Source organism: Chroicocephalus ridibundus, chromosome 1 (genome assembly GCF_963924245.1).
Source record: "Chroicocephalus ridibundus chromosome 1, bChrRid1.1, whole genome shotgun sequence".
In the NCBI taxonomy this organism is placed as follows: domain Eukaryota; kingdom Metazoa; phylum Chordata; class Aves; order Charadriiformes; family Laridae; genus Chroicocephalus; species Chroicocephalus ridibundus.
In genome coordinates, this window is record NC_086284.1 from 14,629,966 (window position 1) to 14,772,453 (window position 142,488).

Sequence of the window (142,488 nt, forward strand, 5' to 3'; positions counted from 1 at the left end):
ATGACTATTTCTGGTCAGTAGGAATTTTTCCTCTCTCTACCAAGCAGCGAGGTAGAGGAATTCAGGCTGATTTCTTCAGGTTTCCGTCTCAGATTCTCCAGAGTGCAATGAATATCATAATAATACAAAATTATTTTTCAGGTTCAACACCATTCCCAAATGATTTGCCTGTCTAACTCAGCACGCCGATCTCAGCTGCCCGCTTTGTTTTTATGAGTTCTGGGAAATCAAAACACAAACCAGTTTTGCTTTAGCAATTGTAACTTCCACCAGACAAGAAACAAAGCGCGTTTGAGTCCTCCTCCCTTCCCCATCAGCTTTAGAAGAAGCGTGACTGAAACTAATGGAGAAACGCCTGCGTTATAACAACCAGACTAAGCCATAAGAGAGGGAGACCCATGACATTTACTCTAAATTTTACAAGAGTGGTTTGGTTTTGACTCTGTTAAACCGAGTATGGACCCAGCTATGTCACGTCAAAGGTTCAGCACTAAACGGAAAGATTTATCTGCCTAAATGTGCGGTATTGCACTGGTTTAATTAAACTGGCACAATCCTGGGTGTGCATTGCTCTGACAAGAGCGGCTGTAATACAACTTGAGGGTCCGCACCAAGTTTTAGTTTATTCAGATTTAGATGGGTCAAAGAGTAGAACTTTGCCAATCATCTGACGTGGTTTGGTTCAAGCAGGCTGAGGACATCTGCACGCAGACCCCAGCCGGCAGATGCAGGAGGCTGTGCTCCTCAAAGCTCGCCCGCGCCGTCTCTCCAGAGGAGGCCATCTGCTTGTGGCCGAGCTACAAAGCTGCAGCTCCTGCCTTTGAAGCAGCCCTTCAGGAAGCTCCGAAGTAAAGTGGAAGGAAAAAAACGGTACCGTCCCTGCAGAGATGGAGCTGTAAAGAAAAAAAAAAATCAACTTCTCAGCTTCAGCTGAGAAACTGTAAAGTGTCTCTGAACTGAAACTTCCCCCTCTGCTCTGGCGAGACCCCACCTGGAGTACTGCGTCCAGCTCTGGAGCCCTCAGCACAAGAAGGACCTGTTGGAGTGGGTCCAGAGGAGGCCACAAAGGTGATTACAGGGCTGGAGCACCTCTCCTATGAAGACAGGCTGAGAGAGTTGGGGTTGTTCAGCCTGGAGAAGAGAAGGCTCTGGGGAGACCTTATAGCAGCCTTCCAGTACCTAAAGGGGGCCTACAGGAAGGATGGGGAGGGACTCTTTATCAGGGAGTGTAGCAATATGACGAGGGGCAATGGTTTTAAACTAGAGCAGGGTGGGTTTAGATTAGACATTAGGATGAAGTTCTTTACACTGAGGGTGGTGAGACACTGGAACAGGTTGCCCAGGGAGGTGGTGGAGGCCCCATCCCTGGAGACATTCAAGGCCAGGCTGGATGAGGCTCAGAGCAACCTGATCTAGTTGAAGATGTCCTTGCCCAGGGCAGGGGGGTTGGACTAGATGACCTTTAGAGGCCCTTCCAACCCAACACATTCTATGATTCTATGAAACTGAAATCACTGTCAAGTGATTTACATGATAATGCAAGGAAAGGAATTGGAGAATGGAGAAAGAGGGCAAAATGCATGTGTGTGTGTGTGTGTGTGTCTGTGTGTAAGTCAGAGACACAGCTATGCTACAGAAAGAAATACCATTTTCCACCCTATCTGTGAGCAAGAAATTGCTTCAGGTTTATTAAAACCGCCTTCTGCTAATTGCAGTCCAGAGAATAGCCACAGTCTTCTACTTGCTTCTTGAGAGGTTTGCGGATGACACAACCGAAATGTGATATTTTCGTTCAATGGCAGGCAAAGAAACATCATTTTTCTATCACACCAGTCAGTAGGGAAGCATTTCTCTCTGGAGCCGGCTGCTGCCTTGTACAGATGCAGCTACCGCATGGAGCATCCCTCTGCCACGCTGACAGACACATCCGCCTGCCTGAACACACCGGCAGTAAAAACAGACTGGGGAAATTCCCAAAGGGAAAACACAGAGCATCTAAAAAGCCAGGAGAACACAAAGTTTGCCAATCACCACCTTTTCCTGGGAAAACCCTCACCCCTCATCCGCTCGCTCCACCTTCCAGGCGTGGGAGGGGCACACACGTACCTAATTTAGCTTTGCAAATATGTTAGTGGGCACGGGATGGAAATCTACCTAAAGGTTAAGAAACTGAAAGAATATAGAAGATCCCGACTTTCAAACACAAGAAATACAAACCAAAACTGCCTGTGGGTGCCCCAGCTCCAGCCCCGTAACGCCTGGAGCACAGGGACTGCAGGGGTGGCCTCCTCCTACCAGCTATGGCTCATCTGAACTGGTCATCTGGTGATGGCGTTAGTGAAGGGAGAGAGAGAGAGAGAAAGCTTTTGAGGGTGAATCAGCCCATCCCAAGTCAGGAATTTGGTGTGATTCATCTCATCCTGAAAGCAGGCAGCTCCGTTCATGTGGGATGCATTTCAGGTCTTAAATCAGGTGAAGCTAATCCCATCCATGTATCCCTTCCAGATCAGAAAGCTTTGAAAATAGACTGCAGTTGTGGATTCATTTTGGTTGGGGATCAACTCCTCTCTTTAGGACATTCAGAAATCAAATATCCAAGTCTGAAATAGTTGCTTTAGGCTATTTTTGTCATCAGAATGGGCATCTCTGGAGGGAGATTCATCTGTTTTATGGGAGCTGGTAGGCTGGTTGGCTGGATCATCCTCTGCAAAGGCTCACTGCCTTCTGTTAAGGCAGGTCACTGTTAACAAAAACTGCTTAAAAATAAGAAAAAAGGCCTTTTGGGAATACAGAAAATATTTTATGAGCTAGAAATACAGGGGGTTGCTAGCAAGTGGGGAACCTGGGACTGATTCGGTAGCTGGGTAGTTGCAGATGCACCGCTGGAAGCCGTGGACAGAAGTGCAGGGGAGGTTAGCCCAAAGCTGACTTACACGTGCGCCAAACAAATAAAAACCCACAAGTTCTCTGATCTCAGACAAAATAAGGAGTGAGACTCCCAGAGTAGCCTCTGAGGATGGGACTTCAAATACTGTTTGATCCGGCTGTTTGCATAGTGTTGCATGCAGCTTCACAGGGCTGATACCTGAGCCAAAGTGTCTACCTTGTCTACCTGTCCTGTCCTGTGACGACAGGCTGAGAAAGTTGGGGTTGTTCAGCATGGGGAAGAGAAGGCTCCCGGGAGACCTTATAGCAGACTACCAGTACCTAAAGGGGCCTACAGGAGAGATGGGGAGGGACTCTTTATCAGGGAGTGGAGCGATAGGATGAGGTGTAACAGTTTTAAACTGAAAGAGGGGAGATTTAGATGAGATATCAGGAAGAAATTCTTTACTGTGAGGGTGGTGAGGCACTGGAACAGGTTGCCCAGGGGAGTTGTGGATGCCCCATCCCTGGAAGTGTTCAAGGCCAGGCTGGATGGGGCTTTGAGCAACCTGGTCTAGTGGGAGGTGTCCCTGCCCAGGGCAGGTGGTGAGACTGGATGGTCTTTAAGTTCCCTTCCAACCCAAACTATTTTATGATTCTATGATTCTATGATACCTGGGAGCCGCCTGTCCAGCCCTCCATATATATATCTGTATACCTATATATATATATCTACGTATCTGTATATATATACACAGAGAGAGAGAGAATTCAAATGGACTGACACGGGAGGAGCTGCTGAAGCTCGCTTTATGCTCCAGCATACAGGTTCAAAGAGCAAAGAGCTCAGGATGGTTGCACGAGACAGACCACTTTTCTCCACTGAAAGCGCTGGGTTGGTCGATGGGAGGAGAAGCCGCCGTGCTGCGCCACGTGTAATTCCCATTGCCAGTTACCACGGGCCCAGGCTGTGCTTGTGCACTCAGGAATTTATGTTGGTAAAAAAAGCGAAGCCGTTTTACCTGGAACAGGTATTTCTGTATCAGAAGTTAATTGGCGTGTGGCACAACCACTTAGTTTTGTGGCCAGGTCGTGTGTAGGTGAAGCTGGTGGGAGGTGTCGGTTGCCCTGTCACTCAATAAACGCCTTTTTGTTAGCTACACCCTAACCCGTGTGAAGGTTAAAGTGGCCCATGCTCTATTTTTATGGATGATGTGATGTTAACCTGGCCAAAGTTTTCCTAGCTTTTTATTATTGAATTACATGCAAAATGCATATTTAGCAACCAGAAATGAGAGAGCACTGCACACTGAGCAATAAGGAACTGTCATCGTTAAAGCCGCGTGTCCTTTTCCCTCTTCTACATCTTGCTGGATGAAGGGCTTTGGGTTCGCTTTTGTATAACTCTTAACACAAGGTTATCGAGACAACTCTAAACCTTTAGATATGCTTGTAACATCTTTTCAACTTAAGTAATTGTATTCATTTGTCATAAAGCTCCGTAATTTCATAATGAAAGAAGCCAAATTAAAGGATATTTGTTTCTAACAATAGAAAATACTTATAATCCTTTTGAAAAGCAGCGTAGACTTTCTAGATGCAGAATACATGTAGATGCAGTTAATTACACAGCCGATTTTCCTGCAAAGTTATGCTTAATTTCTTTCTGAGTAGTCCCTTTATTTTTAATAGGCCTATATGTTAGAATAAAATAAAGGAGATTAATGTTTGCATGTCACAGCCTTAGGGGGCCAGTATATACCAGCCAAAACGTATAATACAGCTCAGTGCTGTATGTACGGGTTATGACGGCTCTTTTGAAAATAGATTCCTGGGTTAGAAAAGGGGATGGGACTGAACTATTTAAATTAAAAGAGAAGATAGGCTTAAGAACATAAACTGGCCATGAATGTATTTAGATTGGAAATGAGAAGAATGTCTTTAGCCATCAGAAGGTGGGAACGTCCTAACAACAGGAAAAATGGCTATAGTGGATGAAACTGGCTGTGAGATATTCCTTGGTTGGTTTAGCACAATCTCATGATGTGACTCCTTGTGGCAGGCAGCAGTGGAGTATGATGACCCAGGAGCTCTGCTCCAGCCATCTTCTGGTTCTAGTATAATGTAATGAGTGCTTTCCATGTAAATAACCTCCACAGTTCTTCACAACAAGTGCTTGGATCCATGCTAATCACCATCAAGCTCATTATGTTCAAACACTTCAACATGAAAGCTGTTGAGGCAGAATCAGGTCCTCGTCTGCAGAGGTAATTGGTCCGGTGGAAAGGACTGAGGACCTCCAGTGACTGCAGCAGGAGGTGGGAAGATGAAGGTCCTTGAACTGTGTCCCTGAGCGTGAGTGGCATCAAAGAGAACGCATTAATCAAAGGAGGAGCAAAAGAGGGCAGAAGAGCGATCTGAGAACAACACCGTGTCTTGCTCGTTAGCTGGAGAGTCAAATTGCAGCAAACATCCTCAGTGGTCACGGACTGTGAAAACCTGGGAGATGATGCGCAGTGAAAGGTGGTTGTGAAATAGATAAATTAATGTCTAGATGCGCAAGTTCCAACGAAAATTAATGTGATGGTACCTGATCCTTGAAGACGTCAGCTATTTGTGCCCCAAGACTGGAACGTGGGCTTTTCTGTGTAAAGTATTTGAATTCTGCAACGAAAACTATTCCAGATTTTTGAGAAATACATCACGCCCCTGATGTAGTGAGCATATTATTCCCTTGTGCGGTGCTGATGAGGGCCCGTCTGATCTCGGCCGGCTGGGGAATACCCTGAACTTGAGCCTCCCACAACCTGTGGGCACGGAGGAGCTTCGCAGGCTGAATGGTAATGACTTTCCTTGAGACAGAGAAATTTGGAAATGCTGTCAGTGGCCCTTCCATGTACCAAATAAATTTGATTAATATCTGAAGAAAATTTCATTATACTAATAATAAGCTCTACAATTTGTTGGTCAGATTACATTAGAGTACTCTTAGGCATCGTTAATGTCAGAAACAAGAGGCTGGACTTGAGGGCCATCAGCCTGCTTGGCTCCAGTGCCTTTTGTTATTAGCATGGGCTAGGGACAAGTACTGAGGAAGCAATTAAGGGTTATCTTGTTTCTCACGGTCTGGCTTGGAATTAGTTGCTTCCCGTGGCTGCTGTTTCACCGGCTGTTTGGTGGCTGCAGAGCTACTCCTTCAGGAAAGCAAACAGATGGCTCTTTCCTTGCACCCGAAATGCTCCAGGCTCTATTATTCAGGTGTCACACGACCGCAGCAAAACAAGGCAGGCAGTCGCTGGTGCTAGATGGTATGCTCAGAAACAAGAGAGCTGCTGCTTCTGGTTGTGTGGAACATGGGTGTCCCAGTATCTCCATACTGAAGGATGTGAACATTCAAAGCTATTATTGCAATAGCTTTCTGGGATGTTCTTTACACAAAGATTAGAGGGGGCGAATCGACAAAGAATCTAGAGAAAAAAATAAAGTGTCCATGAAAGACACCATAAACGGTAGATGCCATCTTCTGTCAGTACTGAGGCTGCCAAAACCAACCTGAATTGCAATTGCACAGCTACAGCTGCCACCCACCTCTACAAACGGTAGACAGATTTGGTATTCAGAGACTCTTCTTGGATTTTAGAGTTTCCTCTTCATGTCTAGGGGGGAGCTGCCTCTTTTGTGACTGTTTCTTATTTCTTTTCTTTGGACGCATGCTCCTCTTGGGGCTGGGCTGGTGGATGGGAGCTGCAGCATGCCCTGAAGAGGCGACGTGGTGGCTGCAGGAGGCTCTTGGGGGAGTCTGTGGCTGGGAGCTGCTCAGAGTCACCTCTCCTCCCACGTCACTGCCGTGTGGGGGGGCATCTCCATCACCCTGCAACCTTCCACCCCGACCAGTGCAGCAAGACCATGGGTTCCATGGGGCCATGTGATTCCAGGAGGGGTCCCCACGGCCCCACCACAGGCAAGCCCAGGGAGATCCTTTACTTTTGCGCCGCAGTAGGGCACGGCCCACCTTGCTGGGGGGTTATTTCTGAAGGGGTGATGTGGTGTAGCAGTGGGACTGGTGCGGAAACTCCTGGCTCCATCCCCTGCCTTGTGCTTGGGATGGGAGGTGGTTGTAGGATGCTGCCTCTCTCCTGCCAGCCTGGCAGCAGCTTTCCTCCAAACCATTTTAGGACTGTGCTAATCCCCTAAATTTAACCAGTGATGTCAAAGGCTCATGTTAGCTCCCTGCGCCGAGTCCTGCGCCCACACACGCTGACGTGAGCCAGGAATAACTCCACCACCACGTAGACTTGAATTCCGTCCCAAGCAATGCCGCCCGATGCCCATTTTCATAACACAGACCCCTGAGCCATCGCTGGGCAGGGGGAGCAGCACCAGAGCTGGTGGGGAAGGAGACACTGGGGCTGGGCAAACACACGGCAGAAGAACTGGATACGGCCAACAGGGTAAGGAGAGACCTCTCAAGGTAAGCTGGAAATGGAGTGGTGCTATTTATTAATCCAGCAGTGCCCGGAGAGCAGGCGTGGGGACGGCTGTGTTTGGTTTGGCTGCTGAACTGATAAATTGGAGGAGGGAAGAAAACTACTCTGGTGTGGATTTAAATGGATGTTACTTTTTTTGTTGTTGTTGTTGTTTTTGTCATTAAAATTGTAAAAGAAAGAAGAGAAAGTTGTGTTCAAACCAAAATGTTGGATGGGGCTGGAGATGACTGTTTCTACTTTGGGTTCGGGTAAAGGAAAACAAGGGAAACAAAGGGCTCATTTCACAAAATTGCTGGGAGGGTGGCAGCCCCCCCAGCCAGGTTGCCATCCACCCCCTCCTTCCCTTCCCGCCTCCGAGATGCAGCAGTGCATCACACCACCCGTGTTCGGGACATGGACAAGCTCCCACCCAACCACATCCCTGAGCTGACCTGAGAGGTGCTGCCCAGAAAGGCTTTCCTAGGAAAAAGTGTCTGTTTTCAAACAGAATTGGCCAACCATGGTGGGATGGCCTTTCTCATCCTGTTGCCTGGTGTGACCCTCTCTCTCCATTCGCCCCACTCTTTTGGGGGAGCACAGTGCTTGCCGCTGGGCAGATGTTTAGCAGAAGACAGGCCGCGGTGTGAAGACCTTTCCCCCATCAGTTCAGAAGAATTGGTGAGCAGGATGGGCTGAAAGGAATGGGAGTTTTGTCATGAAGGTGTTTGGGTGGGGGGGCTGTTGTTTGTGAGGATGGACTCGTTTGGTGCTATTAGGGAAAAGCAGTGACAGCCGTGCGTGGTGTTTTGCTGCCTGGGCAGGATGTGGGTGGGCAGAAGGCTTGAGCTGAGTTAGCACAGGACAACCATCACCTCTGCATTTCTGTCTGGCCACAGGCTGTTAAAAACCCGCTGAAAACCTGTAGCCCTCCTTGTCTGCCAGAGCCAAGTGGCAGAGAGAAGCCAGAGCGTGGATGGTGCAATCTTGGCTCAGGACACGCAGACAGCATGGGAAACGTGTGGAGAACATTCCCTGGGAGTAAAACAGCCTGAGCTATGGCTGGGAAGAAATACTTTTCTAGCTTTATCCTTTTGCCCCAACTTCTGAGGAGGACCAAATCTCATCTTTATATTTTTTGATTTATTGATTTTGTTGGGAAAAGAGTTAGAGCCCGAGATCGTAAACAAGGTGTTAAGCGTGTGGGAAGCTCAGGTCTGAGCTCCACATTTGAAACAGGCCATCTGAGGTCGCGTCATCACCCTGCCCTCACCGCTAGCTGCTGGTGCCTCCCAGGTGGCTTTTCCACACGGGGGCTAAAAACTCCAGCCTGAGAAACCTTTCCTGGCAGAAGTTTTGTTAAAAATGGTACATTCCTGAAATGAGAGGGGAAAAAAGGATTAATTGATATTTTCCATGGAAATACCCATTTCCCTGGCAATTGGAAGGCAGTAGGGTGGGCGCAAGGTCTGTGGGAGCCACAACTGACTCCCTTGTGTGCAATGTTGGGTGGACGAGGCTCTTCCATGGGCAGGGAGCCGCCCTGGGGCCTCTGTGTGTCCTGGATGCTGCTGAAAGAAACGAAACCCCTTCAGAAATGCCTTTTCCCAGCCACTGTGGAGGCTCCAGTGCCTGGGAAAGAAACAGCGGTGGAAACCCCACCGGCACAGCCCAAGCTGCAAACAGCCAAGAATGAGCTGTTACAGCTTGCTCATGGGGGAAGAGAGGCAGATTTAGTCTCCTTCAGTTCCCATCCAGGGCACACATGCAATGTTTCATCCTTCATGAAGAAAAAAATCTTGGAGGAAAAGCTTAATTCTTGGCTTTTCAGATAACCCAAGCTGTACATCTGATGTGGTTCACTGTCCCCATAGGAGGGCAGAAGGTGGCTTTGCAGAGGACCCTGCCTGCTCGGTGGGGAGGGAAGGAACTGAGATATGGAGGGAACCAAGGAGCACCAGTGGGTTTTTTTGAGCTGTAGTGATGGTGAGCTTGGGGTAAGTGGTTACCGGAAGGAGCGAAAAGGGAAAGGGCAGCCTCTGTCACACCATCCTTTGAGGAAAAGCCGTGGGATTGCTCCATGCTATGGAAGAAGGTGCCTCCAATTTGCTCAGACCCACCGGGCACGCTTCCTGCGTGTGGCTTGTGGAAAGAACAGAAAAAGGCTTGAGAGCAGTTGTTTTCTTTGGGGGAGAGGGAGTCAGGCGAAATTTAATGTATTTAATAGAATTTCAAGCTTATCCTTCATTTATGAGTGGTAGGGAAAAAAAAAAAAACAAAACACAAAACTCTGAAAAGAGTTCACGTCCAAGTTGTCTCTGATTAGAGAATTGCAGTGACCCAAGCAGGTAGGACTGACGGTTGAGGTGAGCTGCCTGGCAAAGCCTAGTAAAGGAAAGTTGGTTTGTTGACAGCACCACAAAGTTGATGTTAAAGGAGGTGTCTTCTCAGCTGTTAAGAAGTGTAGGACAGTTATTGTGTATCATACAGTAAAAAGATAGAGCTATACCCATACACTTATTTTGTTGCAAGTCGGGGGTCTGGTCCATTATCTCTTGAAGCCAACATGGAGAACATTGCTGATCTGAGGAGGTCTCTCCCTGCACCACATTTGGAGCTGTTTCCATTTCAGAAGTGCCACCCACTGCTGTTGGATTACAAACCTTATGAAGAACGACTGAGGGAGCTGGGGTTGTTTAGCCTGGAGAAGAGGAGGCTGAGGGGAGACCTTGTCACCCTCTACAACTCCCTGAAAGGAGGTTGTAGAGAGATGGGGGCTGACCTCTTCTCCCTGGTGACAAGTGATAGGACGAGGGGAAACGGGTTCAAGTTACGTCAGGGGAGGTTTAGATTAGATATTAGGAGACATTTTTTCACTGAAAGGGTTATTAAACATTGGAATAGGCTGCCCAGGGAGGTGGTGGATTCACCATCCCTGGAGGTGTTTAAAAAAAGGGTAGATGGGGCACTTAGGGACATGGTTTAGAAGTGGCTTTTGTCAGGGTAGGTTAAAGGTTGGACTCGATGATCTTAAAGGTCCCTTTCAACCTCAGCAATTCTATGATTCTATGATTCTATGATTGCTGGTGAATTTTTCAGTAATGTGAATGAATTTTTTCCACGTGGAAGTAATAATTGGCTGTGTGTCACCTCAAGGGATGATTAAATCACCCAGTGTCTCAGTCTCCAGGATGCAGTTGGACACATCCTGTTAGATGCTGTTCCTCCGTAATTGACCTGAGCAGACTTTCTTTATGGTTGTTCCTCACCGATAGCTCACACCAGTGACACGGCAACAGTGTGTTCGTCAGAGTCTCCCGTGAATCACCAGACCGAGGGGTGGATAATTGTTACTTTGGTTCCTCGCTGAGAGTTTAAATAACATGCACAAATCAAAAGACCCTTATTGCTGCAAAACGCAAGTCGAGAGAATACTCAAGCAGTAATGTGAAAGGAGAAGAGGAGCTGGCGTGCTTCATGTTTCAGCTGGAACAAATGCCACTGCAATGCTGGTATTTTTATGGTGGAGAAAGTTTTGTTTTCTTAAGCGGCAAGTAGGCCTGTCAGGAAAATGGTATTTCTCTTTGGTGAGATATTTAGAAGTTTCAGCTTTTGGTTTTCTTCTGATGTGGAGTAAAACCAAGGTCTTCTCTAGTTTTTTACAAGAACTGAAGAGAGCGAGGCTGGGGCTTGGTGACAGGGATTCACCTCCCACCGTGCAACACCTGAGACAGGTGGCTAAGCCCTTGCTCAGTGTAATTAGTGGTGTGCGCTTATAATTGTGCCACCCTCGTGCGCAGTGAGCAGCCTCGGCTCCTCCCGCGCCAGCGGGCAGAGGGGACCCTGCATCAAGCGGGGCTGAGACCCGAATGTACCCGGGTCCTCCTGCGATTAGAGGAGGCACCTGCAGAGGATGCAGGGCAGGAGGTGACCGCAGCATCCCACTGCACAGTTCACAGGGAAGGGTGGGCAGCCAGGAGAAAATCAGGAGAAAGTAGCTGATGGATGCATTTCTTTCATCCCAGTGGCAAGACATTAGGTGTCTGTGCCTTGACTGACCCTGGGGGCAGAGATCACATCCTCATAAAGTGGCACCGGACTCCCAGAGGTACGGAGACCTATTTCTCTCGTAGAAAGTAGGAAGGAGATTTGTTTCTCTTCTCCCCACCACCACAGCAGGGCTTCCACTCTCCCTTTTATGCGGTAGGTACGAGCAAGCTTGTGGCTTACTGTTGTCTCGAGGTCTCGCTTGGTTTGCTTTATAAATATCCCAGCCTACCCAAGCGAGACTTGAGTCCTCCCTCTTCCACCCATGTGAAACCGTTGATGAGCATCCATCCGCCTGTGCGTCTGTCCAACATGCATGCCACAAAGCTACCTAAGTGCTCTTAGGGACACGGGGGCCCCGGACCAGCACCTCCCGAGCGCTGGTGTCTTTCCCTGGCGGAGCTGGGGCTGGGACACCCAGCAGCCCCATTCCTGCACCCTGGCACGCTGGCTTGCCCTTGGATGGTGACATATGGGACTGGGGGGGGTCAGAGCCATGCATGGGTGAGCCACAGGGAGAAAAGGTGCTGGGTTAACCCTGAAGGAGGATGGATTAGAAGCCAGACCAGGTGTGGGATGCCATATCCTGTATATGCAGCCAAATAGGGAAGGACATAGAGGGGAGCCAAGTAGGGAAGGACAAGGCATCCTTTACATGGACCACTGAGGTCTGGTTTTGCCATGTAACTCCTCCCATAGTCACCAACGCCACCACCGCCTTACCAACCCCTTTTGTGAGCTTGTCTGATCCTGGGGAAGGCATTTGATGAGAGACTTGATGGATTCCCTCTTTATTTTTCCCTGCAGAGGTCTGACTTTGTTTAGCACAGGATGACATCCCCAAAAGCAGCTTCCTCTGAAGAGAGAGCTGTAAATATTTTATGTCTAACGCATTCCTCTGAAAAATACTGCAGCTTAAACATAAAGATAAAGTGTTTTTCATCTGCCAGCAGAGATCCTGCCTGAGCCTCAACTGCATTGAATGGTGCACTTGGGCTTCTGAGTAAAGAAGCTTCCTCAGCCTGCTCTTGTCCTTCACCAGGGAGAAAATTATGATGATTATGGCTGTGGTGTCCATCAGGGTCTCGGTGAGACAGAGCTCTGCTCTGACTCTCACAATGCCGAGTTACCTGAGACTCCCTGCTGCCTGTCGCTGGCCTGGGACTTACCTCCTTCCTCCCACCAGCCACCCATCCCTCCTCTCCCTCGCTCGGTGGAGGTAACCCAGCAGCGTTATTGAATGGGAGAGTGTGATGTGCACAGGGCAGTGCCCAGGGCATGGGAACGGGGGACAAACCAGCTCTCAGCCACGAGGCTCCGCTGCTGCTCGAGATGCAGCAGTACAGCACCCCACCGGTGTTTGTGTTTGAAAGGCTTTCCTAGGAAAAAGTGTCTGTTTTCAAACAGAATTGGCCAACCATGGTGGGATGGCCTTTCTCCTCCCGTCGCCTGGTGTGACCCTCTCTCTCTATTCGCCCCACTCTTTTGGGGGAGCACAGTGCTTGCCGCTGGGCAGATGTTTAGCAGAAGACAGGCTGCGGTGTGAAGACCTTTCCCTCACTAGTTCAGAAGAACTGGTGAGCAGGATGGGCTGGGAGGGGTGGGAATTTTCACACGGGCACCCAGGGGCAAGGCTCAGGTGATGTAGATGGAGAAGGGACAGGAGGCTGGTGACACCCAGCACCACCCCGTGTCCCCAGCACAGGTTGGGAAGAGAGGAGAGACACCCCCTTTGTGGGTAAACGCTTCTGCAGAGGATGCAACGCTGTGCAGTGACTGCTCGTGGCCGCCTCGCCCTGTCTCACCCGGGAGCTTGGCTTGGGCTGCAACCGTCCTCTCCATTTGGCTGCGAGGCGGATGGGCGCCGCCGGCTGTAAATCTGCCGGGGAGCTCATGACTCACAGTGTAAGAGCCGTGGAGCGCCGTGGATTACGCGGCGCCGGCTGCTCACCTTTCTGAAGGCGGTTTTGGCTCCCCTGGATGTTTGTGCAGGAGAGAACGAGCCTGTGCCCTGGTGGGGCGACCACAGCCCCGCACAGACACGCCGGGAGGAGGGTAAGAGCGTGCCCCATGTCATCAGGCTTGGAAAAGCCATCAACACTCAGTGTTGCTGTCATTACAAGCCTGCTATGTAGGATTTTTTTTAAAAAAACAAACTTAATCCAAACCCTCCATTACACATACGTCCATTGGTTGACTTCTAAATGGAGTGGTTTCTCCAAGTGCATCCCACTACAGAGTCAAAGCCTTGGGACATCCCCATCCTCAGGATGCATCCTGGGGCACTAGCATCCCGGAGGCTTGGTGGCAGAGCTTTGATGCTGCCAGAGCTGATCCTGCTGCTTTCTAGTGGTGGTGGGTGAGCCTGGATGTGAGGATGGCCTTGGGACACCCCAGCAGAGCCAGGGATCCTCTTGCTCCTCACCTGCGCACAGGCGGTGGCACAGCCTGAATTTTTCACCACCCCACACACTGTCTGCCGCTGCAGCTGGCACTAGTTGGCACCTCGCTGGTAGTCCCCAAAACACCTCTTGGTAAGAGCTCAGATGCTTTTTCCTTTGTGGTCAGAGCTCACATGTGCCCCTGGAGTGGAAATGCAGGGTCTTTGAGGGTCTTTCCTCCCCGATTGATGTCTGCTGCTTCTGGACCTGCTGGCTTCCTAAATGCACAGGTAGCCTGTGACCCATCTCACGCCTGGCAGTGTCCCAACCTGCTCACGCCACACGAAGGTGCCAAGCACAGCCAGATCCTGTCAGAGGCATTAGGAAATGCTGGCTAATGCTGGGATGGGGTGATAAAACAGAGCTCCAGCTGGAAAGAGCAAAGGCCACCAATCAGAGACGGCTTAGAGGCTGCAGAGCACATTTCATCATTCAGTGCACACGGGTGCTTGAAGCCCTCCTGGTCCCAGGAATGGAAACTGTTTGCCTCTTAGGCATGAGGGTTTCTGTCTAATCTAGTGTCTGAGAGTCCTTCACCGCTGAGCTCATAATTTTGAAATCACCTCCTGAGTACCGTAAGCTGTCAAGAGAGATGATGGATGGAGCTGGCCTTTTGAGAGACAAGATCCATCCACATCTGCCTCAGGTGCGTGGACCATGTGTGCTCAAGTGAGCTCGCTGCCGTCATGCACGAACTGGAGCTTCATTTCTGACATGTCCTTGTCATAAAACATCTGGGCAAACTGGCAGCTCTGACAAAACATTGCAGAGCGTGAACATCTGCTGGAGCCATTCACTCCATGGTAAGCCCATATTCTTCCATGCAAGAAGATGGTGTAATCAAGGCCCCCTTCACTGTTTGCTCTCCATTCTCAACTTTTTCTCCTCCTCTACGCTTGGCACAAGGGACTTTTCTGGAAAGCTCACCGCCGCGGTATCCCATTCTCTCGTGGTGTCTGTTCTTCTTCTGAGACTGCCTGAGGTGGCATTTGATCATGGCAGAAATCCCCTTCCCGGTGTCACCTTTCCCCAGGTGCTTCTGATTCAACGGAAAACCCAGGAAGACACCGCCATCCTTATCAAGATGTAACTAGCCCAGACACCGCCGCATCACATCATTTTTTCAGTCCATATCACCGATGACTCAGCCTCCATTAACAGCAGTCATCAGGGACTATTTCACCCTACCTTTCCTCCTGGCCAGAGGCCAGCCCATAACCTGTGCAACCCTCCCAGCTTCAGATCAGCTCTTCCAGCACTGGGGATGCTTTCGAGACCGCGTCGCTCCTTCTCCACAGCACTCCCCGCACATGCTGCTGCAGACTGCCGAGGGCGGCAGGGACAAACGCGGACAGCCCAGCATCTCCACTAGCTCTGACATTTGGGATACATGAATTAGCAAGCCCTCTGTTCAAGGTCATCTCCTTGCAGGGCTACTGCCGACTGTCAAGGGATTTACACGGCCAGTTGGGTTGTTTTTTTCCCTCTGCTGTGCTTCCGCGGGTTACTTTCCCAAAGATAATTATATGACTCAGGAAGACAACCGCATACCTCGCATACTTGTGGGAACCATAATGCCGATAGGTGGTGTAGAGCATTTTGAAGCTCTTTGAACACACAAGAGCAGCTGAATTCCCGTGACTTACCTACCCAAACCAAAGCAAGTCCAGGCAATGGCTGCATAGTTTTCGTGGAGCCCTTACCCAACAGAGGACAAACGTCTTCCAGAGAAAGCTTTGGTGTTGCAGCAGCGAGGCACGGAGGCTTTTTGTCGCCAGAAAATTCACAGGTGTTTTGTCAGGTAAGATTTACCATTGCTATTTTACTGGTTTTTGGAAGACCTCATCCAAACTGAGGCTGGAGCGGGAAGGTTTTCTACTATGAATGCAAAAGAAAAAAAGAAAAGAGGCAGTCATCTGCTTTCTGAGAGGTCATGGGAATGGCACAGAGAAATTATCATCTCTTAAATAGATAAGTGATTATTATGGGTAAAATAACCTGGCAGCTAATTGCCTGTGAAGATAACTGGCAAAAATGAGGTGCGGCGGTGTCTGGTATCGCTGGTTTAGCACAGATTGCTCTGCAAAAGACACAGAGAGAGACACAGCCTTTGCTTCAAGTGCTTTAACGTTTGAATCGTCGAGTTACTGTTCAATATGCTGATTTTGGAAGAAAACCAGAGAAGTAAGAAAGAGAAATTTTATTCCATGGGGTACCTTGGAGGACCCTATGGATCTTAAAACCACCCCAAATCAGGGTCGACCCGCGCACCCAGCGTCTCCTGTACCTTGCCATCAGCGCGGTGGACAGTGGCAGCAGCACTGCGAGGTGACTCCTGGTTTCCTGCTGTGCCTGCGGGATGGCTGCTCCTCCGGGACCTTTTCGGGGGACGCTTTTGCTCAGGCGTGAGTCAGAACTTGGCTGCAATTAAAGCTTTATTGCATTTACAGTATTTTTAAAGCTTTTCAAGTTTTTGTTCTGGCTCCTGGCTATCTGCATCGATGTGTGTCCCTAGAGAGAGATGAGCTATTGAAATGAAATCATGACATGTAAGCAGGGATGTATTTATTGATTTGCCTTCTACCTTTAGATATAAAGGGATACAGAGGATATAGAGGAGCTTCTAGCTCCTGTCCCCATCAGTGCAGATGACTTGAAACTACTCACCTGCCAATAGGTCCTCTGAGACCAGATTGGGACAGGTCCTCCAAAAGGGCTTCAAAATACAAAGGGCTTATCAGAAATGCCTTGGGGTCCCCCAGCGATGCCGGGAGCCTGCCCCCAAGCCCCTTCCCTCTCCGGCCATCCTCATAGCCCTGAATGGAGGCAGGGGGAGGGATGGTGGCTGCTCTTTGAGGAAGGCTCCCGTCGGAGGGGATCGCATGCTTCCTGGCTCCTGAATATTTTTGTTCGCTGGGGCGAGGGGAGCAATACGACTTGCAGCTTGTCCTGACATGTGTCTGCTGTGTGTAAACCTGCAGCTTTTATAAAAAGAGCTCCTGTCCTGGGGACTGTGGAGCCTTCAAGTGCTTCTTGGCTCTGGGCTTCTCCTTTACATGTCGTAAGATCAGATTAATGATGTATTAGTTCGAGATAACTGCCATGAGATCATGTAATTAACTTGTGATCGCGCTCTGTGCCAGTTGGCTGAAACTCACCGCTTTTAAAAAAACCTCTTTCAGACCAGCTACAAACAGAGCTTTTTGAATGATGGCATTAACAAATAGCTCATTAGTCACCTTTTGGGCTAATTAAAGGAGAGCACATCCAAGGCAGTAAAGAACAGCAGTGGGTGATTAAATGCCGCCGTCAGGCTGAGCTCTGAGGAACGGGGGAGGCCCGTTGTGCCCTTCACTGTGGCCATCGCGCTCCCATTCACATGGGTTTGTGATGTCCCCCTCCGAGGCCTGATCCTGACCTGCTCAGCTCCGTAAGGCTCGGTCAGACCTTCTCATTCCCGCTCCCGTTCCCCTTGGGTAGATGAATCGCTGCAGAGAGGCGGCTGCAGAAAGGCGACACCTTCGCAGGGCAGCGATACCTGCCCAAGGGCAGCTGCTCCTTGCCCAAGCGATGTGACTTCACCTCGGCACTGCTCCCGGATTTTGCATCCGTGGCCTTTTTGACACACAAAAGTTTTGCTCTGAGGGTTAGGCGATGCTTTAACTTCTCTGGACTCACTGGGAGTGGGAAGAATCTGGGTTACCGTGGAGGCACCGTAAGGATGTGTATAACCTTTTGGTGAGCACTGGGCTGGAACAGGCACCATAAAGATGTATCTACCATTTTGGTGAGCACTGGGATGGACATTTCCATCCCCTGCCTGGTGAGAGGAAAGCTGTATCACTGTCCCGGTGTTTTTACAGGGTGATGGGAAACATCTCAGGGAAAGGGATCTGTCTTGTAGCATTTAATCCCATGCATGGCTGCTGCAAGACTGCTGCCCAAGACCTTCTCCCACAGTCTTCCCGAGCTTTCTCCCTCTCCTCCAGCTGGACCGAGCTCCCTTCTTCAGTCCCTGCTTCTTCCCTCAGCCTCAGTCCTGCCTTGGCTGTCCACCTCACCCTTTTGGCACAGCAAATGGCCATCCCAAACCCTACAAATTGCTCGGAGACACACGTTAGGGTCAGTGCCCTCTCTTGCTGGGCCAGCCCCCAGTGTAGGGTTTGCAACATGAGCAGAAACAGAGATTTCTCTCCCTGCCCCACCTTCCCTCGCCAAACTGATACCCAACCCCACTCTCCTCAGTGTCCTCCCTGCTGCTCCATCTACCAGACTTACTGTAGCTGGTGGCCACCTCAGCTGTTGGGAACCCCTGTCTCTTGTCCCAGTCCCTGCTGGTGCTCACCCTCCCTTTAGACCAGGCTGAGACGTGCTGGTGGTGGCTCTACAGTCACCCACGCTGGTCTGGTCACCAAGTCCTGTGATGGCATGACTTGGGGCTGCTCTGGTACTCAGGAACCAACCGTGTGCACCCCACACCGCCCAACTCCCCCGCGCCAGATCCTGCTCAGAAGGGTTCACACGTGAGCTCTTCTTAGGTGCTACAAGGGGTTGAAAACACTCTTTATCTAAGCAAACAAATCATTAAGAGCAAAGTGCTCCTGTGTGCTGCTTTGGGGACTCAGACCAGCAAGGTGGTGTGTGGATATCACCAGCCCTAAGTGCTCACCAGCCCTAGGTGCTCACCAGCCCTAGCAATCCCCGGCTCAAACTGGACTGAGCATCTCACCAAACTGTGCCCTCCTTCACTCCTTGTGGAGGACAGAAGAGGTAGCCAAGTCTGCATGTTCTGGAAGAGGCCACTGATTTTTATCCCAGTCATGTAGGTGGGTGCAGCTAGAGCTCTGGAGTTGAACTGGATGCAAGGAGATGTGATTAGCTCGGAGAAATGGGAGGTCCTTCGTACAGCATCTGCACCTCCGCTCAGGAGTGCCTGGTTTTGGTGAGCCATGTGGATGGAGCCAATTTTGAGGGCAGTGCTTGAGCAAATGCTGCCAGCTTCTTCTTGTCCTCCAGATCAAGCCCCTGCGTGCTGGAGTGCTTAGGGTTTGACGCTTTAATCTCTTGTCTGTCTGGGTTAGTCTCAGGTCATTAACTTTTATTTTCCTGCTGTTCTGGCTGTGTGAATTCTGCAGTTTATGGTACTAAAAAAAAAAAATCCCTGTGCAGCTGCTGAGTGCCCAGAGAGGCTGTGTGGCAGATTGTCTTAAACTGGAAATGTTACAGAAGAGGAGCTTAATGGGGGCTTGTCCTCTGACAGCCACTTCTTACAGATTAGAGGGGCTGTAAAATATGGCTGAAATGGTCATTCCAATGTTACGCTGTGTTACCCTGCAGTTTGGAAGAGATTTGCAGGGTAGGATGAAAATGGACAGTGGTTTGTGATCCATGTGGGTGCTGCTGAGGTATAACCAAAGCTGTGAAGTGAAAGGGGTCTTAACTCACGCTCCACTTCCATTATTTTTTATATTGTATCAGTACATGACATATAGCAGGAATGCCAAGTCTTTTCTCATCTTGTTTTTCTCAGAGGACTGGTGGAAGCCGTAGGTGTGTAAAAGGAGCTCCCCCTGCCCTAAGTGAGGACTGAATACAGGGTCTGAGTGCAGGCACTTTGGAAAATCAGACATTTGATTTGTCTTTTTCTTAAAAGATGGAGGTAACAGGCATTGGCTATTGACTGCAAGAAGGCTGAGCACTTCGAGCAGCTAGAGCCTAAATCCCAGCTCTCACAAGGCACCAGGCCGAGTCGCAATGCACCTTTCTCCAGCCTTGCCTTGTAGCGAGAAGTTTATTGCATGAGCATTAATGCAGCTAGTGCGCCCTGATCCGTGTTCGTACCCATCCCTTTCCCTCCCATCCCAGCCTCCTCAGCAGCCACGGAGGAGGGTGGACACGGCGGGTGCTCTGCAGTGAGACAGGGACCACAAACCCATCCCTGATCCTGTGATGCTGGCCACGAGGACGGTAGGACCTCCGCTGGCAGCAAGGTCTGCTGTGCTGTCACAAGAAGGGATGGATGCATCAAAGCTACAGCAACGACTGAGGTTTACGATCTTTTAGGTGTTTCGCATTGCTGGTATTATTGTCCATAATAAATTGTGGCTTTTGATTTTTCTGACACTGGTTAGAGCTTATGGACTGGTAAAGTCAGAAGTTTTACGTTTGCAATTAAATTTCTGTGATGGGAGCCCAGGGCCTGTGTCTGTATGTTCTCATGTATATGGTTCTGAACAGAGGGGGACAGTGGGCAAAGAGCTGAGGTCCGGAGGTTTGCTTTTTCCGTCTTTCAGAGAAACGCGTGAATATGGAAAAAAACATTTTATCTTCTACGCTGCGCTGATAAATTGCCCTTTCGTTCTTTTTCTCTTATGCTTTTTATCGAACTCGCAGACAAACCTCTCCCTTGGCAGGTGGAAAGAATAAATTGCCATCAGTACACATTGGCGAGATGCCTTTCAGCAGTGGAGCTGTACAAATAATAGGTTTTTCATTTCTGTGGCTGAACAGAAAAATTGAAAATAGTTTTTGTTTTGGGTCACCCCCTAAAGGAGAACGTTTCTTTTCTTTGATTCCTTTTTGTAAGCATCGCACGAGACATTCTGGTTTGAGATTATTTAGTGCTTTTCATAACTTAAAAGAAAACAAGAAAAAAGAAAAGAAAAAGCGAACTAGGTCACTTTCAAACCAAAAACGTCATTTGAAAGAACAACAAAAAAGTTTCATTTTTCAAATGTGAAAATGGAGCCTTGCAGCTTTCCTCAGAACTTTTTTCCTTCACTTTCAGCTAAACTTAATTACGTATTCAACTCAAATCCACCCAGAGTCTCGGTACCTCTTAATTGCACTTTGGGTGAATTTGCTACATCAAAAAAACCCAGTGGAGCTCCACCTGCACGCAGCTGTGACCTGTCCTGTTTGCTACTCAGCAAACGCATATGCACAAGTATTTAATTCTACTTAATGAAGGTGTTGAGCAAGAGACCATGTGAAATGACCTCTCGCAGGTCTGGCTGGCCAGGGAAGCATCGGCACAGCCATGATTCACCCTGGTGAGATCCGGCAGCGTGCCGGGACAGGGACTCGGGCTGTGCCATGTTGGGAGCCACTGGGGTGGCACACCGATGTGGGACTGTTGCCTCTTCCCGCAGCCCCCCCGGCTCCTGGCATCTCCCCTCCATGGGATGGTGGCTGGGAGGTACCAGTGCTTGGGAAATGCAATGGTGTGTGGCTCAGCCATGCTTCGCTTCCCTGTGGGTACAGGGCTCATCCGTCTCTTTCTTTGCCTGGTTTCCTAAGGAAACGGTGCCGGTGTCATGGTGTCCCTCCATCACTACCTGCCCATCCCTCCCAGGAGCGCCCTAAATTCAGGGTCCTGTTGGCATTAAATTACAACAAATTCCTACAAATGGTGCTGATGAAAATCAGGGGCTGAGTGGAGATGCACAGCTGCCGGTGTGGTGTGTCTCAGGGGACTCACCTCTCCATGAAAACAGCTCCATTCTTGCTATCTGGGGTCCGTGTTTGCCTCAGACAGCCTTAGGGAAAGTCCCTGTTGTCACCTCCTCTTCAGCATCTTCCCACAGAGGCAAAAAAGCTCTGCAGTAACTTTTCGTTGCATCCCAAGACTGTTATGTGCTTCCTTGACAAATTAGAGGTTGTTGACACTGGAAGGACTCTACTCCTTCCCATATCCACATAATCCTGAAAATTTAGGGGTGGATGAAAAGCCCCTGTGTGCCTACTGCAGGTCAGGGAGGGAAAATACCTCCACGTATCTCCATGGACTCCCAGCTGCAGCAAACCTATAGGTAGCACCGAATGGCCAATAATCAGGAAAATAACTCGGTGTCTACACCAGAAAGGGACATTTTGGGTTTAGGAACTCTAGCTTTAACTGCTCAACAATCTCCATCCTTGCCTGGTGGCTCACAGCCATCGGTCCAGAGCCAGGGCAGTTGCGAGAGCCAAGTGGCCAGTGATAGCATCGGCTTGTAACGTGTAACTGATAACTCCCAGCCTGTAACTCCTGTCCATGGAGGGCTGGGACACAGGAGCAAGGGCCAGAACTCCTGCCCACTCTTCTCACCAGACGGGACCCCATAGCGGTCGGGCTGGGCGCGTAGAGCTGAGACACACATCCCTGACGGACGCCCTCGTGGCACATCACCCTGCTCAGAAATAAAACCCCATCCCTGCAAATATTGTGAGGGATTAGGAGTTTCTCAGCATTAGTCAGACTGACAACAGAAAATGGAAGAGGTCCCAAACATCGGTGGCCTTTTGACACATCCGGGAGACTTGTCGATGTTATAAGTCAAGGCTTGGCAGAGTCAGCTGCTCCTTGGCCCAATAGGCCCCTGTGAGCCATGCGATTTTTTTCTTTTCCTTTTTTTCTGGAAATATTGAAAAGACATTTTCCTTTGCTGAGGGAAGCTTCTCAGCAACTGGCCATGGTGCGGACCACGACAACCACTCAGAGTATCTTCTGGTTATTCCCCAGAGAGAGCGGCAGGAGACATTGCAAACAGATCTTTGATGCTGCAGATCAGAGATGGACCCTGGTGAAAACTGGAAGCTGGATGAAACCAACTGGTTGTCTCATGGTGGGATCCATCCCTTTGCCAGTGTGAAAGGAGGTAGGACATGATTGCTGGTTTTGAATATGCCCAGGGAACACGCTGGGAGTCTTCCCGATGTGCTGCTGCCCTTCGCTGTGCTTGCAGCGGTCCCAGGGGTTTTGCTGGGCTATGTCCAGAGCAAGGCAGTGCTCAGTATGAAGGTGGGAAAGGTCTGATCCAGGAGCTGGCAGACTGACACAGGCACTCGATCTGTGGTTTGTCTTCTTTCTCCGGAGTGGCCTTTTGCCAAAAAACCACACCTTTTGGCAAGTTAATGTGCCACTTGTGCTAGATGCGATCACTCTCATTCTCCAGAAGCAGGAATCTGCAGATGCCAGTGGTTGAGGAGGAGCAAGGAGGAAAGCTGGTAAAATACCCCCTCCTCTCTTCAATCATACTGGGGCCTACGGGAAGGGTGGGGAGGGACTCTATCAGGGGCTGTAGCGATAGGACGAGAGGTAATAGTTTTAAAGTGAAAGAGGGGAGATTTAGATGAGATATTAGGAAGAAATTCTTCACTTGTGAGGGTGGTGAGGCACTGGAACAGGTTGCCCAGAGAAGCTGTGGATGCCCCATCCTTGGAAGTATTCGAGGCCAGGCTGGATGGGGCTTTGAGCAGCCTGGTCTGGTGGGAGGTGTCTTTAAGGTCCCTTCCCAGACAAACCACTGTATGATTCTATGACTCTATATTTGCATGGGACAATTCAGGGTGACTCCTGGGAGACACTGTGCCAGCAGTGACAGGAGAGCCAAGAGCTGGGGCTCTCCGTGCCCCAGGACTATTCAAGGTTTCAGCCCCCCTTGGCATGAGAGAAGACCTCCAAGCCCAAGGCTGGGGTCCATTGCTCTCCAGAAATGGTCAGTCTCAGGAAAGCACTCAGGACAAATGCAATGGGAAATAGCCAGCAGAGCTATTTCTTGTATCGATTCATCTCTACCTAATTTCCAGCTAGCTGCTGTAATTTGCTTTATAATCCCCATTCGAACGTTTGGCAGAAGCAGCTACATGTGCTCCCTGCTCTCCCCCAACTCACCCTTGTCACCAGAGGTCCCCATCCCCAGGGCCAGCACAAGCTGTCCCTCCTTGGGCAAAGCTCCTTCTTCGGCTGGAACATGCCGTGCACCAGACTAAAACCAAAATAAACCCACAGCCTTCCAGATGACGGCACCTTGGGAGCGGAAACATTTTGCTGTGGTAAAATGCTCCGCTTATCTCCATCTGTTTCCCTCGGCTTCCCGCTGATAGCCCAGATGCCTGGGGAAGGGGACAGTCGGAGATGTGGCATCGCCCCCTTTTCCGTGAGAGCTGAATGAGATAAGGAGGTTTATGCTTTTGAACCCAGCAGCCCTGGGTTCCATCGCCCCAGCCAAGCACCACTGGGTGGCATCCTTATGACAGCACATCTGCTGCTTCTGCAGGTGCCCAGCCCAGGGTGGCTCCAGGGGACGGCACAGGGATGCGTGCTGCAGTCCAGCCTTTTGCCCATTAGGACAATCTCTGCTTCTGTTGTGTGGGGTTTTTTTCCCTAAAATCTTTGCCGTGCGCGTGGTCCCTGTTACTGTTTATAGGCTGGGTTATACTGTATAGGCTGGGTTTGGGATCCCACTGTGCTTGGGTCTATAAAACAGAGGAGGGCAGAGTCGCTGCCGCCAGGAGCTTATAAAAATCCGAAACAGTGAAATGTGGATATACATTGGCCTCTGGTTTTGTACGCAGCCCGTTGCTATCCTAAATTAGCGGCTCGCAGCCTTTTCTAGCTGAGGGGCCTAACAGCATTTTATAATGAGGGGGGCGAGTTCTCTTAGAAATGTCCCAGATACGGATTACTACATGGTGTCATGCACCTGCCCTTCTTAAACACCCTCCTCGAACCCCCTAGGAACAGTCCACAGTTTTTTTTAAGTCTAGCCCATGCATCGAACAAGCGCCATGAACGTGAAAGGAAAAAAAGCAACACTCAAAACCAACAGGGGAAAACCCACTCTCTGCAAAATTTATTTATTTATTTATTTATTAAAATGCATTGAGTTTCTGCAACTTAGCAGCATTTTGACATTGAAAGAAATGTTTGAAAATAAAGAAATCCCCACCAACTCCAAGGCACAAATGGCATTTAACGCTGGGCCACGTGCTCCCATGCGGCCGCGGGTCCTTCAGGCAGCGAGGGACCGCTGTGCGCTCTGCCGGGAGCGGGCAAGGAGGGGTGGGCTTCTGGGGGGGTTGGGTTTGGGATCCAAAATAGGCTCCCACGAGCTTTTGATGAGAGATGCCACCAGCTGAGGGGTTTCCGGAGCCTGTGATCTAACCTGCCACAGGCGCTGAGTTACAGCAATATTATTATCAGATGACTCAAGGGTTTGCTCAGCCTCTGAAAAATCCTGGCCAGAACATTTTCCTGCTCCCGCTGGTTAAAACTATCCCAGTTGCCTTTGTTGGAGAAGACTGTAGTTCTCAGGAAAGTTTTGCTGTGGGCAGGACACTCCTGACTGTGCCCCGAGCACTGAGGAAAGGGGTCGAAGAGCCACGGCGCAGCCGAAAAGGGGAGCACGGCCCCGCATCCCAGCGCGGGCAGAGACGGGGCAGCAGAGCTCTTGCTCTTCAGCAATGCTGGGAGGGGGATAAGGGTTCATCCCGCCAAGTCTCTGTCTTGAGCTGACTCCGAGGTTTTTCAGTAAGAGCCGGATTAAAAAAAACAACCCACAACACACATATGAAAGCTGTCGGGGGTGAAGCGGAAGCAGGGTCTTATCTGCAGTGTGATTAAAACAGCGTTGTCACCCCAGGTCTCCACACCTCCCTCTCCAGCTGACCTTTCCGAGCATTTGTTCTTCTTCCCCCAGACAATGAGCTCTCCGAAGGTGCCCCAGCCCTCTTTGCTCTGGATCAGCTGGGTAAGTCCATCCATGATACATTTTCCTCTTCCTTTTTTTCCTATGTAGAGTAATTAGGAGATGACTTAAGACACAGGGCAGCCGCCGAATGCTTTCCACTGCATAAATTCATCATCACCGGAGCCTCCTTTCTATGTTGCTTTTGAATGCCATCCATCAGAGGGCTGGGACAGCTTGGCGTTAGATGTGTTTCGTACCTTTCTGTATTAAATTGATGCGGATTTTTTTCCCCTGGGAGAGAAGCTGTCTCTTTTCTGGTGCAGAGCACTCCCAGATGCTGCTGCTTCTCAGCTGGGGGTTTGAGGTTTAGCCCACGGCTGGCACTGGAGCTCCTGTGACTTTCTGGTACCTTGCAACATGATGAGGGCTTTTTTCCCCCCGGGAGGCAGAAGTAGAGGTGTGTAAAGTGAGAGTGAAGAGTAAGACGCCCAGGGAGAAAACGACCTCAAATGGGTATGGGAAGCTGAAGGCTTCAGAGGCTGAATCCGTGGGGGAGCCCCATCTGGCAGTGATCTCCCCTCAATCCCAGCACCAAGGTCAAAAAAGATGTGTTGCTCAGGAGGAGTTAGAGGCGCTCAGGGTAAGGTGGGGGTGAGGACCTGACCTGCACGCTGAGAAGGTTCTGCAGGAGGTCGGATGTGCAGGGAAGGGGGAAATCAGGTCCCTGGCCCCTTCTGAGAAAATAGCGGAAGGCTGGAGATGGAGCATGGGGAAAGTGTGAATTACATGTGTTGGGAGAGGTGTCGGGCTCAGGTCTGTGCCTTTCTCTTCAGCAGCATGGTGGGACGACCCCACACACTGCAATGCCCATCACCTTACATGACCAAGCACCAGCCTTTCCTCTCAAGGAAAGGCACCTTCCTCTTCACTTTCAGGGCAAAGAATTCTCCATCCTTAGAGATATTCAAAAGCTGCCTGAATATGGTTCTCAGTGACCAGCTCTAGGTGGCCCTGCTTGAGCAGAGGGGTTGGACCAGATGACCTCCAGATGTCCCTGTCAACCTCCACCAGTCTGTGATTCTGCGGCTTCCCCACCACTCTGGAAACCCACCTTGTCCCCAGTAGAGGTGCTCTGTGCGCACACACCGGGCTGCTCACCACATCGGTGGAAACTTGGGATAGGAGGGTAAAAACTGCAGGAGCCCAGAATGGTGATTTTTATCACCATCATTGACAGAGAGGAACTCTTTATCAGGGTTTGTAGCTATAGAACGAGGGGTAAAGTTTTAAACTGAAAGAGGGGAGATTTAGATGAGATATTAGGAAGAAATTCTTTACTGTGAGGGTGGTGGTGGTGAGACACTGGCACAAGGTGCCCAGAGAAGCTGTGGATAGCCCATCCCTGGAAGTGTTCAAGGCCAGGCTGGATGGGGCTTTGAGCAGCCTGGTCTGGTGGGAGGTGTCCCTGCCCATGGCAGGGGGTTGGAACTAGATGGTCTTTAAGGTGCCTCCCAACTCTAACCATTCCATGACTCTACGACTCTACGATTCTCTGCTGTAAACCTCTGCTGCTAGGGGCCAGGATCTTGAAAAAATTCCTATAAATACAAAAATGCCTGTAAACTGTGTGATGCCGGGGTGGCGCTAGAAGGGTGGCTGGGCCAGCCGCTGTCCTCACTGGCAGTCCCCTACCCTGGGTCGTATTTTAAAGGAGTACTTGTGAGCTCTCTCCACTTGGTGTCAGGATAGAGACTGCTTTGACATGTGTTCGCCCGGAGGAGTGTCTAACAGGGAACGGGACTAAAGCCAAGACTCTTCCCTTGGCTGCCTCATTCATTACCCGATTGCTGTTAAAACAAGTCAAGTAATTTTAAAATGCGTTTTCTGGGACACAGCTTCCACCAGCTCCTTTTCTTCTTGATCTTCCTCATCTTATCCCTTGACCGGTGCCTTCCCTCGGTGACACATGCCCATTTCTCCTAAATTGGGCAAACCCTCCAAGTCTTGGCAAACTTCTTCAGTGACAAAGAACACTCTCCCTCTCCCAGATAACAAGATTTGGCTGGTTTTAGTTGAGTAGCAAAGAAATGCATTAGACAGATGTTTTGGATGTGCAAAATGAGGCTTGTGGTGACCTCAAGTCAAGGGGCAGGACCTTGGAAGGGCAGGGATTAGAGCTGTAACATGGGACAATCGGCTTCCTGGCACCCTCGTTATGTTATTGGGGAAAGAGTCTGTGCCACACAGTGTGATCCAGTGCCTCCTGAGGTTGTGGCTGGCATCTCCCAGGGCTTCTGCACCGCCCCGCTCCCAGCCGAGAGGCAGCAGGAGCTGCTCGGACACTGCTTTCCTCTGCACAACAATATTAGACATCCCTCAGCCTGGAAACGATTATTCAAACCAGTGCTTGTATCACCTTACATTTCCACTCTGCCTTCCAAACACAGCACAAGACGTGATTGCTCCATCCAAGGTAGACAAGACAGACAAAGGATGTGAGATAGCAGAACAAGTAACGGAAAACTGATCTCTCCTCCTGCTTCCCTCCTGGCTGGTGGGTTTTTGGCTGGGTCAGTGTCCTGACCTGAGTCATGCACAGCTGTGTGGTCCGCGGTGCCAGGCAAGCGAGGGGGTAAGAGCAAGCACGTATTGGAAGGGGACAGGATGAGACCATCCCAGTAGCAGCTCAGATTTATCCTGTGTTGAAGGGATCATGTAACCAGGGCCTGAGAACATGTGGTCAAAGATACTCAGGCCTGGTCAAACCAGCTACCTGAACAGCAGGAGTTATTAGAAGAGGAGCAGAGAATAAAGCAGCATTATAATAGCAACAAAACGTCAATATCATAACAAAGCATCATCACCATAAAAATCACAGAAAGGCAGGTCTGAGCAGGACTTCAAGAGGTCATCTACACCTCCGTCCTGCCTGAAGGCAGGGCTAGGGCCTCCTGCTCACCCACCACCCCACATGGAGGACCAACCTGTCCTAGCAGCTTTCCCAGCAGTCCAACCCAGTGCTTCACTGCACTGGAAAGGTTTTCTCGGTGTCTAATTAAATTTCTGCAATTTAAGCCAATTATGCATTGAGCTGCCAAAGGCAGGCATAAGCAGGGAAAAGGCCCTCCACGGGTCAGACGGAGAGTTTCTTGTCCTCTCTTCTGGGGCTGGAGGAGGATCCCAATGGAGGATCACTGGATTGCATCCTTTTTTTCCTGCTCATCAAGTCTGCCTTGACCTCTTGTCCTGCATCCAGCTTTCTGGCAGCTTGTCCCAGCCTGCTGTCAATGGCAAACATAAAAAACTGTGCTTGGATTTTGGGTCATTCATGGAAATGCTGATCAGCACCAGATTTACAAGAGGGTTTTTTTGTGTCGCCTCATGCCATGAGTAACTAGCCTCCAAGAAAGGTTTTGACCAGTCTTGCATCCATGTTTTCTTATTTTCTTCTAGTCCAGGTGCCTCTCTCTTGCTTATAGCGATACCATATAACACAGTATCACAAGCCTTACTTATACGCCAACATATACGGCACCTGCACCTCCCCCCTCATCTGCGAATCTGGAAGGTATATTACCTCATCGCAGAAGATTAGATGAGTCTGACGAGCTCTGTTCTTGCTGAATCTGGGCTGGCTATTACTCATATCCTCCTTTTCTACATGTTTGCAAAGCCTTTGGTCATTCCAGTGCTTCCAAGGATGGAATTACCAATGAAATCACTCCCTAACTCTTCTTTCTCTCCCCCTCTTAAAGATTGGTGCTCTGCTCGCCATGCCCAACCTTTGGAAACCTCCCTGTGGTCTGCTGCTGTGTAAGTCGGTGCATGGCTCACCTGTACCTTGAGCAGTGAGCACATTTCTGAGGTTCCCTGGAGAAGTACTAGGCAAAGGGAGGTAAAGGTGATCCAGGGACAGACCAGCTTCTATGGAAGCAGACAGCGAGTAAACTACAACTCGATGATGTGGAAGAGATGCTTGAAGGCAGATATGGTAGAAATACAAGAATTATGAATGGCATAGAAGTAAATAAGTGCAAGAGAGACATGGACATACTGCAGATAGTCCAGTGAAGGGCCACAAGGATGATGAGGGGACTGGAGCATCTCTCCTGTGAGGAAAGGCTGAGAGAGCTGGGTCCCATCAGCCTGGAGAAGAGAAGACTTGGGGATCTCAACAATGTCTATAAATAAATGTAGGGAGGTTGTAAAGAACTCGGAATCAGGCTCTTTCCAGTGGTGCCCAGTGCCAGGACCAGAGGTGACAGGCACAAACTGAAACACAGGAGGTTCCCTCTGAACATCGGGAAACACTTTTTTACTGTGAGGGTCACTGAGCACTGGCACAGGTTCCCCAGGGAGGTTGTGGATTCTTCTTCCTTGGATATATTCAAAAGCCATCTCTAGGTGTCCCTGCTTGAGCAGGGATGTTGGACCAGATACCCTCCAGAGGCCCCTTCTGCCCTCGACCACTCTGAGGTTCTGTGAAACAAGGAAAGGACTAAAACATCCCAAAGGAAGAATGTCTTCACACAGCACACAATTCCATTGTGCAACTTGCTGCCACAAAATGTCCAGGGTGCCAAAAGTATGAATGGGCTCAAAAAGTGATGCTGATGATGCAGCCACAACCTCCGGCTCAGGAGGGGAAATGGGATCAAGTGCTAGAGGAAATGGCATTTGTATTTATACCGTTCCTCGTATTTTCTCTGCATTCATCTACCAGCAGCCACTTCAGAGAGAGAACAACAGGGGCTCTTGAACTTTGGTATAATCCAACGTGGTCCTTCTTGTCTTTCCTTAGGACCACAGTGACTAACCAGAAGAAAAAAAAAACAAACCAAACCCACACCTCCTCTTCCTTTCTTTTCTTCATCTGTCTCTCCTCTCCCACAGCTTTGGCTGCTGGATTTCAGCAGATATGAATCAGACGGTGACTGTTGTGTTCCTTTTGTTCTGTAAATTATTAAAACAGAACATTTCACACTTGCTTTGTGGCCCAGCAGAGGAATGCTGCATTGTCTCCTTGGCAAGTCCGGAGGTGGAATTTCTGGCCGTGGAGAAAGTGATGTCAGGGAGAGAGAAAATCTCCAAAGAGGGAACATGTGCAGACTGCTTCGCTGTCTCTCTCCTGTGCTTGCATGTCTTCTCCCTGTCTTCCATGCCCTCATCCCTCCCCTCTTTTCCACCTCCTCTCCGCCGCACTGGCAGTTTTTCCGCTTGCTGCTTTAAGATGATTTAGCTGAATATCAGAAAAAAAGAAAGAAGACGGATTGAAAAATGCAAGGTGAAAGCCCCCATCCTGGGAAGCCTTGGGTAGACTGATGGGAATGGGATGAAATGGAAAAAGAAAGTGGGAGTGTGGGGGGGTACGAGCCCCCACCCTGCCAAAACCAAGATGAAAATTCTTGTGTGGGAGGTGCAGTATCTCAGTGGAAACCCTCAGGACCCGTGCCTCACATTTCCCGACAGCTGAGCAGAGGAGGGATTAGCTGGCTGTGCTATTTATACCTGCGCCCTGGGTCCCGTCGGTCTCCTGGAGGAGGCTCCCCACAACGGCAGCTTGCAGGAAACACTGCTTTTGTGATACCGTCTGCCGGGGGGAATAAATACGCCCAGGAATGAAATCCCATTGGACAAATAAAAAGGGAAGGAAAGAAAAAGCCCTGGTCCCTGCCCTGTTTGTTCCCACTGCTCTGTAGCCATCCAGCTGTTTCTTTTTCTTTGTTGTCCTGACCTCATCTCGTACTGGAGCGAATCCAGAGAGTGAGTGCTCTGCTCAGCCGTCTTCTGCCAGAAACCAAACAGGTCAAGTTATTAGAGAAAAATGAAAGCTCTTTGGCAGAACTGGAAAAACAGATGTGCAGAGATAATTCTGCTGCCTCCAAATACGCTGTTGCCTGTTAAGTGCATATCAGAGGGGAACTGATAAATATGCACAGTTGTCACTGTGAAAATCTCAACAGTGGCGGTTAATTTATCAGGGTAGGTTTCTTCAGGGCTCCCTGAACTGCTGAGCTCACTGGCTGCCTGGTAGCAAGATTGCTTAAAAACCTTCCGCAGATGTGGGTTTGAAAGTGCTGCTCCAGCGCTGCAAGAGGATTCGCCTCTGCTCGGTAGTTAGAGATGCTGCGGGGATGCTGAGGATGGGTGGAAGGGTCTCTGAGGGGCAGCTGAAGCCTGTGGCTGTCAAGAAGAGGTAGGATTACCTCCACCTGAGATAACGGTAAGGGCATCTTTGATGTCAAAGGCAATGTGGCTTTTATTTACTAAACTTACCCGTCTGAAGCTTTCTACACACTGTATTCTGATTTCTTGACTCAGCTCTTGCTGTGGTCCCAACACCACACGGCAGTTATTCGTGCTGTCCCCAGCGGTGGCATTAACGGGGCTGTAACTCTCCGGCTGCCCATCGGCCGTCGTTAAAAGCAGCAGCGACAGCAAGAAGTGAAACTGTGTGCAGGCATTTGAGGTTGCCGCGGTGTCAGGCGGAGCGGGACAATTATTTGTTTGCTTGCAGCATTCGGAATCTGTGGGATTACACGCATGGGTGGGTGCAAATGTAACGAGCGCCAATACCCGGGTGCGCTTGCGGGTTGGGATGGCCGTGTCCGGTCCGCAGGGCCTCGGTGGTCCAGCCCCGGGTCTGGCGGTAGCAACTGCTCAAAGCTCCCCAGCCATGGGGGATTCGGGATGGCACAGGGATGCTGAGTGATCCAAGGAGCTGCTAATGGCTGAGCAAGGAAGGCACCTGGAAAAGCCTCTCCTTTCCCACACAGCTCACCGCAATGCATGGGGAATCCATGAGGGGTGTTTATTTTCCATGGCAGGGTATAACAGACATGTGCTTCCAGCCCGTGGATCGTGTGTGTCTCCTGGATCCATAGTTACCAGGTAGAAGCCGAAGGGAGATAGTGAAGCGAGATGGCACCGTCAGCTCCGCTCGGCTGACCTGACAACTGGAGCTGCGGTGGCACTTGGCTCCAGCTGAGCAGGTTAGGACCAAAAGGGTTGGAAGGATGAACTTCTTTCCTTCTCCAAATTCAGTGGGGGAATAACATTAAAGAAAACAATGTATAAAAACATATATATTAAATATATATATATACACACAAATAGTGGAGCTACTCCAAAATTCATTGGGGGAACAACATATTTAATATTTTATTATATATATATATATGTTAAATACCTGTACATATGTAATTACCGGCGCTGCAATGTGGAGAAGCTGGAGCGGTGGTTGCCTTGCCCTCCTGGGCAGACACGGCTCCCCAGCGGTTATCAGGTATATCAAACCACAGAGGGATTAGAGAAGTCCCTCTCCAATCTGCCAGCCTTAGTTCATCAAATCAAAATAGAGTTAAACAGAAAAAAGACTTTGAAAATGACTTGGAAACGTGCACCAGAAAATGAATGATGTGGGGGAAAAGTGAAATGACGCTTTTATGCAGGCAGAAAAAAAGGCTGTTTTCCTTGGAAGCGTAACAGCATGGTTCATGAAGTCCTTGCGATGCTACTGAAAGACAAGACAGCAGATAATCCTTTTTCTTGATATATTTTTTCTTCTAGTACCGAAATCATCACATATCATCAGGCAGCAGTAGGTAAAAGGGAAGCATAGACTGCGGGGCCAGAATGAGCCCTCGGACAGGCTGGATCTGCTTGGCTGTGGGTAGAAGAGCCAGATTGCACTGGAATCACCCTGTCCCCATGACACAGACTGTGACGCAGAATAACCAACATAATAACCTGTTCCATTTTGCCCAACCAAATGATGAAGTTGAAGCATGACAGTAACGAGCTCTTGAATTGCCATTTTGAACTGGGCTCGGGGAGCAGTGTCCTCAACCAACTTCATCCACCGCTGTGAACAGGCACCTGAGAAGCCGAGGGCAAAATTTCACCTTCATTTACAGCTGAGCAGGTCCATGGTTTGCCTGTGTCTATGAGCAAAGCCAACATTTATCTCCAGGGGAGGTAGCAGAGGGCAGATACACAATCTGAAAAACCAAAAGCCAGTTCCTCCAGGAGACTGAGGTATCTAACTCTACCTGCCGTCACGGTTCCCCATGATTTTGCAAAGGATTTAGGCATTTGAAAACCTGAATTTGGGCGTAACTTGCTCCAAGATACTCAGGGCACCTGCAGGAGACAAGGGAAATGAACATCCCTCTCTTGTCCAAGTTTGGCACCCTAAGCCTCTGGTTTTTCCCCTGAGGAGGCCAAGGATGCGATGGTTCCCTGGAACAGCAGCGTATTTGCAATTCTCTGCTTTCTCACCTGAGAGCAACCTCAGGCTGTGTTAGGTGACCTCAGGGAGACAGCTAATAGATGCCTCAGGTTCAGAGCTTCAGAGAGACACCCACAGGGACAGCACCCGACTGTCACCTCGCCTTGCACGCCGACACGGAGGGAAGGGCACCTCTGAGGATGCTCAGCTCACACGGGAAATGCAGTTCTGCAACTGCTGCCATTGGAGACACGCAGATGTGGGAACCAAGGAACTCGATTTCACCATTAATATTTTTTCCTCCTTTTCCTCTTTCCCATACACTATTCTTTCCCTTTGTCTTGCCTACACCTAAGCAACATTGAGCAAAGATGGGGTTTGCGATTTGAAATAGCAATGCCTCAGACTGCTGTGATTCACAGCATGGTTCCAGCACCTGGAGCTGCCGGGAGTCCCCGCTGCATCCATCCAGCCCTGTGGCGATGGCACCAGGCCAGCTCCCATCTTGCCGTGCCCCTTTACAGGGCTGCGGTGGCACCGGGCGCATTCCTCTTCAGCCTGTTGCTGCATTTCCACCTGCTTTTACCCCTTTGGAGCAGTATTTCAGGAGGCAGACGCACCTTTGGGGCCTGAAAATCTTGTCTGTGTGTTAAGAGCCAGGGGAAATGAGTGGAGAGGATAATCCTGGCATCACCAGGCAGCCTGCTGGACAATGAGATGGGGAAACCCAAGCAGCGTGCCGGCAGCGCCAGAAAAGAGGTCTGCCCTGTGAGGCAGTGCTGGGAAGAGGATCGCAGAGGGAGTCCTGAACCCAGTTTCTGCCCAAATGACCCCAAGGAGGGGAAGAAAGCATGGTGCAAACACCCAAGGAGGTCTCCTATGCTGTCTGTCCCCTGTGTCAGGCAGGGGTGGGGAGGGGAGGTGAAGCAGTGGCTCCAGCCCTGATGAGAACACATTCCATGGAGCTGGTGTGCTGAACTGCAAAGAAACCCCAAGCCGACAAATGTCCTGTGTTCCTGTTACTGCGGCACTCATGTCCAGCATTGGCCATAAGTCTCTTTACATCAAGGGATATGTGCATCCACTGCTCACGTGAACATGCGCAAGGAATCCCAGAATCATAGAATGGTTTGGGTTGGAAGGGAACTTAAAGATCATCTAGTTCCAAGCCCCCTGCCACGGGCAGGGACACCTCCCACTAGACCAGGTTGCCCAAAGCCCCATCCAGCCTGGCCTTGAACACTTCCAGGGATGGGGCAGGCGTGGGCAGCAGGAGAGAAGGGCTGCATTTGAGAATGGAGGGCTGCATTTAAGACCGGGGGGCTGCCCCAGCTCTGCACCGGCTAGCTACAGCCCAGTCGCTCCCCAGATAGCCACCCGCTCCTCCGGGCGCAGGGAAAGCGGCCGGAACCCCGGGAGATGGGGGGGTTAACGCACGGGCTTGGATTCGGGGTAACTCCTGTCAACTGCGCGCCGCCTGCGAGGCGCGGCGTGGGATTTGGGGAGCCTGTGTTGGCGTCCAGAGTGGGATTTATGTCCCAAGCATCCCTAAGGTGGAGCTGGGGAGGCCGCGCTCCCCCCCGGGCGCATCCAGGCGTCTCGGGTGGTTCCGTTTGGGGCAGCAAAGCTCCGGCACAGCCCGGGGACGGTCGGTCTCCCCCTGCGGGCCCGCAGCCCTGCGCGGAGCTGGGGGCGGGCGAGTCACTTGCGGCCGTGACACCCCCTTCGGGAGGTGCCCGGCCCCGCCCCGCCCCGCCCCCGGCCACACCCCCGGCCACACCCTCTGCCCCGCCCATCGGTTCGCCCCGCCCCGCCCGGCGGAGCGCGCCCGGGGGCGGCGGGGAGCGGCGCGGATGGCCAAGGTGCTGCCGGGGGCGGCGGGGCGCGGAGCCGGAGGTAACGGCGGCAGATGGCGGGGGGCGGTGTGTCTGTGCACACACGGGGGTGCACACGCGTGTCTGCCTGTACCCGTGTGCGTGGGAGCGCGGGTGCCTTTGTCCACGTGTGTACCGGGGGGTGCGGTAGTGCCGGTGGAGGGGGGGGGGGCCGGCCTGGGCTGGGCTCGCTGCTCCCCGGGGACGTGCCCCGCCGCTCCTCCCGGAGCAGACCCGCTGCTCCCCGGGGGTGTTCCCCGCCGCTCCCCCGGGGCGTGCCGTGCCGTGCCGCGCCGGGGGGGAGCTGACCCGCTGCACCCCTGGGACCTGTCCCGCCGTTCCCTTGGGACTCGACCCGCCGCTTCCCGGGGACCTGCCCCACCGCTGCCCTGAGAGCCGACCCTCTGCTCCCCGGGGAGGATGCGGGGGGGGGGGCGGGCAGCCCCCCGCCAGCTCCCGGACCGCGCACACCCGGCTGCCCCCGGGCTGCGCGGAAACCCCAGGCGGGGGGTGGGAGCGGGGGCGAGTTCATCCTTCTCCCCCAACCCCCCCCCCCCCCCCCCCGCTTCGCTGCACCGTTAGGGCCGAGCAGCCCGGCCGCGGGATACTCCATGTTTCTCCACCCTGAACCCTCCTCCCCGAGCACTCCTGCGATTTTCTTTCCCCCCCTCCGGAAAGGCAAAACCCGCCGGGTGTGCTAGCCCGGGGCGGGCAGCGGAGCGGCCACCGGTGACAGCGGGCCGTTTGCGGTGCCTTTTGAGGGAGGAAGGCGGCGGGCGGTGAGGGGGGAGCCGCCGCCTCCGGCTTTTCCCGGGCCGGCAGCGCAGGGGCGATATTTCCCGATGGACCCGCTGGTGTTTCCGCAAGTGGCGATGGCAGCGTCCCCCCGCCGGTCCCGGCCCCGCCACCCGCTGGGGCGGGAGGGCTCGGGGGGGTGGGGGGGTGGTGGTGGTGGTGGGGGTTCCCCCCCCGCCCGGGGGTGTCGGCGGGTCCCAGGCCGGGGCGGGCGGCGGTGGCGGCGGGGTGACCCGCAGGAAGGGCCGCCCCCGCCGGGAGAGCGATTTCTCACGTTGTTGTTGTTGTTGTTGTTGTAGGGGGATGGTGAGAGGGAACTTTTATATTTAACCTTCCTACCCCTGCAGGGAGAACAAAGATAAACTCCTGCTTAAAGGGGAGAAAAAAAAAAAAAACAAAAAACAAAAAACCACAACCCATCATTGAAAGTGGAGGGAAAAAAAAAATCCAACCAATTTAAGTCGAATCCTCCTGCCAGGTTTTGTGATTCATAGTTTTAAAATACAGGAAGGTCGCTGCTTGGTCGTTTTCCTCTTTCGATGGAAAGAGGAGGTTTGTTTTTTTTTTTTTTTTTTCTCTTTCCTGGTGCTGTGTGAGCGTCCCGGGAGCGCTGAGCTGCCGCCCGCCCGCCAGAGACCGAGGTCTGTCTGCTGAGGCATCTGCAAGGCCCTTATCGGGCATCTGCTGAGCTGAGGGCTTGTCTTTTTTCCATAAAAATAAACCTAAAAAGCCTTCTGAGAGAGGGGCAGCCGTGAAGATGAGGAGTCCCCTGATTTTTCCTGTGCACAGCGAGCTGGCAGTGCCGTTGCGGCTCACAGGTGTGCATGAAGATATATATTTTCATATATATTTTTTTACATCTGTGTAGAGTTCTATATATAAATATATGTAGACATATGTTTTATATATATTTACATAAAGGTAGAGAGATATAAAAATATATGTAGCTATATATGACTACTCATATACTATAGCTATATGAATATGAAGTATACTACATATTTGTGTATTTTTATATGTGTGTGTATATATAATATATGTATTTAGTCATTGCTAGGGATGTAAAAAGCTCTTAAAAGGGTCCTATAAATACCTTATCAAGAAATGCCCGAGGGGTGCGGGCAGGGAATATGGGCTGGGTGATATTCCCATCATAAAGCCCTCTCTGGGGCTGCGCTGGGTGCGCGCCGTGGCCCCACATGGATGGGCCGCCTCCCGCCCCAGCCTTCCTCATCCCCAACCCTGACCGGAGCAGTGGGGTTGAGGGGATGAAGTTGGGGGGCTGGTTTTAAGTTGTTAAATAGGGCTGGTGGGGGCCCCCCCGTCACCTGCGTGTCCCTCCTCCTCTGTCCTGACGTCCCTCGCTCCCCTTTGCTCTCTGCCAGCGTTTGGCAGGGGGAGCTTTGCTTTCCCTGTTCTTTTGGAAAGCGCTGGGCTGCTGGAGGAGGGCAGCTTCCACCGACACAAGCATGTGCTGCCCCTCCGAAGCCCTGATTCCTGCAGGATCGGTGGGTGCTCTCACTTATTTTTCATTTCCATGCATCTGCGGCATCGTGGATGGGTGCGGGGGCAGTTCGCAGCATCCTGGCCCCCCACGGCGATCTGGACCAAACCCTCTGCACATCAGCATCCCGGATGGAGGGACTGATGCCTGGAGACGGCTCCCGCGCCCCTCGCAAGAGCTCCTCTGTGAGGAACCACCGGCACAGGGTTAAAGGCATTGCATTTCTCCAGCGCGGAGACAACGAAGGGGGTTCGTAGGCATCCCAGGAGCAGCCCCGGGCGGGATGTGTGTGGAGCTTCCCATGGGATCCGGCTCAGCCGGGCTCTGGGGATGCACGTGGAGGTTTCAGGATGACGTGGAGATGTTACTACTGACCATTGCAGCTTTTCTTCAGGAAATGGAAGCCTGATGGTCCTCAGTGCCATTTGTTTTGTAACACTGATAGGCATATAACTGGCTTTAAAGGCCAGATCTGGTATAAATGTTTTTCGGTGCTAAGGTGGGAGTACGTGCCTCATGCAGCCTCCTTGTCCTGGAAACTATTAGGCGGACGGCTGCATACTCGGGTTTTCACACAGAGACTATCTGCTAATGTAATAGTCCCAGTGGAAACTTTAGTGCTCGGGAATATTTTGCGGATTTGGGAAAAATCCCAGGAGGATTTTTGGTTTCGTACAGCAATTGCTTTTTGGCAGCTTTGGGATAGATGTAATCTGGTTCCCATTTGTGTGCTGAATTTTTAAATGGAACAGCCTGCCTTCAGCTCAGGGCAGGAGTAGAAAGAGATGGAAGTAAATAGAAAATAATAGTAATAACAAGAATAACAAGTAATAACAATATCACCTCTGTAAAAAATTGTTAGGGCAACTTTTCTAGTGAAATGATGCGTTTAGGAAGTGCATCTGTTCTTTTTTGGTCCTTTAAGTGACTTTTTCAGTAGGTGGGATGCTGCCGTGGCTGTAAATTTGGAGGAAATCTGTAGAAGCTGGTGAAATCACTCCGGATTTGGACCAGCGCGGGTGAGAGCAGAGCTTTGCCTTGCAGTAAATCTATCCTCGGTGCAGCAGCAGGTCCTGCGGCATTTGCTGGCGTGCCTGCTTGTCACCGCTTCTCGGTGGCCTTGCCGCAGCCTCGGCGTGTCCCACGGTGTGATGTGGTGCCGCACCTTTCCCCACGCACGTCTCTGCCACAGCTTGAAGTTGTGGCGGGTCCTTCTTGCCTGAGCCGGGCGACGGTGGCCGGCACGCGTCCAGGCAGCGCCTTTCGAGGAGCAGGGTGATCCTTAGGAGGATCCCACGTCTCGGGAAAACCTAGTGTGGGATTAAATCATTGAGCAATACTTGGGATTGTCTGCTCCGACCATATTGGTTAGCACGAATATGAATGTGCTTTAGACAACAGTAGCTCCAAAGGTCAAGGCTCAGGCTGGAAAATAATAATGTTATTTTATTAATTTAATTTAATGAATAATTTAATGAATAATGAATTAAAATGCTTTTAGTGAAAATTTGGTCTCCATTTAAGACCTAAACCAATTGAAGTCATTAAAAAACTGTTCTTCCTCTGCCCCGCTCCCCTCGATGTGGGCGTTGTGCGCAGATATTTCAGTGAAGTCGCTGCTGGGCTGAGGGACGGCGCGCGGCTCCCCTGAGGTGCCAGGAGGGCAGGAGGGACCCGGATCCCCACCCCAGGGACCTGGTCTGGGCTCCTCCGTCCCGCAGAGACGGGGAGGCACATCCCCCTGGGGTGGCTCCCTGGTGTGGGCAGGGGGTTCCTGCCGGTGACACGTCCCCCTGCCTGCGGTGTGCATCGTTTTGGGGCCGTTTTCGAGGCGATGGCTCCACACCGTCGGCCGTTACCGTGATTTTCCCTGTTCTAAATCTGAGCTCAGCCATCTGGGAGCAGGAACTAAAGGCAATTATCTTGTTAGCACTTCTGTGTGTAATACCGTTTATTAAATTTCTGCATTTAAAAAGTGGCTGAATATAAATTGTGGGTAATGATTTAATAATGGAAGGCTCATAATTTTAATATATATTCTGGTGGGAAGAAGGTTTAATTTCTTTTTCCTTTAGACATGACACTTAAGATAAAAATAATGCCAAAGCTCTGCTCAGTGTAGGGTTATCGCGAGCGGTTCTTCACATGGATCAAATGAATCCCTGTGGATCCTTTGCCTATGGTTTGTTGCCTGTATTTAAAAAAAAACGGAAAAGCTCTAGAAATCTGAAGATCCATACGATAGAATTCAATGCCTGCATTTTCAGTTACAGAGTACTGTACAGTCTTTGTACTATTTTTGTTCTGTCCTTATCCCAGGCTCCTTTGTATGCTGCAAGTTTGTGGGAATGACTCAGGGAGAAAGCTATTTAACCTAAAGGACACCACTGGCAAAAAAAATAGATGGATAAAGAGCAATGTCAGTGACTGCGAGCGGGAACCGAGAAGAATATTTGTGTGGATTGGGGGAAGAGGATCCTGAAACCTCCTCCAAATGGAGAAAAAAAAATCTTCGGATGCTGTTTATTCAGTTCAAGGAGGGAGTTTTATAATATGGTTGCTCGAAGTAATGAGGAACTAGACTGAATGATCCACCGTCCTAGGTCCTATTTCACTTCTGGTTAATTAATGGAAGGGCTTAAATATCCCAGTGACACAGATCATGCCAGTGCTTTTCTGTAACGTGATCGTTTTTAAAGGCTGTAAGTACAGCAAAGTTAATCATAGCTTAAAGTCCTGCTTTGTGAGTGTCTTGTCTATATGTTGTAGCTGGTTGATTTATGATTTTATTTTTTTCCCCCTCAGTGGAAAAAAAAATCCTTCCTTATGAATTTGCATGATGAATTTTTATCTTGGAGGTTTTTTTTTTTTATGGCTTGGAAATCAGAATTTATGGCGTAGTGAAAATGTCCGCAGACTCTTCGCTGTGCTGACAAGCGGCGCGGCTGTAGCAGAAGCGTTGTCTCACTCGCGAGCTCCATGTCAGCCTTTGTGTTTCACTCTTTTACCGAGAGTTTCTTCCCTTACTTTCAGCTCTGAATAATACTTACTCTTTTATCTCAGAGCAGCAACGCTGACGTGAGTCGTCATTGTGCCACTGGCACTTTGATCAAAGTAGACATTTCAATTATTGATTCAATTCTTTGAATAAATTTGGGCTGGCTGCATGATGTAGACTCAATGTTATAGCTGCAGCGGCAAATTCATAACTTATATAGGGGCCTTAAAAATGCACGTATTTGTGCAAAGCCTAACTCAGCCACCTAAGGAACGTGCGTCCCTTCCTCCGTCAGATTGATGCCCAGCTCGGCACCTGGAGCTGCGATGAAAATACTCTGCCTGCATCCTGCATCCTCTGGGGTGAGCCTGGGACGGGGGAAAAAACCAGCAAATTATTCTAACGTTATAAAACCTGTAACCATCCGAGATGAAAGAGCCGTGACGGGCACCGTTTGCCCCCACACGCCCGCGCACCTGATTTCCATCGGGAAGGCGCGGGCATCCGTGGGGGATCTCCCGGGCAGGCAGACTTGGCTCCGCTCTTTCCAGGATCCATCTGATCTCCTGCCAGGTTCGGGAGCCGCTTTCAAGGCGCCTTTGCCTTGCTTCACTTGTAGCTTTTTTGCTCGTCCGCTTTGTTTTTTGCTGAGAGGAAGCGTATATGAAAATAAGCGCGTGAGGCTGGAGTTCCACAGAAAGCGTTCATCCTTGTAGGCAGTTAAATTTGGATGCGTTAGCACGGCTCCTTGGGAGGAATGGGGCTTGGCTGTCTCCATCGCCTTTTCTCAGTAGTCTTGCTAGTGCTTTCTTGGACGAGGCACTTTTTTGGAGAGTGAAATGACAGTTACTCAGGATGGGAGACTCCAGGAGCTTTTCTTGAGTGAGGGAATGGCACAACGTGGATCCCAGAGCTAATGCTGGGCTGAGGATTTCTTTCCCCAGAGCAGGGAGCTCTGGAGAGGGAGCTTGGTCTGGTGAATCCTGCCAGGCGCAGGGGTGAGGCTTCTCCCGGCTCAGATGTGGTAGATTCCCAGCTTTCATGTGGGAAAGGAGAGGTGCTGCTCGCTCACATCTGGTGTGCGTTGCGTGGGTTGGATTTCTGTCCTGCAAGATGTTGCTCTGCACCCGTGAAAATAATACTAGTGATGCTTGTTCAGTCCTCGCAGGGCTCGCGAGCCCTGGCAGCAGATGTGAGCTTCCCAAGCAGAATTACGGGGTGCAGGAGTGAATCAGCCACCCCAGAAGTGACCTAAAAAACCTGCACATCGGCCAGGCAGCTGCTGATGGGAAACGATCACCAACGTGTGTCTGAGCCCCTGCTCTTTGTTGGAGCTGCGGCTGCAATAGAGTCCCAGAGCTGTCGGAGAAGAGCTGCTGGTGGTACCAAGAGCATCCTTTGCAACGCTGTTGGAAGTGGTTTCTCCTTTTTGTAGGTAAACCAAGAAACGGGACACGTGAGTTAATTTTTTCTGAGCTGAAGGAAACTCAAAATCTGCTTCCCAGCTTTGGGAGAGCAGTACAGCTGTGTGGCTGGGGTACGGCGATCCCCCCTCTCGAAACTAGTTTTAGAGAAACTAAAGTTCGCAGGTGAGGATACGCATGGAGGGGTGTCCAGCCTCGATGGAGGGTCCCTGTGACCCATTGGAGGGACTGATGGGTCCACCCTCGGCAATTCATGGGAACCTAGAGCGCTTTGAGCGTCCTTTCGTTATTTCCTTTAAATAATTGTTTTCCTTTCTTGTTGACATGAGATTTTTATGCAGCGACAGGGCAAAGAAAATATTTTAAATGTGGAATAAGGTATTTATACTCCTTTCTGGGTTGGCTGTGAGGCAGAAGGACAGACTGGGGCTTGGAAACTATGTCATTTTTGTTCTGTCTTTTTTGGACCTCCCTTACAAACCACGGCAGAGTTTATAGGAAAGTGTAAAGCCGCCTTACTTACTTTTTCATTTCAGATGATTGCTTTGGATGGTATTTGAAACGCCTTGGTCTCTTTTTGAATCGCTCGGTCAGTAGGGTACAAACTGGAGGAGGATTTTTTTGGAGGACAGCTCTGTGTTTTCTTTTGGCTGGGTGGCTTCTGGGTGGCGGAGGAGGAGCCGTACGTGCTGGCAGCACGGGCTGTGCCGCAGAGCGGTACCCGGGCAAGCGGCGGGGTGCGATGCAGAAACTCATCACCCAGGCATTGCCTCGAGGTGTTGCCTCTAAATAGCAGCAAACCGTCTTTGCATAACGGGCATTTTTTTGGTGTTTTACTGAAGGCGAGAGTAGTAGTGCAGCTCGGCTGTAAGAAAACCATCTTCTCCCAGTATTTTTTTTTTTTTTTTGAGGAGGAAATCTGCTTCTTGGGGATGCTGTTATTGCTCTGAAACTGTGGCTTTCCTGTAAAGTCACAGCAATGAGCTTCCTATGAGGTTTTGGTTTAGATCCTTTTCAAAACCAGACTGAAACCACATCAGAAACAGGAACTATTTAAGCGCTGCTCCTCTGTCTCTGGGTCCTTGCTGACTGTCTGGTGTTAATCTTTGCAAATGATTCATTGAAATAGTTGTGAATCTTCAAATGAACCGTACTGCTGTGTAGTAACCCTCCAGGATAATATGTCTGCTTCTGTACGGCGTAATGCATGTTTAGCTTAAAAAAATAAAATAAAAACAAAAAAGAAAAAGGAAAACAAATGAATTGGTGTCAGGCAGTCACTTAGATGTGGGAGAGCTGGTAGAGATGTAGAAATGAAGGCCTGGAGCAGCTGCTCAATTCAGCAAGGCCTGAACCAGGCCAGAAATGTGGTTGTGGGTTGTTTATAAGAGACCCCAAATATATGGCGATTGAAGAGGTGATGGCTATGGACTGAGCTGCTTTTGGGAGGGGGCACCTATGGAGGTGGTGGGGTCAGCTCTTCTTGGCAGCAGCAGTGACAAAACACGGGGCAGCAACCGTGGTTTGTGGCTCGGGAGGTTTGGGCTTGATGTGGGTAGAAAGCCCTTTCCTGAGGACACCTCCTTGGAGCAGTGATGGTCTCCATCCTAGGTTGCCCTCAATGAGCTGCTTACCCATGACCCTTGGGCACCGCTGCCCTGGCACCAGGATTCAATTATAGGGATGGAAATTGCCTTTTTGATGAACATCATAGAAGAACATGGAGGTCTGGGGAAGGAGCAGGTGCCTGAGCATTGGATGGGCACCTTGCACCCCTGCAGAGCTGGGTGTAGCAAAACCTTCCTGTCCAGAGAGGGAACATGGGATTTGGGAGACTCCAGTGACACCAAGGGTGTGAAACAGAAAAGGCTCGTGCCTTGCTCCAAGTGGCTCATGAGGCTTCACTAAGCTTTCAAGTGTTGTGTTATTGCCCATGATCTGGATTGTGGCCACGTGCCAAGAACTGATCTTTCATCAGCTGTTATCTGTTCTACACATAAACTGTCTTTCTGTGCTAGTTAGACATGACGTTTTATTAAAACCTACTGTGAATGAACATAAACCACCGTGACATCGTTTTTAACATCATACAACATCGTTACATCATTTTACGATGATAAAACATTAACATGGGTACAGCAAAGTGCAATGGTTTCTGTCTGGGTTGGAACTACTTGGATTTGACTCCGGTATAGCAGAGATCGGAAACTGAGCAGTTTGGCAGATGCCAGCATTTACTGGTCCTGATTTTAGTACAATATTGCTTTGCCGTGGCCACAGCCCCCAAAAAGTCAAGTGGATAGGTGAGAATTTCTGCCCTTGCTACAGAAAAAACAAGTCTTTATTCTCAGAAAATTTGAAACCATGACCCAAGGATGCCTACAGACTCAAAATGCAGAATGCAAGCGTACAATTTTAGTAACCGTTTATTTCTTTTAAATTCTGTTTGGTGAGTGGTGAGGCTGAGCTGGCAGTTGCTGGCTGTTCATGTTTCCTATAATGCTTGAAACCATCTTCCTTGGGTGTGCAGATTTTCTTTGTTTCACCCCAATCTACCTTTTATTCATAAAACAAGCCTGGTCTCCAGACTCCCCTGTTTCGCACAGGATTCCCAATTCCAAGGCAGGACCATGTGAAGGGTGTCTTTAATGCTGTTCTGTGCCAGAATAGGGTAATATGTTGAAAATTAGGGTTCTTGAGATTTTTCTTGGGTCTGTATCAGCATCGGCACAAATTCCAGACCAGTCTACCATGCTTGTTTTCACAAACATATCCTACTCAAGTGAGCAATCTTTCTCTCTTGCTCTCTAAATATAGAAAACTGCCATACACATTCATGCATAATATGAATGGTAAAGTGATGAATTCATTAACATTTTGCAGAAATGCCTATTTCCTCTCCTCTGGCCACAGAAGAAAATAGTATCTTCGTGGCTGTAGAGAAGATGGGCTGGATCCTGCTCCCTGCTGCCCCCCTGCTGCCCTGCTCCACGCAGGGACGTGGGGTCGGCGATGACCTGTATGTGAGGCAGAGAGAAAAGCAACCTCCCCATGTGATACATGCCAGTGAGCATGTAGTTAGCCGAGCACAAACCAAGCAGTCTGGATTAATAAGTCCAGGTCATCTGTGGCCAATGGTTTTTCCTGCAGAGCAGGGTGCTTGTGGTCCCTGTGCTCGTGGGCTTCCTGCCCCACTGGGATGGATGGATGCTCCGATGGGATGGATGGATGCCCCACTGGTGCCACTTTGAGCCCTTCACCTTCTGCTCGGGCAAGTCCCTCGGCAGTGTCCAGTGCTGGAGGTTAATGGCTATTCCCTTACTCTAAAATTCATGGCAGCCAGTGGTGTAAGTGGAGAGTGATTCTGCTGTGTCCCCACTCCACCAGGGTACTTGGGGCCAGGAGGTGCTCACCCGCAAGGTTTGGACTTCAAAGAGCCTTCTCTTTGCAGAAATGAGGTAGTGCTCAGAAAAATAAGTAGGAAGTGGGAAATCATAAAATCATAGAACAGCCGAGATTGGAAGGGACAAAGATCATCTGAAAAGATCATCTGGTCTAAGCTTTTGTGGGAAGGGGAGCCTAGATGAGATCATCTAGCACCTTGTCTAGTCATGTCTGGAAAAATCCCAGTGATGGGGACTCTACCATGTCACTGAGGAGGTTGTTCCGGTGAATGATTGTTCTCACTGTAAAAATTTTCTTACTTATGTTAAGATAAAACCTTAGTGCAACTTGTGCCCATTGCCCCTTGTCTTCTCCATGTAGCTACAGCCCTTTGATCATCTTTGTGGCCCTCATTGGACCCTCTCCAGGCTGTCTGTGTATTTCTCTAATTGTGGGGTCATGCCAATGTCACTCCTGTCTTGAATTGTGGGGTCAAGCCAATGTCGTTCCTGTCTTAACACTGCTGTGATGCATTTTGTATGAGCTTGTTAAAACAAGCACTGCTGGAGAAAGGCACCCTTGAGAGCAGATCTAGGACGAGCCTTGTTGCTTGCCAGGTGAGCTTGTTCCTGCTCACTGGTTGTGAAAGGGGCTGGGGGCCTCGTCCAGCCATCAATGTCTGTGGGATGCTGGAGTTCAGGCGTGCGGCTCCTGTGCAGTCAGTCTGCCAGACACATTCCCATGGCCTTCCAGCTACATCCTCTGCTTACCATATTAAGAACATCTGGACAAAGTGATTTATAAACTCCCTCCCTTGATAGCATTGGCTGTATTTTATGTCTCAGCAATTTTCTGTATTGCTGAACTATTATTCATGAGCGGATTTTGTGGCAAAGCCTTTCCCAGACTTTAGCCCTATTGAATGTGTGGCTGGATCCTCACCTATCCTTTCCTTCTTTTTACCCACTCCCTGTTTCAGTTTTACGCTGGCTCTGTTGGCTTCATGTCCCAGGGCTGTGCCTCGATTTGTGAGCTTGTCACTGTCAGCTCTTATAAGCTGAGCTGTGCCAGCCTTGAAGGCCAGGCTGGGTCAGTGCATGGAACATGACTCGATGGCTGCCTCTTCTTCCTCAGAGCTAATGTGTTATTTGGGTGTTGAAAAGAGGAGAGGTGATTTGCTCGGTGGCCTTGTCAGGTCTTCTCGGGCACCTAGCCACGCTTGAGAAAATTTTTTTGGACTTCTGTCATAAGTCATGGCTTCATATTTTGTCATTCAAGTGTTTTATTTACTGACATCCTGTTCTTCTTTCTCGCAGGCTCCACATCTGTTTGTTACAAGCCTACCAGCCCAGTCCAGGTACTGGAAGACACTGGATTTCTTTACCAGGATCACCAGTTGTTTGCTGGCAGGCATGAGGTTCCTCCGCTAACAGCTGAAGCGATCAGTGCCAAAGAAAAAGCTGGTAAGTGGGTGGCCACACTTCCATACGAACCCACCACATTTACTTCCAGGTTTTTTTCTGAAGCAAAAATGAGCAGTTTAGACCACTTACAAATAATATTTACAGAGTTGAAGGCCAGCTCCTCATCCTCCGTAGAGTCTAATGGGAGATGCCTTTGACTTGAGTCAATTATGTTTGTCATTTATTCTTGTGGAGGGTGCAACGTTTCTGCTTGGTTACTCTTCACGGCACAGCTGGACTGAGATCCATAGGTTTTAGCTGGTGGAGCAGGACTGCAGGTGCCGTGTGGAAGGTGCACTGTGGTCGGTCCTTTTGGACCTCAAAAATTGGCAACTAAAGTACATCTCCCAAATCCAAGGATGGTAACAGATGACTAGTGCAGGGGTGAAAATCCTTCTGGTGTATGATAAAGAGCTGCCTTGACCACGTGGAGTTGTCTTTTTCCACTTGCATCAGCCTTATCTCAGGTGTAGTCTAACAACCTGGGCTGTGAGCTTTCTGGTACGCTAGGGTGAGCTTTCTGGTATGTTAGAGAGATTTTTATTTCACATCTGCAAAAATGTCCGGTCTGATGAGGCTTCTGTGCACTGCAATAACATGAATAAAGCAGTAGGAGCTGCAGGGGCAGCGACAGGACGAGGGCAGTGGTTTTAAACTAGAGCAGGGTGGGTTTAGATTAGACATTAGGGAGAAGTTCTTTACAATGATGGTGGTGAGACACTGGAACAGGTTGCCCAGAGAGGTGGTAGATGCCCCATCCCTGGAGACATTCAAGGCCAGGCTGGATGAGCCTCGGAGCAACCTGATCTAGTTGAAAATGTCCTTGCCCATGGCAGGGGGGTTGGACTAGATGACCTTTAGAGGTCGCTTCCAACCCAACACATTCTATGATTCTATAAAGTTGACGGGCATGTGGCTGTTGTGCGGACAGGTAGATGGAGATGTGTGTGTCTGTGCATCTTGTTGGCTTAAACACTGGCCTGTGGAGCTGACAGACCACCTGAAGGCTGGTGGCCAGGCTGGAACACCAACAAGTCAGGCCGACAGGCAGGTAACGTCTCAGGGGAAGGAGGAGAAGTGTATTTTGTAGGGCAGGTGTGGAGTGAAACAGCCTGGGAAACGTCTCTCCCCCTCAAGCCCCACAATCATCTTAAGGCTTTGCCACAAAAATGTTAGTGGAAATGACCTATTTTCATAGTCGAGAGGCAAAGGCTTTTTTTCCTCTGGGTTGTATGTAACTTATCCCACAGCATGTGCAGTAACTGATGAAACCTCAGGGAAATACCAGACCTCAAGAGAAAGTTTGCTTTTTAACTACTTTCAAATGCCAAAAAACAAATGTAAGTACTTCTGATGAACTCCTCTGAGAATTGGAAACAGCGGGAGAGAGAAAGAAAGTTGCCAAGAATGACCTCAAAAAACTGAGCTGAAAACAGCACCTCTGTCTTTTCTGGGGACATGGGAGGACTCTGTCCAGAGCTGCAGGCTTATTCTCGTTTTTATCCGCACGGGGGTCTTTCAGGAGCGCCGCTCCGGGCTCAGGCACTGTTCAGGCAGATGTACACCACTTTTGGGATGGGTACGGGAGGACGGCTCCAGGAGGGAGGGATCCCAGCCTCCCAGCTGTGGTTATAGGCCATTAGATGCTTAGCACCGGGCAAGCTCCGCGGCGCGTATGGTACAAAAATGGTACCATTGCCTCTGAATGACTTCGATATTCTGTGTTAGGGTTGTGTAGCTGATCCGTCTGTGCTCTTTTTAAAATGCTGGCATTACATCTGTGGCTGTAATGCCTTCCTTGTACTCACCCAGAAAAACTACAACGGTTAGTATTGCCTCTCTTAGAAATAGCATTATTGGTCAGAAGGGAAATTGCAGTTTTACGGGAAGATGCCAGAGCACAGACTATTCTTTAATTACACTTTTAGGACACTTCTATTTTCACTGTCATTTCACAGGTTTTCTGTGACACATTCTGCATTTTATTTTGTCGTGGCAGGCAGTACACTTAGGAGGGGATTTGACTCATCTGACTTTGGCCATCAAAAACGCAGCATATCATTTAGCATTGCCGCGCAGGCTGCCTCTGTAAGCCATGCAAGGCATCTCCAGGAGGGAGGTCAAACACTGGAACAGGCGTCCTAGAGGGGTGGTCGATGCCCCAAGCCTGTCAGTGTTTAGGAGGCATTTGGCCAATGCCCTTAATAACGTGCTTTAACTTTTGGTCAGCCCTGAAGAGGTCAGGCGGTTGGACTAGATGATTGTTTTAGGTCCCTTCCAACTGAAATATTCTATTCTATTCTATTCTATTCTATTCTATTCTATTCTATTCTATTCTATTCTATTCTATTCTATTCTATTCTATTCTATTCTATTCTATTCTATTCTATTCTATATGCTATGCTATCCCATCCCATCCCATCCCATCCCATCCTATCGTATCCTAATTTTAGAAAAGACCAGATTTCCCTTTGACGTTGCCTGTCCCTCCATTGACTTGGGAGGGGGTTCAGAGCTGTGAGTATGGCGTGCATGGAGTATTATGGAGGAGAGGGCCAGTGAGGGGACAGGATTATGTTGTTAGTGGTCACTACAAACAGAATTAGGGATGATCTGGGGTGGGGGGACGAGCAGTGAGCAGTGCCCTGCCTGCTTTGCCTGCTCCCAGGGGGACCCTGCCAGTGCACTGCCCCACGGTCACAGCCACGGGGTGGAGGAGGGGGAAAAATGGGGAGAGGATTAGACCTCCCGGGCAGCAGAGCTAACGGCCACCTCTCTCTCTCCCTGCCCAGCTGAGGAGGCCCTCTGCACCCTGCGCCCACCCAGCTTCCGCCGGGTGCCAGAGGCGGAGATGCGAGGGGCGGAGGAGGTGGCAGCCGGCACCGTCCTGCAGCGCCTGATCCAGGAGCGGCTGAGGTATGGCAACCCCAGCGAGAACATGAACCTGCTGGCCATACAGCACCAGGCGACGGGCAGCGCCGGCCCCTCCAACAGCACTGCCAGCACTCTCTCTTCCGCAGAAAACCTCGCGCCCGAAGAGCCGCCAATGGTCCAGCCGTCGGGGCGGCAGGAACCGCAGGGGCAGGAGCACCAGGGGGACGGTGCTGCCATGGAGAAGCAGCCCCGCGCCCCGCAGCCCCCGCACGGCACCGAGGAGCTCCCCACCTACGAGGAGGCCAAGGCCCAGTCGCAGTTTTTCCGAGGCCAGCCGCCGCCGCCGGCCACCGCCGCTGCCGCCGCGCCGGGATTTTATGGCGGGTCCGGCCCGAAGTCCAGGACGGAGGGGAGGCCGACAGTGAACCGGGCCAACAGCGGGCAGGCGCATAAGGACGAGGCGCTGAAGGAGCTGAAGCAGGGCCACGTCCGCTCGCTGAGCGAGAGGATCATGCAGCTCTCCCTGGAGAGGAACGGGGCCAAGCAGCACCCCCCGGCCCCGGCGGGCGGGAAGGGCTTCAAGGCGGCCCCACCGCCCGGCAAGGCCACGGACCCGCGGGGCCCGCCGCCGGAGTACCCCTACAAAGGCAAGGCGGTGGCGCCCGGCAGCAAGGCGCAGGAGCACGGGCTCTTCTACGGTGAGCAGCCGGCGCAAGATGTCCTCAAGGCCTCCTACGCCACCGGCCCCCAGCCCGCCCGGGCCGAGGTGGCCCTCGTCCGCTACCAGCCACCCCCGGAGTACGGGGTCAGCAGGTAATGGCCGTCAAGGCTGGGGGTGGGTCTGCTGGAGGGGCCTGATTCTGCCCTCGATGGGGGAACCATCTGTGAGGCTGGGGCCTCAGGTAGACATGGCCCCTGCGAGTTTCAGCCGCAGGCAGGCGGTGGGGACATCACACCCCGCACAGCGTGGCACCCCCGTCTCCGAGAGGGCTATATAAAGCATATATGCCGCTTACGCCCTACTTAAATCTTCCCAACAGAGCTCATGTGGGGCTTTCTCGGTGCTAGGCCCCTCGTGCCAGGCCTCCCCACGAGCACGGGTTTATTCCAAGCACATTAAAAATAATCCCGAGCATTTACACTCTGCGAGCTGATCCCTGCGAGCGGCGCGGGTCCCGACCAGCGCCCAGGCAGGATGGCTGCCTTGCGTCGAGGGCTTCCCTTTTCTTACTGTAGCTAAAAACAAGTGTTTCCCTGTCTCAGCCCTGTCTTTTTGACCACCCAGACAGTATTTTGCTGGGTTTGGAAGGCTGGAGTTGTGTGGTGTGAGTGGCTTTCATGTTGCAAGCTGCCTCATTAGGTCTTTTCAGACCCCAAGATGCCCAAAGGTTTTGTCAGCGTCGACTTAAGTTGCGCGCGTTTATTTTGGCACAGCACAGGCATGGAGAAAAGGTGGCACAGCTGACCCATCTCTTTCTTTCTGAAATTTGTAAGGCGTGAAATGAGTGAGTAAACGCTCTGCCTTTCAGTGTTTGCAAAAGTGACGAGTTTCGTGTCGAGACGGGGAGAAACTCGGAGCGTCGCTTTGGTGCATGTTGCAAAGCGGTTGGGACAAGTGGAGGGCCCGCGCTGAGCTCCCCTGGCCTTCCTCCAGCTACACGTGTGTTTTGATTACCTGCCTACCACTGTGCAGAGTTCGTGCAATTTTTCTCAGAGCAAGATGATATTTTTAAGAGCTCAGCGAAAAATCTCTGTTTGTGCTATGAAACAGCTATACGAACTCGAGGGCAACGGGGTCGAGCTGGGGCCGTGCTCTCCCGCAGCCATTTGCGGGGCTAAGAGACATCTCTGGAAACAAGCAGATTTGTCTCTGCAGAAAAGGAGCTGGTTTGGGGTTTTTTATCACTCTTGGAAAATGCTGATTCAATACCCACAGAATCTATTTTGCTGAGTCCGTGTAAACGAGCAGACCCGGTTGCTGCATGCACGGCCGCAGCTAACTGGGAATGGCACTGGTGTTGAGTGGGAAACCCTTTGGGGCCACTTCCAAAACCATTCCTGGGTGCCTTATCAGCAAGGTGGGCTGGTCCCCAGCCTTACCCCAAGGCGCTGCTGGATCACCCCAGCAGAAACCCCTGGCTCGTGATGGTGCTTACTGCTCATTCCCGGTAAGGCAGCACAGTTTAACCCCCAGATCACACTGCAGAGGGGATGCCTGCTACCCCTGCTTGCCATTTTCTTTACATGATGGTGGAGAAATGGCAGGTGCAGGGGCACAGGGGGGATGTGTTGTGCAGCAGAGAACTGGCAGCGCGGCAGAGCCGAGCCGCTGTGGTTTGCAGACTGAGCAAAAAATCTCGTGTGGTGTCTTTCTTGCAGCTCAGCAAGGGCCTGAATACCTCTCGCTCTGCATATATCCCTGCTGGCTACTCCAGCATGCATTTCCAGAGGTAGGTTAGGAGGCTGGCGTAGCCGGCGGGTGTTTCACCAAAGCTAGGTTTGGTCTAAGGCGTATGGTCTCTCTTGTGCTTTCTATAAGGCAGCTCTAGGTCCTAGTGCACAGATGGGGATTTTCAGGTCCCTTTTAGGTCCTTTCACATGGTACCTGGATTTTGGGGGATGTTTCCTACCTGTGTTCCTGCTGGCTACATGTGAGGCTGTAATTAGCACTCGCAGGACAGTTGCTCGCTTGCAGACTATTTTGTGCCATTGCTTTGCACAGTGCTAGCGGCCAGGGGGATGTTTGGCTGCACAGGAGATGTCAGACAGTGAGACTCTTTGTCTCGGTGAAACAGTGGTCTTCATCCTCATCTCGGGCTTTTATCTATGGTATTTTTTGATACAGGGATGTTGATTTTTCATTTTGCTTGGAAGCTCTGAAATACTGCTGGCATTACCTGGACTTGTTCTTAGTTGGTGAGAACTGGTTTGTTTTCTTCTCCTGTGCTGTGTGCCAGTTTATAACTGGCCTCACAGACTGCAGGATCCCCTTACGGCCCTGTTACCTGGGAAGATTTGGGTGACAAAAGCTTTTGGGAAGCGGCAGTAATCCCAGTGTGCTCATCACTTGCCATTGCTCCATCTGTGTGAGGGCAAGTTCAGCAGCAGCAGCCGCGCTCTGGCGCGTTCCTGTGTGCATCTCGGACTGCGTCACGGTGTGGGCTTGCCCAAGTCCGGAATGAGCATGGCAAAAAAGTAATTTCACAAAATTGCCTCTACCCCAAATATTCCTCTCTATGGAGTGGGTTAGGGCAGGTTACCTGTCCGGGGACATCACCCCATCTCTGCTAGAGGACTCAGCTGGGAGGCAGCCCCTGAGCACCTCTGGAGGAGAGCCGGGGGCTGTGTTATGCTGCCGGGCTGCTCCCAAGCACAAACCTTCCCGTGCCTCTGCTATCGCTCACCGCTTTCCCCACCACCTGGGCGCTGGGGAGGCTCACAGCTGGATGTCTGGCTGGGACAGAGGGCCTCCCTAAGAGAGGTCAGGGTGGGGGACTACCTGGTTTCATAAGGTTGGTGGGAGAGTGGAGTTTGGAGAGGCTGTTTTTTCTGTTAGAGGAGCAAGCAAGGTGAGAAATTCCAGCTTTCATCTCATTGGGAGGGCCTGGGAAAGAAGCTAATGGAAACAGAGCTTTGCCTGTGGTCAGATGGGAATCTCATATACCCTGGCATCTCCTTTTTCCTGGCCAGTATCTGTTCCCCAGCACATCCATCCTGGTATCCTCCAGACAGGGAGTGTGCAAAAGGCTTCTACCTTCCAGAAAAGAGAGAAGTGTAGAGCTGCATTGGTCTGGAAGAAGCACCCGCAGATACCAGGGGTAGAAAAGACCTGTAGGGTCACCAATCCTCCCCTCCCCCCCAGTCCATGTGTGGTGATGGAAATGTGGCTGGAAAGCCACAAATGCTGGCAGGGAGCTGTTGAAGGAGATGGGATAACTGCAGCTGCTGCTTAACTTGCTTTTTTGGTTTGGCTTTTTTTTTGCATGTGTCTGGTTTTAAAGGGAACGTCGCCTTTATAATCACCATGGTGAAATCTCACAACTTTACTGTAAATCTCAAGATATTTGGTATTATCCTAAAGACTGCCTAGGGTCATATGATGCGGTAATCTCAGCATTTATAAATAATAATTATAACTATAAATTAGACTTAGTGGCCTCTGCTTTATGAGCATCATGATTGCGGAACAGAGCTTGAACTCCGAAGCTTAAAAGGCAAAAAAATCAGAAGGCAAATAAAAAGGAACCGATATTTTTTCCTGTTTTAAAATATCAGTATTTTTAATCCAGATACATGATGCTTGGGGCCCTGACTCACAACTTCTGAATGCTTTAAGTTGGCCAAGTATAATAATCTTTAGAAAACCTTTCCTTTCCTAGATGTGCAGCTATTCCTGAATGGTGTCTTTGCTAACTTTCCTTAGGTGCATGTTGAGAGAATCGCAGTTTGTCAAGTAAAAGGGCTTTGAAATAATAAAATTTGGTCTTTTGCACTATGCTGTGAATTAATTCCAGTTTGTGAAACGTTCAGTCCTGGTGATTATAACACTCTCCGTCTGGAGAATCCATCACGGCCTTTACAGACTTGTTCCACTAGCTAATTGCCATCTCTGGCACAGATCTGCATCTTAGTTTTAGCCTGTATTTTCTAGTTACCAGTTGGGATTTTGCAATATCTTTATCAGATACAGTGAGGAGCCCTGTGCTATCGGTTCTTTAATGCTTTAAACAGATGGAACCTGGAGCCCTTTAATTATTTCAGTGTTGTCAAAAACTCTTTTTCACTGTGGAAAGCCAACCTGGACACCGTTGCAATACCAGCTCAACCAGAGGCTAATCAGATATAATAATATCACCTTCGCAATGCGACTCAATGTTCCTCGTTTACGTAGCTCATTAACACTTGCCGTTTCAGACGTTGGCACTCCGGGACCCCCCCCATCCAGCTTGTTATGCAGTCAGGCATGTGAAGGGTAGTCACAGCCCAGGATAGGATTTCCCACCCTTTCACTGTAGCTTGCAGTTATTTATTCCTGGGGGAAAGAACTTGGACTTGCTCAAGTCCGTATTGTTTCTCCGTGCCCTGCTTAAGCAGTGATCCAGATCACTCAGTGCAATGAATCCTCTTCATTGCTCCCAGTGGCCCTTGTCAGATCCTGGTGTCTTTTATCCAGAATGATTTCTTTCTCCGCACTGTTAATAAAAAGTGTGTATAATGCAAATGAAGCCTTGAACTGGAAACACTGCTGCCTGGTGAGGGGACTTCAGTCGTGGATATGTGCAGAAGTCAGTCGTGCAGCCACCTTTTAATTCTGATTTACTCCATGCATTTTAAAAGGTGGCATGCAACTGAAGAATAAATCTGGGCTGTTTTTAAAGGTATCCCTTTTTTTTTTATGTGCTTTATAAAATTCCACCCTGCCTGGATGTAAAAGCCTATATTTAACTGCTGGAATAGTCTGTGGCTTCTCTGGTTATTTGTGTATTAACCCCCCCCATACACATTACTGCTGTTTTCAGACAACCTGTTGATATTTACTCATTCAACCACATGTCTGTGGCTGCTGTGGGGACTACAAGGAGCTCGTTTTCCTCCCTGAGACACTCCAGGAAGGCAGGCGTGCTGGCAGTGTGGCCAAGCCGAGGGATGTCACACCCAAGCCGACTTCTGCTGATGTTTCTGTGCAAGGATAGCCCAAGCGTGAGTGTGGGTCGAAGGCTGCGCTTCCAGCTGACATGGATGCTGGCAGCCCTGCAGAAGAGCTTTGTATCCTCTCCTGGTCTAATCTGCCTGTCATTAAAAGAAATGAGAGAGAAATGAAGCCATTCCCATGGCTTGGGTGATGCCCATGTCGTTTCTCTTTACCGTCTGTATAATTGTCCAGGTTGGCTCCTCTAGGAGCGCAGAGGTTGAGGAAGGCACCTTTTCCTTTGCTGAAAATCAACTGGGCTTTAGAAAGAGTATCTATTCTGAGTGTGGATCCCTGTGAAGAAATACAATATCCTGTCCCTCTCTTAACTACAGAGGGTACGTTTAATATGACGTGTGTCTTTTCAGATGATAATTTTGCCCTGCAAATCTTGGTGTAATCATTCCCTGAAGAAACAAGGCCAGGTCTTACAAACATCCCCAATAAAACAGCGATTTCAGGAGATGTGAGTACAAGTCTCCAAAATGGTTTTTAAATAAACCTTTGTGTTTACAAGGTGCTGCAGCTGTTGCTGATTTTGTAAGCTAGCAGATATCACAAGGGCTATGTCTTGGCTATGGAAAGTCTTCTCCCATTTCTAGCTTTATCAGTATTTAATAATGGGTATATAACTGTGTCTCATTACACCATGTCCATCAGACTGGGCTTACTGACTTCTCTGGGATCCTGTCTTTTTCCCACACAGTGGCAACACTGGTGTTATCCACAGCTGCATAGAACAGCATTTGAAATCTGCTTCATGACTGCAGAAATCATAGTTGAAGTCTGGTAGACACCTGGGTCTGAGGTTAGTATCCAGACTCAAGGCTCCCAGTCAATGGGCAGAAATAAGCACGTTTCATGAACTTTTTACTCTCATTTTAAGTTAAAAGCCTAAGGCAGCTTCAAAGATACGCACCCCAGAAACACCTCTTTCTCTTCCCTGACTCAGCTGGAGTATCCACAGTAGATGTGTGAAGTTGTGAGATGAAGTCCCTTGGGAGAGTCTTCGAGAGATGAAGTAGACCAGTCTGTCCTAGAGGCAAAGAAAGGCGAAGCATTCAGAGAAAGATGAGCTAGATAGATTAGAGGAAGGCATTTTAATTATGAATGTAAATGCCATAGCATGTTAGAAATGAAGTCCTTCTGCCACTGGCCATTCTTCATCCTTACGTAGAGGAGAGCTGCGTTGTACCTGTAGCAGGGCAGTGGTGAACTTTCCAGAACATTCACAGGCATTTTCATGTCAGTACTTCCTAATACTGCCTCGCTTTATTGAGCAATAGCTCCTCTGTATTTACCATTTCCTGGTGGTCAACAGCAACTGGAATTTATCATTAAGTGTCCTCTCAGGGCTTCTTATTCCTACATACAAATTCCGCCCCCCCCGAATTCCTCTGCTCTCCTTACAGTATAAGAGGTGGATTAAGACCATGCCTGAATCTGGGGGCTTGGGTGGCCTTGATGCATTCTGAAAGTTAAGCCCACGGTCAAGTATTTTGCCGAAGACACTGTACTGCAAGCTATGTATAGCAAGCTATTATATATATCGCAAGTTATACATCACTTAAAAGAGAGAGTGCAGTCTGGTGACGCAAGCATGGTAGCCCTTGAAAGGCTCGCTGTCTGCGTGGCTCCTGCTGTTCTAAAAGTTGGTTTCCTTAGTTTTTTTCTTTTTTTCCTTCTTTGCATTGCCTTGCAGAAGTATATAGGAGCCCTTCTACAATAACGTCAACCAAAAAATATGTTTTCAATAGAAATGTAGCCGAAGTGTTGCAGAGATAACCAAAACTCATAATGTTCCACAGTTTCATGCTTTTAAGAAGGACAATTTTTGATGAAAAGGTGTTTGGCTGGAAGATTTTAACCTACTTTAATGCGGAGTAAGATCAAAATTTAAAATACAGTAGAAGCATTTTGAGAATGTCATTCTTTACTAAGTCTGAAGGAGCTCAGGATAATCCTGATTGCTTTGTTTCTTTGGAGCTTTAGGTGAGAGGTTGGATATGAACTAAGCTGATGTTATAATTCTCCTGTTTCTACAAATGTTGATTTGTTAGTATGAATCGCTCTGTTGATTTTACTGCATATACACTTAGAGATTTTGCAGTAGGCTTAGTCAGAATTACGTTGGGACAGATTAAGCAAGTAAAAGGAAAGTCAGAAACACACTCGTTATGTTGAACAGACACACTTCAAGAGATGTAATGTCAATTTTGCCGGTTTAGTTTCCAAGCTAGAAAAAACTTTGGAGAATATCTCCTGCGGCCCTGGCTATTAAGACTCTGATGCCTGGCAGCTGCTACAGGGTGTAAATCTTTAGTAGCTCAACAAGTGGGTTGCAAGTCAAGAAAATGGAGATCCCGGGGATCCCTTCTCCCTCTGTAGTGTAAAGCTAGATAGACCAAAGTGCATGGGAAAAGGTTAAATCGATGGGAGGTTGAGATTTCCCAGAAGTACAGCGTCAAGAGTTCCTCCAAGTGTTTAAAAGGTGTATCTATGACCAAAGATTGTACTGCTTCGTTATGAGAAAGAAAAACTGCTATATCTCCACTGATTTAGATTCAATTTAAATATATTGCTCTAAGCTATTCCCATAAAGAAGTGAGAAGATCTGTAGCTGTAGCAAATTGGTGTCTTTGTAGTGGTATAACTGGGCTTTTACTTTCTGGGTATAGCTGGGGTTTTTCTTGCGTAAAATCAGCTGTGACCTTTTTTTTTGGTAAAGACTAACAAACTCACACTTGGTTGAATTAATTGCAAGTGCAACAATTAATGTCAGCAGTGCTAAGGAAGTGCTGCATGCTTGGCTGTGTTTGCACACACTTGGGGAGCATCTTCTGCATCACGAGTGACACCCCTCGCTCATGATGTTCTTTATTGTTCAGATTTTTGAGCAAAAAAATATTCCAGTCCTGTGATGGGTGTGTGGTCCCTTGCTGCGTTTTACATGCGGGGGCACCAGAAGGAAGGGGGAACCGTGGGGATGGTGTGAGAACTGTGCCCATGGCGAGCTGTCCTTGTGATTTACTTTACTTGCAAGAGACTTAGCAGCTTGGCACAGGGCTTGCTGGGCTTACGGCTCGCGTGGCCTTGGATTGCCGGGCACTGCTAGATGTGGTTTTGGTCTCAGGAAGGTAAAACACGCCCCCCAGGTCGGTGTGACCCCTCACCCAGGGCATCCTGCTGTGAGGTCCCAGCAGCAGCCAGAAGTGATGAGGCTGGAGAGGCACTAAATGCCAAAGGCAGGTGAACAGGGAGCAGCATCTTAACCCAGCGCCAGTGTCTGGGAGCTCTGGGGCCACCTTGGCCCTACCGCTTTGAGGGGATTTCAGGGGAAGTCATGATGTGCTTCCTTTTGCATCCCCAGCGTTTGCTGACCACCATCCAAAGGTCATGCAGATACACCAGCCATGTCAGTTTAGGGGTGGGGATGCATGCTGCTCTCCTTTCTGGCCACACAGCTGATGAGAGATGCAAGAGAGCAAGGCAGCCTAACACCCCAAATTAAAATGATACACCCCCAGCTGCGATGTCCCTCCTTCCTACGAAAGCAATGTCGAGCACCGCTGCAAATCACTGCAGTCAGTCCAGGAGAAAGAGCTGTGGTAGCATCCTCTCCTCTGGTTAGGTGGGATGGTTTTCAGCTCCAGTTAGCATGGCGTTTGATGAAGGGTGTTTTTGCGTAGCAAAACTGCTGCAGTTTCCTTTCTCTGGCTTCTCTGTGCGGTTGCAATGCCTCTGTGGTGTGTGCTGCAACATGAGATGAGTGAGCAGGGCCAGCACAGACAGAGCTCTCACCAGCAATGGCAGATAAAACTTTGCAATATTTCTTAAGAAACAGTAAGATCGTGGAACAGATCCTCCTGGAAGATATGTCAAAACATAGGGAAGACAGGGAGTTGACTAGAAACAGCCAACATGGCTTCAACAAGGGCAAATCATGCCTGTCTAATCTAGTGGCCTTCTACAATGGAGTGACTGCATCACTGGGCAAGGGAAGAGCTACTGATGTCATCTACCTAGATATCTGTAAGGCCTTTGATGTGGTCCCCCACAACATTCTTACCTCTACATTGGAGAGATACGGTTTGATGGATAGACTGTTAGATGGATAAGGAACTGGTGGGATGGCTGCATCCAAAGAGTTAGTGTCAATGGCTCAATGTCTATGTGGAAACCAGTGACGAGTGGTATCCCTCAAGGGTCTGTACTGGGACCAATACTGTTTAATATCTCCATCAATTACATAGGCTGTGGGACTGAGTGCACCCTCAGCAAGTTTGCAGATCGCACCAAGCTGAGTGGTGCAGATGATTTGCTAGAGGGAAAGGATGCCGTCCAGCGGGACCGTGACATGTTGAGAGAGGCAGGCCTGTGCGAACCTCATGAAGTTCAAAAAGGCCAAGTGCAAAGTCACAGAATCACAGAATCTTCATGGTTGGAAAGGACCCTTAAGATCAAGTCCAACCAAACAACCTACAATCTCTGCCACTAGAGCATGCCCTGAAGCGCCACATCTAGATGTTTCTTAAATACCTTAGGGATGGTGACTCAGCCACCTCCCTGGGCAGGCTGTTCCAGTGCCTGACCACTCTTTCAGTAAAGTAATTCTTCCTAATATCTAATCTAAACCTCCCCTGCCACAGCTTCAGACCATTTCCTCTAGTCCTGTCATTATTCACCTGGGAGAAGAGGCCAACACCCACCTCTCTCCAACCTCCTTTCAGGGAGTTGTAGAGGGCAATGAGGTCTCCCCTCAGCCTCCTCTTCTCCAAGCTAAACATGCCCAGCTCCCTCAGCCTCTCCTCATATGACTTGGTCTCCAGACCCCTCACCAGCCTGGTAGCTCTCCTCTGGACACGCTCCAGCACTTCCATGTCCCTCTTGTACAGAGGGGCCCAGAACTGAACACAGTACTCGAGGTGAGGTCTCATCAGTGCCGAGTACAGAAGCACGGTCACTTCCCTGCTCCTGCTGGCCACGCTATTCCTCATACAAGCCAAAATGCTGTTGGCCCTCTTGGCCACCTGGGCACACTGCTGGCCGTCCACCAGCACCCCCAGGTCCTTTTCTGCCAGGCAGCTTTCCAACCACTCTTCCCCAAGCCTGTAGCGTTGCTTGGGGTTGTTGTGACCGAAATGCAGGACCCGGCCCTTGGCCTTATTAAACCTCATACAGTTGGCCTTGGCCCATCGATCCAGCCTGTCCAGGTCCCTCTGTAGAGCCTTCCTACCCTCAAGCAGATCAACACTCCCACCTAGTTTGGTGTCGTCTGCGAACTTACTGAGGGTGCACTCAATCCCCTCATCCAGATCATTGATAAAGATATTAAACAAAACTGGCCCCAAAACTGAGCCCTGAGGGACGCCACTGGTGACCGTCCGCCAAGAGGATTTCACCCCATTCATCACAACTCTCTGGTCATGGCCATCCAGCCGTTTTTTAACCCAGCCAAGAGTACACTTGTCTATGCCATGATTCGCCAGCTTCTCCAGGAGAATGCTGTGGGGGACGGTGTCAAAGGCCTTACCAAAGTCCAGATAGACAACGTCCACAGCCTTCCCCACATCCAGAAGGCAAGTCCTGCATCTGCGTCAGGGCAGTCCCCAGTACACACAGGGGGATGAACTGGTTGAGAGCAGCTCTGCCAAGAAGGACTTGGGGATGCTGATGGACAAAAAATTGGACATGAGCCATCAATGTGTGCTGCAGCCCAGAAAGCCAAGCATATCTGTGCTGCATCAAAAGAAGCGTGGCTAACAGATCAAGGGAGGGGATTCTGCCCCTCTACTCCACTTTCGTGAGGCCCACACCTGGAGTACTGCTTCCACCTGCTAGAGCAGGTCCAGAGGAGGGCCACAAAAATTATCAGAGGGCTGGAGCACCTCTCCTCTGAGGACAGGCTGAGAGAGTTGGGGTTGAGAGTGGTGAAATGCTGGAACAGGTTGCCCAGGTTGTGGATTCCCCATCATGGGAAGCGTTCAAAGTCAGGCTGGGTGGAGCTTTGAGCAACCTGATCTAGTGAAAGATGTCCCTGCCCAGGGCAGGGGGGTTGGACTAGATGATCTTTAAAGATCCCTTCCAACCAAACCAGTCTATGATTCTGTGAATTACCGTATGTTTTGTTGGCCATACGTAATGTGTCATACAGCGCTTCCCTACCTTACGGTCCTTTGGAAAGTTTTATCCACTTTCAGTAGAAGTTTAGCTCCTAAGTCATTAGGCTGCTCCTCTGCCAGAGAAGTAACATGCCTGGGGTTGAGAGACCCTTCTGGCCCTCCTTGGAGCTGGCCATGCGGAAAGCCCCGTTCCTGCGCTCCTGAGCTTCCTCCATAGATGTTTAACTTACCAGGGGATACGCAGCCTATGCTGTGCAGGTAAAAGCCGTCTCGAGACCAGGGTGAGCTCAGCACTGGTTTTCCCAATGCTGCCTGCACAAAGCTTGGCTGGGATCTTCCTCCTGAAGATGTTGACCCTGGACCAGGGTCTGTGCTGTCAGGCAGGTGAGCAGTGTGCTTGCATTTGGGAACGGGCTCATCGCTGGTCTTCTCTCTGTTTCAACACCTTTCTGTGCCACGGTGGATGCATCAGGCAAAACGCAAGAGCCGGGATGGGAGCGTGGGGCTGTGTGCGCACTGCGTCTGGAGGACTGCAGAGCCCCGTTTGCTTTCCCCTAGTTTGGACAGAAGATACGAGTGAACTGCTGGCTCTCCTCACTGTTGTGTGGCCTGGTGGGGACACGCTTGTTAGAGCAGCGCTGTTTGCTTTTAGGGCAGGGCTTTAAAATTGCCTTCACTTTTCATCTTATTCTGCTGCAATTGAAGGCAGTGGCAGGTTATTATCGGTAGAATTAGGCCAATGCTGATAGCTTTTGAAAACCCCGCTTTGAGAAAACATGTAGGTACTGAAGGCAATGGTAATCATATTTATTATGTATTTATATAACACAAAATCGTCTGTCTAAAAAATAGCATTCATGAATCTTTGAGGCCAAATGGTGTGAATACATCTGTTTGTTAGGTCTCCTGCCTCATGCAGGGTACAGAAATAAAGGCAATGATAGCTACAGCAAGCATAGTAGCTTGTGCTTAGGCTAAAATACAACTTTCAGAAGGCACTTGATTGCAGACTTCAGGTGGGGTCCAGCAGCCAGCTTATTTTCCAGCCAAACTGGGCTCTGACATAGATGTCCCACGTGGTCTGGGTTGAGTCTCTCAGACAAGTGCGGGGTAGAAGTTTCACAAGTTTGGCATCTGGGCTGAGGAGTGGTTCAGCCTGTGCACAGCAATGCTCTGCGTGGGGCTGCTCACCCTGGCTGAGGCCCTGAGCCTGCCAGTGCGGTAGGTGGAGGGATGGAGATGGATGTGGTGCACACAAGCTTTGAGCTGCTCCCTGCCTGAATTTCCCCCTTTCCTCCCTTCTCAAGCTCACAGGACTGCAACGCAGAGTAGAAGTGAGGGACTCTGGTCCTGCCTGGCCACCAGCCACGGGGATGCCCTCACTGCTAAGACATCCTCCTGGGTTATCCTCCAGCCATTGCAAATTGTGGCTCGGGTGGATTAAAGAGCCGCCCTCTGTCAGAAAGCCTAGCCCACAGGCAGGTCCACCGCCAGCTCGCTTCCTATCCTTCCCCAATATGAGCCTGGTGGGTGATGGATGCTGTTAGTCGGGGGGTGACACAATGAGGTCTCGCGCTGGAAGATGGCTTTCGTGGCTTGCCGTGATTGACTGGGGCTGTGCCTCCAGCAGCTCCGCAGCAGCCCTTCCCTTTGCCGCTTGCTAAAGCTGCTCGGGAACGCTGCTTCATTCACATCACTTCCTTTCGCCTCCCAATTCGGCTGATCAGCCAGTCTCGCTCCAGGCAGGGAGCGGTGTCCGAAGGGTGAGTAATGCATCCCTTGTGTTTCCTTCAAGCCCGCTGGCTCGTGCTTCTCAGCGGTGGGGTTTGTGGCAAGGGGGGGCAGGGAGAGGCTGGCTGGCTGCTGAAATATTAGCTGCGCACCTAGGCAAAAATGCCGTTTTCGAGTCAATGCTTCCTTTATCCGTTCATGCCAGATGTATACATCACTGTCAGGAGCAGGCGAGGAGACAATTTACCCGGTCCCTGCTGTGATTGTTGGTATTTAGAGTGATGAAGGACTGGAATCATGACCGTACAGTTGTAACCCTATTAATAAATCGTGCAGTCATTAGACGAAAGCTCCTGCACGCATTTCGAGGGCGCGCGGCTCTAACACCTCCTCCCCTGTGCTTCCCTGCAGCCGACAATGCCAGCCGCCCTTCCCACCGCCGCCGGCCCAGCAGCACAGCCCCATGTCCTCGCAGGCCACTGCCGCCACCGGCCCTCTGCTCCCAGGCGCCTTGCCACCGCTGCCAGCCCCTGCTGCTGCCCAGCCGCCGATGCCATTGGGCCAGCAGCTGACACCCGATGCCTTCGCCATCGTGGAGAGGGCACAGCAGATGGTGGAGATGCTATCCGAGGAGAACCACGTGCTGCGTCAGGAGCTGGAGGGGTACTACGAGAAGGCGGACAAGCTGCAGAAGGTAAGTGGAAGGGTGGATGGGGCCTGGGCAGGGCAACCTTCTTGATGCTTCTGCATTTGAGTCCTCCAAGCTGTTCTTCGTAGTCATGTCACTGCAGTGGGGATGCACCAGTGGCCATCTCTAACCATTGCCTCTCCATGGTGGTCTGAAAGAAGTGTAATCTTGTGCTCCAAGGCCCATGGGCTCCCTGTCCTCTAGGGCGAAATAGGGCAGCTCATTACATGTTCCTCAGTTGTGGATTTGCCCCTTCCATCCCTCCATGCCGGCCTCACTGGAGCTTTCCCTGGAAGTCTCCTATGGGCAGAGTCTGCTTCTGGTGCAGCTGGGTCCTGCACCATCTGCATGGGCAGTAGAGATACGGGTGAGAAGCATTTGAAGAGCATGGCCACATCTCTCTGGAGCAGTCTTGTCCACCACAATATGCTCACACGATACTCCATGCTCTTTGGAAGTTTAACAGCTGTCGGTGAGGTTGCCCTTTATTTGGAAATGCATTAACTTGGTTGTCTCAGAGGTTTTCAGTGACTGCTCTATGGGTTTCTAAGACTTGGGGTTAGACTCCCACCTTTGACCATGTTGGTTCAAAAAGCAATGCCCCGTTATCTGGAAGGACGATTTGGTAAAGATTTTGCTCAAAAACCCTGTTGCGAAGAGATCCTTCACCCTCTTTTCTGTATGCAGGCTGGCATTGTCCGTGAAGGGCAGTGTCTTGTGCACTGCCTGGGGTGACAAGATGACGAGTGAAATCAAACAAAGTAGAAGTTGCTTAAAAATGAGAGCTCATTGAAGGTAATGCAGAGGTGCTCCTCAGATCTGCTGGCTTTGGGTCCCAAGGGCCCAGACCAAATGAGTTATTTAGGATCCTACACTGCTCTTTCATTTATGTCTTCCCACCGCTTAAACACAAACGGGCTTAGGCTGCAGATCTTTTCTCTCTGAATTCAGGAGTCTAAACAGGAGCTCAGTTTCTTCTGCGCTGTGTGGGATCAGGGTGTTCTTGGAGACACCCTTCGCGGGAGAAGAGGCACCTCTGAGAGACCATGTCTTAGCCTCAGCTTTGGGAAAAGTCCCTGACAATCTGTTCAAACAGGTTAGAAAAAAGACCTGTTGTTTTTTAGCTGTTATCGTCTTTTCAGCCTCCTCCTCTGCAACCAGATGAGTTGAGTTTATTCACAGAATTTCCTAAAGTTAGTTGAGAAATTTTTGCAGCAACATTGATTATTTGTGAAGATGTCTGCAAAGATTTTAACGCTGACTTCCCTGTGGCCTTCGTGGGCAAAAAGAAATATTACAGCTATTAATTTTAAAAAAGCTGCGTTGTTCAGTAGAAGGTATTTGAATGCGATGCCCTAAAAATATTCCAATTTCCTTTTACACTCTTGGAAACGGCTCTCTCTTTATCTTGGATGCTCCGCAAGTCGATTGCATCAGACACTAACAGAAAGGTATTTAAGCATGGGCTGAAGTCTCACTTCAGTCAACAAAGCATGGACTTGAGTCCCATTGACTTTGGGGGAATGTAAGCGGAGTATTAAAGCGAAACACATGCTCAAGTGCATTCTTTCTTCAGGAAAACGTCCTGAACCAAAGCTTTAACACGCAGTATCCCTCCCATGCTGTTATTTCTGTGTTTGAACACAAGGACAGGGCAGGTCCTCCTCTGTTCCCACAGTTTCAGCTGCACGTCACCTCTGAAAATGTGACAGTGAGTTAAACTACATACTTTGGGTGTGAAAACTCTTCCCTCTTGTTGGAAGCGGCAGGGTCACGAGGAGTACTTCTGGTTTGTCTGTGCATAACAAATTTTTTCTACCAAGAGCCACCCTCCCATCACTTTTATTCATTGCAGAATAAGAGAAGAAATTAGAGAAAATTGGCTTGACGTGGAGGGCTCCCTGGGCATTCATACGAACAGATCACCCCTGAGGGCTGTCAAATTCTCAATCGTGTCTGAACAGACTTTTTACAGAGAGGTACAAGGTGGTGATTAATCCCTGTGCTGTTTGACGAGCTGTCTGGTTTTCTTACCTAAAAAGAGCTGGGGAGGAAGAGGGGTCGCACACATTTGGCTTTGAGCTTTTTTTGCAAAAGCAAAGCAGTACTTTTTTTTTTTCTGTTGTTTTTTGTTGGATGGTGTTACCTCGCTGAAGTTTAATTGCCAGGCTGGGCTGGCTCTTCCCTGTACCATGTGTGTGGGCTGTTTGAGTGGGTCGGTTCTAGGAGCTACCAGGCAGAGAAGAGGCTGAACTGTTTTTTCCCCTCCGTAGAAGAAGGGGAAGGAAATCCCAGAGCTCCTGAGACACGCCGACACAATTTATGGCTGTTCTTCTGCTCTCCTTTAATTTTGTTCCGTGCTGATGGAGGTTCTTTCTTTTCCTGCAGCAAGTCTTTGCTTCCAGCGCTGCAGGAGGTTTGTGTGGTGATGTGTTTTGGGAAATAATGGCAGATAACAGGCAGAGCAGAGCCCTTGCGGTAACCAGCAGTGTTGGGCAGGACTGTCGGGCTGTGGAAACCCCCTGCCGTGGTGGCAAATCTGCTTTGCTGTGGTAGGAGCTCTCTGGAGCAGGCATCTTCTCCTGAGATAGCGTCTCACCCAGGAGAGGGGAGGTGCAGGAAGCAGCGGGTGTCAGGGCACTCAACTGAACACAGTGTCTGGTTGGGATCATGAAGTTAAGAATTCAGGAAAGCAAAAATTACTTTTGCTAAGCCAAACCTTCCTTTCAAGGAGAGAGAAGCTCCATCTGCTAAAATAGTCAAGGAGAGCAATGCAAGGTAGCTTGAATATAGCCTCTAACTATGTATAATGTCTTGGTTTGAGGTAAAACAGAACTTATTTTCTTTTCAGTAATGTCACTTTTCAGCAGATGTCACGCTGATCTAAAGAAAAAGCTGTAACAGAATCAAGTAGCTGAAGCTATGCTGTTATTGGAGTAACTAATGAGTAACTAATCGACATGTTGTTTTGATTCTTGAAAATTCACATGAAACAGCTTTTCTCAAAAGCGTTCAGACTTTTTGATGAGGTTTTGTACAAGTTTGTGTTGCCGTGCATACGAGGAAAAATAAAACTCATTGACTTCTTTTAAACCACAGTAAGGTTCAGACTGAATTTCCAATGAGTTTGGATTTATGCAGCATTCCTCCAAGCATGCTATCCTCGTGGTGGGAACATGCTTGGTGTCTGGCCGTGCATCAGCAGAGTGGGGAAAAACATGCTTTTCTAGAGGTTGTTAGGGAAAATGTAATGGGGCTTTCTGGAGCTCCTGCTTTAAAAGAAAACAAAATGGAAAGCCAGAATAATCTAACTAAATTTGTAGTTCACCCAAGAAGGAGTTTCACAGCAAGTTCAACAGGTCATCCTCTTCTTGGACCTGTGGAGAATTGTCAGCTGAGAACTAATCTGCGTATGGTACCGTTTAACATCATGCGTGTAGGAGAGTCGCTTGTACGTGTGTGAAATACCTGCGAGCTGTTAAATCACCACTGGTGTGAGATAGGTGGTGTGATACCCAGCAAGATACTAATCCAAAGCTGCTGGTGCCACGGGGGCCACATGTGGGCTTTGCACATCACCAGTTGTTTCAGCTTTTGTGCCTGAGTGAGCTGAAAGCAGAAATTGGGGAAGGTAACTGAGGTTCCCCATCATGGCTCTGCTGGTCTTTCCTCATTGTGTGTTTCGGAGGTGCCATATGTCCATGGGCTGTATCCAGTCAGAGTGTCCCTGGGGTCATGGGAAGCACAGCTCCAGGCATCTGGAGTCTGGCTGCTGGTTCTTATGCAGGCAGCAGGGTGACAGCTCCAGTGTCCCTGGAGCTTTTATTCTGCAAGTGCTGCAACTGGCAAATTACACCTAAAGCTTAACGAGCCCTGGAGAGGTACCTACCTCCACGACAGGTGGAGGTGGGCTCGCACCCTGGCTTCACAAATCACGAATCCATCCCACCCATGATGCAAGAGGCTAAAAAAGTGCCAGATTTAGAAAGGTATGTTGGAGGCTATATATATCTCTTGGTTTTCCAGCCTGTGCACATTATCAAACTTTTCTCCACAAACACGAGGGCTAGGCATGCAGGAGCAGATTGCCACATCAGTGTTGATCATTCCTGCAGCAGTGATTTCAGCAAAGCACTTAACAAGACATTAGCTTATTAAAAGAGCTGGATGGGATTGACCTGGACAGAAAAACTCTGCCTGGGACTATCCTCCTGTCAGTTTTTTGGGTTCAGGTCTTAAGATGCAAGTTCACCGCTAAGGGCTTCCTCTGCATGCTTTGCCTACAGTTTGGCAGATTTCAAGGAGATGAAGTTAAGAAGACTGAAAATCCAAATCACTTGGTTTGGTCTGTTCTAGTTTCTTTTTCTATAGAGCAGTCTTTGGTCAAGGATGGAAAGGACTGGACCACAATAGTTTAAGACATGAGGTCAGACACAAGCCTAAAGCATTTCTGGTGGCGTGCAGAGCTTGATTTTGGGTTAAAGATCTGTCAGAATAATAAATCTTACCTCCTAAAACTCTTTATAGGAAAGAATAGTACGCACAAATACTCTTTCCTTTGCTTTTCCTCTTGGATGGTGTTAAAGCAGCAGCCTCAGTCATAGAGTGAAGGCAACCGGGTGTTTACGTCAGGCCCAGCCCCTCCCGAGCTCATTTGGGAGCTGCCCGTGGGGTGCTACAGGGTGCTGTGGCATGGCGGGCCGCCCCATGGGGCATTTCCAGGGGTCCAGCAATCGCTCCCTGCTGCAGGAGCCTCCAGAACACTGGGACTTTGCACCATCCTCCGCCGGGGAGATTGGTCATTGCAGAGCTGGTGGCTGGTGTGGCGCTCAGCATGGGCGTTGCCCCGACCCCTACGCCCCATCAAAATGCCCTGGGCAAATGCTGGGATGGGACGCATTCCTGCTGGGCTTTACCGGGAGCTCTCTCTCCTTTCAGTTTGAAATAGAGATTCAGAGGATTTCAGAAGCTTATGAGGGCCTGGTCAAGACCACCACGAAGAGGGAGTCTCTGGACAAAGCGATGAGAAACAAACTTGAAGGAGAAATTAGGAGACTTCATGACTTCAACAGGGATCTCCGTGGTACGTTATGCTTGCTTGTGTGGTTTTTTTTCCCCCCAGTTGACATGGTGTTCCACTTCTTACAGAGTAGCAGGCTTTAAAGGAATGGTTTTACGCATGTTTTAGATAAACTTCTTGAGAAATCAGGCCCTGCACATTGGCATGGGATAAAACTGCTGTCACTCCCTCCAGTTGCAAAGAAACTCTGTGGCAAAATATGAGAGTCAGCTTCAGACGGTGCCTTTGACTATGACTTTGACTTTGAGCTATTACCTGTCTAGGTGCCTGATGGGAGTCCTTTGATATGTCTTTGGGCAGCGAGATGCCTGCAAGCTGGCTCGTGCTTTTTTGCAACAGTGCAAGGGGGCTGGGTTGTCTTTTTGGAGGAGGGGGGCACCTGCAGGCAGGCCCTTCCCAGAGGAATCTGTCCTCTGCTGCAGAAAACCGCTCCTTTCCCAGGGTATCCCCAAGGATTGGTGTCACCAGGCTGGGGGCTGCCATCCCCCAGGGTGTCTCACTGCACCAGGGGCCACACACCACTGCGGGAAGGCACCCATCCCCTGGCAAAGCTGGGTGATTCAGATGACAAATGCCTTGTGCGTTTTGGACAGCATGAGAGATGAAGTGCTCGGGCACGTCAGCCGCGGGTGGCAGAGGCTTTTCCCCCAGTTTCTGTAAATCTGAACGACACAGCTTCATGGAAGAGGTCAAAGGCCTCATCTTTTATGTATGTGTCAGCCTCCATTTTAATGTCCTCCTTCAGAGAGTCTATTTATACTGCTCTGCTGGCATGCATCTTATTTTCTTGGTTGGCCTACAATTTTATATACATATATTTATACTTAAAGTATTTCCTGTTTTTTGCAGAACGACTGGAGACGGCCAATAGGCAGCTAGCCAGCAGAGACTTCGATGGGCATGAGGATAAGTCAACAGAGGGCCTTTATGTCACTCAGAGTGAGTACTGTGCTAATCTATCTTGAAGGTGCATATATATATATATATATGCACACATATAGGTGCTGGAGTAGAGGTGAATACTTTGCTGTTAATTGTTATTGCCCTTAGGGCTTGGTTTTACTCAGCTAATTCGTCACATACTGTTATTTAAGCTGCAGACTGGATTGTTCAGGCTGGTTTTTTTTTTTCCTCTCTGAGCACCAGAACCAGGCAGTGGGAGTTAATGGTAATACAACTTAGCTTATTTTTGATAAATATTTATCTGAAATTGTGAAGTGTTGCTTGCGGCGATCATCCCTAGGGATGCGTGCTTTATAGAGAAGCCAGATCCTTCTCTTGGCTGGGAAAAGCCCAGAGCAACCTCTCCTGACTTCTTGTCAGTGCCAGGGGCTGACTAAGGGGAGGGAGAGCAGAGCTGGACCCTCCTTTTCACAAAGGATGGAAAAGACAAAGATTTTACAACTTCTACTGCTATGGAAAACGTCCATTCCCAACAATTTTTAGGCTCCTGTAACGACTGAGCAAAGTGCTGCAGCGTTTCCCTGCTATGTGCTGATGGCTCCGTGTGACCAGCCAAACCAAAACCTGAGCAGCTGCATGCTGCATGACAGCGTGTGTCTTCTCGTGTATCCTGAGTATCTTCAGCATGCTTCCAGAAGGGCTTGACCACCCGGGAGCTGTGCAGTACCTTGCAGGCTTAAATCCCATTGAAGCTAAATGCTGTGTACAACGGAACCTTCTGTTTTATTTATTGCACCAAGAGCTTCCTTGAAAGATGAGCTGCAACTGCAAATCCTGAGGTGGAGAACTGGCCACCTCTATTAGCAGTGTTTGGTACCACTCAGCGTGCCTTGCTGCCAGCCCTGCCGTGCCCACCAGCTGCTCCAAACGCAGGAGAGCTTTCTCCTAGCTCCCACCAGCAGTGACAATGCCAGCATGGCCACTTTGCTGATGTGCGTGTGTGCACAAACCAGAAGACAATCTAATGGTCTTTTCCATGACTGTGTTAGCTTGCCCTATTAGCAGATGCCACAAGGGCATGTAGATACTGCTGCGAATCCAAGGGGATGATCTGTTAAGAAAATCACATTGCTGTGTAAGTCTTGTCATCCTTGGGAAGAGTTCAAGCAGGGTAAGTTGCACAGTGCAAATTGCAGACTGGGGTCTGCTGTCTTCGTGTAGACAGCCTGGCAGCGTTCCCATATACTGGCAGCTACAAGGGGGAGTTAAAGCCCCAGGATGGGCTGAATTTGAGTCATTTTCCAGCACATAAACATGCTCTATGGTTCTGCTGATAAATATCTAGCAATAAAACTTTGCGCTGTGCACTCAGCACATTACTGCTATCAATTCACAGCTTACGAACAAATATAGCTTTTCAGATCCTATCACACAAGACGGGCTGGATGCTTTGAGTGTCTCCTGGCTAGGCCAGAGAGCTCAATGTTACCAATGCAATGCAGAGTGCTTCCAAGAATAGAAAAATGGGCACGTGTAAAGCAGGTCCTCTTCAGTCAGGTTCTTTGGGCTGCTGGGGCACGCACAGTAATGACCTCAATATCAGGGTATCAGCCTAAAGCACCCCTCTGAGAGCCCATAAAAGGTTTTGCTTGGAAATCCTCTGTTGCTGATTGCATTTATACCCTGATGCTTTTATCTTCCCCAGAGGCAGACCGTGACCAGGGTTGCACCCCACTGCTAACCTGGAGGTTTTCCAAGCATGGTTTGTACCCTCCTCAGCTCTTTTGATGGAATACTCAGGCAGAAAACTGAGAGGAGAAGGGGTGCATCTTGTTTTATCTGCTCTGTGTACACTTGTATACTGAGACTGAAACAGTTGGTTTTAGAAGAGAAAAAATGGTACCTACATGTGCTCCCATTAACTGTCGCAATTTTGTCGTGAAACTCGTGTTTGGATTTTTCCTAAGGGTAGTAGCTTGTTAAGTCATATTAGGAAATACAAATCTTTATTTTCTTAAGGAAAGCAAAAGCAGTACTCAAGTCCCTATGTTTATGGAAAACAGCCTGAAAACATGATCCCTTAACATCCCTGACCCAGGTCATATAAAAAGACTCCAACATCAGCAAGTTCCTAAAAGTTATCATTTTGAAGCCAGCCTGATGATTTTATGAAGAAGGAGAGATAAAACTCATGAGGTTTTTTTAATGCTCATCCTTGGTAATAATGCAAACGCAGAATGAACACTGTGGTAAAACTCCAGTAATAGGCAAAACTCCCTGAAAAAGAAGTCTGGCAAGGCAGGATGTTCAGGGATCATTTCTCAGTTTCTCTCAGTGCAACAGTGCAGAGCGGTCATGCGCTGTGAGATGGAGACCGGAGGTGACAAAACCTCTTATTCTTTGTAATAATAATAGGCAAAGCCAGTCTGCATGCCTCAAAGTATTAAGTGCTAGGCATTTGTGCCGGAGAAAAATGGTACTGTTGTATTAGGGGTAGGAGAGAACTCGCAGCCTATTAGTTTCATGATAATTATGTGATGTTTTGTCAGTGAAAAAGGTTCCTTTAAGGAAAGACATGAAGCAGTGACCGATGAAGGCGTATGGAGGTATTAAGACAGGAAATAGTCAGGGCAGAGGCAGAATCTTCAGGGGCAAGTGAAAGGGAGCTCCTTGCCCTCTCATTTCGCAGCCAAGGGCACCTGCACAGGGAGCAGCATCCTGAAGAAATGGTGTCAAATACAAAAATGCATCTGTTCTGCGTGACTTCCCCCGGCCCTTCGAAGGGGAGTGGGAAATCTTATTTCAGTTTTCAACACGTGAAGGTCAAATTCTCCCCTGACTTGTACTTCATGACATGCAAATGGAAACATCCTAACTGTAAATCAGACTGTGCTTAAGATGCCTGCGATACTTTGTAGGGTAAGGAAAGCCATCACGAGTTTCAGTGGACATTCAGCGGCTTCCTCTGACAACAGAGCATCAAACCTTTCTGCATCCCTGCTTAGGTCAGTGACCACAAGTAACCATGCACTGAACCATTTATTAAGTATATTACAATCGATCATAATTATTACTATTAATCACCACCTGCGAAAACGGGCTCAGGGACCTCGAGCACAACCTCCTGCAGCTTCTCAGCATTTTCTTGGTGCTGGCACGGTCCAAACTCCAGAGGGGTCTTGGGAACCTGCATTTGTGAGTGAAACTGCAGGAGAAGGTTGCAATGAGCTGGTTAACACAGCCACTCCTTGTGAAGCGTGCGGGGTGGACCTGTGCTATCTATAATGTAGTGTTATTTATGAGTGGGTTTGAGGGCACACATTCAACTGATATTGGTAAATGGTACGTTAAAAACATATTTCTTGTTTTTCTTTCAAGACTGATCAGATCAAAACCTTCTGTTACGTTTGAGGTCTGTGTGAAAAGCTGGTGGTCGCATCCTAGTGTAGTGAAGGGGTGGCAGTGATTGAGTGTATCTTTCCGTCTAATGTTCCTGCTTCAAAGCAGGGTCAAGACTGGTCTGCTCTTGGTGTACCTACCCAGCTTGGCAACTCAAAAAGCCTGGTTGCGAGGCAGCGAAGCAGGCTTTTGGCTTTATCTCCTCTTTCTTCTACTCAGCCACGGAATATTGATGTAATGTCCTTGGTGTGTTGAGGTACAACAGTCAGAGGCATTCGGTGGAAAGCTGTGAGATTACAACTGTCAGCTACAACAAACAGCTGAGAAGCCTTTTGGGGAATGTTCAGTAATGGGATGTAGCAGTGATCCACCAGAAAATAGAAACAGGTGTTAGATGGAATTTGTTAGGTAAAAAGCACGTGCCTGGGCAGAAGGTACGTGCATGTGTAGCACAGTAAAATGGTAATTTTAGACTTTAAGGATACCTGTATGTACTTGAAGAGAATTTAAGGTACATTCAACAAAGACCTTCTTTGCTAAAAATTAATGTAATATAGGAAAGTACTTATAAAACGTACCTCCAGCTTTTTGCAGGGAGAAGATGACGTGGAGAAGCGTTGAGAGCTGTGAAGTGATTTTTTCTTGTCAGCTTTCTCGTGGGTTCAGTGGTCATTTTGTGTACAGTGTAACCTTGTCCTCCTTTAAGGGGGGGATAGAAAGTTTAATGCAGCAGAGCAAGCTGAGTGCTTCAAGTTCCTCGTATGAAAGTTGAAAGTGAAGGTCCCAAGTCCTGTTTTCCTATGTGCTGTCCTCCTATAATATTGGTTTCAAATCTGGAGCACAGCAAATGTGGTCCCAGCATGAGACAGTGGAGTGCCACAGGGCTGAAATAGCATTCATCTTCCGGCTTCTTCACCCTCTAATGAAATTAGCTGCTTGATAATTTGCCCAGATTTACACTTTTGTATAGTAGATAATAACGTTTCTTGTGAATCTGATTGAAGTAAATGTCTTTGCGTTGAAGGAAGAGACCTGCGTGTCCAATATAAAATTTCTTGCTGATGTGGGAAGGTTAAGGCATGTCATACCAAGATGGATTGTGGTGGCAGTCGGTGGCGCGGTGCGCACAGCACTCGCTGGGCTTTGCTCGTGGGCTTTGCAGAGGCCAATGTGCCAGTGTTCCTGCCAGAGAATGTTTCTGTGAGGTGCTGAATTCCTCCTTTTAGGATAAATGGGAAGACGGACAGGTGGGTTTGGGCTCACCTTTGCTATTTGTGCTCTGTTCCTCATGGCTCAGCTCCTACGCATCTCACCTTGCTGCAGGTGCCTACTGGTAGTGTGTAAATTAAGCCTGTTCTCATCCCATCTGTGATTAAGGAAGAATAAGGCCCTTGTTGGGGGTGGTTCAGGTCTGAAATGGCCTGGCTTTGGCCATGTGAAGGTTCCTGACCCTCCTTGGTGGGAGGTGGATAGTGGTGGGGCTTCCAGCTTGACTGGTTACACCTGGGTCGGACAGGCTGGATATTAGGGGCAGATTTTCCATGTTTTGATGGTTTTGGAGCAACTTTCCACTTCATCTAAAAAATAACAAATTCTGTAATGCTGTGTTTAAAAAGTCAAAAATCAAAACAATGTTTAATTGATGCCAAATTAATTTTTGGAGGAAATTTTCCGTCCTGGGGTCTTGCCAAGTGCTTTATTTTTGGCGTCATTAAGAACGAAGGCCGGATTTTAAAATCTCAGATTTCACTGAATGAAACCTCCGTCCCCTGCTCCCTCCAATCATTAACTGTTTGGGGTCCGATGTCAGGGATCCAGTGATTGGCCCGTGATGCTCATGTTCCCTGAAATGGCTTCTCAGCAGTGTCAGGGCAGAGGTAGATGGAGCCGAGCCTTTCCTGAGGCAGCTTGCCAGTGAAGTCAATGGTGGGACTGCAGTTTGTTGCCAAAGAAAAAGATGTGAGCAAAGCTGACTGAATTTAGCCAGTTGTGGTTTTTTTAATGTCTTATCCAAAAAAGGGATGATTTTCCAGCACGGAGGTTATCTACATGTTTTAGTTTCACTCCTGGTGCTTTAAGGCACTTAATGAGGGAGAAGCACCAACCGGTGGACCCTTTAAGGAGGACTGGAAAGTCTCCCAGGGACCCCACAGTGTTGGAATGCCTCCCACAGTTCCCCTTTGTCTGTATGTCCAGAGAAAGCCTGTTCAGGTGCCTCCTATCTTATTCTTCATTATTGCTTTCCCCTCTTTCTGCTTTCAAGCTGTCCAGCACAGATCTGTGTTTATTATTTGGCTTCTTCACGTGTTCTGTATCTCATAATCTCCATCCTTGCAAATAAAACGGACTGGGCATGGCACAGCCAGCATCCACATGGCTGACGTTTCTCATCCCTTAGAGAAGGGCAGCAGCATCCAAGCTGGCAGCTATAAACAGTCCTTGACATAGGCAATCCTCGTGGGAAACGAGTAGCTGGTACAAGCCAAAATTTTGCTGGGGAGCGTGCTAGTAGTTCAGCAGAATGGACAATTATGAGGCGGTGCCCGGGTCCACAAGCTCTGCTAGTGCAGATGCAGCCCAAGCTGCTGCTCGTTTCTGCTGCTGGTGCTCGCGTAAAGCTGGGCATTGAGGAGCTGAGCCTTGGCAGTAGAAACTCCTTGCCCGCTGTGTCTCAGCACTGTGTTGTAATGGCCCTGCTCGCTGCCGCTTCATGTGATTTTTGCTTTTCTAAGGATGTGGCCCAGGGCCTACGAGCTGTCCTGATGGAGCGGCCCTCGTTCTTGTCTTTCTTTCAGACAAAGAGCACTTGAAGGAGAAGGAGAAGTTGGAGATGGAGCTGGCAGCTGTGCGTTCTGCCAATGAGGACCAGCGGAGGCACATCGAAATCCTTGACCAGGCCCTAAACAGTGCGCAAGCCAAGGTCATCAAACTGGAAGAGGAGGTGAGGCATGGGCAGCATTTCTCTACTCTGAGGCTAGCGTGGCTCATGGTTAGGGCTTTTTCCATCTGAGTCCTGAATCTCTTCTAGCCATGGTGTGGCAGGTCTTCCTGCTCCCCTTGCACTGCGTACTTATATGTATAACTATGCATAGTTATACAATACTGAGCCAAGCAAACAAGCAAAGGAGACCACAACCATAGATGTTTTCAGAGCAGAGTCTTCAACATGTAACCAGGGGCAACACCAAACGCAGCTAGCAGGTGGCTTGGGTCATGGTAGGACTTCACAGAAATACCAAATAAAGAGCTGACTACTCACTGAGTTGGGACTGCAGTACAAACGTGATGTTGGTACATGCCATTTCTCCCCAAAGAATGCCAGGAGGCTTTTGAGATGTGCACAGCAGCACAGCAGTGCAGGGCTTGATAACTTCATATCTGAACAGCGGTCTTAGAAGAACTGACTGAGCTGGCTGGAGGCAGACCTTCCAGGCGCTACAAAGAGCCACAGGTTTTATTTGAGAGCTTGAAAAAACCTGTCATACCGTGAGACCCAAGAAGTCTGCACAAAACCCCCAAGAGGTCTTGCTCAAGCAATGCTCCTGTAAGCCTGATAGTGAAAATAGATATTCAGATGGGAAGAGAAATCCCAGGAAGAGAGGGCTCTTCCAACTGACGGACAAGTACAGAACAACATCTGGTAGCTGGAAGATAGAGTTATACAAATTTAAAGTGGAAATGATGGTCAGTTTTAACTATAGCTAAGAGTGATGTCAGTTCTCCATTATTGGAGGTCTCTGAGTCTCAATTTATTTTGTTCCTTAAGACCTTCAGTGAAAAGGTGTGGATTTAATAACTAACTGAAAGTCTGTGCACTCTGGCAGATCAGGCAAGACTGTCAAAACAGGCCTTTTTGGCCCTAAAATCTCTAGCCCTGTGACCAACAAAGAGGGAAAATGTTTTACGGGGAATAAAAGAAACATAATCTTTACTATCCGAGCAGGCGGGCCATTGGTGAGGGCAAGGATACTCATCTAGCAGGCTTGGGTAGAGGTTCATGCTCTGGCACAGGCTGCTGGCATGAATTTGGGCGGGTCTGTTCCGTTTTGGTGCTGCATTTCCCAGCTGCACCCTCCCCAGGGCTGGCCTGGGGGAAAATCCACAGGAGCCTGCTGGGTGCGTGGATGCAAGGCATTTTGAGAGGAGCAGGGAGGATCTTTTCATAGAATCATTTTTCAAATACCTGCAAGTAACTTGAGTGCAGTTCGTTGTCTTGGAAAGATGAAAGGTGAATTGACCTCATTGATACTTGAATGGTTTTTGTCAGGGTATCCAGCATGACAGACCCCCTCTTAGGCTACCTAATGGTTACTTAGAGTCTAGAAGATTTAAGGTACTATATGTAGGTGCTGAAGGCATTGCTGTTTTGTTCCTGACCATTAGACCATTCTGACTTCCTATTTAGGAACATTTTAAAACCTCCATTGCCTCTGGTGGATGCACTTAGCAGCAAGAAGAGGATCACATTAAGTTTAACTGCTCCTCTGTTAGTTGATCTAAAGCCCGTTCACCGTCCCAGTGTATCTGGGGCAGTCCCTTTGGGGTAGCTGCAGGAGCTAGCGTACCTTTAATCTGTACGTAATTCACTTGACACTGTTTGCCTTAAAGGTAACCCGAGGTTTTCTATTTGCATTTCATTACAAAGCGGCTGAATAAAGGAACGTTTTTTAGGTGGCAACACCTGCTAGTGCAGTTGCAGCATCACACGGGGGGAGGGGTGGGGGAGGATGGCGGGGGGGTGGGGGGCGGGAAGAAATGTGTTTAGCTCCCTGGCTGCTTCACACACTGTCACTGTGATATTGGCACGTAACACTGACTTGCTGAATACACACTGGTGAAGGCAGCAGAAGCATAAACGCAGATTTCCAGGCAGGTAGTGTGAGAAGCTACCCTATGCCTGCCGGGTTGTAGTAAATACATTTGTAGCCTTAGGGCTCTGTCTGTAAGAGCTTTGCAGTTGCCAGTTCCTCATCTAGGCATCCAACAGAAATGTGCCTCTGGTGGGAACTGGAGCTAGGATCCTGGATTGTGGATTGGTGAAGCTGAGGAGAGGGCAAATGTTCCCCTCTAGAGAGCTGCTAACCTCCCACCCAGGGCATTGTAGGTGTTGAGGAGATGGTTACCTCCTGCCTAGGGCATGGTAGAAGTTACAGAGGTGGTAACCTCCTGTCTGGGGCAAGGAAGACATTATGAAGGTGGTAACCACCTGCCCGGCATATGGTAGGATCATAGAATAGTTTGGGTTGGAAGGGACCTTTAAAGACCACCTAGTCCAACGCCCTGCCATAAACAGGGACGTCTTCAACTAGATCAGGTTGCTCAGAGCCCCGTCCAGCCTGGCCTTGAGTATTTCCAGGGATGGGGCATCTACCAGCTCTGTGGGCAACCTGTGCCAGTGTTTCACCACCCTCAGTATAAAAAATTTCTTTCTTATATCTAGTCTGAATCTCCCCTCCTTTAGTTTAAAACCATTACTTCTTGTCCCACCGCAACAGACCCTGGTAAAAGGTTTGTTCCCATTTTTCCTATAGGCCCCTTTTAAGCACTGAAAGGCCACAATAAGGTCTCCCTGCAGCCTTCTCTTCTCCAAGCTGAACAACCCCAGCTCTCAGCCTGTCTTTATAGGAGAGGTGCTCCATCCCTCTGATCATTTTTGTGGCCTCCTCTGGACCTGCTCCAACAGGTCCATGTCTGTCCTGTGCTGAGGGCTCCAGAGCTGGATGCAGTACTCCAGGTGGGGTCTCACCAGAGTGGAGTAGAGGGGCAGAATCACCTCCCTCCACCTTCTGGCCACATTTCTTTTGATGCAGCCCAGGACATGGTTGGCCTTCTGGGCTGTGAGCGCACATTGTCGGCCCATGTCCAGCTTTTCATCCACCAGTGCCCCCAAGTCCTTCTCAGTAGGGCTGCTCTCAATCCCTTGCCCCAGCCTGTATTGATACAGGGAGTTGCCCCAACCCATGTGCAGGACCCTACACTTGGCCTTGTTGAATCTCACGAGGTTCCCACAGGCCCACTTTTTGAGCTTGTCCAGGTCCCTCTGGATGGCATCCCATCCCTCAGGCATGTCAACCGCACCACTCAGCTTGGTGTTGTCAGCAAACTTGAGGGTGCACTCAATCACACTGTCAATGTCATTGATGAAGATATTGTAGAGTACTTGTTCCACTATGGACCCCTGAGGGACACCACTTGTCATTGATCTCCATCTGGACATTGAGCTGTTGACCACTACCCTCTGGATGCGACCATCCAACCAATTCCTCATCCACCAAAAAATCCACCCATCAAATGCATGCCTCTCCAATTTAAAGAGAAGGATGTTGTGGGGAATCATGTCGAAGGCCTTGCAGAAGTCCAGATAGATGGCATCCATAGTTCTTCACTTGCCCACTGTTGTAGTCACTCCATCATAGAGGGCCATGAGGTTGGTCAGGCAGGACTTGCCCTTGTTGAAGCCATGTTGGATGTCTCAAATCACCTCCCTGTGCTCCATGTGCCTTAACAGAGCTTCTAGGAGGATCTGTTCCATGATCTTCCCAGACACAGAGGTGAGGTTGAGAGGTCGGTAATTCCCAGGGTCCTCTGTTTTACCCTTTTTAAACATGGGTGTAATACTTCCCTTTTTCTAGTCACTGGGGACTTCACCTGACTGCCATGACTTTTCAAATATCATGGAGAGTGGCTTGGCAACTACGTCAGCCAGTTCCCTCAGGACTCTGGGATGCATCTTGTCGGGTCCTGTAGACTTATGTATGTTCAGGTTCAGGTATGTTCATGGTAGATATTACAGAAGTGGTAACTTCCTGATGGTAGACGTTAGGGAGGTGGAAACCTCCTGACCAGGGCATGGTATATGTTATGGAGGTGGTAACCTCTTGCATAGGGCATGGTAGATCTCAGGGGTGACAACATGTGAAGGTGATGCAACAGTATTTACCAGAGTTTGTCTGTCAGAGCCCTCAGCCTGAGCAAACGCACATTGACCTAGTGTAGCGTTTAACTGCCTTTTTCATTCTAGGGGGAGTTCAAATGAATTTTATCCCAGCTGACGTGTTTTAATTGTTGAAGGCAGTGTCATGCAGCTCGGGTGAAGTGCGGTTAATCTGGCTTGTGTGCCCACGCTCCTGTGCTCCCTTTCCCTTGCTTTTGCCCTGTTTCATCACTAAATCAGAGCACCTTTTTAACAGTTTCTGGAGCTCAATTTGAAACATATGCAGCAGATATTGTTGAAGTTTTGACCCTTCATCTTAAACCAGGGATTTTGACTCTAATTTGGAATATATTGAAGGAAACATAAAATCACTCAAATGAAAATGACTATTAGTATTAACAGAGCTCTACCTCAGGCTCTGGTTTGTAAATCCACACAGATTTCTTCTGCCACCAGAATGTAATTAAGTTTAAACGCTTTTTAAGTCAAGGCTTGAGAAATAAGCAGTAGCTACTAAGTTGAATTAACATAAGATAGCATACTGTGTAAATCTACATTATCCTGAGTGCCTGTTAGTAGAAGGATTTAATTCAAAAATATGTAGGTGGTATTATCACCACATGTCATTTAGGAGACTGCTGCTGGAATCGTGTGTCTGGTCCACGCTTTGGATAGAAGACCGAATTCTTGGAGAGGCTTCAGAAAACAGCTGTAGAATTTATTTGGGGCCCAGAAGCTGTTCTTTGCTGTGAACAATTAAAGTGAAGAGGTGGCTGAGCTCCAGTCCATGCACATGAACATGAAGAAGGGATTGCTGTCAGCCAGGTTAAATGTTGCTCTTTAACATAAGAAGAAATAATGAGATGCAGTGTTTGGGGGCTAAAGCTGAGCAAATCAGACTGGAAATAAAGAGTTAGAGTAATTACCACTGAAACGACCCAGTTAGGGTGATAGCGGGTTCTCCATCTCTTACAGTCTTCAGCTCAAAACTTATATCTATAGGGTAGATATTCTGTAGCTCAAATTGGAGTTACGTTCCTAGTGCAGATGTTTTTCCAAGACCCACTTGCCTTTACTCAGATTTATTTGCTTGGATCATCCCCTTTTAGCCTTAGCTCTTCTTTATCTTTATTTTCCTAATCCCTTGTCCCAGGGCAGTGTTCAGGCAAGTTTGCTGATCTTGTGAATATGTGAATTGTTTCATTAAATGCTTCTTGCTCTAGTAGATCACAGTTTGGAAACAGAACAAGAAGTAATTTGTTTAAATTGCATAAGAGAAAGCCAGATTAGGCATTAGGGTAAAAGTTTTCTGGCAGTAAAGGAAAATAAGCCGTGAAATAGTTTGCAGGGGGAGGCTGTGGAGTCCCTACCCCTGGAGAGTTTTGTAAACAGATTATACAGACATGTGCCAGGTTTTAGATAGAGTCGATCCTACCTTGCAGCACAAGGATGGACTGGTACCTCTCCAGGTGCCATCCAGCTTTTTTTCATTTGAGTCTGTGTTTCTGTGAGGTATTGGAGCTTAGTACCATGTATTTCTGATTGCAGTCCCCCTCTTACGGATGCATACTACACTGACAAGCCCATTAATTTAAATGACAACATTTTGTACTTCATTTTTTAAATGCGTGGGTGAATTTTTTTCCTTATGAACCTACAGGCAGGATAGAAAAGTCAGAATTGGCTCAAGAAACTCCCTATAAATTTGTGAAGGGGGGAAGTGTCTTGTTGCATATCTCCAACAAGATTGATTTCTAAGGCGGTGGATGTGTGTGCATCGCCTCACCCACGCAGGCAGAGGTGCGCGAGTATGTGAACCCAGTGCTTCAAGGGCTGCTGCAAAGCCAAATTCTGTCTGCTGTGATACAGATGGACCCTCCAGCATCTGGCAGGACATGGGGGAGCAAATGAGCTTGGCTGTTGAGGGACCCCGGGGAAGCCCCCTTCCCCTCTCCGATCCACACTGGTGTGGCTGGGAGGTGGCACAGGCACCTTCCTGCTGCCAAAATAGCACGTTCAGCAAAAAGCCACTGCTGTGTCTGTCTTGGCAAGTCATGAGCTCCCGAGGAATGCAATCTTCGTGCTGCTGCCAGAGACTAGTGGGGATTATAATCTCATTAATTTTCATGGAAAGCCCCGGGAGCCATAAGCGTTAGCCTGGATTACAGCAGGGCTAGGGAGGTCACACTGCCAGTTGTTGGCCCTGGGGAGGTTTGTTTAGGCCAAGCTTTGCTTTTGCCGTGAACAAGCCTGTATTTCACTTCACCTGTGACATGAATGGATTTAGGGTGCCGGAAGAGGAATTTCAAGAAAAAGTGATTTTATTGTCATTGTAAACAGTGGGAGGGAACCTAGGTGAATCCAGCATCACACAATTAAAAAAAAAAAACTTGTTTGCAGCATGGGAGTCCTGGGCTAAGCAGAGGACGCTGGGTGAAGGGGAACCTCACAGAGCCAGGGGGACCCAGCGCTGGGGTTTATTTGCTCCACATGCCCAGGAACAAGGCAGCAAACTTCTCACTACATCCCCTAGATATTTAGACACGGATATTTTGTGGCTGTAGCTTCTATATCATAACCCACATTGCAGTTAATTACAACAGTTAATTTCAACTTAAAAAAGAGGTAGGCACTAGGATATGGTTTCGGCCCTGGCCTTGCCAGCTCACAGCACCTCTCCAGCCTCTCTTATTTGTCTAGTTCCCCAGTGTTGACTGGAGTTAATGCGGTTTTCTGCTTCCTGTTTTGCTTCTGAAAAACTTCAGGTCTCAAATGAGTGTACAAATAAGTGAGGGAGACTAGAAGTCCTGAAGAGGATCTTAGTGATCATAGCAATGACCTTGAGCATCCCCCATTAACCCCCAGGCCGCAGATGGGGTCCAGCTGGGGCTTCACAGAGGCTCAGCATTCAAACCAATTCACCCTCCCTTTCTGAGGCAGGGAGTTAAGTCAAGAGTGTTTTAGGGTCTTTTGAGGTTCATCGAAGTCTTTTGCGGTTCACAGCTTCAGTTTGTGTGCGCTGTTGCTTTTTGTACTACAAAGCAGATGTCTTTAGAAAAGTAAATTTATTCATGCTTGTGAAGAGAAAATTCATGACAAAAGGCCGGGGGAGAAGAGGGGAACTGGGTTTCCCGAGGCCGGGACTGCAGCCTGTGGGGTGAGCAAGCAGACCCCGCTGCCGCAGCCCCGTGAGCGAGGTTTTTGGTCAGCCTGGCCTCTGTGAGTGAGCTTGCCCCTTCTCGGTACCAGATTTTGGCTGGGAGTCAGGTTCCAGCACAGGCTTTGCTGCCCATGCCAGTGCCCAGCACAGCTGATGCCCAGCGTGTCTGGCCTCTGCAGCCTCCTCTCCCCAAGGGCTCTCAAGTGTGCCAGCTGCTGCCAATCACGACACCCTGCGGTGTCACTGAGTGCCCGGTGGCCTGGTAGGAAGCCAGAAGTGGGGATAGCCGCTAAGCACCCTGAACATCTGCAGTCCACTTGCAAATTTCTTTTGGGGTATGCTGCTCGAGCAGTCTCTGGCTGTAAAACCCTGTGTTGCAAAATCCTTGTGTCATGTTAAGCCCTTCAATAATCGCATTATATACATAAGGAGGCCTGGCTTTAGCTGCCAGCACATCTGTACGTCGGCATGGTCACGCCAGTGAACAGGATAGAGCAGGTGGAGCGCTTCTATCTGCTGGCATTCCGCTTGCTCCACCTGCATTGAGCAGATATGCAGGGCTGAAAAAAAGAGACTCTGTTTGGGTGCAGACTCTGTGCTGAGTGTCACCAGTCGATAAAACTCACTGGGATTCCTCTTAGCTGAGGCCAGTCTGTGTATTTGCCCAAAGAGTATCCACCAACATGATGGCTGTTGCTTAGAAATGGCCAGGGGGTTTCGTGGCTAGTTGATCCCCAATGGGTGGAAGATCTGGGCAGCGTTCCCTCTGAAAGGGGTAGAGCTGCCCCAGCGACGCCTGCTGTGCCCTTTCCCTGCCCATCAAAGGGGCGCCATCCTTCCCACGGAGAAACTCTGCGAAGCAAACGGCCAAAGCCGTGCTTGCGCCCAACAATCACCTGCAAGTGCGCGGGGGTCCCAGCAGCCTGGGGTGGGTGTGAGGTGTCCCCTGGTGCTGCTGACCCCCCTGTCCCCCACAGCTGCGCAGGAAGCAGGCCTACGTGGAGAAGGTGGAGAAGCTGCAGCAGGCGCTGACCCAGCTGCAGGCGGCCTGCGAGAAGAGGGAGCAGATGGAGCGGCGGCTGCGCACACGCCTGGAACGGGAGCTGGACTCGCTGCGGATGCAGCAGGTGAGAATGGGACGGTCTGTGCAGGACCGCAGCACGGGGCCTTCGGCATTGCTTTTAAAGAGGGACGGTCGCCTGCAGTCCTGCCAGGTGCCACCTTGCTTTTGGGTTCAGTCATTGGGCCTTCCAACTAAGCCTTTCCCTTGGATGGGGTTGTGGATGCCCCATTGTTAGAAGTGTTCAAGATGAGGTTGGACAGGGCTTTGAGCCACCTGGTTCGGCCGAAGATGTCCTCCCCCCAACAAGGGGGTGGGACTTAGATGATCTTTGAAGGTCTCTTCCAACCCAAACCACTCTATGATTCTAACTCCTGATTTTCAGCGGAGGATGGGGGAGCTCCGCAGTGGGGATGCTGGACACAGCCGAGCCCTGCCTGCTGCGGGGCTGGGAGGTCCTGACTCCCCTGCCCACACCAGTCTCAGTCTCACCCACACCAGGTGGCCCCACACCTGCCAGGGGAGAACATCCTTCCACATCTCTCCAGCAATCACAGATTGTGTAAGATCAGCTCCACACCGATGGAGGAGAGAAAAGGTGTGGTACATGTAGGCATGAGATTTAGCCCACAGACTTGGGCTGATCTTGCATTGAAAAAGCAACGTGGATGGTGTGGGATTTGGTGGGAGAAAGAGGTTGGGCCGTATTTATTCTGGGCAAAGCTGGTATGGTTGTTTCACAGAAAACTCTATCCATGACAGATCTGGAGACAAATGGTGTCATCTTCAGACAATAAATTATTTAAATATCAGTCCAGTCCATAATGGTCTAGAAATGTAGGTTTGCACTTCTGTGTGCGTCCCCTTGTTTTTTGGCAGCCCTGTGTTCTTAGAGGGATAGTGTTATGCTCGTATTTTATGCACAGTTGTTCCTTTGTTATTCCTCCTCCATCCCTAAGTCTCAAAGTCCAGTCATCTGTGAAAAGGGGAAAAAAAAAAACCAAAAACATGAGGAGGTTGCAGGGAGGATTTCCAGGCTACAGCTGGCACCAGGTGCCAAATACACAGGGATTGCCTTCAGAGGAGAGCGAGCAGACGTACGAAGTGTATCAAACCCCCGCTTGGTGGCCAGACCTGAGAGCATCTTCTCACCAGCACCCCTAGGGCAGGGCAGGGCAGGTTCCCCAGCACCCCTCCAACAGCATCACTGTCACTGCTGCTCCCTGGAGACCCTTCCCATCCGTCTCCGTTCTTCCTTGCTGCTGTATAAGCACGTTATTTCTTTCTTGCCCTGTCCCCCATGGGCTTGCTGTTCCTGTCTTCTTCCAGTAGCTCTTCTCAGTTGCCCCTTAGTCTGCTCTCCTTTAAAAAAGAAATTACGTGGGGTATGGCATGCTAATGCTGCTGTAAATGAGAGAACATTTGAGAAAATACAATTGAAATTCAAGTGAATTCTAGAACTAGAAAAGGTTTTGTTCTCTGGGCTGGAAAATAGGGACAAATCAATATATTAAGTAAATGGGATGGACTGTCGACAAAGTCCTTGTCTTGGGAGTTCAGGCTACGTCTGCTCGTTTTAGCAGAAAATTCCTCTGTAACTTACAGATTGCTTCATTTTTAATATTTTTTTTTGTCACTGTAATCAGCAACTGCATTTTGGGTTGCCATAGTTCTCAAATGCCTGCACCAGTTCCCTCTGCCAAGTTTTAAGGAGAAAGATACTCTGACTTCACACCTCACCTCTCAGCTTTGAGGGGAGACTTTGGGGTATTTTTTATTATTATTATTTATACTTCTTGTTTTATGAGACGCAACCCTTTTTACTTTTTACTTTTTACTTTAGAGCTGTCCTCTCTGAGTTGTCTACTGAAATATTTTCTCATCACAGAGAAAAAAAGAGCTTTTTTCTCCTTTTTACCAGAGTCAGCAGAAGGAGGCAGAGAGCCAGAATCTCTTCTGTTTCTGGCTTCTTGGTAACCAAGTCCAAATGGCAGATCTTCATTATCACTGATGCACAAGCTTGGACAAAAAAACCTGCCTTTGACTTAGCGCTGCAGGCTGAGCGTGCAGGGCTGTCAGTGGTTTTGACTGAGAAGGTGACAGGTATCTGTGACGTCCCAAGATGCCATTTACAGACCAGGACCTTCCTTCCAAAATATTACCTTTCTGCCAGGGGTTTGACAATATTTGAAGTGTAGGTGCTGATTATTGCAGGAACAGAGTCGCAGCCGTTGCTCCTAAGGGCTGCTCCGTATTGCATTTCCAGAAAGCAGCTTCCAAACGTGTCATTACCGCACCAAAGGCAAAGGCTGCAGCCCTCTCCTGGTATCTCTAGTTTCTCCTAAGCAGGAGATAAGTGTCTAGAAGGAGGAAATGTGGTTTGGAAAATGGAAATGGTTGCTGCAGCCCTTGCTCCGGTGTGCTGGTACTGTGCCAGGGAACCGCTTTGCTGGTGGAAGTTCGTGGTGTAGCATGGATGACAAGCCGGTGCTCCGGAGACATGGTTTCCCCTTTAACACAGTCCTGTGCACTGTGGAGTGTGACAAATCTCTTGCATTTTTTATTGGAAAAAAAAATTCATTTACTTTTACTGACTTCTCCCAGAGCTTTGTGCCTCTCTCCCCAGCGTGGGCTCATCCCACCCAACCTCCCCTGAGCCAAGGGCTGGATCTCCATCCACCTCCGCTTTCCACCAGCAGTGAAAGGAGCTCGAGGCAGCTACCCGTGCTGCTTAAGTTCTTTAATTAAGTGCCTGTAACTGGGTGGGATAAATCCTGCCTGGGTAAGTGCTTTCCTCACAGTGTAGATGCAGAGGGTTATGCACCCATTGCTGCTTGTCAGCATCTCCTGGGAGCCACCCCTCAGTGCCTGGGCGTCTTCTGCCCCTCTGGTCGGAAAGTTACCTGCTGCACCACAGAAAGCATCTGCTGAAGGCACATGAGAACTAATGTGCCAAAAGAGACAGGCAGAAATCCACATCCAGGGTATTTTCCGAGCTGCTGTTTTAAATAGGTTACATTTAGCCAGGCTACATGTCACTTTTTTTTCTGCTTTTTTATGTAAACCCTCTGGTAATAATGGCCTGTCCATACCGAGCACTGCCCAGCTGTGTGATGAAGTCCCAGCAAGAGCAATATCTTCTAAAGCTTCATTGCTTCTTTTCTCTACCAGCTTTTTTCCTGCCTTTTCCCTTGGCTTGGGGTATCCCATGAATTCCCTGCACATCCAGGGAACAGCTGAATCCCTGCTTCTGTCAACATGGTCCGGAGAAGTGTGGTGGGGTTGCATACACGGTCAACCTGCCTGTCCTCCTGCAGTCTACGGGGTTTAGACTGGGGGTTCCACCTGCCCCTGTCAAAAGACATGGGGATGTCTTTGCGTGCTTAGGAAAGTGGGGAAAAAAGGGTCAGCAGCTCCCCTACTTGGCAGAGGGTGAGTATCTGTCACTGTTTGCACCAACAGAGGCAGGGCAGCTACCAGGCGAGCAGCCTCCCGGAGCATAATGCCCCAGCCCTGATGGAGCTGGTGCGGGAGAAGGAGGAGAGGATCCTGGCCCTGGAAGCTGACATGACCAAGTGGGAGCAGAAGTACCTGGAGGAGAGTACAATCAGGCACTTTGCCATGAATGCGGCGGCCACAGCTGCAACGGAGAGGTAAGATGGCTCTGGTGCAAGCAGGCAGCTCTCTCCACCATGGAAAGCATGGGGGAATAATAAGGAATAGATATTTTCTTAAGGCTGGATTTTGCTTGCCTTTCCCTTCTGAGTCGCGCCGCCAGGGTTAAGGCACTTCTCCATGGTGTCATGACAGTGAGATACAATAGTCAGTCCAGACAGGATTTACCCTTCTGACCAGGTCCAAAAGTTTATCAAATCCAGGCACCAGACTCAAGCAATGGCCTCAACGGCAAAGTCTCGGGCTGCCAAATTGCACAGCTTAGGTAAGGCAACTCCTCCCCACCACACCAATCAAGCAAGCAGGGACTATTGGTATATGGCTGCATCCATCCCATGCTCTGCAACGTGGTTTTTAACCTAGTTTTAAAAACTTGTAACGGGGGAAATTTTGTGGCCTAAGTCCCCTGATTCACCACTTCATTAAGCTTCAAATCAAAAAGGTTCTCCTGATAGCTAAGCTAAACCTCTTTACTGCAAATTACCTCAACGGCTTCTTGCCCTTCTCAGGTGTACCTGATGAACAGCAGATCACTCTCAATGTTGTAACAGCCTTGTAAATATTGGAAGATAGATATCGCTTGTTGTATCTTCCCTGGCCTGAACTAACTTCCTTCCTTCAGCCATTCCTTACATGTCCCAGTATAAGCCCTTTCCCATTCCCGTTGCATTTGTCTGGACTGTCTCCAATTTGTCTGTGTCAAAGCGTGGTGCCCAAAAGCGCAGAAGGCACTGCAGTGAGGCTTCCCAGCAATCAGGAGAACGGGCTAATTAACTTCTTGGCCCAGTTTCTTTAGAAGCCAAATCCCCTGAAAACATCCTAAAATGAGATTTCCCTTTGAAATGCGGTGAAGTGCATGACTCAGGACGGTCCTTTTCTTTTGCACTTCAGTCTAGGCAGTGATTCATGTGCTGTTTTTCACCTTCCAAAGTGTACGGTTTCGTTTCTTGTTTGAGATATGGTCTTGTTGACTTGGGACCATTTTCCCAGTGAGTGAGTCCCTCTGGTGTCTGACCATGTCCTTCAGGATGGTTGTTAGGCCTGTGGGGGTCACCCACGATTACAATGTGCTCTCTGTTGTATCAGCCAGTTAATTAATAGCGTTGATGACTAAACCTAAGCCCACAGCAAGGTGACCCAATGCCAGATAGCCATCCACTTGACAGGCAACCATCACTAGCTTGCTCTTGAGATGTGGGTTTGGGGTTTTCTTTGCAAGTGCCAATCTCACTTGCGAAAGCCACCCTTGTGGTCTCAGGAGCCCGACTGACCATGTCTAACCGCTTTGCCAGGGACATCTCGGCCCCGAGCCACTCACGCAATGGCAGCTACAGCGAGAGCGCGCTGGAAGTGCGGGGCTGGCAGGAGGAGGAGGAGATCGTGCAAGCCAACCGGCGCTGCCAGGACATGGAGTACACGTAAGGGGCCGTCGTGTTTGGGCTGGGTTCAGATAAACCAGAATGACCTTCTTCTGTTCCTTCATGCGTGCCTAGAAAGGATGGGCTTAGCTTCACTTTGACTTAGTTTTGCTCTTCAGGAGTAAAACAGGGATTAAAGAGTTGCTGTCGTTAGATAACTTCCTCCCTACCTTCCTGTTAAACCGTCTCTGTGCCAAAAACTACCTTCTTACAAAACAGAGGCTGTTCCATTGTTAAAAGTAGGTTGCCATGCGAGGAAGCTGAATGCTTGTTTAATCTCGGTGAAAATCTCCCTCTGGAAACAAGGTCATAAAAGCTGAAGTTGTAATCCCACTCCTACATAATGAGCAACGCAAGGGCTTGCCTTTGCCTCGCTCTTCGCTCCTTGCCTGCTTACTGCTTTCTAGACACACTAAGTTTCCTACATCCAAGTTGTGTGATGGTCACACTGGCATTTAGGAACAAACCTGCAAAACTTAGCGCCACAAGCACTGCTATAAAAGAGGCATTTACAAGTAGTAGAAGATATAAAATAAACTTTTTGGGACACAGACAGTCAGCAAGAGTAACGTTCATTGTTGCAGATACTTCTCTATTTTCAGCACGCAAGTGGATATGTGGCCCATTAGTTCAAAAAGCATTAGATCTGAACAGTAGTTTTAATCCAGGCTTTTTTTCCTGGTGAAAAGTGTCCTTTTGATGAGTAAAAATCCCTTGAGAAAGTTTGTGTATTCCTCTAGGTTTTTACTGAAAAAATATTTAAAATCTGTTCTTCAGTATTGGCTTCCTGACAAAAACACCGGTCTGCAGACACTTTTATAAAAAGGTGTATTTGTTGCTTGTGGAAAGTATCAATGGTTGGTTTTGCTGGGTTTGTTTTTTGTTTTCCACTCACAGATGCAAGCTAATCCTGCATCCAGTGAAGCAGTGGAGTTTTGCCCTTGGCTTCATTAAAGACAGATTAGGATCTTGTGTTTTCATTGCAAATTAGACATCTGATTATGAAAACTAATGCCAACAGAAGTAACTAGCTTTCTCCCTTGTACGTATAGGTTTTCCAGATGCGGCATTTTAGCTTTCATTGTTTCACAAAACGCAGCTGCATTGGACTATATATTGTACATCATATTCAAGCTATAGTCATCTGGCTCTTACATTGTACATGTACAGTTTGGTTCATTCAAATGTGGTTTTGTAGTCTTTCGGTATGATTTGGTGTTAATCATTCCTGGAGAAAAGTCTCAGATTATCCTGTTTTTTTGTGATTTGAGAGTCTTTGGGGTCTGTATGAGAGAAGTAGCAAGCTTTGCTCGGCTCTGCACACTGCGTGCTCGTTGTTTCTGCAGCGGTGAGGAGAAGCAAGAGCCCAGCCCAGCCATTAGAGAAACCAAAGGGAACCTTTCTGCTCTCTTCAGCAGGTCTTTGCTCCAGCTGACAGCAGACCCAAATTGTGGGGTTAATTCAGCCTACTGAGGGAGGGTTTCCAGATTTGGCCCCGATGTATTACAGGGGTGTAAATTGCCTGTGTGTTGGCATTCTGGTGAAGGTAGCAATCCACGTCTCAGTCAGGATACTGCCCTCATTGCTCCTGCTGGGTTGGTAAAGCCGCAGCGCTAGATGGGTTCAGTTAACCTTGCAGAAAAGAGTTCCCAGTTTTGTCTTGATAGCCAGAAATGCTCGCTGTTTCAAAGTGCATGGTTATCCTCAGAGGAACTGGTGGAGCTGCCTTGTCTGAGTCACTCAAAACCGGAGGGGACAGAGCAGCAGGGCATGTACCCAGGGACCCATCATGCTGTCTCAGGGCGGGGAGAGCTGCCTGTATAAACTCTTCTTCCATTCCTGTATAAACTCTTCTTCCATTCCTGTAAGCAGAGCATTCATGTTTTGGCAGAATAAAGAATCTCCATGCCAAAATAATTGAGAAGGATGCCATGATCAAGGTGCTTCAGCAACGGTCACGGAAGGACCCTGGGAAAGCCGACAGCGCCAGCCTGCGACCAGCTCGGTCCGTCCCCTCCATTGCTGCTGCTACGGGCACTCATTCACGCCAGACCTCACTCACCAGCAACCAGATAGCTGAGGAGAAGAAAGAAGAGAAGATCTGGAAGGGAAGCATAGGTGGGCTCAGTTTTTGGTTAAGCTTTGGCTCATCCATCACTTCGTCCTAATCCTTCTGCTTGAGCTTCGCAAAAGTGCCCTGGACATGGTGCACGTTGCCTCGATGGCTTGTTTCCAGAGCACTTTCCATGAGAATAACATTAGTCCTTGTGCTGAAGTCAAAAATTAGTCATTTTTTTAACCTTGCATTGTATCTTACTTATATTTTTAATCATCTTAATTGTTCTGTACTGATTGTAGAATGCCATAGTTGGGGGAAATCCTCCCAGACACATGCAGATGATGTTTGCAATTTTGTGGGAATAAATAACAAATTTGGGTTAGAAAAAAATCCTGGTTAAAGTTAAACAAGGGGGTGAACATCCCTTTGGATAGGAGTGGATGATGCGATGTGGCAGCTAAATGGGAAAATGAGTGCAGGACTGTGGTGTGGGGCTGCACAGGACAAGGGCTGCAGAGGTGTGCGAGTCCACACCAGGGGTAGGTACCACAGGGATGGGGGTGCAGAAGGGGATGCAGGAAAGGGCAGCTGCTCCCAAAAGGCTGTTTTGGTTGGAAAGTACCATGCGGACGTCAGAAGAGCAACAGGCAGTGTCAAGGGGAAAAACTAAGCTAAGCTAAAGGGCTGGAGACATATCCAGACCAGCACCTTGTAGCTCTGGGGTGACATGAGGGGGACAGCACTTAGTTTCGAGCTGGGATGTGACTGACCTTCATGTGTTTCAGGGCTGCTTTTGGGGAAGGAGCACCACGACCACCCATCGAGCCCCTCACTGCCTCCTCCGCTGCCCTCCTTGTCCTGCATGCCTGTCCTGCCACCAGCAGCCTCCCACGTGAAGACAGGCAGCAAAGACAGCAGCACCCAGACGGACAAAAGCGCTGAGCTCTTCTGGCCTGCTACTGCCTCCTTCCCTGGCCGTGGACGGCTGGGTACCACCCCGTCACACAGCCCGGCCCCACGGCCCCCGGGGACACGAGTGGCCAGTGAGAAACTGGGTGAGCTCTGCTGGATCCCCGCATGAGTGTGAAACGCTGGCATCCCTAGGGATGTCAGCAGTTCCCCAGAGACACCCCAGTATTGGTGGAGCCGGGTGACGGCTTCACAATTTGTAAGGTGATGGGGAGGTTTCTTCAGGGAAAGTGAAGTCATAGGGAGAGAACTTTCCAGCACTGCCTGGTCTGGCTTTGCAGAGCTTGATCCTCCGCAGCTTCTGTAAAGCTCCACTTGCCTGCGGTGGGCAGAGTTTCCAACAAAAGCAATTATTCATGCTACCAAAGATAAAATTACAGAGTTGCACACCTTGAAAACACTTAACACCTGCTCACATACTCAGACCCTTCCATTTTTTTCAACTTAAACCATGGTTAGCAAAGGCACCATTTTCTCCCTTATTTTTAAAGGAAATCTGGGGGGAAATAGTAAGGAGAAAGTGGAGATTTGGGGTGTGTGTATGTGTGTGTGTAAAGAAATACAATTTTAATTATTTTCGAAAGGTGGGAACTGCTGGTCGCAACACTAGCAAGGGAGACATTTATTTTACATATATTATTTTGAAAAATCCAGTTTCCTACACATTAATTTTGTCTCAAAAGCAAGCCTTCTCTCTAAAAACATGCCATGTATCATTAGTAGGGCTCAGTATCACTGATTCTTCTTGAAGATCTGGATTACTGTGTTTTGGGCAAGCCAGGTTGGAATTTGTTTCCAGGTACTCTTAAAATTTAGCTTTTTAAGCTTTTCCTGCTTGTAAGAAATCAGAGTCCTTCTTCTCCCTGAATTTGACTGTTGAGAACTATGGTGATGAAGATAAACATCTAACAACATCTATCATACATTGTGGTAATTGGCCATGTACATTCTCTTAGCCCATCCCACTGGCAAAGTAATACATTTTAGATTAAACCACTTACCTGATTATTTTTGTGCTGCCTCCATGATGTTTTAAACTAAATTTTGTACCTGATGCAGAATAGGAGTATGCCTGCAGGGAGCTACCGTGGATCTGGATCAGATGACAAGTAATAACTTGGTAAAGTGATGTAGACCTTTCACAAATGCCTGTTTCTCTCTAGGGCCACGGCAAGAGAGTTACTTTGGTCCGTGACTCTTAAATACCATCTTTGTGCCTGCCCTTAGGGTCTGTGCATACCAACATACCTGTCAAAGTGCAGGGAATTCAGCATTACACGTTCTCGGCCTCCTGATCAAATCTGGCTTTCAGTATGTAGGACATACAGTTAAGATGTGCTCCCCAAAAAAATTGTTTTATATTTGCATGGAACAATTTGCTGTTGAATTTGAGCTGAAGACCAACTTTCCCTTCTCCTCATTGCAGAGAACTCAAGCCATGGGAAGCTGCCTGACAGCAAAGGCAGAGTGAGCAGCTTGTTCCACAAGCCCGAGTTTCCAGATACGGACATGATGGAAGTCCTCATCTGAGCAGAGGACAGCATCTCTGGGGTTTCGTGTACAGCCGGGTCCAAGACGGTCCTCGGTGTGCCAACCTTAAAAACTAACCCTGAGAGTTTGAAGAAAGATAGAGAAAGTTTGTGCCCAAACCGAAGCTTGAGTCTGATATGTTGCGACTTTGGACCAGGCAAGAAGCCAGGAGCGCTGAAGAGGAGCGATGAAACGAACGTCTGTGATTTTCTGAGCAGAAAAGGGTGTTGAAAACAGAAGGTGGAGTGAGAAGGGGATCGTTGAGGGGAAAGGAAACTGCATTTTCTGGTCTAAAGAGAAGGTTGCAAAGTTACAGACTGGGAGCACGGTGCTGCTTTGTTTTCCTGCCTTTCTGCAGCTGGGACACGGAGCAAAATCCCAGCTCTTTTGAGGCCAGAGGGAGTTTCTGAGTAACCCAGGAAAAACTTGCATCTTCCTCAGTATCAATTCATTTCTCAAAAGTATTCACTGCTGAATTTCGGTGAACAATTGGTCCATAGATGTACATGGCAGGTTCTTGTAAGTATTTGTTTGAAGTGGTGTGGTGTGGTTTTCCTGGGCAGGCAGGTCAGGTGCCTCTTTCCTGGCTGGACAAGTGTTGCTCTTGGAGCTGGATTTACAATGCAAATATTCGTGTCTCGCAACCTCAGACCTTGCCGAGACTTGTTTTTTTGGTAGGAGCAGTTGTTGGCTGTAATTCCCATGGAGGATGAAAGTAGAGGGCCGGGGCGGGGGGGGAGTAGGACCCTGCTGAAGCAATCCCTTTTGTAAGGATGGGAAGGTTTCAGGAGGGAAGGTTGAGGGAGGATTCCGGCAGCTCCCCGAAGGGCTGTGCAGTGCAGAAGTTCACTGAGAGGGGGGTTGCGTGGGGGCTTTTCCAGTGGAGTTAAGCTGGGTCTGCATATGAGATCAGAAGATGCCTCTAACTGCCTACTGGTTCGTAGTAGTAGAAGAATCAGTGTGTTTGTGATAAGAACAGGATTTCTCCTTATTTTCAATACCTACAGCCAAATCCCACCTTCCTTGAGCGTACAAACCTGCCGTTCAAGCAGGTGAGACTGAGCATTAAGGGGTGTAGGATCAGGGCGGGAAGGGTTTAACTGCAAAGCAAAGCGTGAGCATCATCTGTTTTCTGTGCTGAGCTGCAGTTTCTTTGCACCTGGTTTTACCCAGAGTGGAACATTTCTCATTTTCAGCTTAGTCCCTGATTTCTGTAAGAGGTGGTGGCTGTCTGTAAGAAAGCCAACTCACCAGCTGCGTTAATCATGGCGTACTATTTGCTTCGTGCATTGCACATGATGTTTGGGAAATTTTCTTCTTTGAGGTATTTTTGTATTGGCTTTGCGGTTTCTGAACCTTGTGGTGTGCTGTAATGATATTAGGAAGAACTTGGCTGTGGGGAAAAAGGGTGATGGGATTTTATGTGAAGCTGCCTAGAGTGGAAAAGTGATGGGTGCTGGAAGTAATCGTGTGCCCACAGCTGATTCAAGGTCACCCCTTCCTGTAGGTATCAAATTGGGAGTCCTTGATTGTGAAAACATCAGGCACTTTAAACTCTGCTTTCACTGAAAACTGAAGTCTTTGCAATCTCAAAGCCTTCAGGGGCCAGAGCCCTGTGCTCAATACTGCCTGGCTTATACCTTTTTTAAAAAAAAAACAAAATTGCTATGTTAAATCTATGCACTTATTTTTGCGTGTACATAGAATTAGACATATGTCGATGTCACCCTCTTTCTGATTTTTGCACTTGTTAAACAAAGTAGCGGTGAGTACGTCGTGCGGGCAAGCGATCTGTGTGTTTTGAGTATTAGCAGCTTTGCATTGTGAAACCAAATGTGCAAAACCCTTGGAAGATGTTATGCAGCTTTAATATATGCCTTGTCAAATAATTTTATTTTTTTCTCTAAAGTTAATTTAAAGGTTGTAAGTGTTTGCATAAGAGCTGGCCCCGTGCGTGGCAGCGGCGCTGACCCACCTCCGTGGCCTTTCCTCAAGTGTTTGTGGTTGGAGCGGGGCAGGAGGAAGACAAAGCAAGGGAATACAAGTAAAACCATGGTGAATATTTCGTTTCATCATTTTTCTCCAAGAAATAAGGATACCCAGGTGCTTGGAAGTCCCTAAGCATTTTATTACCAGCTGTATTTTTTTTTTTTTAAATGAAACTATTTAATAATTTGTGTATAGGCAGACAGCTAGGCGTCCAGCAGAAACAGTGTTGAATCTGCGTGCGTGATGTGGCTTTCAGTTATGTTTGGTCGTGGTTCAGCTCAGCTTCTCCAAGTCAGCTAGAGCACAGCACTCCTCCCCCTCCTCCTCCTCCTCGTGGAGACCACAGTCCCTCCAGGTTCTGGTATCCCAAGGTGCATTTACAATCGATGCTGCCCCAGATTCATGGTCACATGTAGGAAACCGTTGTTAGAGACTACAGTGTAGGCAACTCTTGTTTGCTTTTGAAGTCTCAGCTCAAAGAAACTCAAAGATTCATTCTTCTCAATTATGTTGAACTCAAGAGATGTTAGTTTTCCTGGAGGGAAGGTCTGGGGGACCAGCGGGTCTCCCCCCAGCCCGAGCACTAGCAGGACTTGCATGGAGCACTACTGCCATAAATCAGCCCCTCTCAGCAGAGCGGCGCAACTCCATTTGTACTGGTTTTCCCAGCTCTTTGAACTGTTTTTGTGTTTTGGGAAACTGTGCTGTAGCCATTCCAGGTGACGTTGGTAAGTAGTTGTAAAATACTGTCATTTTTTATTGCCGTTGGTTGTATAGAGAAGTTGGTGTACAGCGTTGTACAGCCAGAGCGTTATTTGTACATAGGGGGGAAAATGAAGAGCGTTATGTGTCACCCACAGCAAATATTGATATTGTTGGTCAGCCAAAGATTTCTTATTCTTTGCTGTTTAAACTCGTGCCTTAATATTGTATATAATAAATGTATAAACATGTTTCTTTTCTCACTTTTCCAGTGTGAATATATTCGGTCCCCGAGAAGAAGGGACTTTTAAACCATTCTCTAAGCTTTGCACACAACATGCTAGGACTAAGTGATACTCGGGGACTTGAAGGCTGCGTCTCCTCTGTTTTTCATAGCTGTTAATGAAAAGCCCCACAGCAGGTGCCATTGGTAGGTGGATGTGGGCACGAAATCAGTGGGTCTGCAAAGCAGAGGATCAAACCAAGAGCTTTGCCAAGCAAGAAGAGTAGGATCGTAGCGAGATCTCCTTCACCTGAAGGAAACAAGGATGGAAAGTTAATGGGACACTTTGGTGAAGATCTCAAGATCTTTAGCCCTACATTCCCATTAAGAATAGCACTCCCAACGATATTTTTTTATTATTCTTGAGGGTCTGGGCCTTCTTTACTTGAGAGGTGTTGGATCAGTGTGAGTGAGATACCGAAATACCTTGTGGGTCTAGGTGTTTTTGAATTACTGTAACGTCCTCGTTAAGGCATAAAGATCATATCCCATTTCAAGCTGTTGTGCGGGCAAGGGGAATGCTCTGTCCCGCTGGAAGTATTGCATGGATGATTGCTTATGCAACTGAAATAAACTGGGGGAGGGGAGCAAAAGTTACCCAAGTGTCTGGCCTTGAGTAAGGGAGGTTTGCTCAGCAGGCTCTCACATGCTCTTGAAAGTGTCTGTTAGAAAATTCCTGAATCAGGTCCCAGGGAGCTGCAGGCATGAAAGGCATGAAAGCCACTAAGGGCATCTCTCCCCTGTGGGCTCCCCTCCGCCAGTCCCAGCCTCCTCTTCCCAAATCCTCGTGTGCGCTGAAAAAACAACCTGCTCCGGGCAGGACCGTCTCAGCAAAGACCCGAAGCTTTTGCAGAAACTCAAGCAGTGATTTTCTTCACCCACTTCCCGGCACTTCGTGTTGCCCCCGCGAGCACAGGTCAGCCTGACCCATCTGATTACTCCACCTTTGAGACATGGCAGCTGGAAGTGTTTTTAATGCCCTGAGCAGAAATTTGGTGATTGCTTAGATTCTGGCTTTTCGGCTTGCTTGAGTCAAGATTTGACAGTCAGATTTGGGGCTCAGCTTGGTTTTTCAAGGCCGTGGAAGAAAAGAGACTAACAGAGGCAAAACCAGTATTCGGGTGGGGAAAGCCTCATGGCCAGCTGTGTTCAAGTATAACAAGGAGGGGTTTTATCCCATTTTTGGGTTGTGTCTTCAGCATGGATGCTCCAGCCAAAAAGCAAGAACATCACTGTAATGCGGTCTCCAGCTTAAGTACATTTTGCGTATTAACCTCAGGAAAAAGTATGCAAAGAAGCAAACTTCCGGAGTCAGTCTGTTTAAATGTTAAAATCCCTGATTACTGCATGTTCCCAAAAGTAAGTACTGGACAGTGGTCTGCTTACTTACCACATACACGGAGAGAGCTCAGAAGAGCTAAAAATATTAACAAAATTGCCATCTAGAGGCATTCAAAAGTCAAGTCCCACCCAAAATGGTGAGACCTTTTCAGGATGCACAGGGATTCAGTGTACTACATACAGCCCTGACGTCTCTTCTGCTCTGCTTTGTTGCCGTATTCGGGGCTTTCTCTTCCCTACGTTGTAGGAACAAACGTACAAAGAGTGGCGGGGTGCGTTCTTGGGGAAAAGCTGTGACGTCTCACATCACTGAATACCTCTCGGAGCTGGACTCACGGCACGCTGCAGTGAAACACGTGCAAAGTGCAGATGTCCCTCGCCAGCAGGAAGGATGCTGCCACTGGGAACCCTCACTCTGAGGTCTGGATGGAACCCAACAAACCAGGCTGGGTCCGAGCATCCCGCCGTGTTCCTGGACCACCCTTAGCCAGGTTTTTGGGTACCCTGTGGCAGATGAGCATCTCACCCAGAAAACACACAGCGTGAGGGTGGGAGAGCCCTGGTGGGTCAGTGGTACCCAGTAGTGTCCGTACCGGGCTGCACTTCCCGGCCGTCAGCCTGCAAGGGCTGGAGAGACCGACTGCCCGTGGACCCCAAACCCCGTCTTCTTACAGGTCTGTAGCTCTTATTACAGAGATCATGGAAATTTGGGAAACGCGCCTCCTTGCTCCCACCATGCAGAGTGCTGTTCAAATGACAGCCCGAGGGGAAAAGCGAAGCGCAGGGACGAGCCCAAGGTCGGTGCTGAGCTGCCTCCAGTGCTGGTGCTGCAGCGGTGTGCTGGGCATGGACCCCCCCTTGAATCCCAGCACCGAAACTGGTGGGCCCACAAGCCTGAAGGTAATAAACCCCCCTCTCTGCAGACCGAAGCCAACGGGGAAAACAGGGCGCGATGTGCAGAAGTGTGATACCCCCCTGAAAGCCGGGTAAAACGGGAGCAGCTGTCATCGTCCTCGCCGTGATTAATGCTCATCCAGACCTTAAGCCGCAGCTTCGCAGCCTTGTGAAACCAACCGAGAGCGCCTGGCATTCCTGAGCTATAAAAGGCCCAGGAATTCATTGACTCGAGGTATGAAAGACCACAAGCTATTTTCTTTCATACCGACCACTTCAACTTTAGATGAATAAAATATCAGCGTGCATATTTTCCGGAGTAACCCTGCGTGGCCCTGCCGCAGCCCAGACCTCAGCCCTTTGCCAGCGCCCTCCGCTTTGACACGAAGCAGGGCAGCGATGAGAGATGAGACCCAGGTCCACATCAACCCCCCATCTTGTGAGGGGCTGAGGACCTGCGGCAAAGCTCAGTGCTGGACGGGAGCTTGTGTTTTCCCAGGTCCCACTGGGAGAGGTGGCGATGGAGCTATCAGCAAGCTAAAAGCTGGGGGACAGCAGTGCCATCACCTCTCCTAGGAGGTCATACCCATCGTGGTGGCTTCTCTGGCTGTTTGGTGGCCTGGACTCCCTGCTCACAGCCCTCCTGGTGCCCTTGTGCCCTGTGAGCGCCCTCGGGCCCCTGCAGAAGTGGGGCTGGCAGCCGGTGACCCTCCAGGCATGCGAAGCTTCCCGTGGGACAGCTGGGCTTGGGGCGAGGACACGGGACCGCAGAGGCAGCCAACAGCCCCCCAGCAGTTCCTGGCTTGGGACTTGATCAACACAGGCAGGAGAAATCCCACCAGGAGGAAGCACCAGGAGGGAAAAGGGTGTCACAGGACACAGGGAGACGGAGGTCCCCTCCCTTGGCCCGGTTGTTCAGAGTATTGTTAAGAAGACTCTTTCTAGTAGGCTCGCTCTTGGAAACTCATTGCAATTTGGTGCGCAAAAAAAAAAAAAATTGCTGCTCAGGGGATGAATTCCACCCAGATTCATAGCACACCCAGAAACAAGCAGGCCAGGCACCAAATTCAGGGGGTTTCTGCTCTTGCTGGGGGATGGGTGGCCACCATGTCTTTGTTCTGGTGCTGTTTATGCCCCAAGCCCATCAAAGCAGCGGTGGGCCCTAGTGACCCTATGGAGAAGGACATATGGACACGCTCGTCCCGTGCCTGCAGGGAGCCATGGACCATGGCTTTGGCCCCAGCCAGGTTTGGGGCTGAAGCAGGTTAGCAAGCTGAAGCCACCGCCTGCACAAACCCAGGTCTGGGGTGGGTGGGCACGATGCTGGGGGCAGCGGGAACCCGTCTGCTCCCTCGGTGGGTAGAGGGGTGAGCAGAGGGGGCTGTGGGGGCTGTCCCCCTCCATGCCCTCCTCCTCCAAAGGGACATGTCCTCATCCACACCCTGCTCCTCTGTGGGGACACATCTCCAGCTGTTCCCTGCTCATCTGCAGGGATACCGCTCCATCCGTGCCCTGCTTCTCCACGGGGACACATCCCCATCCATGCCCTGCTCTTCCGCAGGAGGTGTCCTCGTCCCCCACTCTGCTCCCCCGTGCTGCTGCTGTGGGCTGGCAGGCTCCTCCTCGCAGCACTCATCCCACCCTGCCTCTCCTCCTTCCCTCTCATCCTGCTGCTTCCCACATCTTTTTCTGACCCAACGCTGCCAGAAGCAGGCAGGGAAAGCCCAGGTCCTCATGTGCCACCGTTTCCCCACATTTCCCTGTTTAGTTTTACAACTGAACAGCCAGGAGAAGGGGCTGCCCTCATTTAGATGTTTGTACAGCGCCTTGCACATTGGGGCCATTTGCGGTGGCCCAAAAGCACGTCTCAAGCTGTAAATAATATTTTATAATTTTTATATTATTGTTATTATCTGCACACCAGCTCGACTTGCCTCTGCGTTTAAAATGACGTTGTTGTACGAGTTCCCCGAGCCTAAAGCTGGCGCAGAAGTCAGAGCCCTTTCACTTAGGCGTTAAATCACGCCTCTCCCCCTCCACAGGGCTTTTTTTAGCTGGATGAGCCTTTCCTTTCGGATGCCCCGAGCTCCTTATCGTGTTCCCCACATGGCTGTGTGCGCGCTGGCTCTTCTCCTGCCCGCGGGGCCCCGCAGCCTCACCCGACCCTGCCTGGGGCTCTGCCACCAGCTTCCCTCGTCCCCGTCCCCATCCACCATCAACAGGTCCCCAGAGATGGTCCCCGGTGGCCACGAGCCAACTGGTGGGCAAAGCCAGCCGGCAGCAAGGGGTCTGCCCGTGTGGCGGAGCAGCGTGGGAGATGGTTGTCCCTGCCGCATCCTGCTCCGCTTTTCCCTGGAAAACTTTTCCTGGAAACTGGGAAGGCTCCGGGATGGGGGTCATGGACATGCTCTGTTTGTGCAGCACCCAGCACAGTCCGATTTTGGTCCGAAGGGTGGCTCCAGCCTGTGATGGTGACGATGACGCTAATTGCAATAGTGATGTAATAGGAATGGGAGCGGGAACAGTAATAGCAATAGTAGAGGCAAAGGCAGAGATAGAGGAAGAGGAATAAGAAAGAATAAGATTAGAAATGAGAATAGGAATAAGAAAAACCATAAGAATAGGAACTGGAATTGCAATGGGGACAAGAAAATAAGAAAAACCATAAGAATAAGAAAGAATAATAATAATAAGAAGAATGAATAAGAAATTCATTCACCCGAGGCGGCAAAAGAAGGGTTTGAAGGTGAAGAGTTTGGTTCCAGAGCGTGCTGCCCATCTGTGCCTGGGGAAGATGGTCTCTTATCCCCCTGTGACCACCGGCTGTGGCCAGGCCAGCTCAAACTTAGGCTTTTCCAGGTACAAATCTTGACCTGAGCACAGGGATTGAGGCTGTATGGAGAAAAAGGGAAGATGCGCTCGCAGGAACTGGGCTGCATTGGAAAGCTTTTATTTTATTACATAGCCCCTGGGCGTGTAAGTCGTCCTTGCCTCATCATCCACTTGACTGGTTCAGACCCAAACCAGCTACCGCAGGCCGGCTTCATTTTGGTTTTCGAGAGGAATTTCATACACCTCGTTAGAGCAAACACTTCCCAGCACTTGGCAGCCTCCGCCCGGCACATGTTGGCTTTCTCCTTGGATCCTTCACCAGCAGCAAGATTTTTTCCCGTGTGAAAAATGCACTTAAAGTCCTAAGTAGAAGGGATTTTTTTTTTTTTTTGGATGCATGGACTCACCCCCAGATCGCTGGGGAGGGGAACGTCATTTCGGGGCCTGCCCCAGGAGCAGCTCTGGTGTCGTGCTGTGCTGGGCATCCATTGGTGGGACCCACTCTGGGGCCCCAGTGCCCCTTGGCAGCGCTGCTTTATCATGTGCAAAAATCGTGACCCATGGCTAGTCCCTCCTGATGCCCGCAGCGGTGGCATGGAAGGGCACAGCAGCCCCGGGGCTGCTTGAGCACCTACCAGCAGCTGGGAATCCCCTTGGCAATCTCCTCCTCACCTCACCAGCTCCATGTGTCGCCTGTGCTAGCCTGTGGGACCATCAGGGAAGCACTTGTGGAGTCAAAAATAGCCTCCACCACCACCAAATGCATTTGCAGGGACTATACTGTTGGATGCTGTATGCATCAAAGGTTTCCCTTAGCAGACCATCATAGAAAGAGGGAGAATTGGAAGAGACACGTGTGACTGTGCATCACTTGTTGGGCAGCACGGTGCATTGCCGGGGTGAGCGTTCCTCCTTGTGCTGGTGAAACATCTCTGCTGGACCCCTCCAGGCTCTTCCAAACTTTTTCTTCCAGACTGATGAAGCAAATTGTTCTCATAGAACCATAGAATGTGTTGGGTTGGAAGGGACCTCTAAAGGTCATCTAGTCCAACCCCCCTGCAGAAAGCAGGGACATCTTCAACTAGATCAGGTTGCTCAGAGCCTCAAGCCTGGCCTTGAACATCTCCAGGGATGGGGCCTCCACCACCTCTCTGGGCAACCTGTTCCAGTGTCTCACCACCCTCATCGTAAAGAACTTCATCCTAATGTCTAATCTAAACCTACCCTGCTCTAGTTTAAAACCATTGCCCCTCATCATATTAATGTTTGTTTGGCCCCCAAGTTAGCAGTGCACCATATAGCCGTAAAGAGAAGAAAAGAAGAGCTGTGTTTGCAGAAAATATCAAAGGAATCAACCCCAGTGTAGTGAAGGTGGAGCAAGTTCCTGCAGGTTTCAAGCCATGGGACAGAGATGGTCTAAGGACGTGATCTTCCCTCCAGAAAGCCAACAGAAGAGGTGGAAAAGAGGACGAAACAATTCAGGATACTTCTGTCATTTATCAAGCTTTGCAATCATGGTGCTGGAAACCACTGGAGAGATGTTGCTGGCATGTAGAGTTCCTCCTAAATTACCAGCAGATATTAACTTGTTGCAGCAGTGGAGTAGCTAGTTGACATGCCATTTGTACCAATTCAGCCTTCCAAGACCCATAAGCCTCAAAGCTCCTAAAACATGCCTGTTCCTGTGGGTCAGGAGGATTACAAAGCTTCACAAAGTGACAGGAATGAAGAGGCAAAGGAGGCCAGAAGAAGTGGAGAATCTAGATCGGAGTCACCTTTGGCCTTGCAGTTGGGGATGGGGCCTAGTTTCCAACCAAGTACCTACAGACACTTCCAAGTGACAGCTTAATCAGGGGCTTAAGGTAAAGCAGGGTCTAACGAGCTTAGATTTGACTGAGACCTGGTGAAGGAAATGGAAAGTCAATAGAATAATTTTTGAAAAAGGGGCTGGTTTTGTATGAAGCAAACCAGCTGTTTCTCATGGCAGCTTCCAGGATGAGTCTGCAGAAGATGAGGCTGCAGAAGATGAGGCCAACAGTTGGGTCAGGCTGGGGAAGCATATGGGAACCAATGAGGGGGATACTCAGTAGCAGGGATGGAGAGGAGTAAGAAGACCGCGGAGTGGCTCTGCTGAAATATGGTCAAATGAGGGCACTAGCCTGGAAAAGAGGAATCACGTCCTTCGGTGCTTTGTCTGGGAAGTATCTAGGAGGAGTCAGCAGTGGCAGGAAGGAGACAGGAGCATCAAAAGGCCATATGAGGGTAGTGCTGGCACGTTCTTCCAGACCATTGGGGTCGGATGTGGGTATGGACAGGGATTTCTGTGCTGTGTCATGGAACTGATTCTGTCAAGCATGGGAATGGTGGCTTTAATGAAGAGCTTAACTTCCCATCACACTGCTAGTAACGATGAGATGCAGCTACTCCTGGATACAACAGTCTGGTTTCTTCGCTGAAGTGACATCAATCCAACAGGAGAGAAGACTTTTTTGCTTGGCTTTGATGAGAAGAAAGGCTATTATAGAGAATTTGTCATAGAAAATACCTTGTATTGAATGCACTCATGGTATTTCAATTTAAATAATTAAAAAGAAGAGGTTAGCTTGCTGCAAACTTTTTCAGAGGGACAATTTTGAGAAATTAAAGGCATTAATCAGGGAAATCAACTGAATTTACAACAATCTGGAATGCAATCCCAGACCAGAGAGGAAACCTCTCAGGGGAAAAGACAGAGCCTTAACTGGATGAAAAATTACCGCAAAAAGAATATTAGGAATAACCACAAGCCTGTAATGGCTGGAAAAAGGGATTAACCCGCGAAGGGAGGTTTACGTTAAAGGTCAGGGAGTGCAGGGGTAACATGAGAATTGCCAAAGTCAAGCTGTGTTAGATCTTGCAAAGGAAATTAAAACAACTAGCGAAACGGTCATGAGTCATAAAAGAGAAAAGAATAAAGAAGCGTGGCTTCTGCGTGCCCAGGGTGTGATGGAGTCTGAAGACGCTAAAACTACATCCTTCAAACGAGGTGGCTGTTTGGTGTCAGGCTTTGGGAAGAAAGAGGATGCTGAATCTCAGGCCAAAGTGAAGATGGATGATGGACATCGGGATATGGAAACAACCGCATCTAAAAGGGGAAGAAATCTCCAAGAGCTGGCTGCACGCGCGTTGGAGGAACCGGACCAGCTCCACCCCAGAGTCAGGGAAGAAATGGCCATGAAATAGTAAATTCCACAGCAAATATTTGAAATTAATCTGTGGCGGTTTAGAAGTGATGCTGGAAAACAGCAATTTAAAGGCAAGATTAAGATGCCCTGGGCAACTGCTCTGCTTGTCTGTGGTATGTCTGCCAAACGAAATACTTGCCAGAGAATTCTGCAAGCTTTCCTGAATAACTGAATTTCTGGGTAAAGGAGAGGCATTCAGTCATGTCTCACCAGATGTTAGTGCTTTTTTTTTGTAACGGTGTTCCATGTGAAATTAATAGTTAAAATGGAGAACACGATACCTGGGGAGGAAACTGTGAGAGGAGTAACAGATGGACTAAAGGAGATCCCAGTGCTCTCTCTCAGGGAGGAGTTTCTCAGGCTACAAGGGAGATCACTCCTGGAGATACTCACATTTCAGTCTTGGTGCTCATTTAGTATTTCTGGCTTTTCAGCTGCTTTTCAGCTCTGGGATTTGCTGCTCTTAGAGAAAACACCATGGGAGTACATTTTCTCCCAGCGTTTCCAGCTGCAAATACCCTGGCTCTCTCCTGGGGCCATCCTGGCCAGGATGTCCCTGGGCTCAGGAGGGGACCAGACAGTGAATAACCGAGCACCAATCCACAGTGGGGAGCCAACACGATGGAAACCAGCCCTAAACGGATGGAAAACACCAAAAGGCTGTTTAAACAAAATTGCTTTTCCCTCTCTACTTTGAAGTGAGAAGGTGTTGAACAACCACACCTTGGGGTGCTTGATTCCACCCTCCCTGGGTGGACACTGCTGCAGTGGTCAGCAGGTCCCACGGTGGTGGAGCAGGAGATGGTGCTTTGCTGGGCTCCTTCCAGAAGGCTCTGAGGAGATTTGGGCAAAATATGCTGCAAACCAGAAACCCCAGGAGAGCTGTGGGTGGGTGCAATGACTTCTGACCCCACCTGGGCAGCCTGAGCCTGCCGGGCGTTTGGAATGAGGGAGCAAGAGCCACATGTGAGCCACATCTGTCTTTTAAGGATGAATAGCCTTACCCTTAGAGGGGAAAGAAAATTGCTTAATGGTCAACAGGAAAACGATCAAAAATGAAAGCTTATGAGGCCAAAGTCCACCCCCCACCCCAGTCACTGGGCACTCTTCCTCAAAAATGAACTTCTTCTGACACCTATTATTAATTATTATTTGGCAGCTCGCCATGGCCTGGACGCAGAGCCCACAAGAAGGCACCTCTCCCACCACGCACCTGCAGCACCGAGCCATGGGCTTTGATGAGCTCCCCGAAACACTAGATAGCAATGAGGACCAAGAGTATCGTGAAATAACTGAAACGGGGTCACCCGGAAACCAAGACATCCAACGCCACGAGTCACTTCCGCACAGCTCAGCCCACCCGAAGACGCTTTCTGCCGAAACCCTCTGCTTTGCGTGTCAGGCAGCAATGGTCAGGAGCTGGTGAGTGGGAACCTCACCAAGCAGCACCGTCCCCGGGGACCGGCAGCACATCACACAGCCTGAGCATCGGTGACACGCTGCACTCTCCAACTGCCCCGGACACGCTGACACGCATGTATTTTTTTTTTTTCCAGGAAAAAAGGATTCCCTACTGATGCAGCAGGTCTCTTCCCACCAGGTCCCTGCCAAGAAAAGCAGTCGGTTAAGCAAGAGGAGCGAAAGCAGATCTGCTGTGACCTCCGTCCCTTTGGCCCGGGCTGCTGTGCCCTGAGGCTTGCGGAGGTGACGCTGCTTTTGAATTGCGTACCGCGGCACCCCTAACCAAAAATAGTTGCTGCAAGGCCCCCAAAGCTGTAAATAATAGTGGCAGTAGTAAGAGTAATAGCAATAATAATTATCATACTATCAACCAAGCTTACATATCCACCAGCAAACCCATCCGTTTGTGGCAGCTCACTTATTTCCAACCAGGAGACGTTGCTATAGGCAACATGGCAACGCGATCTGCTGTCTGGCAGAGCAGAATTGAAAAGGGAGTTGCACACGTGTCATGGCACGTAATGTTTCCACAGCAAAAAATCCACCTAGAAATCACCGAGCACTTCCCCGGGGCAAAGGGACCTACCTCTGCGGCACCCTGGAGACAGCTGCCGTCCAGCCCCAGGGAGGGAAGTGCTCTGAGACAAGACCCTTAGACCCCAGTTGTCCCCTGGAAGGTGTAAAATTGGTCCTGGCTCCTGCCAGCACACCTACAGGCCTCGGGGCAGCCAGCAAGGCTGGAAGCAAGCCCACCACTTGAGTGGACTTCCTTGCTGTCCTTGAGGCTGGCCCATCAGCAGGGAGCTGGAGGGGGATCGGCCCTTCAGCTTGTCTTAGGCTATGGATAAATCACAAACCTTTTATTTTTCATCCACAGAGCCATAAAATTAATCCCTGAAGAGCAAGTGGAGAACCCTGGAGAGGTTCTGGGTTTGGGACCCTCCTTTTCACTCACTTCTTGGTGTCCCCCAGCCACCTCACACCAGGCACTGCCTGGGGGACCTCATCCCACCAAGACCTCCAAACCAGCTGCAGGAGGTACCTCTGCACCAGAGGAGCAGGCAGGTACCTGACCACCAGCTGGGTGAAAATGTTAAACAGCCTCACCTGGGGTGTTACACCCTCAAAAAAAGAAAAGGGCAAGGGGGTAAGCTCAAATGCTAGACCTCTGGTTGCCCACAGCACGAAATTATTTGCCTGTTGGCCCTCTGCTCCAGCCAGCTCTGGCCAGGGTGAAACCAGAGCCCAGTTCTGGGCACACTCCGGGGGCCGTGTATGAAAGGCACAGGGACAGATTGGCACAGCCTGGCTCCTCCTGCCCTGTGGGCTCCTCCAGCGCTATCCCAGGAGATTTCATGCTCTCAGACACCCACGTGTTCTCGTGAGCCACCACCCAGACACCCAACACTCCTCGGCTTTGTGCATGGAAAACCCCAGACCAGCAGGTTAAGGCACAGCCCTCACTTTATGGTGGAAACTTGAATAAAAATTAAAAAAACCCACCAGTCAAACTAACGATAATGCCTGTGAGCCCCAGGAGCGCTGTGAGGAAGAACTGGCCCAAGCACTAGGTGGTGGGGACGTGGCTGTATGGGAGGGAGCAGCCCTGGGAGTGGTGGCATCTACAACGCCTGTCCCCTTTTTCTGGGTCCCACAGCCATCCCCCCGCATCCCAGACACAGGTCTTCACCTGGCACAGCCACCAGGGAGGAGTCATGTCCTGCTAAGCTAGGCTGGCAGGATCCATCCATCCCATAGCACTGGTCCAGCCTTACCATCTTGGCTGGGAAATATGGTGGGAAGCAGGTGCTGAACGTTACATGGGAGGTGCACACTCAAGACACATTTCCCCAGGTCCAGGAGCACATGTTGGCATTTGCATAAGGTTATTTTGGAAACGCAGTGCCAAAAATAGGGGTGATGGATGCTGCTGAAGTCAGCAAAGACCAAATCAAGGTCACAGAAACACAGAATGACAGGGGTTGGAAGGGACCTCTGGAGATCATCTAGTCCAATCCCCTGCCAGAGCAGGGTCACCCAGAGCAGGTTGCATGGGAACGCGTCCAGGTGGGTTTTGAATGTCTCCAGAGATGGAGACTCCACCACCTCTCTGGGCAGCCTGTGCCAGTGCTCTGCCACCCTCAAAGTAAAGAAGTTCCTCCTCATGTTTAGGTGGAACTTCCGATGCTCAAGTTTGTGCCCATTATCTCTTGTCCTGTCACCGGGCACCTCTGAAAAGAGCCTGGCCCCATCCTCCTGACACCCACCCTTCCTCGGGGTTGGAGTCAGACATGGAGAAGGCCAAATCAAGGTCTTCAGGGTTGGACCCAGCGGTGGAGCATGGCCACGGCTGCATGGTATTATTCCTTCCCATCAGTGATGCTGAGCCAGAGCATCCCAGCACAGGGCGACATTACCCATGGAGCTGGGACAGAGCTGTCCCCTGTGGGCAGGCAGGGACTTTGGCGTGGGATGGGGTCTGAGGGGGCAGAGAGCTGCCTCTGGAAGAACCACGGTGATTCCTGGGTGGACGCCAGGGCTGCCAGGAGCCCCTTCGTCTCCAAAAACTGCTTATTGTTTCCAAAAGCCAACAAAGCAAATCTTCCCTCCGGTTTAGCTGTCCTGCGCTGGGATGCTCAACTCCAGGGAGTGATCAAAGGGAAGCGGGGAGAGGAAATGAGTCAGGAAAAGAACATTTCTTTGGCACGGGGAGTAACGGGAAGGGTTTGCACCGGGCATGGGCTAGTGCAATGGGACAATGTTTGCCCGGCTCGCTGCCCCTTCGGCCCTTAGCCACCCCAAAGCCGAGAAGAGTAATAGAACTGGTCATTCTTGTATAAATAACAGCTTTTTCACTTTTCTTCTGGTTTTCCAAAGAAAGAGGGTTCTATTCCTGGAAAAGATACTGACTTAATAGAAAGTGACCTTCATGTAAAACACAACTTCTGTATAAACAGAGATTATTCTAAATATTATTAAAATATTAGTCTGTGTTATCATGACCCAATGTTTTTCATAAATACCAGAGAGCAGTTTCAATAGAAGCTGAAAGCTTGCCTCTTTTTTGTCTCCTGAAGATGGGTTTTCTTTGACCCTTCTGAATCAGCGAGTTGAAATGTTTTACTTGACTCAATGTTTTATTTTCCCCCAAACTTTTAAAATACTTGGAGGCACGTGGAAAGGGAGCAGGGTGCCGTACCCTTGCCTCAGTCGCTTTTGAGCCGTTTGCTCAATCATTTTAAAAGGAAAACACAAGCAAAAGGCACTGTTTAAACAAGGCACCGAAAAATCTGATGCTGCCCTTCGTTGCTAATGAGAGTTGTCCTCTGCCAGATAAACACTGCTCATCAGAGAGGAGTCAAAAAACGCAGCGTGTAAATTGAGCGGGGACAAGAAAACAGATCGTTTATATTAAAGGAGCTTGTTTTCATTTCTTTCCCTTGGGATCTCTGGCCTTGCCTTGACCCGTCAGGCTGTGTCTTACAGCCTGGAACGTGGAAGAGCCCCCTGGGCTGGAACAACAAAGAGGCCATTGCAAGAGATATCCCTGATGGGGTTGTTTTGTCTTGCCGTGATCCCTGCATCATATCAGGGTAGCATTGAAGGATTGCAAAGACGCAGCCGAGCGAGCCCGAGGCTTGGCTTTGGGATCTGAATGCTTCAAAGCAAGGAAAAAAATTTGGGGGGTGTTTTCATGAGCATCGGACTCCTTCCACCTGCCTGGCATTGAGGAGAAGGAGTGACCCTGTGTTTCCAGGCAGGCTTGTGCCCTCCCAGCTGCACCCCGGTGAGTCCTGCTGACGGTGGGAGCCTTGTGAGAACGAGCTTTTGGCTAACGGAAACCCAGCAGGTAGCCCTGGGTGAAAATGCTTTCAGAAGAAACAAGGTATTGGCATAACATCACTCCAATCTTCAAAAAAGGCAAGGAGGACCCAGGGAACTACAGACCAGTTAGTCTCACCTCCGTCCCTGGGAAGGTAATGGAGCGACTCATTCTGGATGTCATCTCCAAACACGTTGAGGAACAGGAAGTTATCGGAAGTGGTCAACATGGATTTACCAAGGGTAAATCATGGTTGACCAATCTGATAGCTTTCTATGATGTTATAACTGGTTTGCTGGATGAGGGGAGAGCCGTAGATGTCATCTACCTTGACTTTAGCGGGGCTTTTGACACTGTCTCCCATAACATCCTCCTTAGGAAGCTGAAGAAATATGGGCTAGATGAGGTGACAGTGAGGTGGATGGAGACCTGGCTGAGTGACAGAACTCAGAGGGTTGTGATCAGCGGCACAGAGTCTAGTTGGAGGCCTGTAACCAGTGGTGTCCCTCAGGGGTCAATACTCGGTCCAATTTTGTTCCGTATATTCATTAATGACCTGGATGATGGGACAGAGTGTATCCTCAGCAAGTTTGCTGATGATACCAAACTGGGAGGGGTGGCTGACACCCCAGAGGGCCGTGCTGCCATCCAGCGTGACCTGGACAGGCTGGAGAGCTGGGCAGAGAAGAACTTAATGAGGTTGAACAAAAGAAAGTGCAAGGTCCTGCACCTGGGGAGGAAGAATGCCAAACACCAGTATAGGTTAGGGGTGGACCTAATGGGAAGTAGTTCTGAGGAGAAGGATCTGGGGGTCCTGGTAGACAGTAAATTATCCATGAGCCAACAATGTGCCCTTGTTGCCAAGAAGGCCAATGGAATCCTGGGCTGCATAGGGAAGAGTGTGGCCAGCAGGTTGAAGGAGGTCATTCTCCCCCTCTACTCTGCACTGGTGAGGCCACAACTGGAGTACTGTGTCCAGCTCTGGGCTCCCCAGTTCAAGAGAGACAGGGGACTACTGGAGAGAGTCCAGCATAGGGCAACTAAGATGATGGAGGGACTGGAGCATCTCCCTTATGAGGAAAGGCTGAGAGAGCTGGGACTCTTTAGCCTGGAGAAGAGAAGGTTGAGGGGGGACCTGATTAATGTTTACAAGTATCTAAAGGGTGGGTTGAAGGAGGATGGTGCCAGACTCTTTTCAATGGTTCCCAGTGACAGGACAAGGGGCAATGGGCACAAGCTAGAACATAGGAAGTTCCATTCAAATACACGGAAAAACTTCTTTACGGTGAGGGTGAGAGAGCACTGGAACAGGCTGCCCAGGGAGGTTGTGGGGTCCCCTTCTCTGGAGACTTTCAAGACCCGCCTGGATGCAGTCCTGAGCGATGTGCTCTGGGCAATCCTGCTCTAGCAGGGGAGTTGGACTAGATGATCTCTAGAGGTCCCTTCCAACTCTGAAATTCTGTGTGTGTGTGTGATAACGACAAACACATGGACCTGGGGGAATTCAAACCGCACAGCTCGAAACGTTAAAATGTCATAAGTAAGTGAGCAGGAGAAAATAAACGAGAAGGCTTCAAGGTGACTTCTTGGAAATGAGTTTTTGCGGTGGGTGGGGAGCCGGGGTCTGCAGGGCTGGTTGCAGTGTGCTGGGTTTCCCCACCACACCGTCCCCATGCTGGAGGGCTTCCGCACACGTCCCCTAGGGAACGGCATTGTCCCCTGTGGTACAGGGTGTCCTGGAAAGCGGCTTGGTCGGCCTCTCCTCTCAGTGCTGAAGTGAAGACTCAAAGGTCTCAGCGGAGAGGAGCACAGCCACGCTTTCTCTTCTCCTTTCACATCCCCTTTTTCGGGTGTTGTCTTCAGCTTTCCATCCCTGCGAGAGCTGCTTAACTCCCCTAAAAGAAACCCAGCGAAGCAGAGGAGAGCGTATGCGCGTGTTCTATGGGTGCTCTCCTCCTTCCCCAGAGGTGCAGTGTTTGAAACTCTCATTCTGCACCCAAATCACAACTGCTGCACCTTCTGCTGCCTCCAAGAACAACTATGAAGAGGTATGGCAGAGCCGTGAGTGCTTTCTGTCACTCTAGTACCACCGTATCGGTAGCCACGGAGAGAGAGAATGAAAGCAACCCACGCAGATCTGCAGGGCCACCCCAGCCCACAGCGACTCCCCGTCCAGCGCGCTCTAACGCCCGTACATCAGTTGTCACAAGGTCTGAACGTTTGACCCGACTAAAACATCACTGCAGTCAAATCATACCCATTTTGCCAGATCACGAGTGTGGAGGGGTACCCTGTCTTGCTCCTCAGGCAGAGCACACGCCGACCAGAAAGCTTAGCGATACGGTTTAGTGATGGGTTTTGTCAGAGTTAGGTCGATGGCTGGACTCGATGATCTGAAAGGTCCCTTCCAACCTAGGCAGTTCTATGAGTCTGTGATTCTAAGAACCCCAAGCTCCCTTTTCTGCTCTACCAGCTGAAGCAACCATGATCCCTTCACAACACAGCTGTCACATACTCCTTGCTTTTGAAGGCAACCAAAAAGTTTTATTGTTAGCCTCCACCCTTTTTGCAGAGACAGGAGGAGCCAATTTCAGCTCCTCTGGCCATTTATCCTTCGTGAAAAACTAGCTCTTGGGAGAGCTGGCTTTTAGTGCTGCATTAACGTAAACCTCCAAGGAGGTGTGAAGCCAATGGTGTTGCCCTACCAATGAGTCAATGAGCGTCCCAGCAGTTCGCAGAGGCTCTGTGAGGACCAGGCCCACATTGTATAGATGTTCCTGCCTCTGAGGCTTAAGCTCACAGGATAAAGCAGCTACCTTGTCCTGCCTCTCACTCACTAACGTTCGCCAGTGATGCACCCACGTTCCTGGGGAGCTACAGGCGTCCTGGTGAGGAACGCGTCCTGGGCTCTGTTTGTGAGCTTCCTCACCATGGAAAGGTGAACACACTTGTAAAATTCCACATCGTGGTCACTGGGATGAGTGAGGGGGTGCTTACAGGTATTTTAGAGGACCGGATTAGATTCCAGCATAATCCTGGTAAACGGGGAAGTCTCCTCCGCCCCGACCTGAAGACAGCCTTAAAAGACAACTACAATGTTGGAGAGGCCCAGCCGAAGGCAGAAAAATCCATCCAGGAACAAGCAGCCCTTGACGGGGCTGTGGCTACATGGCAGCACAGAGTAGTGGCAACCGAACCGCCGTGCAAGGCAGCCATCACCTCGAGTCACATCCACACGCACCGCTCCACCGCCCCGGTGCTCCGCGGACGGGCTCAGGGCCTCGAATTGTGAGAGTTTCATTTTTCCTCCTCGTTCCTCCCCTCCAACTGTGCCCTCAACGGCAGAGGTGTGCAAGCACCGAGGGCAAAGGAAACATCTGCTACAGGAGTGACAGGTACGAGCTGGAGCCACCATTCCTAACGCATCTGTCATGGTGGGCGCGCGAGCATTAATTGTTACGGCGAAGGTCTCCCCAGCCGTGGTGCCCCATGCCAAGCCACATCGGCGTGCACAAGGCAGCGCCTGCAGATGGCCAGCCTTGCTCAGTTCCCAGCTCAGAATAAAAAGGCAGAGGAAGCTTTGGGAGTATCTTCACACTTTCTGAGCCACCTGGATATTGCTTTAAAACGACCAGCTATGTTCTGTCCTACTGAATGCTGGATTTTTTTTAAAAAAAAAAAAAAGTCTCTGCTGCTTTGTATTTCTGTAAAATTTAGGCATTACAGGGGAAAGAAGAGAATTTAACGCCAGGAGTAAAAACCAAGCCCTGGACTCGCTCCTCTGCTGGCAGGAATTGGTTTAGCTGAAGCCCTAGTGCTGGTCCCACCATGTCCTTCACGCCCCCACCCTGCTCCCCCCACGTCTCCGCTGTTTCTGCTGCATCGGGGAAGAAAACCTGCGGGGAGTTTTTAACTTGCTTTCCTCAGGAAGAGCAGCCGCTGGGTTAGTCCCGTATTGATGCCATTCGGCACCACCCCCTCCCTCCAGAGCCCAGCTGCCACCTCTGGTTTGCAGCTGGTGCCCTCAGACACTCCATTATTCCCCGTCCCTGCGGCTGGCGGGGGCGGCTCGTCCCACCAGACTCCCCTCGCTCGGCAGGAAAAGACGCGGCTGACTCTTAGGATGTTCAGGATATTCCAAAAAAAGTCTTTGGTTTATTGTTATTTCCACTTCGAAAACACATTTCACTAAAAAAAGAATTCCAAGTATTTAGAAACAACTTGGTCTCGCTCTCCCATTGACAGCGGCGAGGACCAAGAATAACTCCACCGCAGCCAGCGGTGTAACGCTGGGATAAAACCGGAGCCCTGCCAGTCACGGGATTAATGTCTCAGAGCTCTGGTTTTCGAGCATCCTGGGACAGAAATTAGATCTTCAAAAGCTCCCTTTCAGACACTTCTTAACTGACCACAATTTCAGACGTTGCTCAGCATTTCCCCGCAGATGTTGAGTGCTTTGGAAACCTGTTGACAGGCCCCTGAACTGGTTGTCAACAGAGCAACAATCTGTGCCGAAGCTCTGGATGAAACTCATCCTTTGTGGCAGCTGAAACAAGTTCTGCTGAGCTGTCGAGAGCGGACAAACAAGTCCATCTGGTCCTAGTTATCACCTCTTCAGCTAAGGCACATTACAGGAGTGGGATGAGCTTCTCCCCGTCTATATTTCTCTGCTCATCTTTCCTGCTCATCCGTCCCACTCCTTCCCATCCCTTGATTTCTTCCCTTTACTTCTTTTCACGTTTTCCTTATTCCTTTTCATTAAGTTTCTGCATCTGCTAGTTCTGCACCGTGTCCGCCTCCAGTTAGCATGGTCCGAATGCCCTCCAGGTCTTCTGTCAAGTCCCCCCTTGTACCGAAGCACCCGGTGGCATCTCTCCGTTTTCTTGCAACACGCTTACCCCAGTTCTCAGATTTGATATTTTTGGCAAGGAGCAACTATCGGGGAAAAAATGGATAAAATTAAATAACAAACCCACTCCAACCCAACAAACGCTGTGAGGAGACAGCCAGCCAGGCTGCAGCAGCATGACAAGGAAAGGCTTTATCCATAAACGCTCCCATCTGGAACCATCGCTTGCTGGTAGCTTTCTATTAAAAGGAAGAGCAAAATTAAAAGTATGTTTCTGAGACAGATCTCTGCTAATTGACCAAAAACGTTGCCATTGACAATGCGTAATTTTAATAAAGTCTTAATGCTAAAGGCTGGAACTCCCAATGCTGACCTCCTGCAGGAGTTTGACCTGGAAAGCAGAAGCCCAGGCAGGCCAGTGCCACCCCAGGCATGTCCCTGAGGGTGGTCGCATCCCCCCGCCGTGCCCACCGCCCACCGCAGCGTGGGGCAGCCTCTGCCTGCTCCAACACACGCCTTTTCTGCACCATTTCCTTCATCTCGCTTCAACGCTCCACCCAGACTGACAGAACACATCGCTGCCCAGGTCCTGCCACAGGACCACGGGTGGCCAATAGTCTCCACACTGAGGGGCCCACGGGTGTGTAAGCCATGAACTCGCCCAAGGGACCAACGCTGAGCTCCCTCTATCCCCTGCCCCCAGCAATATTAATTCAAACCTCCTGCATCCCTGCTGTGACCGCCGAGGCCATCAGATGCCCTAAGCTGGGTCCTCGCCTTGTTCCCCACGGTTCAGCACTGGAGGGGTGAAGGTGCACCCCTTAATGGAGCCGGTCGGAGCTGGGATGCCAGCACCTTGTTCTCTGCTCCAGGGGAGCCAGGGTTTGGACTGGAAGGGTTTACACGCCTCAGCCACTCCTGCAAATTCACACAAAGCGAACCCTGCTCTCCTCACGTCTCAGAGCAGGGCCGAAATCATTGCTTCACCCCTTAGCTTCACGCCTGACTCCACAAATATAACAAGATCCGCAGCAGAAGTCCATCAAGGGGAATGAAAACCAGGCCACCATCCTGGAAATAGACTCCAGGAGTCCTGGTTACCATCCCCTGCTCTAACGCCTACGTAACACCATCTTGCTTTTATCCTTTATTGGAACAAATGGTAGAAAGGGGTATTACATAAAGAAGGACTTTAATTTGCCTTTTTTTTATTTCTTTGGCTCTGGAATTTTCTAAAGTCATTCCTTCTCTCACTGTCTGCACTGAAAGAGAGAATATACATTTTTAAAAAGCCATTATCTGAAGAGCAAGCATAAATTAAAGTAGGAGGTGAGCAAAAAACAGCTATAGATTTCAACGTCTATGAATAATTTCTAAAGCTCTCAGAAAACATGATTCATTATCGTCACCATCAGCTTACCTGTGCCTCCAACTGAAATTATTTCAGCCCTAAAAGTCTGAAACCAGAAAGCGAGTCCAATGAAGCATCATCCTCCAAACCAAACCACAACGTTCACCGTCTTTGCTGCACTGCCCAAAGCAAGTCTTCCAGTAAGAAACATGATGAACCCATATATTGCTACCAGAATATCACACACCAGGCTGGAGGGCTGGTAAACAGCACCCAAGAGCATCAGTCTTTGCAAACTAGGTCATGAGTTGGCTACCTGACTGGTTTTATTCAAGACCATTGTCGTCCAAAGGGACCATGACATTTTCGTGACGTTGGTCTACACCAGAAGGACAAATTCAGCCAAGACACCAAGACAGCACATCTGGGGCTCCTACCAGGCGCATGGGAATGCAGGACATCCAGGGTGCATGAAGACCAGAGGAAGGATTCATGGGGATTTCAGTCAGAACAGACTTTTCTTTCAGAGAGTTAATTTATCCTGCAGTGAGAATATCCAACAGCTTAGCCCCAGGATTCAATCATCCACCCAAGTGATGGTTCAGGAATTGATGCTTCAGCAGAGCGCACCACCCACGCACCCCACCAATCCCAACAACTCATAGAATCATAGAATCTTCATGGTTGGAAAGGACCTTTGAGATCATCGAGTCCAACCAGACACACACCAAAAAAAAAAAAAAAACCAAAAAAACCCACAAACCCAAAAAAAACCCCCCAAACCACACAACCAACAATCTCTGCCCTTCAGAGCATGCCCTGAAGTGCTGAAGTGCCAAATCCAGACGTTTCTTAAATACCTCTAGGAATGGTGACTCCACCACCTCCCTGGGCAGGCTGTTCCAGTGCCTGACCACTCTGTCAGTAAAGTAATTCTTCCTAATGTCTAATCTAAACCTCCCCTGCCACAACTTCAGACCATTTCCTCTGGTCCTGTCATTATTCACCTGGGAGAAGAGGCCAACACCCACCTCTCTCCAACCTCCTTTCAGGGAGTTGTGGAGGGCAATGAGGTCTCCCCTCAGCCTCCTCTTCTCCAAGCTAAACACGCCCAGCTCCCTCAGCCTCTCCTCATATGACCTGGTCTCCAGACCCCTCATCACTGGTAGCTCATGTGCCACCAAGTCCAACTGGGCCACCCCAAAGGACGGAGGTCCACCCCTGGGGACCCCATCTAAAAGCAAGCAGGCCAACTGGCGGATCTATCCTCCACCAGATCGAACTTACAGCTTGTTCTCCCGGTGCAGTAAAAATAACCCTTTTCCACTGGAGGACCACCAGCTGCTTGAAATCCTGTCCGCTGGAAATAACTCCGTTCAGAAATGAAGCAGAGGCAGAGCTGTAGGCAAGGCAGCGGGCGGGTACCGAGGGGAGAAGGGCTCACCCCTTGGCTCCCAAATACAATTTTTTGTGGGACTGAATGGTCCATCTCTATCCTGCCCTTCACCCAAACTTCTGAGCGTTTAGGCTTCAGAACACAGCCTGCCGTACAGCCTCCGTGTGCATAAAACCCATCATAACAGATCTTGATGGTCAGCTACAAAATTATATTATAGCGTGATTTAGAAATCATCGTCTTTTCCTACCCAGATGCTACTGATTTCAACAGAGAGCCATCAGACTTACCCATTTTCCCGGTTTCACTTTTCTGCCTCCTGTACAGTGCCCCCTCCCTCCGCTGCAGAAGGCATTTCTCAGCCTTGGTGGCAAACTGGGATTTGGATTAGGAGATACGATTCGCTTAGATCTAGACGACTCTTCCGTCTGGTTAGAGCTGCACTAGGAACATTAGAACTCCCAGTGGTTTTATGCATGTGATTTTTTTTTTTTTGTTTTTAGATCACCAAGCCGCAGTTCCCACTTGAAAGATCAAATTTTGATACGATCAGCGACATTAATCTTATGCTCCTGAACCGCAGGTCAGAGGTTGCAAAGGGGGGGAAAAACCCCCTCCTACTGCACATGTATGTGTTTATTGTATCTCTTTGAACTGAAGCAATTTAAGAACTAGATATAGTCACTGTTTAATTTTCAGTCTTATTTCCCTGCCAGTCACAGTATCATGGTCATTCTTCTTCAATTACATGCCATGATATTCCCCCCCTTGGAAAAGAAAGCAAAGTCAAGCCTGAAATTCCTAAAAGCCAACCTGTATTATCTCAGTCAAAGGAAGAAAGCAGCGCAACGGTAAAATGTATCTGTGATTAAGCAACATACGGATTCCTGCTTATTTATTTATTCATTTGAAATGAGTGACTTGGACACCTATGGAAACATCATTCTACTTTCTGCTTATCCCCAATTCCAAAAAAAAGAGCTGAGAGGAGCCTTTCTTAGGAAACATGACTTTTCCAAACACGCCTATCTGTGCTCTGCTTGAACCACATCTTGGGGGACGTAAAGTCTGGTAATGACGCTGTGTTTGCTTTTATGGTTACATGTGACAACGTGTCAGTCTGCCAAGGGAAAAAGCAGCTGAACTCACAACAAAATATACATTTTCTTTCTTTGGAAAAAGCATCCCATAATTTTTCTCCCAAACAAGCAAGACAAAATGTGGCAGGAAGTTTTGCTCTCGACCAACAACTAACTAAATTCCGTTCTAAAAGCTGACAGGAGACGGAAGGAGGACTTCCATGGATGGAAAAATTTCTGTGGGTGTTTTCTTTCCCCTCGCCCTGAATCTCTATTGCAGAGCACCAGGCACTGAGAAAGAAAGAAAACCAGAGAAGCTCGTACATGCATTTCTGACTTTCCTTAGAAGAGAATTAAGGCTTCAGGCAGAAGTAGCTGGGACTGCAGACAGGAATAAACACTTGAGCCTGAAGCACTTTCTAAGCATCAGCAGGTCCCTTCAAGGCGTCAGTCCTACAGATCATCCTTTGAAGTGAAGCGCTTCAAGGCAACATCCCCCGTCCATTTGATGGTTTGACCCTGTGCTCAGATCTCTCCTCCAGCATGAAAGACTTTAAGGTATTTGTGGCTGTAGGAAAAAGCAGAGAGAAATTTCAGGAGTTCCGTGGGAACCGACCCAGGCACGGCTGACAGGAGACACCGGGCTGTCACCACACCGGGCACCAGCTCGGCTGCTCACCAGGCACCCAAAGGTAAATCGAGCAAGTACCAGGTCACCTCCGCCCCAGGATTTTATTTCAAACAAAATCCAAGTTAACAAAGGAACCGGAACTCACCAGAATGGCTTTTTTTAAATAATAATAAAAAAATATTAAAAATTCATAGGATGACTACATGGTATCTATGGCTATGTAAAATCCTGAAAAATGCAGATAATCATTTTGCTGGTTGCAATATGAAGCCTTTAATAAGCCGTCTACTTCAGGGAGAGAAATACATGCTAAACATTTTAGAACCTCGTATATACGCACAGAGCAATTATTTCCAGCTGCAGGCCTATCATTAAGCTTTATTCCTCATACTATTAATCCCTTTAGAATTATAAAACATATTCCAAGACAAAATTTGAAAGACAGGGCTTTTAAAAAAAAGCCTTAGAGGTTTAACCGTTAGTCCCTATGGAAAATAGATCCCGGTTTTCAGTTCCAATGCTACACCAAAGATAACTATAAACAAGGGGAAACCTGTTTATAAAGCAAGCGGCTTTGCTTCAAGCCACTAGTTGGAGTGAGTTCAGGCGTTCCTTGCAAAAAACACAGGATTAAACAATCCTGATTGCGAGGAACTGTAAAATACCGCATTCCTTGAAGTGCTAAATGTTAAAACTTTCTTCCACTTCTCCTCCCGGAACAGCTGCATTGCCAGCTCCGCTGCCTCTGTTGAAAGTTATTTGTCAGACTGAACAGAGATTCCTGGAAAAAACTATGCTGGGAGCAGAGGTGCAGAACATCTCAGTCTGATTTTTTTTTTTTCTTTAAGAACTCAGTCACCGCAGTTTTACAAAAAACAAATGATCCACTTGTCTCTTCCTGGATGAGTACAAGAAGCACAGTAGAAAATTAAACACCAATGCAGCATCTACAAGCACAGAGCGCTTTACAGTTTTCTAGTATCGGTGAAGAAAATTCAGTAGTTAATGATGCAAAACCCACCAAGAGATAAGGCTTGAGATTCCTTAATTATCAAACTGTGCTTGTGTGTTGCTGAGTCCTGAGATTGTGGGTCAGCTTACACCGCAGGAGGCTAAAATACAAAAGCTTTGAGGGGGGAGGTTAGAGATAGGATCTGCAAATTCTGTGGTTGAGCTGAACAATGACGCCAACAAAAACCCTCAAATAAAGCTGAAGCCTGGAGCCATATGGTCCCTACAGCTCTTTCTCCAGGACCAGGCAGGGAGAGAGCTACTGGAAAAAACCAACCAAGTACACCTGGGCATTATGCAAAAGTTTAAGAAAGGGATGTTCCTCCAGGTGTGGGGAACAACTGCTCGCATAGCTGCGGAAGAGCCCATCCAACCCCGGCCAACTGACTTCTTAGAAGTATTATTTTCTGTAAGAAATGAGTTATGTTACTTCAAGAACACAAACGATGGCATTACGCGCTTACGATTTCCATGAAGGCACTGAACTGGCTTTTCAACTATGTCTCCCCCTCTCCAACAACACCGTACGCTCACTTTGGCACAGTGATTATATCTCGTAATACTGCGAGACCAATGTATTTTTTTGTGTTGCCATGACAACTATGCCGTTAAGCCAGACCTAAAGCAGCAGCTGCCTTCTCCACTGCCAGACTCTGACAAGCACAGCTCTTAACTCTTCTTTTTTTCCTCCTAAATATGTTGCCTAGATGCCAAGATTTTAGTAGGTTTAAATTAAAGAGAATTACAGACAACACCCATTTTTCTGCTGCCCCAGAATCATCACTACCATGAGGCAGGTAGCAGGAGCAGCGCAAACACATATTCCCCCAGCAGCGGTAGGAGCTCACATGATCTTGAGCACGCTGAAAATCTCGCTTCCAAGTAAATACGGGTACTAGCTGCTGGCACTGGTACACTACGCATAGCTTAATGAAAGGGTGGAAAATACAGCTAAAGCTAATGAAACATTTTACAGGATACTAGAGTCATGCCCAACAACAACCTAAAACACTGTGCTCTGTATTTGCCCTCTTAAAAAGAAAACCAGATATTTTCAAATTAAGAGCTCGAAAAGAGCATTATTATGAAACAGCGTCTGTAAGAATAAACTAGACTGAGCATAACACAGGCAAGGAAAAGGGCAAGAACTTTACGTAAAGAGAGATATCTGAGTTTTGCCACTGTAGCCTTCTAGGTAGAGAGGTAACTACTACATTTTGCAAACATTAGGTTCATATCCAGTGCATCCCTCAGCCAAGATTTCAAACGCAACCGAGACGGCAGAAGGAGGGGGGGAAACCCCTCCACAACTAGAGATTTTTTTCATTCATTCCTATTATATACTGTCCTATTAAATGCTAAAATGGACATTTAAGAAGTAAACGAAGTGTACTATGGCATCTTGAGGAGATCATACATTTAATGAAGAGACTCACTTGACAGTTTCTGACAACACTATTACTACCGAGCCACGCACACACAGCCTGAGCCTTGCGGCCACGTGGCTGAGGCACTGAGCACTGCAATGGTTTATTAAGATGGAAAAAACCACCATGGTTCCACAGAGCATTTCCCTCTCAGTGCTCCCCCAAGCATTACACGGTATCACCCCATACGCGCAGAGCCGAGAGAGCCCAGAAAGCAGGGCTGCTAAGAACTTGGAGCCACCCCACCAAACCGTAACTGGGTTGACAGTAAGAAACTAAAATGGAAGATTATTAACTAACTATTAACTAGTTAGAAACTAGCTATTAAGAGAAAGTATGTCCAGTTTGCTACAAAAAAAAGTACAGCTCTTTTCAGGTCACAGTGCTTACCATACTCAGCTATTTGATAATACTGACATTTATACAGGTTGTGTAAGTTACAAACCACCATCACTACAAATACAGGTTGTTCTAGAAAGCAATTTCGACAATTAGAAGTATTTATTGCAAACCAGCTTCTCTCTTCTACCATTCACAAGGCAGCCAGCAAAAGAAAATGCACGTGAACAGAAAAACATTCATGAAACACAAACTGATTTAATTAAAACTGAAAAGGAAAACATGCTGCAGGAATAAAAACTCCAGATACATAAGCAATTACTAATTATGAAGCTGTTGATGATCTTGATAAAGCATTTGGGAATTCATGACCAAGGATTCAGCCTTGAATTCTGAGGGAGAGGGAGGGAACAACCATGACCTTCCAAGTCCTTCAGCACCACCGCACATAAAACTGTACTACTTGATATATTTTTCCATGAACTTTTTGTGAAATTCTGATCGCAGAGTATCATTCACGAATCTTTTGTCCTTTTTTGTTTCGTCTAACCCCTTGGCACAATTCTTGAAGACAACATCATCATCCCATCTGAAAAGAGAAGGTTTTAACTTCAGTAAGCTTGCATGAAAATCAGGTGCAATTTACAGAAAATATATAAATGAAGTTTGGCTCTCCTATTCAAATGTACTAAGAACTTAATCTTTAGGAAAAAAAGATGTATTTTTCTAATCCAAGCCATCTCCTACGTGCTTCCAAGTTAGAAGCGAGATGAGTATCAGTAGATTAAAGGTTATTTTATCTCTACAGAAAATAACAACCATTTGAACAGAGCAGAAAAAACCTTGAATGTAACGGCCCTAAGCACAACAGTAATTGTAATAGTCGCAAACAAGAACTGTATTGAGAAAAGGCTGTTATTTATCCAATTCTAGTTACACTAAAAAAACAAATAAAAAAACCAGCTAGGTTTTAAAGGGGAGCAAAACACCAAGTTTCTTGAGGAACTTTGGTCCTGTTACTTTTTTTATCATTACAAACAATGCCAGACAAACGCAATTCTCAATCTTCTTCTCTCTTTTTTAAACACAAAATAGCAGGATGATTTGTTCTAGAGAAATGCACAAGACAATCACTACGTGCATCCATGTCCCAGTTCTACATTACACTGCTTGTGACAAGATCCGAGGAAGGAAATAAAACCCGAGGGCAGTGATGACATTTTCAGACTCTGAGTAACAAGAGGGAGCAAGGGGGTGGATATCAGAGTACAGACGGCACGGTACCTCCTCTTCACTTTGAAGTTTGCTTGAGGCTGTGCTGGGCCAGTGAGGTTCAGCAGTGGGTTACCACTCAGAATGTTCTCCATCCGAATTCTTTCTTCTTCAGCCTTTTGCTCTTGTTCCTGAGAGCCAGAAATGGATAACATTACTTTTCTGGGCCATTCTTCTCATCCAGCTGGTAGAGACAAACATTATTTAGCTGCGATCACCCACACAGACAGAGCTTTAATTCCTAGCTCAGACTTTTCAGAGCATTTGACACCTGCGTATGAGCAGAATAAGGATAGAAGCAGAGATACTCTAAAGAGCTTACCATTGCTAATAAACTGTCACTCTAGCAACACTCATATCTGCTCTACTTACCTCTGATGTTCCATCAAATATTCAGTTAAATTCTAGCTTTACCATTTACATATTTATTATATTAAAAATTCTATACAGATTAAAAGATTTTCTTTATCCTCATGAGAAAAAAGAGCACATTATACAATATTCATTAGGTGGAAGAAACCTTACAGCATGTTGAAACTTCTCTGTCTTCAGCAATCTGCTTGGGTTTTACAACTACAACTTCCCTAGGGACCAATTAAAAAGAATATTGGGAAATTGAAGGTGAAACTGAGCAGGGGATGTCATAAGACTATTTAAGATTCCCAATATTAAGGAGCAGAAAAAATTTCTTCTGCTTGTACCATCAAAAGCGTGTAACTCAAGCCTAAGTGAAGCGCTGCACTACAGGCAACACAAAGTAGATTTCACTGCCCACGCTTCCAAGTTGTATTAACATATTTAGTGACTTAAATGTTCACAGATTTCAAAATGAATACGTAATACTCATTTTACATCAACTTAATTTTTCCACAACCTTTCAAACGTATTACAAGGACTGCTCTTTGATGAAAGTACCAGAAGGAAAAAAAATAAATAATAATAATAAAAAAAATCTTTAATTTGGGTGACTAACTAGGTTTCCTGCCCCCTGTATGCTGAAAGGTGGTCTGAAGATATTCTAATTAAAAAATGCACTGAAGTCTCATTAGCAGTGCAGAGAGTCAACTATGGCTTTTAGAAATGATATAAACTAGAGACAAAGAGATCACAAGGTTGGGTGTTTTGTTTGGTTTTTTTTTTTTTCCAAACTGCAGAAAATTCATGGCTGAGGGCTGCTACAGAATCCCAAAAGAGGAAATGTTTTTCTTGATGACAGCGTTTACAAAGTTTAAGTGCTAAACTTGAACGCTGATGCTAGCCAGAGTTCTCCAGCTTCAAACATTTAATCAATACTAAGTGATATATGACTAAAGCTATCCACAATTTACAATGCTTTTTAATTGGACTGATCAGGTATGTGGACTGTTCCTATAAAACACCCCAACCCTCTTAAGAACAATACCAACTTAACATACGTATGAACACCAGATAATTCAGGATCACTAGTAAATATTTTATCTTTCAAAATCGACCCAAGTTTTAGTTAAACACCTGCCATTACACTGCTTTTGATAAATAAAATTTACAACCAGCTGCAATTAATTGCCAGTGGCATGGGAAAAGCTCCTCAAAAGGGCACACAGCTTAAAAGCATGGCACAGCCCTGTAATGCCCTTATTAAAACATGTGCGCAGGCAAAACTTGCCCTTGCTGCCGTATCCATGGAGCTTTAACACAAACCGCAGCAGCTAAGAGTTATCAACACAAATAAACTAAAGTTTTGCATTTTCAAACACAGCCCTAAATCCAGCATTTGCATTCCAACTTCAGTTGTCATTACCACCCCAGTAAATAAGGAAACACAGAGAGCAAAAATATTTGATAAGGAACAGCGATTTCCCCCATATTAGAAATACAAATTCAAATTATACATTTCTTTCCTCTGTGAATTACACACATGAAATGTATGCAGCTTCTTCTGTACAGTATGCCAACCTCTGATTTACCATCTTCTTTCCCCATAACATGGAGAAGCCAACAGCAGTGAAATCCCATTTACTGCAGTCCGGGTCGCGTTCCCACCAGAAGTCAAGCAGCTCTCAGACTACCTCTCTCAGCACATGCACGCAAAGAACTAATTTTAAACTAAGCAAAATCTAAGATACTGGTACAAGCTAAAAAAAAATTAAAAAATCAGTATTGATTTTCAGGTACCTCCCGAGAGGTGATCAGATTCTGTTTAAGCCCATTAGGCAAATTTACAACAGGATGCAAGCATGTGAAGTGCTCTCTGTGTTGTGCAAAATGAGGTGGGCTCTGCCTCATTAAATTTAATCTCTGACGCTCCACTAAAAGTGAGACTTCGAAAATGCAAGAGGTCTGGGACAAATCTTAAAAGCAAATAAAAATGCTACAAACCAAAAATTCATACTGGACCATACTTGAGAAGGCAGCACTAATAAGAGCATTGTAAGAAATTAATACTCCCCAGCTGCCAAATGCTTCTGTAGAGAGAACTTCTTCCAAGTTCTACATATGCAAACAGACACGGCAGTTTTCCATTTTAGAGCTGAACTGCAGGGAAACTCTTCTCAAGGTGGCACGCGGAGCATGGCACGGTCTCGCCCTCCGATTTCTAAGACATTAACCTCCGCCATGATCCAAAGTTACTGAACCCGTGCATCACGCACCGCTCCCTCTGGGGGACGCATACGTATCTTAAGCTGTTTATTTCTGATGCATGAAAATGCATCCACACACCACTGACAAATGCCAACACACAGGGTTTATTTGATGTTCAAAAGTCCGCTGGAATCAGTCAGCAGCTTTTTTGGGGAGGAATTACAGTTCTTCTCCCCTCTCTTCCCCCGTTTCAGATTTAATCTCAACAGCTCCTAAAAAGCTGATTGTTCGGCATTCTCTACCATGCATGAAGAGAAGTGAAAAGCACTCAGTCACTCAAATTACTAGACGGAGATAAAGTCAATATTAGAAATCATTAAAAAAATATGCACGTGGCAGTAACTACTGCACATTTCATTTTTCTATAAGGTTTTAAAAAGGCATGTTAGGCATCATCCTAACTTTTAACCCATGTCATATCCTTCAGCCTCAATTAGCCTGACACAGTTCACTTTCTGATATGAAAAAAGCATTATCAAACTGAAACGTTAAAATGTGGTGATAAGAAAAAAGAAAAAAAGAAAATCAAAACTGAATAACATTTTTAAAAAGCACTACATTAGAAGCTGTTGTATAAGACTAAGAGCAGGATTCAGCTCCAGATTAAGACACCTACATCTAGATATCTGCTTGTGGGCATCTGAGCTCACATATCAGCAAAGATCTAGAGAATAAATGAAAGAGGCGAGACAGCTCTTCTGCTCTGCTCACGCTAAATTACACGCACCAGAGACCAGCCACCTCCAGGCTCCGCTGACTGCACCTCCACTGCACCACCACGGAAGCTGGGATACAGAACCTGTACACTGACCCCAACAACTTGGCATTTCAAGCTCGACTGAATTCTGTTTAAAACTGCTAATTGCTAACAAAAAGCTACACTGACACCAATCAACTCCAACTCCAGAGGACTGGGAGGTAGTAAACACTGCACTGTAATCAAAAGAAATGGTAGGGACCATCTTGGGAATTTCAAATGATTGTATTTTACTTTCGCACCTATTAAATTATTAAAAACAAGTATAAACACAACACTAACAGAAGCTGTCAAACCTTCTTTTATAGTGACAGCAGTTACAGAAAACATCCATGAGTCTTATTTACAAAGCTTGATTTTTCCCTATCGCCTGTCAGAGACGCTGCAGAGCCCCTGGGCACTTGTGCGGCCGTTGGCTGTTTCTCGGCTCTGTTCCCAAACAGAACTCTGCTGTTTTTCAGACCCGCAGGGGCAGCACGACTAGGAGTAGTTATGAACTGCATAAACTTATCTTTAGTGACAAAGATCAACAGATTAGAGTCTGAGAGCAAGCAGGGAACAGATCTGTTGAGTAAGGCATTGCCAGTTTTAGTCACTTCACAAAGAAGACCTGGCACACATGGTCATTTATTTATGGAATACAGTCCCTCAAAGCTGTTCTAGGCTGAATGACATTTCAACATATTTGCTATGGGTTTTTAGGGAGCAGGCTAATTCTGAATATTAGTCTTGAAGATTTTTTTGTATTATTTAGCTTCACTAAAACTTTCCAACGAAGGTATTCAAGATTTAAAAAAAAAAAAAAAGGTAATTAGTATACTAAGTTTTGTAGCTTAGAGACACGACATGGAGGAAATACTAGGTGTAATTCACAGTGCTGTAAAGTTGACATTTATGCTTAAGCTAAGTTATACATTTTGGCCAGAGCTGCAGAATCCCTCATCTCCAGCCAAATGAGGTTTTCATTATGTCTCAGAATTTTCCACATAAATCTTCCATTGCCCACTCCTCCACTGAATGCCGGGACGCTCCAGGCGATGGAGCATGGGTTGTATCAAATCAAACAGACCAGACATAACCTTCATCGCTGTCTGAGCTTCGCACCTCTGAGGCACGATCAAGCACAGCTGTTCACAAAATAAGCGTCTCGGGTTGCTCCAAAGCCTACATTGTTCTTTTGTGTGGCGGAACAAAGGCTTATTAAGCTAAAACACTATGGGTACAACAAACCCACAACAGAAGAAAAGCCTAAGGGGGGGAAAAAAAAAAATATATATTTCTCTAGTCACTCCACCTTTTCTAAAATAATGCCTCTTTGCCTGCCTTTCTGCTCGGAAAGACGAGATATACAACTCTTTCTAAGCCATTTTAGCCAAAAAAAAAAAAAAAAGCTACAGATTATTTCATCACTAGACAGCAGCGTTGTGCTTTTCAAGGGCAGCGTGTTGCACCAACTATCTGCAGTGATGAATCAGAAGTCAACCATGTTGTAACCACCGCATTAGAAGCGGAGGCAATAGAACAGGAGTATTACAGTGTGGTGAATAAGACTGGGCTGGCAGAGGGCGTCCTGTACCCCGAGGAAGCAGATGGAGACGCTGCCACGTAAATTAGATCTCAAAGCAGGCCTCCACCATACAACTGAACTCACCATGTGGCATCACAGCTGGGGAAAAAAAGAAGCGGACAAAACTATATTAACCTCAACTAAACAATTATTCCTTATCTTGCTGTAAGAATAACAGTCCCTTGGCATATTTGTTTCTGACCACAAAGGAAAGAAAAACATTATTGTTACCATGGATTTTATTTTTTTTTTTATAGTTCCTACCCTTAGCACAGAGCAAGATTACTTTTACAGAAAGTGCTGAAATTCTTGAAATGACTCCATTGTATTAAAGTAAGTTATCCTACTCAGTTTTTATAGATGTTGAGTAGCTGAAGGAAAACTTGAAACATTCACACTTCATTGAAGGCTGAAAAAAATAATCACATAACCTTATTTAAATGCTAGTTTTTGAATGACAAACTATGACAGCACTGCCTTTAGGAGCAGGGAACAAAACTTAACGCAGAGATTGACCCCAGTTATTTGATCCTTTGCAAAGTACTAACTCTATGCAACACCGCAATTCAACTGATTGAAACATCAAAAAACACGAGCACAGAGTAAACACAACTGCAGTGTCTATACACAGATTTGTTGTCATTTTACCCACAAGGGAGGGGACATCATCATTAGTTCTTGGCAAGGCTAAGTATTACAAGCATGTCTCAAACATCTAATGAGGAAACATACTCTGCCATCTGCTTTTGCCTCTTTACTTAAACTCTTTCTTAATCGCTGATTTGATATTCTAGTTTTAGCTAGGCTCTTAAAATTTGAGTGAAAAGGTTAATACCTATCAAGATGCATTTTCTGATGGAACTCTGTGACACAGCTAAAACACGGGACAGAGCTAAGATCTATTTTGACCATCGGTAAAGCAACATAATCAGTTATAGAGAAACACCTGGTGAAATAAAACTGTTAAGAAAAGAAACCAAAAACTTTAAGTCTGTTCTCAGATAGATAAGGATAAAATTACTGGGTGTTAAAATAGCTTTGCTGGAACTGCACGCGTGCAGTCAGCTGCTCACTGGATTGAGGTTTGTTTTTAATTATTTCAATTTACCTTTTAAGGATGTGCTTGAAAATCAAGAGCATTGTAATGCTTGGTTTGGAACGTTGAAGTGCTTCCATGAAACCTATCCGTGGATAGTTCACACAGAGAGCAGACCTAGCATTTGTAGTTTCAGACAGACCCAGAATTATTCCACAGAAAAAGGCTTTCAAAACTAAAATTTCCTGGTTAGCTTAGTGTCTACTAGAAAAAACCTGAGAGATTAAAATTGTGGAGGGCGTGAGAAAAGTCAGGAGGACTCCCATGCTCAACCAGTGTTTCAAAACATTTGTAATATTTATTCAATGATTTTACAGAATTCAAGTGAATTTAAGCATTTTGAGAAGTTAACAAGCATTGACAGCAATTGCTAATTTGGTTGACAAACTATTTGCTTCACAGATTAAAGGGAAGTATCAGTGTGAAGGAAGTTAGAACCTCTTACCACTAATATTCGTCAAAATTAGATTTAGAAGATTTATACGGAAAGTGATATTACCACATAAGGGAACTTAACAGAGAGCACGATGATCTGAAAACCCACAGATTCTCCTCTTTTGTTTTTAACTGCTCTCTCACCAAAGATGCATTTTAAAGGAGTCATTGTTCTTTCATGGTAACCTAAATACTGGACACCAAAGCAATGAGTCAAAGCAGTTAACAAACATACACTTGACTTTAAAGTCTCAGAAATAATTGGACTAGCCTTTTAATAAATCAAAATAAAGAAAGTATCAGGAAAAAAATTACATATGGCATACATTTTGGATATATTACTGTATTTTACCCACTTCATCTTTTAAGACCTTGGAACGCTTCAAGAAGATGCAGAGACACGTTAATCTGTCTGTATCACAACAAAGAGATTTGAGAACGACGTGCAGAAGAGTGAAAAGGCATTCACTCTGCAGTTCCCCTTCGCCTTGCCACTGGTTTACCCAGTACGGACAGCAGCATTTCAGCAGATAAACCACCCCTGTATGTGGATTAGGACTAATAGCGACTACACAATTAAGACTTTACATGAGATGTTATTCTGAAGTCATCTGGATGACTAATAGAAGGTTACTTACTAAATTAGGTTTAAATTACAGTTTGCAATACATAATAATATGAAATCCCACATATCTGAAGGGAAAAGGGACTTAGACAAAATGGCTACAAACCGCTTTGCCAGTAACACCTTATTTCAAAGCCATGGAAAACAAGGTATACTCTAAACAGAATGCACCCCTAAAACTGATATACCTAAGTGATCTTTCCTAAGGAGACCCTTACCCCTGAAGGCTCTTCCAAGGTTGCGCCCCGCCCTGGTTTTTACTTTTTCCATCAATGTAGTTTTAGTTTCCTCCTCTCAAAAAACCCCAAGAAAATAAAATTCCAAGTACCTGTAGAGCACCCACTACTTACTGAAGATGCTAATTTTTAAGAGAGTCTATCAGCCACCAACCAGTGAAAGTATGCACAGAGTAGGTAGTGAACATGAAACAGTGTGCACTATTGCAAATAAATAACTAAAAGTTAAAGCAAGTGTATACATTTGCAATAAGTGTTCACGTATTCAGTATGCACGTAGCTTTGGACATTATAAACCCTGCTTCTGGAGGAAGAAGAACACCCATGAAGGTAAGAAATAATAGCAGTTAAGAGACAGCAAAATAAAGCAAGAGATATACTAAATACTCCATAGCTTTTAGCACCCTCTAGTGACAAAATAAGAATTTCATAGAGATTGTAACATTCCTGCTTTCTACACATGAAGAGAAGCACGCATTTGGTTGTCTATGCTGCAATTTACTACCATTATTTTCCGAATGTGAGTTTTCTACACTGAAATGTGACAGTATAATTATATATACTGTTTAATCTAGATGCGTAATTTCAACTCTCAGGCAAAGGGAAAAATCCATCCAGATCTAAGCTTTCATTTTAAGCACTGTGCAAGAACAGCTGAAGTAGAAGCCTTTCCTACACACTGCCACCCTTAATTTGTGGTTTAGTACATTTCACACAGGAATACATGGAAGAATTGTTGCCAGCATTTTCAAGTATTTTCACCAGGTTATTACTGCAGAACACAATTTCACTGCTGTGTGATGTGCTTCAAATGCCTTAAAGAGATGAGAAATGCTTTCAGACACACTTTAATGTAAAAGACCACTCGTAGGCCAGATAGAGAATCAAGTATCAACACTCTTCTACAGCAAAATTTCTGCACTGAAGCAGCATGGTACAGCTTTTAGCCTTCCAAAGTACTTAACTCCAAAATTGCAGAGCTTATTGGTTTTACAGGCCTTGTTGATTCTAAAGAGAAATTTCTATATGGTTAGCCAAGGGTGGTCAAGCACTACAGTGTTTAAAGTATTATTTTCTCCTAGTTGTTCCTAGCGTCTTCTAGATGCTACGCCCTGTTCGCTGCCAGCTGACTACTGGAGAGCATTTGTGAAAAACATGAAATTAGAAGCATGTGTGTTAAGCTCTGATAAGGTTATTAGTAGTACAGAGGCGCCAAAACATTAAGTTGTCACAGCAGCGAAGATCCCAATCAGTATTTAAGGTGTTTATTTAGCATGTTCTAAAAACATCTCAGATTATCTTATACAAAGATGACAAGGTTGTTTCTTTGTTTTGTTTTGTTTATTTGGTTGTTGGGGTTTTTTACACTAATGTAGAATCTATGTATAACAACACACAAAACTATTCAAACTTAAGCATGCAACATTTTTGAAAAGCACTAAAATGATTTACGCCCTACTCAAAAAAAAAAAGAGCTTACTAAAAGCAGAAGGAATGCTGCACGTATCGAGCACTTCTGTTGCACCACCAGAGGCGGAGCGATTCAGTAGTGCAGATGAAATATCTGGACTCCCAAATTCTGTTGCGATACAATATTAGAGCCAGTACAGTTCATCCTAAATCCTGATCAGTTTGATAACAGACTATTCCCCAAAACAGACCCCAGAAGTCCATTCATCAACAAACGATTTCGCTAATGCACTCCATCCCAACAATCTCTTTTACACCAAGGAGGTGTGTGAACCAACAGCATATGGTCTGATCCCACTCACAGGAAAACAATCTCTAACTACAGGGACTTCCCTCCCCTTTCAAGGGCAGAACGTGGTGTTTCTATTCTATCTGTAGCGAGAGAGATTATAGGGAGGTATGAAGGCTACAAGAAGAACAAATCCATCAGACTCTACTTGAGAAGAGTTTTGAAGGGCACTTACTTTGTTTACCAGTTCTCACTCATCCTAAGTCCTTTAGGCACGCTAGTTTTAATAAACACCAGTTTGCAAAAAACAGATGCTTTTTAATGGGTGAGATTTTACCTTTCGAGCCTGTTCCTCAGCTCGTTCTTTCTTGATTTTTTCCAGTTCAGCAAGAAGAGCTGCAGTGTCATCATCATCACTGTCTTCCAAGTCCTCATCTTCATCATCTTCCTAATAGCAATAAATGGAAACAAGAAGCAGCTCATTCATTTCATTTAATAAAACCAGTCCCGCTCTGCCCGGTTAAGGCTACGATTTGCTGCTGGCTAATTTCGTACTTGGGTGCTTGCATCAGCAGCAAATACAATTCAAATGGTTTAGTCGCTCTTGTACAGTAAAGTCAAGACAAAAACATGTTTGTGCTTTTTGGATGACCACAATTAATTTTTTTATAATTCAAATGCTATGTAGCTGACAGATTTCTAGAGAATGACCGTCCTCAATGACTCTCTAATCATTGTAACGGAAGTCATTATAACAGTGTGCCCGAATACCCTATCCAATATTGTTGGGACCAAATACGGCAGGATTAAAAAACCCTCAGCTTACTGTCAAGCCTTAGACCTAACTTCTAGACTTCAGCATGAGGAGAGGAGCCAAGAGGAAGAATCCATTCCTCATGCAGACAGTCAGTGTACCTCAACCTTAGGGGAATTTTAACCCAGTAGTTGGCTGAGTCTAAAAAGTCACTCATTCCCCGTACTTCGAGTGGTATTTTCAGTTCCCTAGTTTTTGTGGGCTTTCCAAGAACACCATTACAGCATGGACCAGAATCCTCTGAACGACTCTGGACTTCCACCACAGCAGAGTAACTGTAAAAGGAAGATATGTTGGAACCCGTGTTAAGCCTTTAGCAGATCTAAAAGTATATAATCCATTAACACCAAAATCCTGAACCAGGACAATGAAAGGAAAAAGACAGGAAAGAGATACATACATCAGTAAGCGGATCATCTGCATCAAGATTTGCTGCAGGAATCTGGTCTAGCCGAGGCTTCTTAGACACAGAAGATGATGTTGTGTGTTCTATGGCATAAGATTTAAAAAGAAAAGAGTGACTAAGTTACTTCATTTAACAGCATCTAATGTCAGAAAGCAAAAATCTTCACAAAGATTGCATTAGAGTAAGAGATAAAAGCTTATGCTTACATTTTCATCACTCAGTCTTAATGACCATGTTTATTACTCCCCTTTACGTATCCCTCAAGGGAAGCAATAACATCCCCAAAATTAAAATTTGACCTCAAAAAGTTTTTGAGGTCATTATTTCAAGAAGAAAGAACAGCAAGAGAAAACTCTGTGCAGAAATATCCTTAGTCTATGTATCCAAGCGGAAGGTTCCCATTGGAGACCACCCCAAAGCATTACTGTTGGTCCAAACCACATCTGCTTTCGTCTGTGAACTTGAAAGCCCCACAATATACCTCTGTACATTTCACATCTAAACCTAAAGTACCTAAATTCTGTCAAGGTTGATATTATAAGTGACTATTTCTCAAAAAACTCACCTTTGGCTCATTTTAATTATCACTTCACTATATCTAAACAGAATCGCATACTTTAAAAAACAGACTTATTGTTATACTGGTGCTGCAACACTACAAGATGAGTCATTCCCCTTCTTCCTGTCTTGCTTGTCCAAGTACAGAAAAAGCCCTTTATATAGCTGTACACACTTGTTGCCAATTCATTACAATCATACCGTACCAACTGGCCTGCATGATGGCCTATGCTTTTCTACTGGCTGGCCTAGATTTTTTGCTAGTATGAAGCCAGTGTGAAAGCCAGCGGACATTCCCTTGCAGGTCAACAGCTCTGAACTATATCAGACCAATACCCTAAATTCTACTCTCATGACATGCTGTCTGCAACCTCCAAACTTCCTACAACACCAAGTTCTGTGCAAGAGCAATGCCATGCGAAGTTGTTTTTGGTTTTTTTTTTTTTTACCTCTGGTTGGTCTGTCTCTATTCTTTTCTCTTGCAGCAACCCGTTCTCTCTCCTCCAGCTCCCTTCTGAAATCACGGTTACGCACCTCTTCAGGAGCATCCTGAGTGGTCTGTCTGAAACAACATGAGGGGAGGGGAAAAAAAGCTGGAGTTGACAAGTCTGCATCCGGGAACAATTTTTTCAAGGAGGCAAGTAAATCCTGGGGTGAACAGGCATGTGTAGAGAATAGGACTGGGCACCATGTAGACATAAGTTTCTTCATCAACCCCCTTCTCTGTACGCATTACGCACACTGGCATGCAATGCCACACACACACGTTCCTTCCAGCGGCCCGCAAATGAATCAAAAGAGCTTACATAAACTCCTACAAACACAGAACAACAACATCTACCTCTTGTAGCTATGTCTGAATTTCCTTTTCTCCAGCAGTCCAAGCCCAGTGTCCTAGCAGACATCCACCAGCACTGCAGCCAACTTTCCTCACCGCTTTATTATCCCAAATTGCTGCTGCAAACACAGTCTCTAAGGCTTACAGATAAGACCAAGACTAGAATATGCTTTTCATAAACCTTTTTCCCTAGAAGAGACATAGGAGACAATCTCCCATGACCATTAAAAAAAAAAGTTGGGAGAACAGGCAAAACACTAGCTTTAGTGAAACATATTGCAAATACATGTTTTTGCCTCTTTCATGTAACACATGCTGTCCAAAAGCAACAGATTATTTATACTTGAGTCACACTAAGTTCCACCTAGAGAGCATCGAATTTTCTGTGGAAATCTTGAAAAGAACTAATGAATACAACCAAGCAGCAATTCCTTTCACCTTTCTGTGAACCCAGTGCTGGAAATAAGAGTGCCTGGAAGAAACCCAGACTTGAGCCATTATAAACACATTGTGTGCACAGCCTGTCTTCCTGATGAAGTATTTCATTTGCTTTTGTAATTAAAAACCTGAACTTGGAATTCCTGATATAGCTGCAAAATCCCCCCAAGCCCTGTGTCACTCAAGCGAACATGAGTGGAACTGAAACACTGAACTTTTCCTGCAATGATGCAGTCCTGGCAGTTTAACAAAGACAACTTTGTGTTAGGTATTTGGGAGAAAGAACAGAAGACACTTAATGCCCTCCCCATCTCTCTCTCTCACTCACGTGGTGGGATTTGTTCAAACATACACTGTATATTCCTGTACATATTTCTCCCCACACACCTCTTTCAAAGTAACAGACTGGTTGCAAACAACAGACCCCAGAGCAAGAGACCCTATTTTGTTTAAAGAAACAAACCACCAGCAATTTTCCCATAACAACAAAATCCATCTGACGGCGCTTCTTGTGCTGTTGATTTTGGTATTCTCCAAAACACTCCAACTCCCTTATGCATACGTATTCTTCAAAACCAAAGAGGCAGGAGAGAAGAGCTGAAAGGGTAAGCTTCTGCACAAGAAGGTGGAAACATAAAACTTCAACAGTAATATCACTGACAAGAGTAACATCAGTTAGATAGAAAAAAAAACAAAACACATTTTTAGGTTGACACATTTCATTTAAATTCTAGGTACCCATATCATATTGACTCCAGATTTCACTTTATCTTTTAAAAGGATAACGAAGATTTATTATGCATTTCAAACAGAGGAAAATATTCCTAAGACACCATTATCTTTCTCATTGATTAAAGCAATGTCCTTTCCCAGGACCTGCATGAACCACCTGCAGTGTTTAACATCAGCTCTTCCAGCATGTACTACTCCCTGAGTGCTATTCCATGATTTCCATGCCTCTTCTTAATGCCCTTCCCCAGTGGTCCTCTGCCAAATACACGATGCATTTTTCCTGCTTTGAAGACACGCTCAACTTCGCTCCTCTTATCCCATCTTGCTCTGGAAGTGACAGTACCCTCTGTGGCTCAGCCAGCTCCTGCTGTACCAAATGACAACTTTCTTTCCACTCCATCGCCTGAAATGCTTGGTCTCCAAAGCTTACCTTCTTCTGACAATTCACTTCCATAAGCAGTAGTAATAAATACCACTAAAATTAAACCTCTCCAATTACGTGCAATGCGTTCAATGTGGGTTTTTTTGAGACTCTGCTTTTGAGACTTACACTTTTAGCCCACTCATTCAGCACCACTGTATAATCTCTGGTGTCTGCTCAGTGTCAAGCACGTGAACATCTACCGTGAAAAATTTCAGAGTACTGCTCATTAACAAAAAAATCACTCCCGGCCTGTTTTGCCGTAAGACAAAAAGAAGCCAATACTAACCTGTATTTGATTTTAGTATGGGAAGGAAGGTCTCTGCTGGAGTACTGTTTGGATAGCTGACTTAAGTCTCCTTCACCTTTTCCTCTTCCTCCTCTTGCAGGTTCAAACGTTGGCCTCGCTGCTGTCGTCATTTTAAACTACTACAGAATCAAGGATAAAAACCAGTTGTTACTAAAACTTACAGTGAAAGACATTCACCTGAAGCTACTTTGTTCCTGGAATTGTAGTGGCAATGTCAAGTCCCACTACACAACACCAGGTATCACTTGCCAGATGATCCTCAAAATTGAAGGAGCTTTTTATTGACAGACTTGACAGAATCTATGCAGATTTTCAAAAGAAAGTCTACTCTAACATGTTTGAAAGATGATACACAGCCTCTAACAGGAATATGAAGCTAAGTTTATAAAGTAAATAAAACCATCCAGGAGCTGGTCTCCTATCCTTAAGGCAAGTGGTACAGTCTGGCAACTAAACTCTTTCCCCTCCTGAAAAATGACAGCCAAAAATGACTGCCTCCTGGGAATGACCCCTCCATTATTCCCCAAATCATATCTAGGTACCATCACCAGCAACGCTGGTTGACACAGACCACACCATGTCTAGGATGGTATTCATAATTAAATACTGATGAAGTTCACGCAACTTGAACTCTCCAGCCCTTGTCATGGCCCTATTCAGTTATCTAGTACAGGAACAGCACTGTCATTAATACTGCAGCACAGTCCTTTGGGACTGACCTGCACAGAGCTCCAGATGGCCAGCAAAACCTTCTGAAAGGTTACAGTTAATGTTTCCCCAGTAGCACAAGCCTGACAGCTTTATCCTTATGCAAACAAAGTACAATTAAAAAAGCTTGGACAAATGCAGAAGTTTTCACCAGCTCTCATTTAGAAACTCCATACCACCAGCACGTCCAAAAAATTAACTACCTGATGCTCAAAATTGCTACAATCAATCCTTCTGTGGCAAAGACATGAAACAGACTCCAACCAGCCTCAGTCATGCAGACACTGTGTAAGCATGCACTGCGCTCAGCGCTGCCAGGGACGAGCTGCATACCCTGCAATCCCAAACCACCATGCCAAGAGTTTCAGATCGTCAACCAATGTCAAAAAACCCTGAACAATCGAACAGCGCCATCTTAAATGTGAAACTATGCTCCTTCCTGCTTCACCAAGACACATGCATCCATTAACCACAGACTAAAGATATGTAAGGCACAAGCGAGATACATCTGCAGAGATACATAAAGGCACCAGTGCTACCAATCAGAAAGTTGGATGTTAAAGGATGACAGGGAAACATTTTAAAGCATATTAAAAACCAGTAGAAAAAATATTATATTGTTTCATATGCTTCTGTAATATCACAAATGAAAGCTATCTATTTATGCTCTGCTTGCATTATTTGTTATTGTTTCACTTTTAATAAGATCACAAAACACACGACTTTGGTGTTAAAATAATAAACTAGATTGGCTGCTCACAGTAACATCCCACCAGGTAGAACACAGTTACTGACACTGAACTAGTACTCAGAAAACAGAGTTCATACACAGAAACACCTTTAAAAAGAAGTGAGACAGTAACTAGCCTTAGCTCGTTGACCAAGGATTGCTGATGCTTTTCAGTGACACTGTGCAAGTCAGCTGGAGCTCAGCACGACATTTTAGCTTTGTCTTAGCACCAACTCTGCCAAACCCATGATCCAAGAGAGCCACGTGCTCCTAAAACTTATCTATGCTGATTATACATAGCGAAGGGATCCATGAATTCAGGTGAAGAACCAGATCCAGTGTGGCTGCATAGTTAACAAATCCCTGGAAACCGTTCCTGTTTCTTTTTTAAGTCAGTATAAGGCTTGGACCCAAGTACAAGAGCCCAAATTCAATCTGAAATGACTCAGAGACTGTCACACTGACCTCTAAGTTTCAGATATACAGCCCTAGAGAAGCCCCTTCAGCACTACGCGAAGACAGGGGTTATTGGCCACGAGAAAGTGACCGGGCTCGGCCTGGAGCTGAGCTGCCCCCGCCACGCAGTGCTACACATCGCCTCTGGACCCCTCCCGACGGCCTCCGCGAGGTACCGCAACCTCGAGCACCGGGCCCAGCCCGGGCATCACCCGCGGAAACCCAGACCGGCGGCAGGAGCAAGGCTGGAGCCCCCCGCCGCTCCCGCCGGCCCCCGGCCGGCTCCCTCACACCTGGAGCTCCGCCCTGAGGCCCGCCGGCCGCCCCCTCACCCCGCAACCCCACCAGCAGCCGCCCCCTCACCCCCCAACCCCACCGCCGACCGCGGTCCTTCTCAGAAACGCTCCCGCCCCAGCTTCCCCCAGGGCTCCCTCCGCGCCACGGCCACACACAGGCGCCCCTCCGGCAATCCCTGCCTTAAGGCCGCCTTTTTCCCCCTCAGGGAGCCCACTACAGCCCTCCCGGACACCCCCGCCCACCCCCGGTACTTACACCGCGGCCTCCCCTCACCCTGCGCAACCAGGCCCTAAGCCGCCGCCATAATTCCGCCAAGCGCCCACAAGGCACCGCGCGGCGACCATAGACACAGCGCGGCGGAAACCGGCGCCAAAGGAGGACTTACCATAGAGAGGACGGGCAGGACTGTCACGTGAGGGAGGTGAGACTGTCTGCCATGGTGGCTACCGAGGCGGAAGCGGGCGCTGTGGTGGTGGTGTTGCCTGCCTAGCAATGGCAGCCGTCTCCTTCTCCTCTTCCTCCTCCTCAGACCAGGGTTGGGCGAGCCCAGCTCGGAACAGGGGAGGCACCCGTCCTGCGGGCCCAGGGTTGCCCTGGAGGGGGACCTTGCCCTGAGGTGCTACCAGGCTGTGGCCCTGCGCTGGTTTGGCTCAGGCAAGGCCTCCCCTCAGCAGCCTGTGCAGGCCGTGGGGCTCTCGCCTGTGTGGTGGGGGGGAAACCAGGGGGCAGGTAGGCAGAGAGAGAGGGCCTCAGGACGTATCGCAAGGATAACTGGAACCTACTGCTGAGCCACTGTTCGGTCTTCTCTCACAAATAGACTTGCAAGTTGCGTATCTCAGAGGATTCTGCCCAGAGGCTGCTCGCTTGACATAGGAGGCTTGGAAAAGAGCAGTGTGAAACAGCACTTCATGGCTTTGAAGTGCTCACCCTGGGTGTCAATGCAAGGCAGGCTGGAATGATGAGGGAGCAGCCATGGAAGAGGGAAGGGATTAAGGAGATAGGGTTGGGATCCTCGTGGGGGAAGATGGGGAAGGACAGAAAGAGAGGAGCAGGAGAAAGAGGGAATAGCTCTCAGTCATTCTCTTTGCTCAGAGGTGTGTATTAGCAATGCTAGCCCAAGCCCAACTGTCAGTCAGCAACCTCCCCTCCCCGCCCCTTGCAAAGAATTCCTTTACATGATGTATATGCATTGCTATCTCTGTAAATAAGCCAAAGTGTAAATGAGCATCACTCGGGCATTAAATTCCCCCACTTAAAATGCAGTTTCTCACTTGTGTTTGCTTCTGATTTCAGATGCATCTTATCAAACTTTTGTGAATCCACATGAAATAAAAAGTTCTTTGATGAATCTTTAAATTAAGATGGAAACGTTTTCCTGGGCATGCAGTTTAGAAGAGAGCCCACAAGAGGTCCCCAAAGATACTGCTATCCAGAGAGCTACGGCAACAATGTAAATTAGACCCTTTGGGTCAGCCAACCATCAGAGAAAGCCCTTGGAAGGTGGGCCCTTAGTATACAAAGAAACCGGTTATTTTAAGCAACTCGCCATAAATGTTAAGCTTCACTCAGAAGTCAGGTAAATACTAACAATAATTACGGTGTCATTTCCTAAGAACTACACCTTTCGGTTACCAAGCATCCACTATTGCATTTCCTTATCTGCATGCCTCAGTCCACACCCTGTGAAATGGGTTTATGATTTCTTTCAGTACAGGCAGTTTAGATTCAAGATCAAACCTCGCAGAGGAGTCCGGCCTCCCAGCTGGGCGGTTGGGAATTCAGTATTGTTGGGCTACAGATCACTGCAGCCTGAAATCAGTGCATCACCCTGTGGTGGTGGGTGTTAGTCATAGTTTATAAATCTGTGGACTTTAAATCAGGAGGATCTGTTACGCTAATTTGACTGTCCTGGTGCAGCAGAATGTTGTGTTTTGCTCAGTAACCTGTCCTGAGGGCAGTGCCCACTGTTCAGTTGTAATATCCATCTGGCAGAAGGTATCAAGTCTTGATTAAAGACCTTAAGAACTAGAGACTTCTGCTGTTGCGTTGGAGTAAATGGCAAACATTCCCTGTGTGGAGGATTACTTGAAGATGAGAGGTAAAAAAACAAGCACAGTGCCTGCTCTGAATAGATATAATGATTCTTCAAATAATGGCTTAGTGTCTTTGGCCAAAATTGTTCCCTACAACCCCAGGTGCTTCCCTTCCCCCAGCTTGTGTGTATCAATGTGAAGTACAAATAGCTACATACATGTTTTATGGTCTAAGGTTTGGATTCCTTAGAAGACTTGGACCACTCAGTGGATAAGGAACTGGCTAGATGGCTGCACTCAAGGGGTTGCGGTCAATGGCTCAATGTCCAAGTGGAAACCAGTAACGAGTGGAGTTCCTCAGGGGTCAGTACTGGGACCAGTGCTGTTTAACATCTTTGTCAGCGACATGGACAGTGGGACTGAGTGCACCCTCAGCAAGTTTGCAAATGACACCAAGCTGTGTGTCACAGTCAACACGCTGGAGGGAAGGGATGCCATCCAGAGGGACCTTGACAGGCTTGAGAGATGAGCCTGTGCGAACCTCATGAAGTTCAACCAGGCCAAGTGCAAGGTC

The 142,488-nt window shown here is 48.2% G+C and overlaps 2 protein-coding genes across 8 annotated transcripts; one reads left to right on the forward strand and one right to left on the reverse strand.

Moving 5' to 3' along the window:
• Positions 1-7,180: 7,180 nt before the first annotated feature.
• Positions 7,181-97,188, forward strand: AMOTL1 (angiomotin like 1). 6 transcript variants are annotated; one of them, XM_063329465.1, is made up of 15 exons: positions 7,181-7,336; positions 22,320-22,455; positions 25,279-25,329; positions 46,795-46,941; positions 49,734-50,628; positions 63,769-64,051; positions 68,984-69,128; positions 69,975-70,064; positions 76,223-76,368; positions 84,499-84,648; positions 88,044-88,234; positions 89,549-89,674; positions 91,566-91,792; positions 92,519-92,788; positions 94,129-97,188. In XM_063329465.1, the coding sequence occupies exons 2-15, from the start codon at positions 22,371-22,373 to the stop codon at positions 94,230-94,232; spliced, it is 2,910 nt and encodes a 969-aa protein (XP_063185535.1). In that variant the 5' UTR covers positions 7,181-7,336; positions 22,320-22,370; the 3' UTR covers positions 94,233-97,188. The 6 variants fall into 6 exon arrangements, with proteins under 6 accessions (XP_063185535.1, XP_063185546.1, XP_063185574.1 ...); XM_063329476.1 differs by having other exon boundaries at positions 7,184-7,316; XM_063329486.1 differs by lacking the exon at positions 7,181-7,336 and adding an exon at positions 15,332-15,617.
• A 25,310-nt stretch (positions 97,189-122,498) lies between these two features.
• On the reverse strand, positions 122,499-140,265 carry CWC15 (CWC15 spliceosome associated protein homolog). 2 transcript variants are annotated; one of them, XM_063329529.1, is made up of 7 exons: positions 140,137-140,265; positions 137,670-137,809; positions 135,401-135,513; positions 134,388-134,476; positions 133,511-133,621; positions 124,149-124,267; positions 122,499-123,453 (listed from the first exon to the last, which is right to left on the reverse strand). In XM_063329529.1, exons 2-7 carry the CDS (start codon positions 137,798-137,800, stop codon positions 123,324-123,326), a joined length of 693 nt encoding a protein of 230 aa, XP_063185599.1. In that variant the 5' UTR covers positions 137,801-137,809; positions 140,137-140,265; the 3' UTR covers positions 122,499-123,323. The 2 variants fall into 2 exon arrangements, with proteins under 2 accessions (XP_063185599.1, XP_063185606.1); XM_063329536.1 differs by having other exon boundaries at positions 140,155-140,250.
• Between the last annotated feature and the right edge of the window lie 2,223 nt (positions 140,266-142,488).

Bases quoted from the DNA above. Each gene is read 5' to 3' on its own strand.
- AMOTL1 (XM_063329465.1), top strand. From the start codon at position 22,371: ATGGACCCTGGTGAAAACTGGAAGCTGGATGAAACCAACTGGTTGTCT. The intron at 25,330-46,794 runs GTAAGTCCATCC...TCTTTCTCGCAG, and splicing joins CTTTGCTCTGGATCAGCTGG to GCTCCACATCTGTTTGTTAC. The intron at 70,065-76,222 runs GTGAGTACTGTG...TCTTTCTTTCAG, and splicing joins GGGCCTTTATGTCACTCAGA to ACAAAGAGCACTTGAAGGAG.
- CWC15 (XM_063329529.1), bottom strand. From the start codon at position 137,800: ATGACGACAGCAGCGAGGCCAACGTTTGAACCTGCAAGAGGAGGAAGA. The intron at 133,622-134,387 runs GTATGTATCTCT...TATTGCTATTAG, and splicing joins CAGATGATCCGCTTACTGAT to GAAGATGATGAAGATGAGGA. The intron at 124,268-133,510 runs GTAAAATCTCAC...TCTGGCTCTCAG, and splicing joins CTGAGGAACAGGCTCGAAAG to GAACAAGAGCAAAAGGCTGA.